Here is a 121,896-nt window from a genome sequence, read left to right on the forward strand (position 1 = left end):
CACGCCTCCTGGGGATGACTTGTCTGGGGGTGAACCCATGCAGCTGGGCATTGCTCGCCTGTCCGAGGGGGAGAGGGTACTCCGGAGACGCGAGGGCCGATGCATGTACTGTGGTCTCGGTGGGCATTTTCGGTTGGCATGTCCGAACCGTCCGGGAAACGCTCGCACCTGAGATCCTGTCGGGGGCAGATCTTGGGTGGAGTCTCCTCGTCCCCGGTTTCCCGTGTTGACAAACCACTGATCACTGTTGTCCTCTCCTGGGTCGGGGGCTCGGTGACGACCCAGGCGTTTGTGGACTCTGGTGCTGGTGGTTTGTTCATTGATAGTGTGTTCGCTGCCGCCAATTCCATTCCTCTGCAGCCTCGAGGTTCCCCACTGGCTCTTGAGGCGATAGACGGCAGACCCCTTCTGCTGCCACACGTGACTCATGAGACCCTTCCAGTGGGGATAGCCATTGGTGCCGTTCACAGAGAGTCGGTCTGTCTCCAGGTGATTTCGTCTCCACACTACTCGGTGGTCTTGGGGTACCCCTGGCTCCAGAAGCATAATCCGACTTTCGATTGGAGATCGGCCGAGATCCTCTCGTGGTCACCGCAGTGTGGGGCTAGTTGCATCCATGGGCCTGTCAAGTTGCTGTGTACTTCCTCGGACTCTCTGTTGCCTCCTGAATACGAAGAGTACCGGGATGTATTCGATAAGGTGCGCGCGGTTGCCCTACCTCCGCACCGCCCATACGATTGTGCCATAGAGTTACAATCTGGTGCCGTTCCTCCTCGTGGCAAAGTCTACCCACTGTCGGTAGCGGAGAATGAGGCCATGGAGGAGTACGTGAGGGAGGCGCTTTCACGCGGACACATTCGCAAATCCTCGTCCCCGGCAGGGGCTGGATTTTTCTTTGTGAAAAAGAAGGGCGGTGAGTTGAGGCCTTGTATCGATTACAGGGGTCTCAATCGCATCACGATCAAGAACGCTTACCCGATACCCTTGATTTCCGAGCTGTTCGATCGCCTCAAAGGGGCCACGGTCTTTACCAAACTCGACCTGAGGGCGGCATATAACCTGGTAAGGATCAAGGCGGGCGATGAGTGGAAGACCGCGTTTAACACCAGGACCGGTCATTATGAATCCTTGGTTATGCCCTTTGGGTTGTGCAATGCGCCCGCAGTCTTCCAGGAATTCATCAACGATGTTTTCCGTGACCTGTTGCAGCAGTGTGTGGTGGTCTATTTGGATGACATCTGGGTATATTCTGAATCCATGGAGGCCCACATTATGGATGTCAGACGAGTGTTGCAACGGTTACGAGAGAACAGGCTGTTCGGTAAGCTTGAGAAATGCGAGTTTCACCGATCCCAGGTAACCTTCTTAGGTTACATCATTTCCGCTGAGGGGTTCTCCATGGATCCTGAGAAGGTTTCGGCTGTCTTACAGTGGCCCCAGCCCAGTGGTCTCCGTGCCCTGCAGCGCTTTTTGGGCTTCGCCAATTATTATCGGAAGTTCATCAGGGACTTTTCTATGCTAGCCAAGCCTCTCACGGATCTGACCAGGAAGGGCAGTAATTTCCAGGTCTGGCCGCTCGAGGCCATCCGAGCTTTTGAGGCTCTAAAGTCCGCCTTTGTGTCGGCTCCGATTCTGTCGCATCCCAACCCTGGGTTGCCCTTTGTCCTCGAGGTGGACGCGTCTGAGACGGGAGTAGGCGCCCTTCTGTCTCAGCGTAGGACACCCGAGGGTCCTCTGCTTCCCTGTGGGTTTTACTCCCGGAAACTGTCTTCCGCGGAGTGCAACTATCAGATTGGTGACAGGGAGTTATTGGCCATTGTGCAGGCCCTTAAAGAATGGAGGCACTTGCTCGAGGGTTCGGTGGTTCCGGTTCTCATCCTGACGGACCACAAGAATCTGACCTACCTTTCTGAGGCCAAGAGATTGACACCACGTCAGGCCAGATGGGCTCTGTTCTTGTCACGTTTTAATTACGTGGTCTCCTACCTACCCGGTTCCAAGAACATCAGAGCGGATGCCTTATCACGGCAGTACTCCGAGCTGTCCGGGGAGGAGTCGATTCCGACTTCGGTCATACCTCCGAATCAGATCCTGGCCGCCATTCGCACCAGCCTGACCTCTCCCCTGGGTGAGCAGATTTTGGCGGCTCAATCTGGTGCTCCCTCTGGGAGACCCAACGGCAGGTGTTTTGTGCCTGAGGAGTTGCGCACTCGGTTGTTGCGAACCTACCATAACTCCAAGGCCGCGGGGCATCCTGGAAAGAATCAGCTGTCCTGGGCTGTTTCACGTCTGTTCTGGTGGCCTTCTCTACGTTCCAACATTGCCGCATATGTAGCGGCATGCTCCGTTTGTGCCCAGAGTAAGTCCCCTCGGCACCTTCCGTTGGGCCTTTTGCAACCCATAGCCACCGGGGAGCGCCCATGGTCATACCTGGGGATGGATTTCATTGTGGACCTCCCTGCATCCCGAGGCCATACGGTCATTCTCATGATTGTGGATCGGTTTTCCAAAATGTGCCACTGTGTTCCTCTCAAGAAGTTACCCTCTGCACAAGAGTTGGCCACGATTTTCGCCAGGGAGGTCTTCCGGTTGCACGGTTTGCCCAAGGAGATTGTGTCGGATCGGGGGAGTCAGTTTGTGTCCAGGTTCTGGCGCGCCTTTTGCTCCCAGTTGGGGATTCATCTCTCTTTCTCCTCGGCCTACCACCCTCAGTCCAATGGGGCCGCAGAACGATCCAATCAGGCCTTGGAGCAATTCCTTCGTTGCTATGTCTCCGATCACCAAGACAATTGGGTTGACCTCCTGCCTTGGGCTGAGTTTGCCAGGAACACGGCGGTGAACTCTTCCTCTGGGACGTCTCCCTTCATGGCCAATTATGGGTTCCAACCTGCCGTGTTACCGGAGGTATTCTCTCCCCAGGATATTCCGGCTGTGGAGGATCACCTTTCCGTCCTACGTGCTTCTTGGGTACAGATCCAGAGGTCCCTTGAGGTCTCTGCGCAGCGCCAGAGACTCCAGGCTGATCGCAGACGATCGCCCGCTCCTTCCTACCAGGTCGGAGACCGTGTATGGTTGTCCACCCGCAACCTCAACCTTCGAGTGCCCACTCCCAAGCTGGCGCCTCGCTTTGTTGGTCCCTTCCGAGTGCTTCGCAGGGTAAACCCGGTAGCCTATGCCCTTGCGCTTCCTCCTGGCATGCGGATCTCCAACGTGTTTCATGTCTCCCTGTTGAAGCCATTGGTGTGTAATCGTTTCACTTCCTCGGTTCCTCGGCCCCGTCCGGTCCAAGTGGGCAATCGTGAGGAATATGAAGTGAGCAATATCCTGGACTCACGCCTGGTCCGCGGTCGGTTGCAGTTTTTGGTCCATTGGCGTGGTTATGGTCCAGAGGAGCGTTCCTGGGTTCCCTCCGCAGATGTCCATGCTCCTGCTTTGCTCCGAGCCTTCCACGCACGCTTCCCTCAGAGACCGTTCCTTACTCCGCGGAGGAGGGGCCCTTGAGGGGGAGGTACTGTCATGGTCTTACCTTCTCACTGTTCTCCTTCGTTTGACATGTGCTGGCGGCCATCTTGGTTTCTGGGTTTCTTGTAGCCTCCCACCCTGCGGCTTCTCCTTCCCAATGGGAGGAGCTGGATGCCCAGCTCATATATATATAGGAGGTCTGTGGCTTCAGTTCCTTGCTTGGTCCGCCTGTGTTCACATGCTTCTAAGACTGCTGCTGCTTCTGGTTCCTGATCCTGGCCTCGTCTGACTACCCCGTTGGTTCCTGATCCTGGCTTCGTCTGACTACCCTGCTGGTTCCTGATCCTGGCTTCGTCTGACTACCCTGCTGGTTCCTGACCTCTGTCTACGCAAGACCCTGCTTCGGTTTAGCCATCCGTTTGGACTTTTGCTTACAGCTTGCTTTTCAATAAAGCCTTCTTATTTCCACTTATCTCTGTTGCACGTCTGGTTCATGGTTCCATGACAGGGCCCCTTTGCGCACCTAGGCTGCAAAAGTATCGGCATACTCAGGAGAAGTAGGGCAATGTGTTTTTGGGTGTCTTTTTACATATACCCATGCTGGGTGAGAGAAATATCTCTGTAAAATTACAACTTTGTACAAACCGGATTCCAAAAAAGTTGGGACACTAAACAAATTGTGAATAAAAACTGAATGCAATGATGTGGAGATGGCAAATGTCAATATTTTATTTGTAATAGAACGTAGATGACTGATCAAACGTTTAATCTGAGTAAATGTATCATTTTAAAGGAAAAATACGTTGATTCAAATTTTCACTGTGTCAACAAATCCCAAAAAAGTTGGGACAAGTAGCAATAAGAGCCTGGAAAAAGTAAATTTGAGCATAACGAAGAGCTGGAAGACCAATTAACACTAATTAGGTCAATTGGCAACATGATTGGGTATAAAAAGAGCTTCTCAGAGTGGCAGTGTCTCTCAGAAGCCAAGATGGGTAGAGGATCACCAATTCCCACAATGTTGTGCAGAAAGATAGTGGAGCAATATCAGAAAGGTGTTACCCAGCGAAAAATTGCAAAGACTTTGCATCTATCATCATCAACTGTGCATAACATCATCCGAAGATTCAGAGAATCTGGAACAATCTCTGTGCGTAAGGGTAAAGGCCGTAAAACCATACTGGATGACCGCGATCTCCGGGCCCTTAAACGACACTGCACCACAAACAGGAATGCTACTGTAAAGGAAATCACAGAATGGGCTCAGGAATACTTCCAGAAACCATTGTCTGTGAACACAATCCACCGTGCCATCCGCCGTTGCCAGCTAAAACTCTACAGTGCAAAGAAGAAGCCATTTCTAAGCAAGATCCACAAGCTCAGGCGTTTTCACTGGGCCAGGGATCATTTAAAATGGAGTGTGGCAAAATGGAAGACTGTTCTGTGGTCAGACGAGTCACGATTTAAAGTTCTTTTTGGAAATCTGGGACGCCATGTCATCCGGACCAAAGAGGACAAGGACAACCCAAGTTGTTATCAACGCTCAGTTCAGAAGCCTGCATCTCTGATGGTATGGGGTTGCATGAGTGCGTGTGGCATGGGCAGCTTGCATGTCTGGAAAGGCACCATCAATGCAGAAAAATATATTCAGGTTCTAGAACAACATATGCTCCCATCCAGACGTCATCTCTTTCAGGGAAGACCCTGCATTTTTCAACAAGATAATGCCAGACCACATTCTGCATCAATCACAACATCATGGCTGCGTAGGAGAAGGATCCGGGTACTGAAATGGCCAGTCTGCAGTCCAGATCTTTCACCTATAGAGAACATTTGGCGCATCATAAAGAGGAAGGTGCAACAAAGAAGGCCCAAGACGATTGAACAGTTAGAGGCCTGTATTAGACAAGAATGGGAGAGCATTCCTATTTCTAAACTTGAGAAACTGGTCTCCTCGGTCCCCAGACGTCTGTTGAATGTTGTAAGAAGAAGGGGAGATGCCACACAGTGGTGAAAATGGCCTTGTCCCAACTTTTTGGGGATTTGTTGACACCATGAAATTCTGATTCAACATATTTTTCCCTTAAAATGGTACATTTTCTCAGTTTAAACTTTTGTTCCGTAATTTATGTTCTATTCTGAATAAAATATTAGAAGTTGGCACCTCCACATCATTGCATTCAGTTTTTATTCACGATTTGTATAGTGTCCCAACTTTTTTGGAATCCGGTTTGTATAAAAAAATTGGAAAAGTTGTCTTTTACAGAGATTTTTCTCTCACCCAGCATGGGTATATGTAAAAATACACCCCAAAACACATTGCCCTACTTCTACCACATGTGTGACACTTTTTTGCAGCCTAGGTGCGCAAAGGGGCCCAAATTCTAAAGAGTACCTTTAGGATTTCACAGGGCATTTTTTACGCATTTGGATCCCAAACTACTTCTCACGCTTTAGGTCCCCTAAAATGCCAGGGCAGTATAAATACCCCACAAGTGACCCCATTTTGGAAAGAAGACACCCCAAGGTATTTTGTGAGGGGCATGACGAGTTCATGTAAAAAATATATTTTTGTCACAAGTTTGTGGAATTTGAGACTTGCTGGGTGAGAGAAATATCTCTGTAAAACGACAACTTTGTATAAAAATTTTTTAACTTTTGCGCAAACCAATAAATATACACAGGATCGCCTCTGATTGGTAGGTGGGCGGGCGAGAGATTAAAATCTTGGCGCTGCAGTGCACGTGTGGATCTGAGCCACGTGTGGATCTGAGCCACCCCAGCACCCACCTTGCCCCCAGGGCCCAATCTGTGCCCCAGCACCCCCCATCTGATCAGCCAGGTAATTAGGGAAAGGCTAGGGAAAGGTTGGGCTAGGCAGGGCTATAAAAGGGAAAGTTAGTGGGGAAAAAAAGTTTGATTGCATCAGCCTAAGTAGGGTGTCTGGGGTCCAGAGCACAGCTGTGTGACCCTAGACCCCCCAGGGGTGCTGCCGCTTGCCTCCCTGCACAACTTTTTTGGGGCGCAGGCAGTTTTTTTTTTGTGTGCGTACGTTGACTGTGGCCGGCACTCTTAGCGTCCGACCACTGTTAGCGCATCGCACACCCCACCACTGATCAACTTCGGACGGTTAATCAGCGGTTTTGAATTTAGAGGGTTTTTTTTTCACATTTATGCCCTTTTTTTAGTTAGTCTTTTTTTTTCTGTTAGTTTTAGGGATAAGTCCGCGAACACCCGTGCCCCCACACACACGCACACCAAATAAAGATTTACACACACGCAAATACACACGCAGACAGGGGCGGACTGAGAACCCTCAGGGCCCCCGGGCAAAATAAATCAAGCGCCCCCTTCCAGGTCCCACCTCCAGCCACGCCCATGTCCCGCCTCCAGCCACGCTCCTATCCCGCCTCCAGCCACGCACTACACAAAGAACAAAAGTGCAATAATTTATCAATCTGGGGCTCTGGCTGAGGGCGGCTGACACACAGTCAGTCAGCTCACCTCTAGGTAGGACCTGCGGCTGCACTCCTGTCTCCTGCTTCCTGCCGCCACGGCACCGCTGGTCGCGCCTCCGTGGCCTACCCTGAGCCCATGTTGCTGAGGCAGAGGGCATTGCCAGTGGCGGCCGGGCTACCTATCACAAGCAGCAGGCTGGGGACAGTGGCGGATCCAGGATTTAAAATTAGTCAGTGAGGTTGCAAAGTTACGCTCAGGTCCTAGTGACCACCTAATTTCAAAACAATTAATAGAATAGCGTAGCAATGTCCTGAGGGATTTCCCCGTTTGTCATATTCAAGTGGTCTCGGGAGGGGCACTTCCAGATTTTTTTCTGTCCGCTGCCACAAAACAATGGTGCTTATAGAACAGACTACACAGTGTAGACTTATACTGTATATTGTGTGGCACAGTCTAGGCTATATGTGTATAACAAACATATTCCACATGAAAACTTACAATTACTTGGCTTGGCCCTTGGGGATCTCGGACTCCACTTCCACACTTTGGCCGGGGGCTCGGCGGAGCTGATGTGTTTTATCCTAATGAGAAAGATTTCATAATAAGGATTTGGAAAAGGGGCAGAGGGATAGCAGAGCAGGGAGAGTCTGGTGCTGCTACTAGGGGGCTCATACCAAGGGGGAGTAATAAAGCCCCCCCAGTAGAAATAATTCTTCTTATAATGTGACAGTGCAAAAAATACCCCCTTGTAATGCCCCCAGTTGAGCTAATGTCCCCATAGTGCCCCCATAATGTCCCAGTATAAAATACCCCTATATAGTGCCCCTAGTAAATGCCCCCATAGTGCTCCACACCCTCCTTCCTCCTAGTGTCCCCCATAATGTGCCAGTATAAAATGCTCCAGTGTCCACCATAATTTGCAAGTATAAAATACCCCTTCTTAGTGCCCCCCGTAGATGATCCCATAGTACTCCTCTCCCCCCTTCCCCATGGTACCCACCATAATGTGTCCCAGTATAAAATTGTACTGTACAGAGCGCCAATATAAAATACCCCTTCTTTGTGGCCTCAGTAGATGCCCCTATAGTGCCCCCAATCATGTGCCAGTATTAATAACAGCCCCCCATGTGCCAGTATTAATAACAGTCCCCCCCGTGCCAGTATTAATAACAGTCCCCCCCGTGCCAGTAATAACAGCCCCCCCGTGCCAGTATTAACAACAGCCCCCCCCCCCCGTGCCAGTAATAACAGCCCCCCGTGCCAGTAATAACAGCCCCCCGTGCCAGTAATAACAGCCCCCCCGTGCCAGTAATAACAGCCCCCCCGTGCCAGTAATCACAGCCCCCCATGCCAGTAATAACAGCCCCCATGCCAGTAATAGCCCCCCTGTGCCAGTAATAGCCCCCCTGTGCCAGTAATAGCCCCCTGTGCCAGAAATAGCCCCCTGCATGCCAGTAATAGCCCCCCTGCGTGCCAGTAATAGCCCCCTGTGCCAGTAATAGCCCCTTGCGTGCCAGTAATAGCCCCCTGCATGCCAGTAATAGCCCTCCTGTGCCAGTAATAGCCCCCTGTGCCAGTAATAGCCCCCCTGTGCCAGTAATAGCCCCCCTGCATGCCAGTAATAGCCCCCTGTGCCAGTAATAGCCCCCCTGTGCCAGTAATAGCCCCCCTGCGTGCCAGTAATAGCCCCCTGTGCCAGTAATAGCCCCCCTGCATGCCAGTAATAGCCCCCCTGTGCCATTAATAGCCCCCCTGCGTGCCAGTAATAGCCCCCTGTGCCAGTAATAGCCCCCTGCGTGCCAGTAATAGCCCCCTGCGTGCCAGTAATAGCCCCCCTGTGCCAGTAATAGCCCCCCTGTGCCAGTAATAGCCCCCTGCATGCCAGTAATAGCCGCCCTGCATGCCAGTAATAGCCCCCCTGTGCCAGTAATGGCCCCCTGTGCCAGTAATAGCCCCCCTGCATGCCAGTAATAGCCCCCTGTGCCAGTAATAGCCCCCCTGTGCCAGTAATAGCCCCCTGCATGCCAGTAATAGCCCCCCTGTGCCAGTAATAGCCCCCCCCTGCCTGCCAGTAATAGCCCCCTGTGCCAGTAATAGCCCCCTGCGTGCCAGTAATAGCCCCCCTGTGCCAGTAATAGCCCCCCTGTGCCAGTAATAGCCCCCCCTGCCTGCCAGTAATAGCCCCCTGTGCCAGTAATAGCCCCCTGCGTGCCAGTAATAGCCCCCTGTGCCAGTAATAGCTCTCCTGTGCCAGTAATAGCCCCCTGCATGCCAGTAATAGCCCCCTGTGCCAGTAATAGCCCCCTGTGCCAGTAATAGCCCCCCTGTGCCAGTAATAGCCCCCCTGTGCCAGTAATAACAGCATTGTATATATAAGAAAAAAAAAACACACATACTTACCTCCATGTCAGCGATGCGATGCAGGACTCTTCTGGCCTGTATCCCGCGCTGTATGGCTCAGGCGGCGCGATGACGTCATCGCGCCGCCTGCGCCGGCCTCTGATAGAATGCCGGCCTAGTGTGCCTGCAGCCTATCAGAGGAAGGGAAAGGGACACGCCTCTCCCTTCCCTGCCGCAGCACAGGCATCTGTATCGCTGTCCTGAGGACAGCGATACAGATGACTGGAGATGAGCACTTCCACAATGGAAGCGCTCATCTCCCTGTGCCCCGCTGCTGCCGCCAGCTCCGCACCGCACACCCCAAAGGCCGGCCGGCGGGCCCCCGGCCGGGCCCTCGGACCACGTCCGATGTACCCGACCGTTCAGTCCGCCCCTGCACGCAGACACACCCTCCCCTTTGGCCCGCTGGATGTTCTCGGCCGAGGAGGCATACGCCCAGCTTGCCTCCGAGTCCGAGAGTCCCAGTGAGGACGAGGATGACCCCACTTTCCTGTTGTCATCCGCGTCCTCCTCATCATCTAGCGATGATGATGAGCCCCCAATGCGGTGGAGCAAGAGGACCGCCATGTTAGGGACCCTGTGGCCCACCCTAGTACGAGCAGCTCTGGGGCTCGTACTAGTTTTCCGGCTTACCAGTTAAATCCACCGGAGCCCCCTGCTGGTGAACTTGTCTGGTATACCCCAGAGCGTTTTGAGCCCCGTGATTCCTGATTTTGTAGGCCAACCAGGAATCCAGATTTCCACAGTGGGCTTCACTGAATATGACTTTTTTAGTCATTTTTTCAGTGACCAACTGGTAAATCTAATGGTGGAGCAGACAAACCTGTACGCCCAACAGTTCGTTGCTCAATACTCGGGCTCCTTTTTGGCTAGGCCTGGTGGCTGGATGCCGGTCAGTGCAGCCGAGATGAGGACATTTTGGGGCCTCGTGCTACATATGGGCCTAGTCAAGAAACCTAGTGTCAGGCTTTACTAGAGTGGGGACGTCCTCTACCAGACCCCACTTTACAGTACGGCCATGACACGCTCCCGGTTTTGTGGGACAACCGCTTTCAAATCCCATATACAGTGGATATAGAAAGTCTACACACTCCTGTTAAAATGTCAGGTTTCTGTGATGTAAAAAAATGAGACAAAGATAAATCATTTCAGAACTTTTTCCATCTTTAATGTGACCTATAAACTGTACAACTCAATTGAAAAACAAACTGAAATGTTTTAGGTAGAGGGAAGAAAAAATATAAAAATAAAATAATATGGTTGCATAGGTGTGCACACCCTTAAACTAATACTTTGTTGAAGCACCTTTTGATTTTATTATAGCACTCAGTATTTTTGGATATGATATCAGCATAGAACATTTTTGGATATGATATCAGCATGGAACATTTTGACTTGGCAAGATTTGCCCACTCTTCTTTGCAAAAACACTCCAAATCTGTCAGATTGCGAGGGCATCTCCTGGGCACAGCCCTCTTCAGATCACCCCACAGATTTTCAATCAGATTCAGGGCTGGGCTCTGGCTGGGCCAATCCAAAACTTTAATCTTCTTCTGGAGAAGCCATTCCTTTGTTGATTTGGATGTATGCTTTGGGTCGTTGTCATGCTGAAAGATGAAGTTCCTCTTCACGTTCAGCTTTCTAGCAGAAGTCTGAAGGTTTTGTGCCAATATTGACTGGTATTTGGAACTGTTCATAATTCCCTCTAGCTTAACTAAGGCCCCAGTTCCAGCTGAAGAAAAACAGCCCCAAAGCATGATGCTGCCACCACCATGCTTCACTGTGGGTATGGTGTTCTTTTGGTGATGTGCAGTGTTGTTTTTGTGCCAAACATATCTTTTGGAATTATGGCCAAAAAGTTTAACCTTGGTTTCATCAGACCATTACACCTCTTCCCACATGCTTTTGGGAGACTTCAGATTTGTTTTTGCAAAATGTAGCCTGGCTTGGATGTTTTCTTCGTAAAAAAAGGCTTTCGTCTTGCCACTCTACCCCATAGCCCAGACATATGAAGAATACAGGAGATTGTTGTCACATGTACCACACAGCCAGTACTTGCCAGATATTCCTGCAGCTCCTTTAATGCAGGAATTAATGATGACTGTCTTCACTGTGTTCCATGGTAGATCTAATGCCTTGGAAATTCTTTTGTACCCTTCTCCTGACTGATAACTTTTAACAATGAGATCCCTTTGATGCTTTGGAAGCTCTCTGTGGGCCATGGCTTTTGCTGTGGGATGTGCGATTTCAGGAAAGACCAACTAGAGCAGCTGAACTTTATTTGGGGTTAATCAGAGGCACTTTAAATGATGGCAGGTGTATGCTGACTCCTATTTAACACGATTTTGAATGTGATTGCTTAATTCTGAACACAGCTACATCCCCAGTTATAAAAGGGTGTGCACACTTATGCAACCACATTATTATAAAAAAATAAAAAATATCTTCCCTCCACCTAAAAGATTTCAGTTTGTATTTTAATTGAGTTGTACAGTTTATAGGTCACATTAAAGGTGGAAAAAGTTCTGAAATGATTTATCTTTGTCTCATTTTTTTTACATCACAGAAACCTGACATTTTAACAGGGGTGTGTAGACTTTATATATCCACTGTAGATCAAAAGCTTTTTGAAGGATTTTATTATCTTGCAGTTTGTTCAGAGAATACATTAGAGAAGTCCTATGTACAGGGATGTGATGTCTTGTGAGGATTGTAGTCTGTAAAATGCTTTGATGGATTTATTACTCATTAAAACTTTCAATGCTAAGTCACAGAATGGCATTTTTTCATAGCACAGGATGGATGGAGGGCATGAACCTGCTAAAACAGACTAGGCTTCTTTTCTTTACAGTGTATTCAGTCTTACCTGTATTACCCTTAAAGGGCGTGTACAGCATTAAATAAAACATGACTTATTTCTTCCAAAAACAGTGCCACACCTGTCCCCTCAAGTGAAGGTGAGCCAGCGTGCATTATAGAAGTTCTGAAGATAGGCTATTTTGGGCAGTCCCACAGGGGTGAATGGAGATCATGCCGCACATGCGCAGTGTGCTTTCTTTCACTTCAGGTGTCCTGTTCTCTAGATAGGAGCAGGTCCTAGAGGTGGAAACTGCAACGAAGATAGAAATTTGCTCATCTCTAGTAACCATGTGCCTTTAAATAATAGGCAAAGCACCTGTGAATCCCACACTTCCAATCTCATCTCATTACCTGAAACAACTTTTGCCACTTAGCTCTAAGACAGAGGTTCATTAACTTTTTTTTACCCCTTGCACTGTGGTTATTTACACAGTGGCAATTGAGTCTCCCCTAGCTTTTGACTCCTGGATAGTTAAGGTGGACCAGATCTAATGTTTTGAAGAGCTGGCTCACTGAGAAATGAATACACGCTCAAAGTTCTTGAAACTGTGGGGCCTGTGGAGAGACTACAAGGGTTTCACATCTAAGGCCCTCTACAAAACCATATGGTACTCCTTCCTTTCAGAATCCTGATATGTGGCTATAAAGAGGATTAACAACAACATATGGGGTGTTTCTGTAAACTGCAGAATCAGGGTAATCAATCTTAATATTTGTTGCTGTTATCCTTTGATACTTTACCCAAACAAATGGATTACAAATGGACATTTTTACATTTCACCTCCATTTATCTTCAATTCTTGTGGAACATCTAAAGAGTTAACAAAGTTTGTAAAACCATATTTGAATAACTTGAGTGGTGTAGTATTTAAAAATGGAGTCATTTATGGGTGGCTTCTACTACAAAAGCCCCTTAAAGTGACTTCAGAACTGAATTGGTCCTTAAAAAAAGATGGTTTTGAAATTTTTCTTGAACATTTTGAAAATTGCTTTCTCAAATTCTAAGCCTTATAATGTCCCCAGGATAGGTCATCAGTATGTGATTGTGGGGGTCCAACACCCGGAACCCCTGCCAATCAGCTGTTTTGATAAGGCAGTGGCAGGTGTTAGAACCCCACCAATCAGATACTGGGGACCTATCCAGATGATAGGTCATCAGTGAAAAAATCTTGGAAAACCCCTTTAAGCCAACTTGACTTACTCTCTTTCAGGTATTTAAAGGGGTTCTCTGGGAAAATGAAAACACTTAAATATTACTTTATTATAAACATATACTTTATTATAAATATATATATAAATATCTTTCATTAGTTATAATGTCTCGTTTTGTCTAGGGAGCAATGATTAGGAGAAATAAAATGGCCTCCATCCAATTGGTCCACACAAAACCTGTCCTAACACAGGAGGGCAAGTTACTTCACGACATGGAGCTAAAGAGCTGCCTCGTCCTCCTCTCTGCTCTGATTGTCAGGGATTATGATCCTGAATACAGCTGATATGATCTTCAGCTGAATCTCCGGGGAATGGAGCTCATGAAGACATGAAGTACAGAGAGGAAGGACAGGACAAACTGTGGGGCTGTGGTAATGGAGACTATATACAAGAGCTGCTGCTCATTACCTACATCCTCACCTCCTCTCTGTACTTCATGTCTCCTTATGATCTCCATTCCTACAGAGATTCAGCTGAAGATCATAATCATAATCCCTGACAAGCAGAGCACAGAGGAGGGTGAGGCAGCTCTTATAACTAATGAAAGATATTTGGGAATATATTTATAATAAAGTAATATTTAAGTATTTTCATTTTCTTAATTGCTGGAGAACCCCTTCAAGCCAGATATGTTGACGGATTATTAAGCACCCAGAAAACAACAAAAATCTAAAACACAAGATTCATCTTTTTTTGTAAATCCTCTTTTAAATAAAGCTATGAAAAACAGAAACACTGCAGGAACCATACAGTAAACCTTCAGAGTGACATAGTACGTTAAGTAGTTATAGCTAGTTCACATAGCAGATAGGTCTACATGAATCTAGACATGAAAAGTATGTCTCCTATAAAGCGTGTTATAAGGAAGAAAAAGGGGAAGAAGAGGAAGACGGGGGAGTGAAAGAAAGGAGTAGTCCAGGCGATAGGGAGGGGGGATGCATTTGACATTGGAAGGCAAGTGGAGTATAACAGTTAACAGAAAACTGCAAAACTACTTATGACAGGTGCAACATAACAAACATTGCATGTAGAAGGCTAAAAGAGGTGGTCCTCTTGAAAGTAGCCAGGTATGATTTTTCATTTCCACGTCCCAGTGTTGATATAATTTTTGCGAAACACCTGTGGGGTCAAAACAATAACTACACACCTAGATAAATTCCTTGAGGGGTTCAGTTTCCAAAATGGGGTCACTTTTGTGTTTTTTTCACAGTGCAGGTACCTCTGGGTCTCTGCAAATGTGACATGGTGTCCCAAAAGCGTTCCAGCAAAATCTGCCCTTAAAAAAGGGCAGATACTGATGACCTATCCAGATGGTAGGTCATTAGTAAAAAAAATCTTGGAAAATCCCTTTAAGCCAAATTGGCTTACTCTCTTTCAGGTATTTAAGCCAGTTCTGTTGAAGGATTATTAAGCACACAGTTTTTTCCAAAGAAATGTTGCTTTAGCCCCATATTTTGCTGTTTCCCAAGGGGTAACATGACAAAATTCACCCCATACTCTGTTTCGCATTCTCTCCAGAATACGGTAATACTCCATATGTCGTCATAAACTGCTGTATGGGCACACAGCAGGGCCCAGAAGGGGAGGAGAGCTATTGGGCTTTTGAAGAGCAGATTTTGCTGGAATGCTCTTGGGACACCATGTCACATTACAGAGACCCATACAGAGGCAGACTGCCCATAGACCGTACAGGGAAATTTCGATAGAGTAAACTTGGGCTCTCGGGGTGGTGACCTCTTTAGGCGTCTTGAACAAGTTGAAAGCAAGTGGATAGTTAAACTCCAGACCCAAGTACCATATGGGCTCAACGATAAGGTACCCTTTGCCTCCTTTCTGTGAATGTCTCCTCCTTGGATCTCCTTGCTGTGTCCAGGTCTTTTTATGTTTTATGTGATTGTCTTGGTTGTGTGTGGTAGATTCTCTAGTGGGTTGTGGACTATGCGAATGGATAATCAAATCATGTGTGTGTTCGTGGTATTGAGAGTAGGTACATATGGTGTGTTCTGCATGAGATTATAAAGATATACAGGGGTTGTATTGATGTGACAATTAGATTAAGGGGTTATCAAGGGGCTAGCAGTCATAAATAAATGGACGCGGGGGTACCATGATGATAGGCATTATTTATAGTCGGGATACTATGAGGGGTTTTGACTTAATTATATCATAGCACTTTTCACATGATGGATGTTGATTAATTCACTTGTTTGTTTTTTGAATATATCTCTATTTTTTCACGGTCATTTTTCATAATTCATTATTACTTTTTCAAAAAAACTCTCCGTGTGTGCACAGGGAGACAAAGAGTTGAGCACGTTATTTCCAACCCTCTGGGTCAGGTTGAAACTTTGTGTTGCACTAGTTCAGAGGTCGGCAAAGTGCGGCTCGCGAGCCACAAGCGGCTATTTAGACGCTTCTATGCGTCTCTTTGGTTCGCAATAATCGAATCGCGAATGATGGAATCACGAATAATCTATAAATGCGATTTTGCGGACCCGAAAATTATATATGAAGGGGCACATAACTGGCTTTGTGTGTGAAGTTTTTTTACTACTGTCCGAACTCTGAAACAAGCTCTCCCCTATTGATAATATGGCCAGCCTCTGTACTCACTGTCACTATGAATGCACTGCAGCGAGCGGCTTCCGGTGCAGCTACATCACTTCCGGGGATAGACTTTTGTCCGGGTATAGAAAAGTGGCAGAACACCGGCCCGCTTGCTGCAGTGCATTCATAGTTAAAGTGAGTACAGAGGCTGGCCATTTTATCAATAGGAGAGAGCTTGTTTCAGACAGTAGTAAAATACTTTACACACAAAGCCAGTTATGTGCGCAGTTTAGGACACATGAGGGGACACATAGGGCCATGAGGGGGACCAGCATAAGATGCTATATGTGTGTATTATGCTGGCCCCCCTCATAGCCCTATGTGTCATAGCACACATCCCCTGTCTATAACAGTGCCATCCACAGATCCACCCCATAGCAGTGCCATCCACAGATCCACCCCATAACAGTGTCCTCCACAGATCCCCCATAACAGTATCCTCCACAGATCCCCCATAACAGTGTCCTCCACAGATCCCCCATAACAGTGTCCTCCACAGATCCCCCATAACAGTATCCTCCACAGATCCCCCATAACAGTGTCCTCCACAGATCCCCCATAACAGTGTCCTCCACAGATCCCCCATAACAGCGTCCTCCACAGATCCCCCATAACAGTGTCCTCCACAGATCCCCCACATAACAGTGTCCTCCACAGATCCCCCACATAGCAGCGTCCTCCACAGATTCCCCACATAACAGCATCATCCACAGATCCCCCACATAACAGCGTCATCCACAGATCCTTCACATAACAGCGTCATCCACAGATCCCCCACATAACAGCGTCATCCACAGATCCCCCACATAACAGCGCCATCCACAGATCCCCCACATAAAAGATACATAACAGTGCGTCATCCACAGATACATAACAGTGCGTCATCCACAGAAGCTTAACAGTGGGTCATCCATAGATGCTTAACAGTGCATCATCCACAGAAGCTGAACAGCGCATGCACTACTTTTTTGCGTTGCGGAGGAACAGCCAGAAGCACCACGGAAGCACTCTGTAGCACTCATATCCCGGATCCTGGACCCATTGAAGTGAATGAGTCCATGATGCGGGCTGCACACGGCCGTGTGCAGCCCGCATCATGGACCGATTCACTTCAGCATGCGCTACTTTTTTTGCGGTGCGGAGGCACAGCCAGAAGCACCACAGAAGCACTCTGTAGCAGTCATATCCCGCATCATGGACCCATTCACTTCAGCATGCGCTTCCTTCCTATATATTTTAGGTTTAAAGGGCTTCTGTCACCCCACTAAAGTCATTTTTTTTTTGGGGGCTAGTTACATTCCTTATAGCGCGATATATGAGAATATAATGTTGTCACTTACTTTCATTCGGCCGTTTCTTAAGAAAACGAAGTTTTATAATATGCAAATCAGGTCTCTACCAGCAAGTAGGGCTTCTACTTGCTGGTAGCCGCCGCAAAAAACCGCCTCCTCGTCGTGTTGATTGACAGGGCCAGCCGCGATCTCCTCCTCCGACCGGCCCTGTCAGTATTTCAAAAATCGCGCGCCTCTGTTCATTCGGCGCAGGCGCTCTGAGATGAGGAGGCTCGTCTCCTCAGAACTCCCTCAGTGCGCCTGCGCCGATGACATCACCGAAAGAGAAGACGTCATCGGCGCAGGCGCACTGAGGGAGTTCTGAGGAGACAAGCCTCCTCATCTCAGAGCGCTTGCGCCGAATGAACAGAGGCGCGCGATTTTTGAAATACTGACAGGGCCGGCCGGAGGAGGAGATCGCAGCTGGCCCTGTCAATCAACACGACGAGGGGGCGGTTTTTTGCGGCGGCTACCAGCAAGTAGACGCCCTACTTGCTGGTAGAGACCTGATTTGCATATTATAAAACTTCGTTTTCTTAAGAAACGGCCGAATGAAAGTAAGTGACAACATTATATTCTCATATATCGCGCTATAAGGAATGTAACTAGCCCAAAAAAAAAATATGACTTTAGTGGGGTGACAGAAGCCCTTTAAAAAATGTGGCTCTCAAAAGAAATTTCAATCGTGGTTTTGGCGATATTTGGCTCAGTTGACAAAAAAGTTTGCCCACCACTGCACTAGTTCATTACAATGAACCAACCCCTTGGGGTCGGTCCAAATTGTTAATTACATGTGTTGCACCAGTCTATTGGGCATTATGATGCTGACTGCATATGTACTCACTTATTCATATATATTTTTCCACAGGTAACATATGATTTTTTTTAATTATAGTCTTTTTATATTTTTATATTTCCTAAAAAAACTTCTTTGCGCAAGCGTCAAAAATTTTCACCTCTTCTTATCCCAGCTCTATTTTTAACACACTGAACTATTGTATAATCCAGTGTGTATGATGACCACCCCGGTGTATTGTGTGGTATGTGTATAGCGCAATTGCGCTGCACATTCATGCACTATACCGATGTTCCCCATAAAATATATATATATTAAAAACACAAAAAATATAAAAACATCAATACACCCTGTATCCCAGTTTAGTTTGATAGTAATGGGTTTTTCCAACTTGTTGTATGTCTTGTCTCTCACGACAGGTGCCTATGTACTTTACCTCTGCCCTTAGGATGTTGCATAAACATACTGTATATTACATTTGAAAAACACCACTCGGAGTGAATTTACATCTGTATGACTGTTAATCGGTGGCCCACTTATATCGGGTCTGGATACTGTAAATACAATTATGTTGTATGTAATTAGAATGGCAGCCGGTCCGCGTGCCCTCACCTAACATGGTGGTTGCGGTGCGCCCGACGTTCCGCGCATGCGCCGGGCTGGGGCGCCGCCCGCCGCTCCTGGATGACGATCGTCACGCAGTAAGTGCGTGACCTCCCTCCTCCGGACTGGCGTGGCGTGGCCTGCGGCGTGGCCTGCAGCGCGGCGTTCATGGCGGAATGCCGGGCGCCATGTAGAGATTGAATGACAGCCTATCAGCAAACAGGATACAACTATTTCACCTACTTAAGGGACTACCCTCACTACACCAACCAGTACCCCTTGAAAAAGCTGTATGCGAAACGTGCGTTGGGGAGTGGACCGGTGGTGTTGCTGTACGGTATACTATAACTGTGTGGTCAGTATTCTTCTATGTGCTTGTCATAACTCTATTTACCCTATTGCCTCAGTTAGCCACTTGTGGTGTGTATTATCACCCCCATTTGGTATCTGTTGTATAAACAATGCATTTAGGTTTAATCGTGCAAATTTGGAGCCATAGTGTGTAGGTATAACATATTTTCCTACTGATGACCAATCAGGAAGGTTTTTTGCACGTGCACTTTATTTATATATACCGGCAGTTCACCATCGGTCCTCTTGGTTTTTAATATGTATTGTGACCTGTATTAAATGTCTTGGTGTGACTTGTGTCAATCATGTGTCTTTTTGTGATTTTCTAATAAAATTATGCTATTTTTTGGACTATCCTAGTATTATTAGTGTTATTTGTAATATATTTGACCCACTCCTTTTGGTCAAATATAATTGGTTCAAATTTCCAAGGGGGCCAATGCCCCAGGGGGACACCCAAGTCTTCCTCTATGCGTCTGACCGGGTATATAATGAGCTCTTAACGGTAAAGGCACAGGCCATCCTGAATTCAACTGCTGTCGCCCACACCTCACCTCCTAAGCCTCCTGCTCCATAGACAACTGGAGGAGGAGGACAGATAGCTATTGATGACCACCACAGAGGGCCAGCTTTTAGGGCAGTATATTGTGCTACACTGTGTTATTTGGTTCAGCTGGGATGGTATTTTGCACTATGGTATTGTTGACCCTGTCTACTTGTGTTGCCCTGCCTTCTCTTAATTTGAACCTGTCTACAAAATTGGGCCACTTTTTTTTTTTTTTTCTGGGCCACTTTAAGTTTCCAGTCCGCCCCTTGACCCAGAAGTACCTGTACAGAGAAACAACCCCATAGTGACCCCATTTTGGAAACTATACCCCTCAAGGAATTTATCCAGGGGTGTGTTGATCATTTCACAGAATTTATCAATACTGCGCCGTGAAAAAGAAAATTTTTATTTTTTCCAATGAAATGTAATTTTAGCTCCATATTTTGCTGTTTTACAAGGGGTAACAGGACAAAATGCACTCCATGCTCTGTTAAGCATTTTCTCCAGAATACGGCAATACCCTATATGTCGTCATAAACTGCTGTATGGGCACACATCAGGGTTCAGAAGGTAAGGAGAGCTATTGGACTTTTGGAGGGCAGATTTTGCTGGAATGCTTTTAGGACACCATATCACATTTGCAGAGACCCAGAGGTACTTGTATAGTAAAAAAAAAAAAAAAAAAAGCAACCCCATTTTGGAAACTGAATCACTCAAGGAATTTATCTAGGGGTGTTTTGATCGTTTCACAGAATTTATCAATACTGCGCCGTGAAAAAAAAAATTACATTTTTTTCCAATGAAATGTTGTTTTAGCCCCATATTTTGCTGTTTTACAAGGGGTAACAGGACAAAATTCACCCCATGCTCTGTTAAGCATTTTCTCCAGAATATGGCAATACCCCATATGTCATCATAAACTGCTGTATGGGCACACAGCAGGGCTCAGAAGGGAAGGAGAGCTATTGGGCTTTTGGAGGGCAGATTTAGCTGGAATGCTTTTGGGACACCATGTCACATTTGCAGAGACATTTGTAGGTAGTGAAAAAAAAACAAAAGCGACCCCATTTTGGAAACTGAACCCCTCAAGGAATTTATCTAGGGGTGTAGTGATCATTTTGACCCAACATATGTGTTCCAGAAATTAATGTGCATCTGATGGTGAAAAAAAAAAATGTAAGTTTTTCCACACATAAGCCACTTCAGTACCCAACATGTTGTGCCCATTTTTTGCCAAAATCAACTCTCTAAGGCTATTTTCACACCTGCGTTTAGGTGAGGATCCGTCTGGTATCTGCACAGACGGAGCCGCACCTATAATGCAAACACTGGTATCCATTCAGAACTGATCCGTCTGCATTACTCCGTCAAAAAAGTCTAAGTGTAAGTCAAACGGATCCGTCCTGACTTACTTTGAAAGTCAATGGGGGGCGGATCAGTTTACAATTGCACCATATTGTGTCAATGTAAACAGATCCGTCCCCATTGACTTACATTGTGCATCAGGACGGATCCGTTTGGCTCTGCATCGCCCGGCGGACACCAAAACGTTGCAGGCAGCGTTTTTGTGTCCGCCTCCAGAGTGAAATGGAGGCTGAACGGAGCCAAACTGATGCATTCTGAACGGATCCTTATCCATTCAGAATGCATTGGGGCTAAACTGATTCGTTTTGGGCCGCTTGTGAGAGCCTTGAAAAGGATCTCACAAGCGGACCCAAAAACGCCAGTGTGAAAGTAGCCTAATTTGGTCATTTACACAGCGCTAGTTGACAATTGCAGAAGCTCTGAAGTTAAAAAGGTTATCAAAAGCTTCAGCAAAAAGGCAATTCATCTCTCCTATATTCCTTCCTCTCAACTAGCTTTGCAAGCAAGGTAAAATAGACCCTCCCTCTAGTACAGGCATGGCCAACCTGAGGCTCTCCAGCTGTTGCAAAACTACATCTCCCAGCATGCTCAAACTGCCTACATCTATTAGCCTACAGAAGGGCATGGTGGGAGTTGTAGTTTTACAACAGCTGAAGAGCCGCAGGTTGGCCATGCCTGCTCTAGTACTTTTCCAGTTGCCGACAATATACATTGTATTGTGGGGATATTTGGGGGTTTGCACAAATATTATAATTTGTGAGCTATGCGGCTGGTCAGTTAAATAAAACAAATAATGGTCAGTATGTGTGACACAAGGTGTGGATATAAAAAAAAAAAAAAAAATCCAAGGAGGTATCAACATTTTGAAAACAGTCTTTAATTCACAGGCCGGGTTTTGTGAGGCATGTTTCACATTGGTGGATATGGTCTTTTCTAATTTCACGTTTTGCAAACACACAACATTTTTTGGGGGGTTTCTGTTTATTTTCAGTGCGGGGGATTTCTGTGGGGAAATGCTGTCTGGGAATTATCTTGCTGACATCATTGCCAGATGCGCTCTCCTCCCCACCCTGGTCAGTAAACGTCAGGAAGGTATTCCTACTGCCAGCTTATCTGTACAGCACAAAGGCATTGTACAGGGCAACTTGGGTCAGATGGACAACCGACTTCTTGTACCATACTTTAGTTTTGTGCATGGTGCTGTATGGCTTGATGACCTGATCAGAAAGGTCCACGCCACCCCTGAATTTATTATACTCCTGTAGGCACACAGGTTTGGTGGCTTGGGTGGTGGACCCACGTACAGGGACAAGGGTGATGCTGCCGTCATGGATGGTGGTTAAGATCACAAAGTCTCTCTAATCCCTATATCTCACAAGCATCAGATGTTCGCTGCAGACGGCCCTGCTCTCTCTCACTCCAATTAATTGTATCAGCAATGTTTTGCGGAGGCCCTTCTAATTCTTACGAATTGTGCCACAGGCTACAGTGGCTCTAGACAAATTATTTGCTAGTTAATTAGAGCTAGGCATGTATACCTGAGTTAGTCTGTCAATGATTGTCAAAAGATCTGTAATTACCTTAGCTTTCTTTAAGGTCCCTTTCACACGGACGAGTATTCCGCGCGGGTGCAATGCGTGATGTGAACGCATTGCACCCGCACTGAATCTGGACCCATTCATTTCTATGGGGCTGTGTACACGAGCGGTGATTTTCAAGCATTACTTATGCGTTGCGTGAAAATCGCAGCATGTTCTATATTGTGCGTTGCGGTGCGATAATCCACGCAATGCAGGCCCCATAGAAGTGAATGGGGCTGCGTGAAAATCGCAAGCATCCGCAAGCAAGTGCGGATGCGGTGCGATTTTCACGCACGGTTGCTAGGAGACTATCGGGATGGAGACACGATCATTTTATTATTTTCCCTTATAACATGGTTATAAGGGAAAATAATAGAATTCTGAATACAGAATGCATAGTAAAATAGCGCTGGAGGGGTTAAAAAATAAATAAAAATTTAACTCACCTTAATCCACTTGTTCGCGCAGCCGGCATCTCTCCTGTCTCTTTCTTTGCTGATTGCAGTCAAAGGACCTGTGGTGACGTCACTCCGGTCATCACATGATCCATCACATGATCCATCACCATGGTAAAAGATCATGTGACGGACCATGTGTGTCACGACCATGTTCATGGTCGTCACTCCTTGGGAGCCGCATGCAGTTGCCCGCGGTCTGGTGTTGTGTCAACCGCAGCTGGGGGCACTCAGGGGAGCACCCAGGAATCTTGTCTAGGGGGGGTCCTGGTGAAAAAAATGATGCAGCAAAAAAACAAGACCACGCCCATTATTATAAGCCACTCCCACGTTTACTAGGCCACTCCCACCATATAGCTGAAATTAGAAACTGTTCTTACAGCAGGATTAACAGAACAACATGTTACGTATTTTATGGCTAGACACTGTCAGGAAATTATTACAATCTTGCTGCCTGTATAGAGCAGCATTATAATAATCCTGCTCTCTACAGGCAACAAGATTGTGGGGGAGAGAAACTTATGCATATCAAGGACTAGTGAGTACATGGATGGTAAGGATAATTTTATTTTTGAATCAGATATTTCTTTATTATTGTTTTTCGTCTTTTTAACATCATTATGTCATGTTTGTAGACAAAATAAAAATAAAAATTATTCACTGTCAAAGACATACAATAAGTGTAGTACACAATAGACATAGTCAAGTGATACATCCAAGTATACAATCTTATTATGAAAACACTTTTAGAATGGACAATAAAACCTCCCATTAACAAGTAACCTCCCCCCTCCCCTATCCCTACAAGAGCAGGACATAGTCAAAGTAATCTCATCAATAATCCATTTGCAATAAATAGGAAAGCCAACTAAGGATAGCACAAAGCCCTCCTCCCTTGGCAGGTTCCAGCCTCTTTAACCCCTTAAGGACACAGGGCGTACCGGTACGCCCTATTTCCCGAGTCCTTAAGGACCAAGGGCGTACCGGTACGTCCTGACTTAAAATCGGCATTCCGGCGCCGCGGGGGTTAATCGGAACGGGATTTCGGCTGAAATCATTCAGCCGGCATCCCGTAACAACGCAGGGGGGGGTCATTTGACCCCCCCGTATCGGCGATCGCAGAAAACCGCAGGTCAATTCAGACCTGCGGTTTTCTGCGTTTCCGGTCCATTCGGGTGTCCGGTGACCCGATGAACCGGAAAAAGACTGCGATCGGTGGCGTAATTATACACCACCAATCGCAGTCCGAGGATTTGAGGAGGCGGTGCTGGCCCTGGTGCTGAACACTGCTGTCCAGGGTGCTGATTGGTGCAGGGGAGAGAGGCGCGAGATTCAAACTTCCTGCGCTCCTCTCTCCCCTCCTCTTCCTGTTCTGCACGAGCACCCGGCAGCATCGTCCAGCACCAGCTCCTGTGTCCCCCTAATCGCCATCCATCACCCTCCTGCACCCATCGCCACCCAGGTAGGTTAGGGTCAGTGAGGGAGAGGCATCGTTAGGCAGGGAAAGAAGGGAAAAGTTAGTTAGGAAAAAAAAAAAAAAAAAAAACTTTTAACTTTTACACAAAACTTTTTTTGATTTTTTGATCAGACCCCAGACCCCCCCCCTGCCACTTGCCCCCCCCTACCAGCCCCCCACCACCACCAGCCCCCCCACCCCCTCCACCCATCCCCCCACCACTCCCCCCAACCCCCCCCCCCCCACCACCACCACTAGCCCCCTCACCACCACTTTTTTTTCTGCGTTCGCTGACTGGTCGGCACTTTTTAGCGTCCGTCCACTGTTAGCGCATCGCCTGCCCCACCGCTGATCAGCGTTGTACCGCTAATCAGCAACTTTTTTTTTTTCCTAACACTTGCCCTTTTTTCCTTTTTTTAGTACGCGAACACCCGTTGCCCCCACACACACGCACATATAATAAAGTTTTACACACACGCACACCTACACGCACACACACCCATGGCCCGCCGGGTGTTCTCGGCCGAGGAGGCATATGCCCAGATTGCCTCCGACTCCGAGAGCCCCAGTGAGGATGAGGATGACCCCACATTCCTCTTATCATCAGCATCCTCCTCATCATCATCGGATGACGATGAGCCACCAAGGCGGCGGAGACGCCGCCAGGCGGAGCCAGGGGCCGCACATGCTAGGGATCCTGTGGCCCACCCTAGTACGAGCCGCCCTGGGGTTCGTACTGGTTTCCCGGCCCACCAAATAAGTTCACCGGAGACCCCTGCCGATGAACTTAGCTGGTGTCCCCCAGTGGACTTTGAGCCTGAGATTCCGGATTTCGCTGGCAATCCTGGAATCCAGATTCCCACAGTGGGGTTTACTGAAATTGACTATTTTAGTTTTTTTTTCAGTAACCCACTGGTGAATTTGATGGTGGAGCAGACGAATCTGTACGCCCAACAGTTCGTCGCTCAAAACCCAGGCTCAGTTTTGGCTAGACCCGGTGGCTGGACGCCGGTCAGTGCAGCCGAAATGAGGACATTTTGGGGCCTCGTGCTGCATATGGGTCTAGTCCAAAAACCCAGTGTCAGGCAATACTGGAGTGGGGACGTCCTGTACCAGACCCCACTGTACAGTATGGTCATGACACGCTCCTGGTTTGAGGCCATCCGGAAATGTCTGCATTATTCCGATAATGCAGCATGTCCACCCCGAGGTGATCCTGCCTATGACCGGCTGTATAAGATACGGCCTGTCATCGATCACTTTGGGGCCACATTTCAGCAGGCCTACGTACCTGGAAGGGAGGTCGCGGTTGATGAGTCGCTCATTGCGTTCAAGGGGAGACTCAGTTTCCGCCAATATATTCCCACAAAGCGAGCGAGGTATGGCGTGAAGCTATACAAAATTTGTGAGAGTACCTCAGGGTACACTTACAAATTTCGTGTGTACGAGGGGCGAGATTCCCGTATTCAACCCCCAGAATGTCCCCCCACTCTGGGTGTTAGCGGGAAACTCGTGTGGGACCTTATGTACCCACTGCTGGATAATGGTTACCACTTGTACGTGGATAACTTTTATACCAGCATTCCCTTGTTCAGGTCCCTTGCCGCCAGATCTACGTTCGCTTGTGGGACCGTGCGGAAAAATCAGCGCGGCCTCCCTGCCTACCCCCTCCAGGTACCTATCCCCAGGGGTGAGACCCGTGCACTTACCAGTGGAAACCTGTTGCTGGTCAGGTATAAGGACAAGAGGGATGTCCTTATGCTGTCCACAATCCACGGTAACGGCACCACCCCAGTCCCTGTGCGAGGTACCGCGGCAACGGTCCTCAAGCCCGATTGTATCGTCGACTACAATCGGTATATGGGAGGAGTTGATCTCTCGGATCAAGTCCTCACGCCATATAACGCCATGCGCAAAACCCGGGCATGGTACAAAAAAGTTGCGGTCTACTTGGTGCAGGTTGCCATGTACAACTCTTTTGTACTATCCCGAAGCGCTGGCAGCACAGGGACATTCCTCCAATTCTATGAGGCAGTCCTCAAGGACCTGATCTTTTCGGACCGGGAAAGAGCAGGCCGGAGTACCTCGGGAACTGGAGGCGCCCGGATCGTCCCTGGCCAACACTTTCCAGGTGTGGTCCCCCATACTGGAAAGAAGGGACGAACCCAAAAAAAGTGCAGAGTGTGTCGCAGGAGGGGGATACGGAAGGACACCACCACTCAGTGCGACACGTGCCCCGATCATCCGGGCCTCTGCGTTATCGATTGCTTCAGGGAGTATCACACTTCCATGGAGTACTAAATTTTTATAATCCCCAACAGTTCACTAGAGAACATAAAACACTATGGCTCTCAGACTTTGGAGACACGAAAACTATTTTTCTTTCCCCCAAAAATATTAGTTTTAGTGCAGGCATCCTCAAACTGCGGCCCTCCAGATGTTGTAAAACTATAACTCCCAGCATGCCCAGACAACCTACAGCCATCAGCAGGGCATGGTGGGAATTGTAGTTTTACAACATCTGGAGGGCCGCAGTTTTAGGATGCCTGCTTAGTGTCTCCAAAGTCTGAGAGCCATACATATTGGGCATCGTCGCGTGCGTAAAAGTCGTCGCTATAAAAATAACTTTTGACCAAACGCCTCGGATGAACGGTGTTAAAAATATAAAATAAAAACGGTGCCAAAACACCTATTTTTGGGCAAAATTTCAATTTAAATCCATTTTGCCGGTAATAAAGCAAGGGTTAACAGCCAAACAAAACTAAATATTTATTGCCCCGATTCTGTCGTTTGCAGAAACACCCCATATGTGGTCGTAAATGGCTATATAGCCGCACGGCAGGGCATAGAACGAAGGGAACGCCATACGGTTTCTGGAAGGCAGATTTTGATGGACAGTTTTTTTTTTTGACACCATGTCCCATTAGAAGCCCCCCCTGATGTAGCCCAGACTAGAAACTCCAAAAAGTGACCCCATCTAAGAAACTACACCCCTCAAGGTATTCAAAAGTTACTTTACAAACTATGTTAACCCTTTAGGTGTTCCACAAAACTAAATAGCGAATGTAGAAACAATTTTAGATTTTAATTTTTTTGTTACATTGCCTCAAAAAAGAGTAATATAGAGCAACCAAATATCAAATTTACGGGGGGCGTGGCCTAACCGCCGATGTAGAGAGACGCATGGCGCTGAGCTCCTGGACAGTATCCTGTATATAATCGCTCAACCGCTTCCTACCTGTCCTCAGAGGGGACCGATCTTGTTCTGAAGCCTCCCTGAACGCTGGGGTTTACTCCGGTCTCGGCATGACTCGCCAAAAGCAGAGGGAGAAGGAGAGTAAAGACGGCGGCATGGACACGCCGATCAAACAAAATGGCGCCGTGCAGACTGCCAAGCTCTCTGATGTGGCAGCGAAGCTGGGGAAGTACGCTCGTACCCCGGCAGCCACAGCAACTGATTCGGAGCCTGAAGCTCGGATGTCCGATGAAGCTGGGGAAGCGGAGCCCCTGGAACATGCCTCAGACACGTCGGTACAAAGATTGGAGGTGGGTCCTGAGCTGCCGCCAAATGAGGCGCCCATTTCTGACCCCACTATTGCGGATGTGTATAAGATGGTGGCACAATGCAGCACAGCCCTTACGTCTTTGAATGCCAATATGGGAGGCCTTAAGGAGGAAGTTCTGCTGATAAGGCAAGATATGCGTCAGTTTAAAGAAAGAGTGGGGGAGTTGGAGGGTCGCGTCAGCGACATGGAGGATCAGCTACCACCTGTTAAAAGGGACTTACAACGTGTTATACATAACGTATCCCTACTTATATCCAAGTCTGATGACCTGGAAAACCGTCTACGACGGAATAATGTGCGATTTATTGGAATACCGGAGCGCACTGAGGGCTCGGACCCCGTCGCATTTATGGAAAAGTGGCTGGTGGACACTATTGGGAAAGAAAAGTTATCCCCATTCTTTGCAATAGAACGGGCACATCGGGTGCCATTTCGCCCGCCGCCTCCGGGGGCGCCTCCAAGACCTCTTCTAATCAAGGTCCTACATTACAGAGACCGGGACGCTATACTCAAAGCAGCCAGGGATAACCCTGATATTCAAATTGGCGATAGCCGAATTCTGTTGTTCCCGGACTTTTCTGTTGAAATACAGAAGAAGAGAGCGAAATTTTTAGATGTAAAGAAAAGATTGAGAGTACTACAGTGGCCTTACTCCATGTTGTACCCGGCGAAGCTCCGGGTGGTGGCGAATGGATCCACGCACATGTTTGAAGATCCGTCTGAGGCAAGTCAATGGCTGGACACTCATGAACATGATCGGCGCGGCAACAATACCTGATGCGACGGTGATGTTTCTGAAGGAACTGTTCTTGTTTTTCTAGTGTCTCTTATTTGACACGCCGTATTGCCAGTTATGGTATTGTGGGAGTATTTAACGTTTCTCTAAGACGGGAGGTTTTATATGCTGTCTTTTCATTGGTTCGGTCCCACACTGTATGGGTTACTATATGGCTGGGTGGGAGGTTGGGTGAGCCAATATATCGGCGCATCCAGGGTGTAGCGCATGTATAACTTAAGCGCTTGTTTCTTCACCTGTGCCTTTATTGTTCACTTAGGACGGTTAGGTTCACTTTAAATGTCTATGGTGTACCCCTGTTTATTGGGTTCATGGCTATAGGAATGCTTAGGGTAGTTTGGGGACAGTTGGGAGGGGGGAGGGTTAAGGCAGGTTTTATTTTCAGTATTGCTACTGGGGGTAGATTCAATTGGGGTTGTCGGCACCAAATTCTGCATTTGCTTATGAGATACCATGATGTCTTCCGTTAATATTGTTGCGTGGAATGTGAGAGGAATGTCTTTGGCATCTAAGCGATCGGCTATCTTCCATGCTATGAAAGATATACAGCCAGCTATTCTATGCTTATCTGAGACCCACTTGACTGCTGACAAGACATACTTAGCACATAAAGCATGGATGGGGTGTGAATTTCACTCTACATACTCCACACATGCCAGAGGTGTTAGTATCTTAGTGCATAAAGCCATTCCGTTTCATGCTCAGGAGTCATATATTGATGATGACGGACGATTTATTTGTATAGATTGTTGTATCTTCCAGTTTAGGATTATCTTAGTGGCGGTGTATGTTCCCCCTCCATATTCGGCTGAAATTATGAAGATGATTATTACCTTTACATCTAAATTTCCGTTAGTACCTATATTAATTATGGGTGATTTCAATACCTATCTTAATGGTCTTTTGGATAAATTCCATGATGGGTCGGGAACATATACTGCCGCTCCTACCTCTCTGGCGAGATTGATAGGGGAGATAGAGTTGTGTGACATATGGAGGACCAAATACCCTGATCGACGTCAATATTCATGTTACTCAGCGTCGCATAGCTCCTTGTCCAGAATAGATTTAGCAATAGGTTCCTTATCGTTAGTATCCCTAACTAAGGAGATCGTATATTTGCCCCGTAGCTTATCTGATCATTCCCCATTAATGATTACTTTGGAGGTGGGGAGGCACTTGTGTGTTCCTAGACCCGTCTGGCGGTTAAACCCATTTTGGTTATCAATAGTGGATACAGGAACTGATATGTCTACGGCTATTACTGATTTTTTGTCTATTAATATAGGCTCAACATCAGGGGCTGTGGTGTGGGATACTCTGAAGGCGTATGTGAGAGGGTTATACATTAAGCGAATTAGTGTTAGGAAATCTAAGAGTCGTCTTCTGGACAGGGAGCTATCAGATAGAGTTACGCTTCTAGAAACAAGGTATATAGCACAACCCACTCTGACTAATGAAGCACAGTGGAAGGAAGCCCAGAAGCTTTTGAAGGAACATATACAAACCAGAGCAGACGATAAACGTTTATTCATGGCTCAGAGGTACTTTGCTGAAGGGGAAAGTGTGGGACACCTGTTAGCTACAGTGACTAAAGCACAAAATGGCCCCTCCTGTATAGCCTCGCTCAGAGGAATGGACGGACAATTGATAACAGGAGATGAGAATCTCTTGAGAGAATTCTATGCTCATTTTAGGGAGGTGTACAGGTCCAGATTGGTCACCACTGCTGCTGATAGGGTTAGGTATCTTGAGAGGATAAATATCCCTGCCTTATCTATGGAGGATAGCTCACTTCTTGAGGAAGACATAACTCTGGAAGAGCTGGAAATGGCATTGAAGTCCATGCCCAATGAAAAAGCACCTGGTGGGGATGGTCTTCCTGGGGAATTTTATAAAAAACATGGGGAGATATTACTTCCACATCTATTAATGGTCTTTAAAGATGCATACCGCGAAGGTAAATTGCCTTGTTCCATGAGAGAGGCTATAGTTGTAGTATTACCTAAGCCAGGAAAAGACCCCTCACTCGTGGACTCATATAGACCCATCTCACTCCTAACTGTAGATGTGAAAATTCTGGCCAAAGTCTTGGCTAATCGATTATGTAGGGTTATTCAATCTATTATTCATGATGATCAGTCTGGGTTCATGCCTGGAAAATCCACGGCGTTAAATCTTAGGCGCTTATTCCTAAACCTGCAATTGGAAGGGAGGAAAGGTCAGGATAGTGGAGCTGCGGTGATCTCACTTGATGCTGCCAAAGCTTTTGACAGCATCGAGTGGGAGTATTTGTGGGCGGTCATGACTAGGATGGGCTTTGGAACAGGTTTTCTAAATTGGGTTAAGCTTTTATACTGCGAGCCCAGAGCTAGAATCAGAGTAAACGGTCAATTATCACCCACAGTTGCATTGGAAAGGGGGACGAGACAAGGCTGTCCTTTGTCTCCCTTGCTATTTGCAATAGCAATCGAACCATTGGCATGTCTTTTACGATCTACTCCATTGATGAGAGGGTTAGGGAGGGGCTCTAGTGAGGAACGCGTATCTTTATACGCAGATGATATGCTAATCTATGTGGATAATCTAGTGGATTCCATAGATTCTACGATCTCTGTAATATCGCAGTTTGGTGACCAGTCTGGACTTCGTATAAACTGGGATAAATCAGTAATTCTCCCGGTATCCTCTCGAATGCATACCACTCATGTTGCTTTTTCTGAACTCAAAGTGGTGCAATCTTTTAAATATCTTGGAGTAACTGTATCAATGAACCCGACAGATTATATTCCCAATAATTTACTACCCTTGTTAGAGAAATTTAGGAACAAGGTGGCTGTCTGGCATAAATTGCCTCTTTCTATGATCGGAAGAGGCAATTTGCTTAAAATGATATTCATGCCTCAGCTGCTTTACATCTTACATAATTCCCCCATATGGATCCCAGTGCATTACTTCCATAAAATACAACAGTTGTTCCGTTTTTTTATTTGGAAAAATAATAGGGGAAGAATAAGATACGAAATCCTGCAAAGGAATAAAGAAGCTGGTGGTCTGGCTTTACCCAACCCTATGCTTTACTTTTTATCGGCCCAACTCCAGCATTTTAAAGGGTGGGGGGTAGTAGATGACATGGGAGGGAAGAGTGGTCGGTTGGTCGGGTGGGCTGCAAATAGGTCTCCCCCGCTGACAGCTATTGAAGGAGTAATAAGCGAAGAATTGGGAAATATCCCGACCTTGCTACTTATGAGAAAAGTATGGAATAAGGTAAAGAGTATTTTAGGGATAATAGGGTTAATGAACATCTCGCCTCTATGGCATAACCCTGCACTTCAGGAACTGACTAGCCTGACTGGATTCTCCCAGTGGAATAATAAAGGGGTGTGGAATCTGAGCCATATTTATTCTAATGGAATCTTAAAACAATATCAACAATTGTGCTCTGAATTTGGGTTGCCCTCCTCGCAGTTTTATCGCTATTTGCAACTTAGGCATGCTTTAGAAGCTCAGTCTAAGATAGCCCCGGTAACATTTATATCAAACCAGACATTAAATGTAGTGATTGCGGCTGGGTCAGTGAGGGGAGCAATTTCCATGGTGTATCAGGCCCTATTAGAGGATTTCCTTAAGGGATATCCGTTAACGAGTAGACGTCAGTGGGAAAGAGATCTGGGTGAACTCACGGATGAGCAGTGGACGGAAGTGGTGGAACTTACCCCTACTCTATCCCTTAGTGAGGCGGCGCGTTTATCACATCTGTATTTAATACATAGGGTGTACAAGACCCCAGTATTTTTGCATAAAATAGGCTATAGAGATAGCCCGGCCTGTCCGAAGTGTGGAAGTATGGAGGCTGATCTATTGCACATGCTGTGGACTTGCTCATCACTGACGTCTTATTGGAAAGCAGTACTACACCTGGTGAACAAGGTGTACAGTGCTAATCTTAAGTTGGATCCCAAACTGTGTGTATTAGGCTTGGTACCGGATAATAATTTACAATCTGTTATAACTACTGGTATAGGAAGAATGCTATATCAAGCTAGGAAAACATTGGCAGCAAAGTGGATCCAATCCATACCTCCTGACATATCAGAATATATTGCTAGATTAAATATAGTAATTCGCTTAGAAAGAGGAGTATATCAGAAAAGGAAATGTCTATCCAAATTTGAAGCAATCTGGGGCAGCTGGATCGATAATTCTGGGTGTTGCAGCTCCTGGTTGGCGCTTACAAGGAGTTTTTCTATATAAGGTTAATGCAGCGAGGATGGAGGATACATAGGATATTGGGTGGCAGCAGGTGTGTGGTGTATATACAGATGCTTGTTGGTGAATGGGTTACCTGACATTGAAGTGAGGCTGTATGGGAAGATGGCTGCTGGATTGTGATGTCTTATGAAATATCGGGGATTGGAACTTGATGGTGGAAGATGGTTTACTGAGGGGTATTGTGGTGCCGACACCCCGGGAATGTTGGAATAACAGAGGTGACTATATATGTGTCCTGCCTTATTGGGAATGGGAGGGGGGTGGGTTATGGGTCTTTTTGTTCATGGAAAATATTAGTATTCGTGCTAGATATGTTTTGATATCTGTGCTTCTTTGACGATTTATGTCATGTCTTTCGTGGATATGCGTAATATAATGTATATGGTATATATATTATATGCGATAGATACGGTATAGGTCTGCGACCTGAAAGAACTGTCATGTTGATGTGATAGAACATGTCTAAAAAAATGTTAATAAAGAAACATCTGATTTAAAAAAAAAATATCAAATTTACCCCAAAAATAGTCCCAAAACAACAACCACCTTATCCCGTAGTTTCCTAGATGGGGTCACTTTTATGGAGTTTCTACTCTAGGGGTGCATCAGGGGGCTTGAAAGGGTACATGGTGTAAATAAACCAGTCCAGCAAAATCTGCCTTCCAAAAACCATATGGCGTTCCCCTTCTTCTATGTCCTGCCGTTTAGCCAAATAGTAGTTTACCACCACATATGGGGTGTTTCTGCAAACTACAGAATCAGGGCAACCCATTTTGAGTGTTGTTTGGCAGTTAACCCTTGTTTTACTCCTAGAAAAAATTGATTATATTGGAAAATTTTCCAAAAAATTGAAATTTCATAATTGTTTCTCCATCTGCCATTAACTCTTGTGGAACACCTAAAGGGTTAACAAAGTTTGTAAACCCAGTTTTGAATACCTTGAGGGGTGTACTTTCTTAGATGGAGTCACTTTTTTGAAATTTCTATTCTAGGGGTGCAACAGGGGGCTTCAAATGGGACATGGTATAAACAAAACCAGTCCTGCAAAATCTGCCTTCCAAAACCCATATGGTGTTCCCCTCCTTCTATGTGCTACCGTTCGGCCAAACAGTAGTTTACGACCACATATGGGGTGTTTTTGCAAACTACAGAATCAGGGCAACCCATTTTGAGTGTTGTTTGGCAGTTAACCCTTGTTTTACTCCTAGAAAAAATTGATTATATTGGAAAATTTTCCAAAAAATTGAAATTTCATAATTGTTTCTCCATCTGCCATTAACTCTTGTGGAACACCTAAAGGGTTAACAAAGTTTGTAAACCCAGTTTTGAATACCTTGAGGGGTGTACTTTCTTAGATGGAGTCACTTTTTTGAAATTTCTATTCTAGGGGTGCAACAGGGGGCTTCAAATGGGACATGGTATAAACAAAACCAGTCCTGCAAAATCTGCCTTCCAAAACCCATATGGTGTTCCCCTCCTTCTATGTGCTACCGTTCGGCCAAACAGTAGTTTACGACCACATATGGGGTGTTTTTGCAAACTACAGAATCAGGGCAACCCATTTTGAGTGTTGTTTGGCAGTTAACCCTTGTTTTACTCCTAGAAAAAATTGATTATATTGGAAAATTTTCCAAAAAATTGAAATTTCATAATTGTTTCTCCATCTGCCATTAACTCTTGTGGAACACCTAAAGGGTTAACAAAGTTTGTAAACCCAGTTTTGAATACCTTGAGGGGTGTACTTTCTTAGATGGAGTCACTTTTTTGAAATTTCTATTCTAGGGGTGCAACAGGGGGCTTCAAATGGGACATGGTATAAACAAAACCAGTCCTGCAAAATCTGCCTTCCAAAACCCATATGGTGTTCCCCTCCTTCTATGTGCTACCGTTCGGCCAAACAGTAGTTTACGACCACATATGGGGTGTTTTTGCAAACTACAGAATCAGGGCAACCCATTTTGAGTGTTGTTTGGCAGTTAACCCTTGTTTTACTCCTAGAAAAAATTGATTATATTGGAAAATTTTCCAAAAAATTGAAATTTCATAATTGTTTCTCCATCTGCCATTAACTCTTGTGGAACACCTAAAGGGTTAACAAAGTTTGTAAACCCAGTTTTGAATACCTTGAGGGGTGTACTTTCTTAGATGGAGTCACTTTTTTGAAATTTCTATTCTAGGGGTGCAACAAGGGGCTTCAAATGGGACATGGTATAAACAAAACCAGTCCTGCAAAATCTGCCTTCCAAAACCCATATGGTGTTCCCCTCCTTCTATGTGCTACCGTTCGGCCAAACAGTAGTTTACGACCACATATGGGGTGTTTTTGCAAACTACAGAATCAGGGCAACCCATTTTGAGTGTTGTTTGGCAGTTAACCCTTATTTTACTCCTGGAAAAAATTTATTATATTGGAAAATTTTCCAAAAAATAGAAATTTCAAAATTGTTTCTCCATCTGCCATTAACTCTTGTGGAACACCTAAAGGGTTAATAAAGTTTGAAAAAACAGTTTTGAATACCTTGAGGGGTGTAGTTTCTAGAATGGGGTCATTTTTGGGAGGTTTCTATTATCTAAGCCTCACAATATGACTTCAAACCTGAACTGGTCCATAAAAAGTGGGATTTTGAAGATTTCTCAAAAATTTCAAAATTTGCTTCTAAACTTCTAAGCCTTGTAACATCCCCAAAAAATAAAATATCATTCCCAAAATGCTACAAACATGAAGTAGACATATGGGGAATGTAAAGTCATCACAATTTTTGGGGGTATTACTATGTATTACAGAAGTAGAGAAACTGAAACTTTGAAATTTGCTAATTTTTCAAAATTTTTGGTAAAAAATGTATTTTTTTATGCAAAAAAAATAACTTTTTTGACCCAATTTTAGCAGTGTCATGAAGTACAATATGTGACGAAAAAACAATCTCAGAACGGCCTGGGTAAGTCAAAGCGTTTGAAAGTTATGAGCACTTAAAGTGACACTGGTCAGATTTGCAAAAAATGGCCCGGTCCTTAAGGTGAAAATGAGCCCGGTCCTTAAGGGGTTAAAGAGGACCTTTCACCGATCCTGACATTGTGAACTAAGAATACAGACATGGAGAGCGGCGCCCGGGGATCTCACTGCACTTACTATTATCCCCGGGCACCGCTCCGTTCTCCTGCTATGCCCTCCGGTATCTCCGGTCACAAAGTTATGGTAGGCGGAGTCTGCCCTTGTTCTTCTGTAGCGCTGGCCAATCGCATCGCAGAGCTCACAGCCTGGGAGAAAATAACCTCCCAGGCTGTGAGGTCTGCGCTGCGATTGGACAGCGCTAGAGCACCTTAGACCTCACTAGCAATCCAATACACATCACCGCTCATTAACCACTTCAACCCCCCTAGCTGAAACCCCCTTCATGACCAGAGCACTTTTTACACTTCTGCACTACACTACTTTCACCGTTTATCACTCGGTCATGCAACTTACCACCCAAATGAATTTTACCTCCTTTTCTTCTCACTAATAGAGCTTTCATTTGGTGGTATTTCATTGCTGCTGGCATTTTACATTTTTTTGTTATTAATCGAAATTGAACGATTTTTTTTGCAAAAAAATGACATTTTTCACTTTCAGTTGTAAAATTTTGCAAAAAAAAAGACATCCATATATAAATTTTCCGCTAAATTTATTGTTCTACATGTCTTTGATAAAAAAAATAATGTTTGGGTAAAAACAAAAATGGTTTGGGTAAAAGTTATAGCGTTTACAAACTATGGTACAAAAATGTGAATTTCCACTTTTTGAAGCAGCTCTGACTTTCTGAGCACCTGTCATGTTTCCTGAGGTTCTACAATGCCCAGACAGTAGAAAAACCCCACAAATGACCCCATTTCGGAAAGTAGACACCCTAAGGTATTCGCTGATGGGCATAGTGAGTTCATAGAACTTTTTATTTTTTGTCACAAGTTAGCGGAAAATGATGATTTTTTATATTTTTTTTATATTTTTTTTCCTTACAAAGTCTCATATTCCACTAACTTGTGACAAAAAATAAAAACTTCCATGAACTCACTATGCCCATCACGAAATACCTTGGGGTGTCTTCTTTCCAAAATGGGGTCACTTGTGGGGTAGTTATACTGCCCTGGCATTTTAGGGGCCCAAATGTGTGGGAAGTAGTTTGAAATCAAAATCTGTAAAAATTGGCCATGGTGCTCTTTGGAATGTGGGCCACTTTGCCCACCTAGGCTGCAAAAAAGTGTCACACATGTGGTATCGCCGTACTCAGAAGAAGTAGGGCAATGTGTTTTGGGGTGTCTTTTTACATATACCCATGCTGGGTGAGAGAAATATTTTGGTAAAAGACAACTTTTCCCATTTTTTTATACAAAGTTGGCATTTGACCAAGATATTTATCTCACCCAGCATGGGTATATGTGACACCCCAAAACACATTGCCCAACTTCTCCTGAGTACGGCGATACCAGATGTGTGACACTTTTTTGCAGCCTAGGTGGGCAAAGGGGCCCAAATTCCAAAGAGCACCTTTAGGATTTCACCGGCCATTTTTTACAGATTTTAATTTCAAGCTACTTCGCACACATTAGGGCCCCTAAATTGCCAGGGCAGTATAACTACCCCACAAGTGACACCATTTTGGAAAGAAGACACCCCAAGGTATTCCATGAGGGGCATGGCGAGTTCCTAGAATGTTTTATTTTTTGTCACAAGTTAGTGGAATATGAGACTTTGTAAGAAAAAAAAAAACATCATTTTCCGCTAACTTGTGACAAAAAATAAAATATTCTAGGAACTCGCCATGCCCCTCACGGAATACCTTGGGGTGTCTTCTTTCCAAAATGGGGTCACTTGTGGGGTAGTTATACTGCCCTGGCATTCTAGGGGCCCTAATGTGTGGTAAGTAGTTTGAAATCAAAATGTGTAAAAAATGACCTGTGAAATCCTAAAGGTGCTCTTTGGAATGTGTGCCCCTTTGCCCACCTAGGCTGCAAAAAAGTGTCACACATCTGGTATCGCCGTACTCAGGTGAAGTTGGGGAATGTGTTTTGGGGTGTCATTTTACATATACCCATGCTGGGTGAGAGAAATTTGACCAAGATATTTCTCTCACCCAGCATGGGTATTAGTAAAATGACACCCCAAAACACATTCCCCAACTTCTCCTGAGTACGGCGATACCAGATGTGTGACACTTTTGTGCAGCCTAGATGCGCAAAGCAGCCCAAATTCCTTTTAGGAGAGCATTTTTAGACATTAGGATCCCAGAATTCTTCTCACGCTTTCGGGCCCCTCAAATGCCAGGGCAGTATAAATACCCCACATGTGACCCCATTTTGGAAAGAAGACACCCCAAGGTATTCAATGAGGGGCATGGCGAGTTCATAGACATTTTTTTTTGGGGGCACAAGTTAGCGGAAATTGATTTTTTTTGTATTTTCTCACAAAGTCTCCCTTTCCGCTAACTTGGGACAAAAATGTAAATCTTTCATGGACTCAATATGCCCCTCACGGAATACCTTGGGGTGTCTTCTTTCCGAAATGGGGTCACATGTGGGGTATTTATACTGCCCTGGCATTTTAGGGGCCCTAAAGCGTGAGAAGAAGTCTGGAAAATAAATGTATAACATTTTTTACACATTTGGATTCCGTGAGGGGTATGGTGAGTTCATGTGAGATTTTATTTTTTGACACAAGTTAGTGGGATATGAGACTTTGTAAGAAAAAAAAAAACTATTTCCGCTAACTTGGGCCAAAAAAATGTCTGAATGGAGCCTTACAGGGGGGCGATCAATGACAGGGGGGTGATCAGGGAGTCTGTATGGGGTGTTTACCCCCCTGTCATTGATCACCCCCCTGTAAGGCTCCATTCAGACGTCCGTATGTGTTTTGCTGATCCGATCCATGTATCCGTGTATCCGTAAAAATCATACGGATGTCTGAATAGAGCCTTACAGGGGGGTGATCAATGACAGGGGGGTGATCAGGGAGTCTATATGGGGTGATCAGGGGTTAATAAGGGGTTAATAAGTGACGGGGGGGGGGGGGTGTAGTGTAGTGGTGCTTGGTGCTACTTATTACTGAGCTGCCTGTGTCCTCTGGTGGTCGATCCAAGCAAAAGGGACCACCAGAGGACCAGGTAGCAGGTATATTAGACGCTGTTATCAAAACAGCGACTAATATACCTGTTAGGGGTTAAAAAAAAAATCGCATCTCCAGCCTGCCAGTGAACGATCGCCGCTGGCAGGCTGGAGATCCACTCGCTTACCTTCCGATCCTGTGAACGCGCACGCCTGTGTGCCCGGATGCGTCCAGGAGGAATCAATCGACCGCCTCCCGGACGCAGTCGTTTTTGGCATATACTGTATATATGTATATAATACCGGCAGTGGCATACAGAGAGGGTAGGGGAGGGTGAGAATTATTACATGTATATACAGGACACAAATTACGAGATCTCTACCTGTATCTGGTGAATAGTCGTTCCGTGATGTGGTGCTATCCTGTTGTTCCAGGAAGCGCTGTCTAGATCTGATGGGACGCTTCTTGCTCTAACTCTCACCTAGCACGCTGCCCTGGCCGGTAGCTAGCGCACACGTGGAGGAGCCTGCAGGGATGAATTCAGGAGCGTCTTTGTGTGACGTCACAACTTCGCTCTGGGTGCCTCCAAGGGACAAATTTCCATCCAATGTGTTTCAGAATCTACGGGTTCCTTCGTCACGTATACTATAGGGGTGCAGAGCAGATACCGGAGTCAGGGGGAGTCACATCATATACTATAGGGGTGCAGAGCAGATACCGGAGTCAGGGGGAGTCACATCATATACTATAGGGGTGCAGAGCAGATACTGCAGTCGTCACATGATATTCTATAGGGATGCAGAGCAGATACTGGGGTCTGGAGGTGTCACAGTCACATCATATACTGTAGGGGTGCAGAGGCTCTGCACCCCTACAGTATATGATACCTCCAGATGCCATTATCTGCTCTGCACCCCTAAGGACACCTCCAGACCCCAGTATCTGCTCCTGCACCCCTAAAGACACCAGTATCTGCTTCTGCACCCTTACATTATATAATGTGACACCTCCAGTATCATCTCTGCACCCCTATAGACACCTCCAGACAGTATCTGCTCCTCCTGCACCCTTACATTATATGATGTGAATCATGTGAACATGTGACACATCCAGTATCTGCCCTGCCTGCACCCCTATAGACACCTCCAGACTCCAGTATCTGGCCTGCAGGAGGTGTCACCGTGTCAGACAGCACTATACTCATCATAAACTAAGGTGCAGAGAGAGGTGAGAGCAGATACTGGAGTGGGGTCTGAAGTCTAGCCATGGCCCACGAATGATCCACCACCTAGCTGAATCTCTCTTAATGAATATGAATTGAATCTTACGGCGGAACGGCGCGAAATCGTGATGGCGGCCGCAGTGCTTCCTGCGGTTAGAAGGAGGAGGCGGGGAGGAGCCAGGAGCCAGCAAGCAGCAGGAGAAATCCGGTAGGCGGTGCCAGGCTGAGCTGAGAGCCTGGGGGAGGGGAAATGAGTATAATGCTGCCGGGATGGAAAGCAGGCTAAGCAGCAAAAGTAAAAATAGAAAAAAAATTAAAATGGACATATAGGGGGGGTCCAGATCCGCTGGACCCCCCCCTGTAGGTGCGCCACTGGGGGCACTTAGTTGTTTGCCTCGAGTGCGGTTGCAGCGGACAACAGGTATGCGTGCGGTTGCCTTTGGTTATGTGTGTGTGTTTGTATGCACTTTGAATGTCTGGTGTGCACTGTGTTTTATGTTATGTGTGCACTCTGACATTTTCCCTTCGCCTGTGGCTGCCCGTGGCAACGTGTGGTGTTTTGTACATGTGGTGGCAGTGTCTCGGCCTTCTGGCCGGCTCCCAGGACACGTTTTCCACGCATGTCGTTGTCGACGGTAACAGCTGCAGTGAGAGTTTGTGTATTTCCCTTAATGTGGTTTCACTACCCTCCCTGATTTAGGACTGGTTAATTCCCTCAGTGTGTGTGCACTGGGTGTGTCTGAGTGTGGGTGTGGCTACTTTGGGCTATAAAGCCTCTGCTGGTTTCAGTTAGCTGAGGGGTTCTTCAGCCATGGTTGCTGGAGACATCCTCCTGTTATTTACCATCTGCCAGTGGGGGCCACCCTTGTGGTCATAGATTTATGTCACAAGTTTATGTCTATGTGATGTTCAGTTGTTATTTTCCTTTTGTTATTTGGTGCAGCTATGGATCTGGGTTCCTGTGTGTGGATGTGTGTTTGCTGGGTTCATTTAATGTTGTGTGGACATCAGCTTGCCAGCACAGGGATCCAGTAAGCAAGGCTGTGGCAGGTAGGTGGGACTAGTTCAGTTCACCTGCCATATCCATAGGACTGTTTGTGTTCCCCTTATCCCTGCATTTGGCCAGTGAGACTCCTGTTCTTCCGTGTCCAGAAGGAACAGGTCGTCTTACCCTGCTCCTAGTTTAGGGCCACTCTGAGGGCTAGCAGGGACTTCAAGGTTCCGGAGTATGAGCCCTCCTACCATCAGGGTCGGCTCATACAGCTAGGAGTCAGGGTCAGATTAGGGATGCGATTAGGAGGTGACCTGCTCCTGGTCGAGCAGCGACTACCATCTTCTGTCATCGCACAGCTGAGGGTTTTCCCCGTCCTCAGCCGTGACAATGTGATGACCGGAGTGACGTCACCACAGGTCCTTTGACTACAATCAGCAAAGAAAGAGACAGGAGAGATGTCGGCTGCGCGAGCAAGTGGATTAAGGTGAGTTAATTATTTTTTTTTTTTTAACCTAACCCCTCCAGCGCTATTTTACTATGCATTCTGTATTCAGAATGCTATTATTTTCCCTTATAACCATGTTATAAGGGAAAATAATACAATCTACAGAACACCGATCCCAAGCCGGAACTTCTGTGAAGAAGTTCGGGTTTGGGTACCAAACATGCGCGATTTTTCTCACGCGAGTGCAAAACGCATTACAATGTTTTGCACTCGTGCAGAAAAATCGCGCGTGTTCCCGCAACGCACCCGCACATTTTCCCGCAACGCCCATGTGAAACCAGCCTAACCCTTTCTACTCTGGGCCAGTTTTCACCTTCCTGCCCAGGCCATTTTTTGCAAATCTGACATGTGTCACTATATGTGGTAATAACTTTGGAACGCTTTTACTTATCCAAGCCATTCTGAGATTTTTTTCTTGTGACACATTGTACTTCATGACAGTCATAAATTTGAGTCAATATATTTCACCTTTATTTATGAAAAAATTACAAATTTACCAAAATTTCAATTTCTTTGCTTTTAAAACAGAAAGTAAAACGTCATAAAATATGTAGAAGCAATTCTTAAAATTTTTAAGAACATTTTCAAAACCCACTTTTTACGGACCAGTTCAGTTCTGAAGTCACTTTGTGGGGCTTACATAGTGGAAACCCCCCATAAATGACCACATTGTAGAAACTACACCCCTTGAGCTACTCAAAACTGATTTTACAAACTTTGTTAACCCTTTAGGTGTTTCACAAGAATGAAAGGAAAATAGAGTTGAAATTTAAAATATAACTTTTTTGGCAGATTTTCCATTTTAATCTATTTTTTTCTTTAACACATCGAGGGTTAACAGCCAAAAGAAACTCAATATGTATTACCCTGATTCTGCGGTTTACAGAAACACCCCACATGTGGTTGTAAACGAATGTAAGGGCGCACTGCAGGGCGCAGAAGAAAAGGAACGCCATATGGTCTTTGGAAGACAGCTTTTGCTGGACTGGTTTTTAGATGCCATGTCCCATTTGAAGCCCCCCCTGATGCACCCTTACAGTAGAAACTCCCCAAAAGTGTCCCCATTTTGAAAACTAGGGGATAAGGTGCCAGTTTTATTGGTACTATTTTGGGGTACATATGATTTTTAATTGCTCTATATTAAATTTTTTGTGAGGCAAGGTAACCAAAAAATTGCTGTTTTGGCACCGTTTTTATTTTTCACAACATGCATCTAACAGGGTAGATCATGTGTTATTTTTATAGAGCAGGTTGTTACGGACGCAATGATATCAAATATGTCTACTTTAATTGTGTATTTGTTTCAGTTTTACATAATAAAGCATTTTTGAAAGAAAAAATATGTTTTTGTGTCTCCATTTTCTGAAAGTCATATTTTATTTATTTTTCTGCCGATCGTCTTGTGCAGGGGCTCGTTTTTTGCAGGAAGAGTTTAAATTTTTTGATCATTCATTATTACACTTTATGGGGCAAGGTGACCAAAAAATTGGTAAATTCGGCACAGTTTGTATTTATTTATTTTTCCAGCGTTCATCTGAGGGGTTGTCATCTGATATTTTCATAGAGCAGATCGTTACGGATGTGGCAATACCTAATATATATACTTTTTCAAATTTCTTTAAGTTTTACACAATAAAAGCATTTTTTAAACAAAAAAAATGATGTTTTAGTGTATCCATAGTCTGAGAGCCATAGCTTTTTTAGTTTTTGACCGATTGTCTTAGGTAGGGTCTCCTTTTTTGCGGGATAAGCTGACGGTGTGATTGGTACTATTTTGGGGGGCATATGCCTTTTTATTGCTTGGTGTTGCAATTTTTGTTATGTAAGGTGACCAAAGATGGCTTTTTTGGCACAGGTTTTTTTTTTTTACGGTGTTCACCTGAGGGGTTAGGTCATGTGGTATCTTTATAGAGCAGGTTGTTACGGATGCGGCAATACCTAATATGTCTACCTTTTTCATTTATTTCACTTTAGCACAATAATAGCAGTTTTGAAGCAAAATAAATAAATCATATTTTAGTGTCTCCATTGTCTGAGAGTGATAGCTTTTTTACTTTTTGACCGATTGTCTTAGTTAGGATCTCATTTTTTGCGGGATGAGGTGATGATTTGATTGGTACTTTTTGGGGGGATACGCTTTTTTGATCGCTTGGTGATGTAAGGTGACAAAAATGGCATTTTTTTTTATACAGTTTTTATTTTTTACGGTGTTCACCTGAGGGGTTAGGTCATGTGATATTTTTATATAGCTGGTTGTTACGGGCGCGGCAATACCTAATATGTATACTTTTTATTTATTTATTTTACTTTAACACCATAGCATAGTTGACACAAAAAATAATGTTTTAGTGTCTCCATATTCTGAGCCATAGTTTTTTATTTTTTGAGCGATTTTTCGGGCTAATTTTTTGCAGGATGAGGTGACGGTTTTATTGGTATCATTTTGTGGGACATACACTTTTTTGATCGCTTGGTGTTGCACTTTTTGTGATGTAAGGTGACAAAAATTGCATCTTTGACAGTTTTATTTTTTTATGGTGTTTATCGGATCATGTGATATATTTATAGAGACGGTCGTTATGGACGCAGCAATACCTAATATGTGTGTTCTTTTTTTTAATTATTAATCAGGGGAAAAGGGTTGTTTTTTCCTTTTTTCACTTGAAACTTTTTTTTATTATTTTTTTTTACAATTTTTTACTTTATTTCTGACTTTGGGGGTCTGATCCCCTCTGCAATGTATTACAATACATCTGTATTGTAATGCGTGGCCTTTTAGTGTATTACACTGAGTAATACGCTGACAGGTTGCCTAGGAGACCCAGCCCAAGGCTGGATCTCCTGGGCACCCGTAGAAGGCAGGTCCCGATGCCGTGCAAGGCATTGGGCAGCCTCTCCACGGCATCGGGCTGCCTTCTCACCCATCGAGTCCCTGCCACAGCAGCGCGGGGACCCTATAGGCTCCCTTACCTGCAGCAAACCCCTTCTATGTCGCTATCAGCGCTGACCGTGGCACAGAAGGGGTTAATGCGCCAGCATCACTGTTTTCACCGATGTCGGCGCATACAGCAGGGGTGTGGCTAACTGAAACTGCCGGTCCCCTGCAGCTGATCGGGCAGGCGCAGCTCCTGCACCCGCCTGATCAGCATGCCGTAATACAGGGAGTGCAGAATTATTAGGCAAGTTGTATTTTTGAGGATTAATTTTATTATTGAACAACAACCATGTTCTCAATGAACCTAAAAAACTCATTAATATCAAAGCTGAATATTTTTGGAAGTAGTTTTTAGTTTGTTTTTAGTTTTAGCTATTTTAGGGGGATATCTGTGTGTGCAGGTGACTATTACTGTGCATAATTATTAGGCAACTTAACAAAAAACAAATATATACCCATTTCAATTATTTATTTTTACCAGTGAAACCAATATAACATCTCAACATTCACAAATATACATTTCTGACATTCAAAAACAAAACAAAAACAAATCAGTGACCAATATAGCCACCTTTCTTTGCAAGGACACTCAAAAGCCTGCCATCCATGGATTCTGTCAGTGTTTTGATCTGTTCACCATCAACATTGCGTGCAGCAGCAACCACAGCCTCCCAGACACTGTTCAGAGAGGTGTACTGTTTTCCCTCCTTGTAAATCTCACATTTGATCATGGACCACAGGTTCTCAATGGGGTTCAGATCAGGTGAACAAGGAGGCCATGTCATTAGATTTTCTTCTTTTATACCCTTTCTTGCCAGCCACGCTGTGGAGTACTTGGACGCGTGTGATGGAGCATTGTCCTGCATGAAAATCATGTTTTTCTTGAAGGATGCAGACTTCTTCCTGTACCACTGCTTGAAGAAGGTGTCTTCCAGAAACTGGCAGTAGGACTGGGAGTTGAGCTTGACTCCATCCTCAACCCGAAAAGGCCACACAAGCTCATCTTTGATGATACCAGCCCAAACCAGTACTCCACCTCCACCTTGCTGGCGTCTGAGTCGGACTGGAGCTCTCTGCCCTTTACCAATCCAGCCACGGGCCCATCCATCTGGCCCATCAAGACTCACTCTCATTTCATCAGTCCATAAAACCTTAGAAAAATCAGTCTTGAGATATTTCTTGGCCCAGTCTTGACGTTTCAGCTTGTGTGTCTTGTTCAGTGGTGGTCGTCTTTCAGCCTTTCTTACCTTGGCCATGTCTCTGAGTATTGCACACCTTGTGCTTTTGGGCACTCCAGTGATGTTGCAGCTCTGAAATATGGCCAAACTGGTGGCAAGTGGCATCTTGGCAGCTGCACGCTTGACTTTTCTCAGTTCATGGGCAGTTATTTTGCGCCTTGGTTTTTCCACACGCTTCTTGCGACCCTGTTGACTATTTTGAATGAAACGCTTGATTGTTCGATGATCACGCTTCAGAAGCTTTGCAATTTTAAGAGTGCTGCATCCCTCTGCAAGATATCTCACTATTTTTGACTTTTCTGAGCCTGTCAAGTCCTTCTTTTGACCCATTTTGCCAAAGGAAAGGAACTTGCCTAATAATTATGCACACCTGATATAGGGTGTTGATGTCATTAGACCACACCCCTTCTCATTACAGAGATGCACATCACCTAATATGCTTAATTGGTAGTAGGCTTTCGAGCCTATACAGCTTGGAGTAAGACAACATGCATAAAGAGGATGATGTGGTCAAAATACTCATTTGCCTAATAATTCTGCACTCCCTGTAGTACTGTGCTGGGTGGCAAGTCACGTTCCGCTGCGCCGTACTATTACGGCGCTGCTCGGGAAGCGGTTAATGTCACCTGTCCCTTTCCACTGCTCCCTTAACCCCTTAGGCCTCTTTCACACGGGCATCATTTTTTTTGCCCGGATAAGAGCCGGGTGCGTTGCGGGAAAATGCGCGATTTTTCCGAGCGAGTGCAAAACATTGTCATGCGTTGCACTCGCGTGAGAAAAATCGCGCATGTTTGGTACCCAAACCCGAACTTCTTCACAGAAGTTCGGGCTTGGGATTGATGTTCTGAAGATTGTATTATTTTCCCTTATAACATGGTTATAAGGGAAAATAATAGCATTCTGAATAGAGAATGCATAGTAAAACAGCGCTATAGGGGTTAAAAAATAAAATAAACAATAATTTAACTCACCTTAGTCCACTTGATTGCGAAGCCGGCATCTCCTTGTGTCTCCTCTGCGCTGAACAGGACCTGGGGTGAGCTGCTGCATTAAATACCGGTTAAGGACCTTTGATGACGTCACTCCGGTCATCACATGGTACGTCACATGATCTTTTACCATGGTGATTCACCATGGTAAAAGACCATGTGATGACCGGAGTGACGTCATCAAAGGTCCTTAACCGGTATTTAATGCAGCAGCTCACCCCAGGTCCTGTTCAGCGCAGAGGAGACACAAGGAGATGCCGGCTTCGCGATCAAGTGGACTAAGGTGAGTTACATTTTTATTTTATTTTTTTAACCCCTATAGCGCTGTTTTACTATGCATTCTGTATTCAGAATGCTATTATTTTCCCTTGTAACCATGTTATAAGGGAAAATAATAATGATCGGGTCTCCATCCCGATCGTCTCCTAGCAACCGTGCGTGAAAATCGCACCGCATCCGTACTTGCTTGCGGATGCTATGCGATTTTCACGCTTCCCATTCACTTCTATGGGGCCTGCGTCGCGTGAAAATTGGACAATATAGAGCATGCTGCGATTTTCACTCAACGCACAAGTGATGCGTGAAAATCACCGCTCATGTGCACAGCCCCATAGAAATGAATGGGTCAGGATTCAGTGCGGGTGCAATACGTTCACCGCACGCATCGCACCCGCACGGAAAACTCGCCCGTGTGAAAGGGGCCTTAAGTACTGAGCCATTTTTCACCTTAAGGACCAGGCCAAATTTTGGAAATCTGATGTTTCACTTTATGTGGTAATAACTTTGGAATACCTTTACTTATCCAAGCCATTCACCTATAAATCACCTTTATTTATAAGAAAAAAGTTGGAAAAATTAGCAGTTTTCAAAATTAGAATTTCTCTGCTTTTAAGGCAGATAGTGATACCTCACAAAATGGTTATTACTTTACATTCCTCACATGTATACTTTATGTTGGCATCATTTTGAAGATGTAATTTAATTTTTGAGTCTTTAGAAGGCTTAGAATTTTAGAGGCAACTCTTAACAGTTATGAAGTCACTTTGTGGGGCTTAAATAGCAGAAACCACCCATAAATGACCCCATTTTGAGAACCTACACCCCTTAAGTTATTCAAAACTGATTTTACAAACTTTATTAACCATTTATGTGTTCCAAAAGAATTTAACGGAAAATGGAGATGAAATTTCAAAAAAAAACTTTTTGGGCAGATTTTCCATCTTAATAATTGTTTTCCTGTAACACAGCAAGGGTTAACGGCCAAATAAAACTCAATATCTATTGTATTTTTCACCAATTACGACACACCGGCCCATAAGACGCACCTAGGTTTTAGAGGACAATAAGAAAAAAATATTTTAAATTAGACCTCAGGTCAGACCACCAATCAGACCCCAATGTTAATCAGACCTCAGCTAACAGCCCCAAACAGACCCCTGATGTTAATAAGACCCCAACAAGACCTCAGATTAGACCCCCAATCAGACCTCAGCTCAGTTCCCAATGTGAATGAACCCTAATCAGACCTCAGATAAGAGCCCCATGCCTCTCATCAGCCCCCAGCAGAATCATATCAGCCCCCATTGCCTCATATCAGTCCCCAGCAGCCCCTATTGCCTCTCATATTAGCCCCAGTAGTCCCCATTGCCTCATATCAGCCCCCAGCAGCCCCAATTGTCTCTCATATTAGCCCTCAGCAGCCCCCATTGCCTCTCATATTAGCCCCCATTTCCTCAGATCAGCCCCCAGCAGCCCCATATTGCCCCAGATCATCCCCCAGCAGCCCCATATTGCCTCAGATCAGCCCCCAGCAGCCCCATATTGCCCCAGATCATCCCCCAGCAGCCCCATATTGCCTCAGATCAGCCTCCAGCAGCCCCAAATTGTCTCAAAATCACCCAGCAGCCCCATATTGCCTCAGATTACCCCCCCCCCCCCCCAGCAGGCCCATATTGCCTCAGATTACCGCCCAGCAGCCCCATATTGCCTCATGTTTTATAAAATAAAAAACACGCTTACCTTTCCTGCTCCTGGATGCCGCCGCTCCTCACCGCCCGCGATCTTCTTTCTCCTGCTGTCGGCTGGAATCAGTGAGTACAGAGCCTTCACCGCTTCCTGGTCCTCCTGTAGTAATTAGCGCTTCCATAATGGAAGCGATTATTAGTATTCGCCCCATAAGACGCAGGGACATTTCCCCCCTACTTTTGAGGGGGAAAATACGGTATTACCCTGATTCTGCAGATTACAGAAACACCCGATATGTGGTCATGAACTGCTGTGTGGGCGCATGGCAGGGCGCAGAAGGGAACGAGCAACATACAGTATGGATTTTGGAGGGCAGATTTTGCCCCACTGGATTTTAGGCACCATGTCCCATTTGAAGACCTCCTTATGCACCCCAACAGTAGAAACTACCAAAAAGTGACCCGTTTTGGAAACCACGGGATAAGGTGACAGTTTTATTTTGGGATACATTTGATTTTTGATCGCTTGATATTATGCTTTTTGTGAGGCAAGTTAACAAAAAAATTGTTTTTATTTTCAGTTTTTTTTTTTACAATACATTTTTGGGGCGATTGTCTCATGTAGGGGCAGTTTTTTTGTGGGATAAAGTGATGATTTGATTGATACTATTTTGGTCTATATTGGACTTTTTGATTGCTTGGTAGTACACTTTCTGTGCTGTAAGGTGACAAAAAATGGCTTTTTTGGCATCGTTTTTTTTTTGTTTTTTTTTATGGCATTTACCTTAGGGGTAGATCACATAATATTTTTATAGAGCAGGTTGATACGGATGCGGCAATACCTAATATGTCTATTTTTTTTTATTTTGGTTTAAACAAAAGCATATTTGGAAAATAAAAATCATGTTTTTGTGTCTCCATATTCTAAAAGCCATATTTATTTTTATTTTTTGGGGTGATTGTCTTATGTAGAGGCTCTATTTTTGCAGGATGAGGTGACAGTTTGATTGGTACTGTTTTGGGCTACATATCACTTTTTTTAATCACTTTTTATACCATTTTTTGGGAAGTGAGGTGGGGAAAATTTTATGGCGTTCACCGTGTGACAAAAGTAAAGTGATCTTTTTATAGATCAGGTCATTGCGGACGTGACGATACCAAACATGTGTAGTGTCGTGGGTTTTTTTTTTTAACCATTTATAAATGAGCGGATATAGGAAGAAGATTTTTTTTTACTTTTTTTAAACACTTTTGGAATCCAGACCCACTTGGTTCTTGAAGATCCAGTGGGTCTGATGGCTCTACAATACACTACAGTACACTCTGGCAGGACCTGTCAGGCTCAGAGATACCATAGCAAGCTGGGATGCCTATGCAGCGGCCCGATGGTGGAGGGAGCTCCCTCCCTCTGTTAACCCTTTATCCATCAGGATGAAGGGAGGGGGGGCTTCCTCACTCTGTTAAAAGACCGTTGCTAGGGCTTGTCTGTCTTTCCTTTAGTGTAAACAGACGGTCCTTCACACTGCATGCCTGCATTAAGCTTCAGAGTGCGGAGGCGTGTCTCTCAGTAATCCAATCTGATTGGCTGGCAGGGAGCTGCTGGATAAAGCAAATGTGTATGTGAAGTGAGGGAAGGCAGTTTTGGCCTCAGAGAACTGGCAGAGGAGCCATCTTGAGAAGATTATCATAATGCAGGCTTCAAAACTGCTGCAACTAAGGGAAAAGCTCAAGGAAAACAGTGGTATGTGAAGAAACTACAGATTGCTTTATGCATAATGCTGCAGCAGTAGTAACATATGCTAACATTTATTTTTGGATGAAAACATGACAGTTACACTTCTTAAGCAGAGGGACACTATTGTAGAAGTTATCTATATACAGTCACCTAAAGAATTATTAGGAACACCATACTAATACGGTGTTGGACCCCCTTTTGCCTTCAGAACTGCCTAATTCTACGTGGCATTGATTCAACAAGGTGCTGATAGCATTCTTTAGAAATGTTGGCCCATATTGATAGGATAGCATCTGGCAGTTGATGGAGATTTGAGGGATGCACATCCAGGGCACGAAGCTCCCATTCCACCACATTCCAAAGATGCTCTATTGGGTTGAGATCTGGTGACTGTGGGGGCCATTTTAGTACAATGAACTCATTGTCATGTTCAAGAAACCAATTTGAAATGATTCGAGCTTTGTGACATGGTGCATTATCCTGCTGGAAGTAGCCATCAGAGGATGGGTACATGGTGGTCATGAAGGGATGGACATGGTCAGAAACAATGCTCAGGTAGCCCGTGGCATTTAAACGATGGCCAATTGGCACTAAGGGGCCTAAAGTGTGCCCAGGAAACATCCCCCACACCATTACACCACCACCACCAGCCTGCACAGTGGTAACAAGGCGTGATGGATACATGTTCTCATTCTGTTTACGCCAAATTCGGACTCTACCATTTTAATGTCTCAACAGAAATCGAGATTCATCAGACCAGGCAACATTTTTCCAGTCTTCAACAGTCCAATTTTGGTGAGCTTGTGCAAATTGTAGCCTCTTTTTCCTATTTGTAGTGGAGATGAGTGGTACCCGGTGGGGTCTTCTGCTGTTGTAGCCCACCTTTCTTTCCCATTCTGACATTCAGTTTGGAGTTCAGGAGATTGTCTTGAGCAGGACCTCAACCCTACATGCATTGAAGCAACTGCCATGTGATTGGTTGATTAGATAATCGCATTAATAAGAAATAGAACAGGTGTTCCTAATAATTCTTTAGGTGAGTGTATAAGTGATACCCTTTGTCGAATACAGGATGTATAAGATCCCATGCGATCTTCCCACTAACGTCTAGGAATAGGGGGCATGTACTGTCCTTCCCCTTATAGACCTAGAAATGATAGATATAACTGGTGGCACTCTCACAGATCTTACAGATTTTAATACCATACTGGGCCCTGTTATTTGGGAGATATTGCATAAATTTGAGCCTCCCCTTAAAACTAACAAAGGATTCATCTGCTGCAATATTTTACTCGGGCGCATAAAATTGGAAAAATGTACTAGATAAATGACTAATTAATGGCCTTATTTTATAGAGTCGATCAAAATTTGGATCTTCTGGAAGTGGGCAGAGACTATTATCAATGAAGTAAAGGATTTGAGGATAGCCTTCAAAATGTGTTCAGCACATAAGTGTGTGGTATAATATATCCGGAGACCAATAATCATGAATACTTGGCTTTTTTAGCATTTGTAGGGGCCCAACGTTGACCTTTGGCATAGAAAGAGATGAGATTCTGGGCAGTGAACTGAGCAGCATAAATGTTAGTCTGCTTTACCATTACATTTATTAGGGGATCTGAAAAAAAAAAGGTTGATGGCCTCGAACCCACTGGTGTCAAATTTAAGGCCTGGGGAAGAAGTGAAATCAGGCACTTGGGGGCTATAATTGTCTGCAGCTACCCATGTCAGCTTTGGCAGAGCAGGACCTGCAACTCTGCGGCGCTGACTGGGTGGAAGGGGGGGGGGGGGGGTGAATCAGCATCGCTTGACTCGGATGAAGATGAAAGCACAAACTACGCTTCCCCTTCAATGGCGGTGTCTATATCAGAGCATAGTATTGCATTTGCCTCCTCAGCTGTGAAATGCCTGATGCCTATATTATCATTAGACTGTGGCGTCAGACTGTGGTGTCCGATTTTAGCATCAGACTGTAGCAATGGATTCAGCATCAGGAGATGGAGGAGTGGGTCTGTGATCCTGATCAGAAGTCACAGATCCCAGGGGGTGATCAGTGGGTGGGTAGGTGACAAGTGGGGTGGTGGGGGGCAGATCAGGGGGTTTATTCATGCATTTTTTCCAATTTTCTTTCAGACGGAGCCTCTTCACAGGCTCTGCAGCAGCAATCTCCTGCTCTGACCAGCTCCGTGTCATGCCGACAAATCCAGCATTCAGCTCTGTGATTGGCCAGTCTGCACTAACTGACCAATCACGGCAATAGTCGGAATGGGACAGAGACAGTAGCGATCGCTTCTGTCGCCGTGCACAAATGCGCTAAATTACATGCGATTTGGACGTACAGTAACGCCCAAATGCCTGAAGGAGTTAAGCTGGCCGAACACCTTTGAAAGACGTCAGCCAAACTACATATACTCATTTGTTTTAGCCGAGTATGTATGTATTGTCAATGGGGAGAGAAGAAAGCCACTGCCAGACACTTTTGGTGGTGGCTTATCTCTTAGGCCTCATGCACACGACCGTTGTGTGCATCCGCGTCCGTTCCGTCATTTTTCACAGTTTAGCGGAGGTTCCATTCATTTCTATGGAGCTGTGAAAAAAAAATGATAGTCCTCCGTTTTTTCTCCGTGTCCATGATCCGTGATTCCAGTCCATCAAAAAAATATAACCTGTCCTATCCTTGTCAGTGGAAAACGCAGGACGGACCCATTCAAGTCAATGGGTCCGTCAAAAAAACTGATGCACAACTGGTATGTCATCCTGGTCCGCGTCCGTTTGTTTCCCGATCCTTCTCTCCCCCGACATCATCTATCAGGAGGGAGTTGGGAGCTCCCCAAACACATCAGACTATTGGCTGAACATGCAGTTTTAGGCAGGTTTGGCTGACAATAAACTAATGTGTATGGGGCCTTTGGACAGGCAGTCTACATATAACAATCAAACCTTATTTAGTAATCACTGCAGTAATCCAGGAAATAAAATAAAAAATGCACAGAATGCTTTAAAATAATGAAGAAATACGTCCTGGTCCCTGTTAGCATGGACATCTGACTGTAATACGTCACCGTAGGAAAGTACAGAGACCACCGGGAGACCCGGGAAGTGGCAGGGTATCAGTAAAGTATTACTTCTTTTATTATTTTAAAGCAATCTGAGCATTTTTTGTAAAAATATTTTAAGTGGCCGTACAACCGCTTTAACCATGTAATTATATAAAAGGCAATTGCGAATTACAATAGTCTGTTTTGAACAGCCGCCCTGGGCCCAAGGCTCTTGGGGGGCCATGGACATCCAAAACGGCCACCAATGTTCCTCGATGTCTCTTGGGCCTCGAATGTTTGCCCAGTGCTCCACATTTGAATGCTGCCAATGGCTCCCATCCCCGTGATTCACTCTCATAGGCCACAGGCTACTATCAGTCAGTAGAGCTGCGAAAAGATGACATCATTGCAACTGCGCTCGCCAGGATTCAGGCAACTCAGGCTGCAGGCCAAAAAAAAGGCCTGTGTCCTGCATCACAAGATAGCGGGAACGAGGTGAGTATTTAGATTTATTTTATTTTAGAACTACTACTAGGGACACTATAACTACTAGGGCACTACATGGGGGGCATTAGGAATTTTAGGGGGCATATTATAATTACTGGGGACACATAAGTACTAGAGGCGCTACATGGGGCATTATAAGTGCTGAGAGCACTATAGAAGTCATTATAACTCCTGAGGGCAGTGTGACTACTGGGACGGCTATAGGAGGCATCATTACTACTGTGTCCACTATAAAGAGGCCTTATTACTACTGAGAGCTCAATATGAATGACTTATAGAGGGGCTTTATTAATACTGGGGGCAGAATGAGGGCAATGTTATTACTGGGAGTACTGCAGGGAACATTATTATCAGTGGGTGCAATATGGAGGGCGCTACTGCTAATGGGTCACGCTCAGCGGGCATTATCACAATTTGGGTAATGTAGGGGGTTCACTATTACTAATGAAGGTACTCTGGGAAAGAATTACTATTGGTGGGACCTTTGGAAGTAATATTACTAAGGGGAGCTATCTGTATAGCACTATTATTTCACAGTAGGCACAGTGTTGGGGAGCAGCAGAAGGATAACACTGTTGGAACAACAGGGCGAGGATGACAAAGTGAGGATTCTAAGATGTCTATGTGGAGATGAGATGCGGCTAAAAGAAGTCATCATGGTGGTCTGCTCCCACTGAAAAATATCAGGAAAAAGAACATCAACATTAGAGGAGACGTCACTGGTTGTAAGAGGTATTTAGTGCTATTGTCTCCTGTATGTTTGGTAGAGCTGAATGTAATGTCCATTTAAATATGTTTTTAGCACTAGGGCTGAGAGCAGGTGCTATACTGTACAATATATATTTTTTTTTACTCCTGGGGCCTATGCGTGAGGAACACCCCAGGGCCTTTGGGCCACTTATTCTGCCCCCGATAAAGGGGCCATTACTTTATACTAATTGCAGTTACTTCGATGTATGATATTTCTACCCTTACTTCTACATTGCACTCTTCTTTCTTTCCACTTCCTGTGCGCTCAGACTTTCGAGCTCGGCTTTGAAGATGTAGTTCACAGGTGGGAGATTCTTCCCCCTATGTCAGCTAAATAACCCCCCACAGGATTTCCGTTGTTTTCGTGTATTTAATCAGCACAGAAAAACAGACAAGAACAGAGAAAAGTTTCCATTGCTGTACGTCAAAAACATCTACCGAAGACAGCAACAACATTGCGAAATGTTAAGAGAACGCAAACACATCCAGTGCCCGGCGCTATCAGTAGCCTCCTCTTTTAGGTCTAGTTGCAAGATGGCTGTACTGGTCATCATCACGGTGTCCCAATATCTTGAGAAAAAGAAAGCAAAGAAAATGAAAATGGTCATTATGTGTTGTGAGTTAACCTGCACTCCAGAATTCTTCTCTAAAAAAAATTATTACATTTCTGCGACATGTGAATATACCCTTAAAGTGGTTCTGCACTTTGTTTAAACTGATGATCTATCCTCTGGATAGATCATCAGCATCTGATCGGAGGGGTCCGACACCCGAGACCCCCACCGATCAGCTGTTTGAGAAGGCAGCGGCGCTCCAACAGCGCCGCGGCCTTCTCACTGTTTACCGCAGACCCAGTGACGTCACGACTGGTATCAACTGGCCTGGGCGCGGCTAAGCTCCGTTCAAGTTTGAATATATATCAAATTTACCCAACACCAGGCGCCATTTGATTAATTTGGTGCAAAGTATGAGGGCACCCTAAGGATCCATTCACATGACAATAAGAGCTCTGTGTCCATGTTTTGGACCGCAAACAGCTAGTCTACTATATACGGGCACCAGCCGTGTGCACTCCGCGGCGTGGATGTGGACCCATTGACTTGAATGGGTGCACGATCTGCAAGATATGGCAAAAGATAGGACATGTCCTATCTTTTGTGGAGCGGAGGCATGCATCAGAATCCAAGGAAGCACTTCCATGGACTTCATGCAGCAATTCCCCCCACTATTTATAAAAATGCCACCGAATTGTACAAAAATGCCTCAAAAACATCAGAAAAAATGCCTGTCTTTTTATTTGGCCAAAAATAGAGCAAACAAAAAATGTGTGAAGGAGGACTGAAAATTGTTTTGACTGACACACAAAAATGTAATCTGAAGGCTGGAAATGTTATACCATTAAAAAAACAGAACCTACTGTATACTGATGTTCAGTTCCTCTCCGTTTCAACGCTTCCACTCTGCTGTCCCTGGAGTTCTATGTTTCCAGAGTTGCAGTACATACAGGTATGGCCGTATTATAGCTGTGCACAACCGTATCCAGTCACTGGCCTAGGGTAGTCACGTATGTCATTGATTCAGCACCGGAAACACAGAGTTTCAGAGCTGGAAAGGCGGGGTATTGTGCAGGCAAGTATTGCTTCTTTTTTCATTTTCATCCCCAGCCTTTGGGGCTCTGGAAAATCCCTTTAAAAGGGTTGTCCACACTTTACAATCCCTTTTTTGACGAAAAGGACTGCTGATTGTAGGTTGGCCCATTACTGTGACCCTGAGCGATGAACTATAATCTGTAGTGTTTCATTCCCTGGTAGCAGCACCACGGGGAAAGTGAAGCTTTCCATAGTGCCTATTGAAACCAATGGGTTGTCCATATAATGCAGTTTTGTGTCACATACCACAAGCCACGTTGCCACTCACCTGATAGTCAGAATCCTTTTCAATCAGATTTTGTTTGTCAGAAGCTGTAAAAGGTTAAATAAGTTACAGCATTAACACATCAATCATATAAACAGTTTAATTTTTAGCCAGCCTTTATCTCGCTCCAGTGTCACACGTGTGTGGGGTGCCGCGCACAGGAGCAGTGCCACCCACGACAACAATAAGACTGAAAATACTGATCGTAATGATAATTAGGCTTTGTTCACATTGCCGTTTTTCACGTGTCTGCCGTGTCTGTTTACATATCATTATATTTTTACTGACCGTTGGTCAGGCATGCACTTCTCTGGTCCGTGACATTATAGTCTATGGATGGCATCCGTATTGCGACGGTGTTTAGTCCGTTTTTCGCTGACCACTGCAAACATCAAATGGACACAGAAATGTGAACAGGGCTTCAGTGTGGGATTTGGGCTGAGGCTCCACAGCGACGTGTTGTGTGACAGAAAAATCTGACAGAAAGGTCGTGAGACCAAAAACATCTGTGCAACTTGTCTGCCACTTGCCGTCACACGACTGTTTTAGACCTGTAATCACGACCCCACTGACAATCATTAGATGTGATGTCGCATGATCTTCAACACTGATGTCACCATGTAGCCTCAGCCTTATGCCATTTGTGATAAAGGCTGCGGCAGGACTACTGCGAGCGCCGCTGCCTTCTCAAACAGCTGATCCGCGGGGGTCCTGGGTGTCGGACCCCAACCAATCAGATACTGATGACCTATCAGAGGATAGGTAATCAGAATATAAGTCTCAGAAAAACCCCTTTAAAAGGGGTTATCCAATTCTAAAAATGCCCCCCCACATTGCCCGGGCCCCTCCTTATAGATCATACTTACCCCGCTCCCCAGCACCAATGTCACTCCGGATCCATGCATGGTCAGCCTCTCTAGCATGACGGGTGACGTCACTCGTGATGCAAGCGGGCTGGTCATCATCGCGGCCTGCTATTGGCTGCACCCCCCCAACGCCGGAATGTTTGATCTGCGCGATGGGAAGATGCAGTGGTGGCCATGCAGGGATCCGGAGTGACGCTGGGGAGCGGGGTAAGTATGATCCATAGGAGGGGTCGGGCATCGTGGGGGGCATTTATAGAATTGGATAACCTGGCAGATTTTATTGCAGAAAATTTCTGTGGCAAAAAATCTGTTCCATTCATCTGAATGGGGTTGTTTTGGTGGCAAACACATGAATTTCTGCAAGCCCCATCTAGATAAATGAAACTGATCTTCAGTCTGCCGTGTGTGAAGGCACCCTAATATAACATGTACAGTCTACAAGGGCATGGGCCCTAACTGTACCTGTGTATGCCTCCGATTTCACATGGGGACACACACAGGCTTTTTTCTGTTGGATTCTGGTCATTTAGAACATTTGCGATATGAACAAAAAAGTCATTCATGCAATGGAGGAGATTTATCAAAACTGGTGTAAAGTAGAACTGGCTTAGTTGTCCATAGCAACCAATCAGATTCCACCTTTCATTTTTCAACACTCCTTTGGAAAATGAAAGGTGGAATCTGATTGGTTGCTATGGACATTTAAGCAAGTTCTACTTTACACCAGTTTGTTAAATCTACCCCCATATGTTTGCTCCCTATACAACCCAATTTAGGTGCATGGACCAGACTTTCACTCACTGGGGGAGAGTTATCAAAATTGGTGTAAGGGAAAACTGGCTACGTTGTCCATAGCAACCAATCAGATTCCACCTTTCTAAAGGAGCTCTGAAAAATGAAAGGTGGAATCTGATTGGTTGCTGTGGACAACTAAGCCAGTTCCACTTTACACCAGTTTTGATAAATTGAGATTTCTGCAACAACTCAGCCTCATGTGAATTGCCGCTCAAACTGCACAGTACCAGGATATGCGATATCAGTGCGTCCCTGACACCCATGATACAATACAGGCGCCGTCCATGCAGCGCACACACCCCATAGCTCTGCTAACGAATGAAAGTCCATGGCCCCTCCAAATAATAAAAGACTCATCCTCTAACCTCGTCCTGGTCGACGTGTCTCCGAGCCAGAAACAAAATATACCGCCATAGTGATAAGACCGATCATGATGACATCCGCCACAACAAAGCCAGCAATGGTTCCCGGGTCCAGCTCTATGCAGTTCATGCACCCTGACAAACAGAGGGAGTGAAGACATGAAATAGCTGCAGATTGGTATAAGAACTGGTTGTCAGGTAGTCAGTGCCTGGTTACTTTAGCTCTCTCCCATTCACTTGTATGGGACTAACCTGCTCTATCCAGACACACGGTCACTACCAGGTACGGAGTGCTGTAGTCCCTGATCGGCAGGGGTCCAACTCCCAGCATCCCTGCTGATCATCTTATTCCAGGGACCGCAGCACACTGGAACAGGCACAGCCCAATCAGGTTCAGCTGACATACTTGTAATGTGAATGGCTACCTTAAAGGGTGTTCCCGGATTTTAATATTGATGGCCTATCCTCAGGACAGGCCATGAATATATAATTGGTAATTGTCCAATACACCCCCTTCCCCTTCCCTCCATTGACCGTCTGTTCTCCAAAGTCAGTACTGGAACTATACAGCGTCGTCCACTGAACTGAAGTGAATGGGGGCAGTGCTCTGGTGCTGACTTCCGGCACCGGAACTACTGAGGAACAGTTGGGGTATCGGACTCCACCGATCAAATATTGATGGCCTATCAGTATAAAAATTCCTAGAATATCTCTTTAAATCCAGGACCACCAAGCATATGTTAAAGGTTATCTGTACCTATGAAACTGGATGACCTGTTACATGGGCTCTTGGCAGAAAAAAGGTGTCCGTGTTAGTCCCATGTTCATATGTGCCCGCATTGCTGGGAACATTTTTGTTTTTATATATGCAAATGAGTATCTAGGAGCAATGAGGGTGTGGCCATTACACCTAGAGGCTCTGCTGTCTCTGCCACTGCCACACTATCACGGACGTTCCCGCGACAGGTGGCAGTAGATCGGTGAGACTGGCAACACATGGTTTGATCTGACATGATTTCCGTTTGGATCAAGTGACATCTGTGTTGTTTCTGGTGCTTGCCACACCTTCTTTCCCCAGGCGTGGCTATTATGGTCATTTAACCATTTATTGTTGTTTCTCCCACTATGCTGTGCGGTTTATAGCTTCTGTTGGAGTTGTGGATAGCTGGTGTGTAGATCTCGGCTGAGTTCCTGGTGCTGCGATAGCCACTTGAAGTTAAGTGTTTTCTTTCCCTTTTGTATTTTGTTTGGGTTATTTTGTGTGTTGCATTTCCCTGTCATTTGTATTAAGGCCTGAGGGAGACTCATGTTCGTCCTTCCTTTTGGAGGAACAGGTTGTCTCAGTCCTGACATTAGTACCAGGGTCCTATAGGGTGAGTTAGGACATTAGGTATTCCTGTGTACGAACTCACCTACCTCTGGGGTCTGTTCATACTGGTGGTTAGTCAGGACTTTGATTAGGGTTTTCTCTAGGAGGTGTCCATCTCCTTTCCCTAGTTTCCAGGCCTTATTCCCTCACCCATTTCCCTCCTATGTTCGGTGTGGTGTTTCCCTCCCACCCCCGATCGTGACACGCACCCTCTGCATTTTGATTGACATGAGCAGACAGTGAAAATATCATCAGGCCTGGTCCTGTGACAGCTGCCCTTTACTATGTGGATGTCTGCAGAAAATTCCATCAGACATATTCACGTTTCTTTACAATGAATAATATTTTGATAAATTATTTTCCAATTCTGATATATGAATGGACTTCCCCTTCATATAGAATACGGTCCATGATGTGCCTCTTGTACCAGCCTGCAAAGAGTAAGGTAAAGAATAAAGCTCTGTCACCTCGACAACATAGCAGGACGTTCTGACCGATGCAGGTGTGACTGTTGAGACCCCAAATAATCAGAAGAATGGGGGTCCTGTGCACCAGTATGAATGGAGTGATAGGTTGAGCATTCACACTGCCGCTCCATTTATTCTCTATAGAAGTGCCAAGAAGAGCTACCTCCAGCAATCCCATATAGAATGGACACATGAAGACCCTCTTCTCGTCATCAGCGCGGGGGGGGGGGGGGGATGCAGCGGTCCGTTTTGCGGACAAGAATAGGCATTTCTACAATGGGCCGCCCGTTCCGCAAATTGCGGGAAGGCACGTGGGCGGTTTCCGTTTTTGGCGGATCTGCGGTTTGCGGACCGTAAAAAACGGCACGGTCGTGTGCATGAGGCCTAATGCAGATTTCACTCTTTGACCTGGAAAGGGTGAAGTCCGTGATAAAATCCGTGGTATGTATTGACATGCTGAAGATTTATAATCTGCACCACAGGTCAGACTCTGCTGCAGAATTTTTCTGCCATTTGTGAATGATAATTGGTAAAGACTCATTCACTCAGTTGGTGCTGTACAACGCTGCAGATGTGCCGCACAAAAATCCACTTCAGAAAAATCCCCTAATCAGTCACGTGTGAACCCAGCCTAAGCCTGCATTCACAAGGTCAGTATTTTGCATCAGGATTCTTAAGATTTGAAGGGTGTCCATAGCACCCGCCATACATCATCAGCACTGAAAACACTGAGTATACTCACGTCTCACATACACATGGACACAATCCTTTTTCTCAGTATTACTGTTGATACGGCAGTAGACTCCACGAGGATCGTTCCATAAAGAGCCCAAGTTTAGGTCTGTACTGTTAGCCAACATTACGCCATCCTTTTGCCATGTGTAGCCCTTGTCGCTTATCAGGTACAGACTGTCATCTCTCTCAACTGGCAAAGAAAATAGACTGTAGACAAAAAAGACTCCAAACACCTAAAGGAGATCGATACTGATGATTTCATCAATAACATATCAATAACATGTACTAATACAATGGAATCGCTATAAAACTGGTCCATGTGAATAACCTCCTATACTACATAACTAGTCCATGTGAATAACCCCCTATACTACATAACTAGTCCATGTTAATAACCCCCTATACTACATAACTAGTCCATGTGAATAACCCCCTATACTACATAACTGGTCCTTATGAATAACCCCCTATACTACAAAACTGGTGCATGTGAATAACCCCCTATACTACATAACTAGTCCATGTGAATAACCCCCTATACTACAAAACTGGTCCTTATGAATAACCCCCGATACTACAAAACTGGTGCATGTGAATAACCCCCTATACTACAAAACTGGTCCTTGTGAATAACCTCCTATACTACAAAACTGGTGCATGTTAATAACCTCCTATACTACATAACTAGTCCATGTGAATAACCCCCTATACTACATAACTAGTCCATGTGAATAACCCCCTATACTACATAACTAGTCCATGTGAATAACCCCCTATACTACAAAACTGGTCCTTATGAATAACCCCCTATACTACAAAACTGGTGCATGTTAATAACCCCCTATACTACATAACTAGTCTATGTTAATAACCCCCTATACTACATAACTAGTCCATGTGAATAACCCCCTATACTACAAAACTGGTGCATGTGAATAACCCCCTATACTACATAACTAGTCCATGTTAATAACCTCCTATACCACAAAACTGGTGCATGTGAATAACCCCCTATACTACATAACTAATCCATGTGAATAACCCCATATACTACATAACTAGTCCATGTTAATAACCCCCTATACTACATAACTAATCCATGTGAATAACCCCATATACTACATAACTAGTCCATGTTAATAACCCCCTATACTACAAAACTGGTCCATGTGAATAACCTACTATACTACATACGGATATGTTTTGTGGAATAACGGAACAGAAGAGGACTTAAAGGGAACCTGTCACCGGGATTTTGGGTATAGAGCTGAGGACATGGGTTGCTAGATGGCCGCTAGCACATCCGCAATACCCAGTCCCCATAGCTCTGTGTGCTTTTATTGTGTAAAAAAACTGATTTGATACATATGCAAATTAACCTGAGATGAGTCCCATACCTGACTCATCTCACATACAGGACTCATCTCAGGTTAATTTGCATATGTATCAAATCAGTTTTTTTACACAATAAAAGCACACAGAGCTATGGGGACTGGGTATTGCGGATGTGCTAGCGGCCATCTAGCAACCCATGTCCTCAGCTCTATACACAAAATCCAGGTGACAGGTTCCCTTTAAATCAGAGGGGGAAAAAAACTCAGATACGGAACAACAGATCCGTGAAAAACAGACCGCAAAACAACAACGGTCGTGTCCTTGAGCCCTTACAGAGCCTGAACCCTCAGTCTATCAGACATGAGTATCCTAGTTATACGCCACCAACGCCATTGAGGAGATAACTGCTTGAATGGTGTATTGTGCTATTTTATTTAGTAATTTAAGCATAAAATAACTTTTTCTAGTTTCACGGATCCAAACAAATGATACTTTCATTCTGTTAGTCATGGATACTTCAACATGTATGTATGTATACTGCATGCGTGTACACGTCACTACGCCTCCTCCTCTAGTCTGTCCACATTTTTCATATTATTACTAAAAGATACACAGCTGCCATAGAGGTCCATATATGTTGTATAGATGTACAACCAGCCTATATTGTTCACTATATTAACAAACGTAAAAATAAGGTTTAAAAGGGTCATCAGTATCAGATTGGTGAGGGTCCCGCTGAGCCGCTCTTCTGCAGTAGCTCCAGCACCAGGGGATGGAGCGGTGTAGTTCGGTTTGGGATTTACCGCATAGCAGCTGATCGGAGTCGGACTCCCACTGATCTGATATTGTTGACCTATCCTGCGGGCAGGCAATCAATATTAACGTCCCCGTGAACCCCTATATCCTGATCTATAGCATCACCCAGGCGTTGTGTGATAACAGACACTTATAGTGCAGCAGAGCCCCCGTTTCGCACCCGATTTTACCACGGTGTCTATACTGGTTTCTAAAGCGCATCATTTCGGAGCGCAGTTGTCAGACGCACAGCAGTGTGTGAACATACCCTTTAAAGTCCAACATAATTTCTAAGAAGCTACGTAAGCAGAGGTTAACTTACCTGCCTTGGGTTTGTCTTTATCTTTGATATGACGGATATTTCCAGGAAAGACAGAAAAAAAAAAGAAAAAAAGTCATGACAACTGATCATTGCAGTATTTCCCCTATGGTTAGTGTTGAGGTGAATTCACACTGGGTAGATTTCTCCTATTCACCCAGTCATCTGCAATGGGCTTGCAGAAATCCGTGCAGAAATAACCTTCGGAGGAATGGAACTGATTTTCCATTGCAAAAAATTTCTGCAACAAGTCAGCCGCGTGTGAATTGACCCTCATACACACTCTGATATGCGTAGCTGCATCCAAGTTTGTTGACTATCTGAAATATTTTGGCAACGTTTCCCCCCCCCTCTACATACCTTCTGAAAAGACGCCCTTAACGAGCAAGGCAACAACCAGCCAGAAATGAGAGGGGACCATAATGATGTGTCTGCTGGGTTCTCGCCGCAGTCAGTGACCAGCAGTGAACGCGTCTCCCCAGCTTTAGGGGCAGGAAACTGAGAGAAGGCAGCAGAAGCCGCCGTCTTCCTGTGAGCTCCTCTGCTTGTCACGTGTTCACATATAAAGTGGTTCTCTGCATTTATTACGTTATATTCAGGTTTCACAAGGTGGTAGCACAACAGTATTTTACCGTCATTATCTTGGATGCAACAGCAGTATCGTCCTCAGCACAACAGACCTCAAGTCGCTGTAAGGTTCTAGGTGGGTCATTGTTTTGCTTCAGAATGAACGCAGGTGGTCGCAGGTCCCGTCAGTTTAGGGGTCATAAGATAAACTGTGTTCCAATGCACATGTGGATGGGAAACCTGCCCACCCATGGCTGTACGATTTTTAAGGGCAAGGGTACATTCGCACAAGGCCATTAAAAACAGATACACTGTCAGTTTTTCATGGCCAATTTGCATCAGTGTTTCTGTTTTTAATGGTTGTTTGCATCCGTTTTTAACGGCCGCTAAAAATGGGCATTAAAAATGGATACATTTCATATATTTTTTTTAAACATCCTAACTCCCTGCAGTGCCCTCACAATATACAGTACAGACCAAAAGTTTGGACACACCTTCTCATTCAAAGAGTTTTCTTTATTTTCATGACTATGAAAATTGTAGATTTACACTGAAGGCATCAAAACTATGAATTAACACATGTGGAATTATATACATAACAAAAAAGTGTGAAACAACTGAAAATATGTCATATTCTAGGTTCTTCAAAGTAGCCCCCTTTTGCTTTGATTACTGCTTTGCACACTCTTGGCATTCTCTTGATGAGCTTCAAGAGGTAGTCACCTGAAATATTCTTCCAACAGTCTTGAAGGAGTTCCCAGAGATGCTTAGCACTTGTTGGCCCTTTTGCCTTCACTCTGCGGTCCAGCTCACCCCAAACCATCTTGATTGGGTTCAGGTCCGGTGACTGTGGAGGCCAGGTCATCTGGCGCAGCACCCTATCACTCTCCTTCATGGTCAAATAGCCCTTACACAGCCTGGAGGTGTGTTTGGGGTCATTGTCCTGTTGAAAAATAAATGATGGTGCAACTAAACGCAAACCGGATGGAATAGCATGCCGCTGCAAGATGCTGTGGTAGCCATACTTGCAAGCATTTAATATGCTGAAGGCGAGCAGTAAGGGATGGGGAAGTGGCCGTGATGCTGATGGTGCACGCAGAGGCCGTGGTCCTGGGTGCGGTGAAACTGAGCCTACTACCTAGCTTCATGTCCCAGTTTGCAGGGCGGCGCAGGACACTGCTCGCGACGTCACACCAGTGCGACCAGGTGGTCGGTTGGATTGCAGCATATAATGCTTTCAGTCAGTTAAGCACCACCTGTCTTCCACAAAGTCCAGTCTCAGTAGCCAAGAGTCTGGTCAACAGAATCCTCACCCTGATCCTCCTTCCTTCCACCATTAAGAGTCTTGGCAAACAAGTGATCCCACATTCGGATATTTCGATGAGCTCTTTTCATCGCCATTCCTTGATTTGGGCCTCTCGCAAAGCCCGCTTGAAGAGGGACATTAGAAGATCTTCTGCACTGATTCCCAAACTCTTCAGAATCCACAGTCAGAAAAAGATGACGGTGGGGAATGGCAATTAGTGTTTCACGAGGTGGATGATGATGAGACACAGTTGCCAATAAGTCAACGGCAATTAGTGTCTCAAGAGGTTGATGATGAGGATGAGACACAGTTTTCAATAAGCGAGGTTCTTGTTAGGTCAACAAGTCAGGAGGATGACCAGAGTAAGGAAGTGGAGGAGGAGCTGGTGGACTATGAAATCACTGACCCAACCTGGGAAGGTAGCAAGCTGAGCGAGGACAGCAGTACAGAGGGGGATGTCCATACCCCAGGCCTTTCAACGAAAATACCCAGCCAGCCACCCACCCACAGCACTAAATGTGCACCTTTTCAAATTGCTGGCCCTGGAAATGTTGCCATTTAGGCTTCTGACCACTGAGGCTTTCCGCCGCCTGACAGCCACTATTTTTCCCGGTGTGCCGTCCCCGCCTTACACCAGCATGTGTCCCGTAACATCTCCCAGGCCCTGACCAACGCAGTTATTGGGAAGGTCAACTTAACGACTGACACATGGACAATTGCTTTTGGCCAGGGATGCTACATTTCCCTGATGGCACACTGGGTGAACGTTGTGATGGCACAGGTGCTACAGACGCCAAGGATTGCGGGCCCTACTTCCATCAGGATTTCCGCCACCACCTACATTAGTGGCTGCAACCCCCCTTCTCCTCCTCCACCTCTGAATTCTCATCTTGCAGTACCAGTCAGCCATCAGTCAGTAGCTGGAAGCAGTGTAACACTGCAGTGGGGACGCGGTAACAAACAGCACACAGCCGCAGAGCTGTGGCAGGGTATAAGGGACTAGACTGAGCTGTGGGTTTCGCCACTCAACCTACAACCAGGCATGGTTGTGTCTGTGTCTGGCCGTAACTTGGTGGCAGCTTTGGAGCTCGGCATGCTCACACACATCCCATGCCTAGCCCACGTGTTCAACTTAGTGGTTCAGCGGTTTCTCAAAACCTACCCCAATTTGCCTGAGCTACTGGTGAAGGTGCGCCGCGTGTGTGCCCATTTCCGAAAGTCATTTACAGCTGCAGCAGTGCTTGTAATTGCCAGCTCACCGACTGTTGTGCGACGTGAGCACGTGCTGGAACTCCACGTTCCACATGTTGGCCAGGCTTTATGAGCAGCAGAGGGCAGTAGTGGAATACCAGCTGCAACATGTTCATCGCCTTTCCAGTCAGCTTCCGCTCTTCACAAGCAACGAGTGGGCATGGCTGTCTGACCACTGTGAGGTTTTACGCAACTTTGAGGAATCAACACAGCTGAGCGGCGGTAACGCTTTTATCAGTGTAACCATCCTACTTCTGTGTCTACTGAAACGCTCGCTGCTCACAATGAAGGCGGACACTTTGCATGTGGAATAGGTGGAAATGGGGGAAGACATTACACAGGGTGATAGCCAGACCACCCTCAGTTCGTCTTCTCAGTGGGAATTGAATGATGATGAGGAGGAGCAGGAGATGGTTGCCTCCGCTACAGAGGGTAGTACCCATAGCAGGTTTATTCCATCTGTTCAGCATGGATGGACCAAAGAGGAGGAAGAGGATGAGGAGGTTGAAAGTCATCCTCCTGATGAGGACAGCGAAGTCTTGTCTGTTGGGACTCTGGCACACATGGCTGACTTTATGTTATGCTGCCTTTCCCGTGACCCTCACGTTATACGCATTTTGGCCAACACCGATTACTGGTTGTTTACCCTTCTCGACCCCCGCTACAAAGAGAACTTCTCATCTCTCATTCCTCTGGTGGAGAGGACTAGCAAAATGGTGCAATATCAGAAGGTCCTTGTGGAAAAATTGCTCCAAAGATTTCCAGCTGACAACGCTGGCGGCAGAGTACGTAGTTCCTTGGGCAACCGAGGAGGAGAGAAGAGGGGAACACATAGCAGTTCCAAAAGAGGCAAGGCAACACTCTTGAAGGCCTGGGACAGTTTCATGACACCCCGCCAGCAACCTCACCCTGATGCGCGGCCTAGTGTCACAAGGAGGGAAAAGTTTTGGAAGATGGTGAAGGAGTACGTAGCAGACCGTGTCAGCATCCTCAATGATCCCTTTGCGCCTTACAACAATTGGGTGTCTAAGCTGGACACGTGGCATGAACTGGCGAACTTGGAGGTGCTGGCCTGCCCTGCCGGCAGGGTTTTGTCTGAAAATGCTGACAGGGTGACTCATATCAAAATGAAAAAGGCCTGGATTGCCCCTGACTTCTCCACTCCACCAGAGGAAAGCGGCTGAACATAAAGGTACTTTAAATGTGGCTTTTATGGTGTATTGAATACACCCCTTCCACCACAAAAAAGGGTATATGGTTCAATCTTCCTTTTCTCGTCCTCCTCCATCATATCAACATGCTTATTAGGCTGCCCTCGCTACTAATGTTTTGGAGGGTCAGCTAAGCAGCAGACCCTTACCCATAATGTTTTAGAGGGTGAGATCAGCAGCAGGCTCTTGCCCCTAATGTTTTTGAGGGTCACTAGCAGGCCATCAATCATCATTTTCCAAGGGTGTGTATGATGCCCTCCTTTATGTGTCATAAAGGGTGTATTGGAGTGCCGGTTCCTTGTAATTTTTGGCAGCCCTTTTCACTTAGTGCATAGGCTTTATGAGTGTAGGAGTCCCACTACCTGAACAATGTGAACGAGGCCCTCCTTTATGTGATATACAGGTTGTATCGGAGTGTGTCTTCCTTGTAATTTTTGGCAGCACTTGCACTTTATATACAAGCAAATATACAGGAAAGAATGTTTCCTAACAATTTTACCTCTAAAATCAATTTTATCTTTGGTTTTGTGCGTATTATTGTCAGTCTGTAAAATTGGCGTACTACTCAAACATCATCGTTTCCAGCAGCGACCCGGGAGTCCAAGATGCATCCAGACATCCTCCCCATGCTGTTCCTGAACCATTTCAGTGGTGTTTCCATCAATTTCTGACCTTTTCCTATGAACCAGAGACCCTCCCCTCTTCAGAGCAGCGGGTGCCTGGTTTAATGCTCGGGTTCTCCCATTGACTTCCATTGTGCTAGGGTGCTCTGTAGAGCACCCGAGCATCCCAAAGTGTTCTACTCGAGCACCCAAGCACTTTGGTACTCGATCAACACTAGTTATCAATATCAGATAGATGGGGGTCCGACAACCGGGACCCCACCGATCAGCTCATAGAAGATGCCTGGCGCTCAATGAGACCCTTAGGCCCCTTTCACACTGGCGAGAATTCCACACGGGTGCAATGCGTGGGGTGAACGCATAGCACCCGCACTGAATCCGGACCCATTCACTTCAATGGAGCTGTGCACATGAGCGTTAGGTTTCACACATCAGCATGTTCTATATTCAGCGTTTTTCACGCAACGCAGGCCCCATAGAAATTAATGGGGCTGCGTGAAAATCGCAAGCATCCGCAAGCAAGTGCGGATGAGGTGTGATTTTCACGCATGGTTGCTAGGAGATGATAGGGATGAGCAATCGCGGACCCCATTAAAGTAAATTCACTGTATTATTTTCCCTTATAACATGGTTATAAGTGAAAATAATAGCATTCTTAATACAGAATGCTTACTAAAATGTCGATTGAGGGGTTAAAAATAAAATAAAAAATCACTCACCTTATCCACTTGATCGTGCAGCCAGCATAGTCTTTATTCTTCTTTCAGAAGCTGCAAAAGTTCCTTTGACGTAATAGCGCTCACCACGTGGTGACGTCAGCGCAGGTCCTGCTGAATGAAGATAGAAGGATCAAAGGTCCTTTTGCAGGTCCTGAAAGAAGAAGAAAAAAGACGATGCCGACTGCGCGATCAAGTGGATAAGGTGAGTAAATTATTTTTTTTCAACCCCTCAATCGACATTTTTGTAAGCATTCTGTATTAAGAATGCTATTATTTTCCCTTATAACCATGTTATAAGGAAAAATAATAAAATCTACAGAACATCAATCCCAAACCCGAACTTCAGTGAAGAAGTCCGGGTTCGGGTCTGGGTACCACATTCAGTTTTTTATCACGCGCGTGCAAAACGCATTGCACCTGCGCACTAAAAACTGAACAATGCAATCGCAGTCAAAACTGACTAAAATTGCATGCGAACTTGCGTGGGTTTTCCGCGATGCACACGCGACGCATCTGGAGAAAATCCAGGACGCCCGTGTGAAAAAGGCCTTAGAGGCTCTGACCGCTCTACTTTTATACAATAACTAATCAAAAACCTTCTAGTGGGAGGAGTAAAACTGGAGAAGCGCAGCCTAAACAGAAACAATGTTGCAGTTTACAGTTGCTATAGACTTGTATTCTGCCTCAATACAAGTCAAAGGGAATGACTAAGCAGTTTCCAGGTGTAAACAATGCATTGACAGGATTGCCCACTTGATTCCTAAGTCCAGAATGAAGAATTTTAATTAAAGGCGTTGCATAAATGGCTCCATTTTCAGAACTCCCATAGTGGTGAACCGAGGCTGGCCACGCATGCGCCACTGCTCTCTGTTCATTGTAGGGATCCTGTTCTGGAGATAGGAGTGGGTCTCTACGTGGGACTCGCACCTATCTGACATTGATGGCATATCCGGACAGATGGAAATACATTGGCTATCCACATCTAGTGCCAGTTCTCCAAACCTGTCAGCTTTGAGTTATGGACACCTGGCAACTGCAAAAAAGTAGGCATTCAACAACCCTTGGAGAGGCAAATACCGCAGTAAAACAGGTGTAGCGTTCACCCTTTGCACATTTAATGCTTTCTCTACACGAAGTTGTCACAGAGAAAACTCACTCACCTTATAACCCAGCCTTCTGCCCCAAATTCACTTGCTTCTTGAATATCTCGAAAGGCCTCCTGCACACGACTGTAGGTGTCCCGTTGCCATATTGCGGACCGCATATGCGGATCCGCAATACAAGGGCACCGTTCCGTGTGCATTCCGCATCACGGATGCGGACCCATTGACTTGAATGGGTCCGCAAATCCGGAGATGCGGAACGGAACCCCACGGAAGCACTACGGAGTGCTTCTGTGGTGTTCCATGCTTCCGTTCCGCAAGAAGATAGAACTTGTTCTATCTTTTTGCTGAACAGATGGATCGCGGACCCCATTTAAGTAAAAGGGTCTGTGATCTGCATGCGGCTGCCCCACGGTCGGTGCCCGTGTATTGCGGACTGCAATTTGACGTCCGCAGCATGGGCACGGAGCCCTTGCGTTCGTGTGCAGGAGATCAAACTCTGGAGGTCCATTGGTAAGAACAGAAACCAAGCCCGGAATCTGCCTTCAAACAAAAACCACAGACAGGTATTCCATTGCTGATTATGCTATGCACTTTAAGCATACCACCATGTAGGGTAGGTCCCCTGAAATATACCTAAAATAGTTCTCTGAGGCCTCTTGTACACGACCGTGTGTCCCCCGTGGCCATACTGCGGCCCGCATATGGCGGGTCCACAGTACACCGGCCGTGTGCATTCCGCAATACAGATGCTGACCCATTCACACTTCCACAAGTGTTTTGCAGTCCGCGTTCCACATTTTGCATTTGACTGGCACTGATTGAAATGCCTATTCTTGTCTGTGGCTGAGGACAAGAATAGGACATGCTCTGTCTTTTTTTGCGGGGCTGCGGAATGGAAGTGCGAATTCAGACAGCACACAGTGTGCTGTCCGTATCTTTTGCGGCCCCATTGAAATGAATGGGGAACAGATGCAGACCCATTTATGCAGCAATCCTAATGTCTATCCCTTCCACTTGATATATGAAGCAATGGACAGATTTCATTCAATGTTGGAAAAGGATCTGAAAAAATAAAAATGAGTTCCCTGGTGTCACGGTTCCCCCGGCTTCCGATCCGTGCCTCTGCTCCGCACCGTATCTTGCAGATTGCGTACCCATTCAAGTCAATAGGTACACATCCATGATACAGGATTCACACGGCCAGTGCCCGTATATTGGAGACCTGCTGGTTGCTGGTCTGCAATACGGACACGGACAGCCTACAGTCGTTTGAATGAGCCCAAATTGACTTCAGTTTTTTGGTCAGTGATTTCCATCAGTTATTGTGAACCAAAACCTCTTCAGTGTTTTTCAGCCACACCTGGTTTTAGCTCTAAATAACTGAATTGTGAACTCAGCCTTAGGGCTCATGCACAGAAACGTATTTTTCTACATACGGTCATGTGCATGAGCCCTTAGTCTGGCTCCTGAGCGTGCAGGTGCTGGGGAATTTCTGTTCCTCCCCCTGCTGTTCCTTGGTGGTATGGCATTTACTTTGGCTGTGACTTCAGGATCTGGTATTGTGACTACGTTTTCTGGCTTCTGCCGATTTGGTCTTGTATTGCCCTCCTGGTTGACTTCTAGCATTCTTGGCACTTCACTGATTGACTGGCTTTTGACCCAGGTACTGTACGACTACTCTTACTGTATAGTACATAGGCCGTCGACCAGTTGGGGGTCACTGCGGAGAATGACCGTGCAAGTAGGAAGAAAGAGTGGGTCTGGGGGGTTTTAGGGCTACACTATCCCTGTGTGTGCATGCTACATTGCCATCATATCCTGACACCTGGTGTCATGGCGCAGTGTGGGTGGTAAAGTCCACACCAAACCCAGGAGGGAAGAGGTACTAGGCCTGGAAACTAGGGAAAGGCCACCTCCTAGTGAATTCCTAAACTGAGCCCTGACTACTATCAGTATGAACAGACCTCTATGGTAGGAATGTTTATATGCAGGAACCTAGAGCCCAATCTGACCCTAAAGGGCCCCAGAAATAGTGTCAGGGCAGAAGATGACCTGTTACTTCCCAGCTGAAGGAACAGGAGACTCCCTCAGGCCTAATACCAAAAGACAGGGGAATACAACAAACAAGAAATAGGGAAAAAGACACTTAACTCTGAAGTACATGGACGAGCAGGAACTCAGAGGAGAAACAAACACCAGCACTTCCACAACCAGAAGGAGCTATCAACCGCATAGCATGATGGGTGAGACCAGACTAAATAGAGGAGTGGGAATGACCACTTAAGCTACACCTGAGACAAGAGGTGTGGTCATAACCAGCAACAACACAGAAACAAGTGAAACCAAAGAGGCTGTCAGATCAAATCACGTGCAGCCAGTCTCTTAGATCTTCTGACCCCTGTCACAGGAGAGACCATGACACCTGGTTTCAACTTGACATCAAGCCAGTGTTCAGGCAATGTGAACTTAAAGATTCGAAGGACACTTTTGGGAGCATTTTTCTGTTACTGCATTTTTACTCATTTTGGTCTACATTTTTTTCCGCTTTAGTTCTTTATTAAAGATTTACAACAGTTTTCTTCTACAGATTTTACTTTAAGTGCAAACTGCAGATCTGCAAAACACAGGCACTAGCCGCGTGCACTCCGCATCTGACCCATTGCCTTCAATGGGTCCATGACACAGATGATTCGGCAAAAGAAAGGACATGTCCTAGCTTGAGTGGAGACACAGACTGGAAAGCCCACGGAAGGGGTACGCACCAAGATGCGGAGTTCACAAGGATGGCAACCGTGTTTTTCGGACCCGCGGTCCACAAAACGGCATAGGCAACACCATGGCCATGTGAATGGGAGCTTATTCACTCAGTAAGTGTTTGGTCAGTGATTTCTACCCAAAACGATGTCCGGCTCTAAACACAGAACAGGTGCAGATCTTTCCCTTATACCTTATCTCTGGAGGCTTCAGTCACTGATGGAAATCACTGACGTGTGAATAAGGCTTTATGCTGAATCCGTCAGGAAGCCGCTGTCAGCGGGGCTCTATAGCCTTGATCTCTGAACTCCTGACAGCTCATAAACACTAAATTAGAGTCTATTCACACGACAGTGAAAAACTGCCCTTTTCAGAGGCAATTAAAGTCTATGGGGCTATTCACATGGCTATTTTTGTAATGGCTATGTGAATAGCAGGCGACAAAAAATAGGATATGTCCAACTGAAATCAATTGGCCTGTCTAAGGACCATTAAAAAAAGAAACACCCTAAAAAACAGGGCCATTAAGGGGTTAAAATAAAAATAAATAGTCACCTCATCCGAATGCATGTACGGGGACATTCGCTCCTTACTAGAGGTAGAAGGACCTGATGCTGGGAGCGTCAGATCCTGGTGCATCCAGTGAGGAAAGTGAGAGTCACTGCACATGCAAGATGAGGTATGTGTTGCTTTATTTTAAACCTTGAATGGCCCTTTTTTTTTTTTTTTTTTACAGGACAGCCGCTTTTAATGGCCTTTCAGGCTTGTTTTTCACCGCCAGTACAGCCTTCCGGCAGGCTTTTCCGGCGTAAAATGCCAGAAATCGGCCGGGCAACAATCGCCGCGAATCTGTATTTGGGCAATTTTCTGATTTCTGTCAAACCCCATTATAGTTAAAGGGGCCGGACGGCATTCTGGCAATGCAAGTCTGAAACAAGTCTAAGATGGGCTTTGTTGGCACTGACGGGGGTGATGTGGGGGGCATTATTACTATGAGGACATAACTATTACTATGAGGGGTATTATAGATACTGGGTGCATTAAGAGGGTCATTATATGTACAGGGGGGCACTACAGTGGGGTAGTATATATAATGAGGCCACTGCAGGGATTGGGTTTAAAAAACAAACATAAAAAGGTTTAAGTTCATGTTTTTTAATGGCCGTTAAGAACTGATACAAGTCAGCCGTTAAAAACGACAGTCGGACAGAAAATGGATGAACACATGGATGCAAAATCGACATAACAAACGGACAGTGTGTCCGTTTTTAAAGTTAATTTCTTTTCACTATTATGTGAATATAGCCTTAAGGCCTCATGCACACAACCGTATGTATTTTGCGTTCCGCAAAAAATACAAATTATATCCGTGTGCATTCCGTATTTTGCGGAACGGAACAGCTGGCCCTTCATAGAACAGTCCTATCCTCGTCCGTAATGCGGAAAATAATAGGACATGTTCTATTTTTTTGCGGAACGGAAATCACACTGAGTAACTTCCGTTTTTTTTGCGGACCCATTGAAGTGAATGGTTCCGCATACGATGTGCAAAAAAAAAAAAAAAAACGGAACAGACACGGAAAGAAAATATGTTTGTGTGCATGAGCCCTTAGACTAACCCCATTGTAAACTAATAAAAGTGTTTATGAGTTGTCAGGAGATCAGAGGTAAGGACTCCCGATCCTGCAAAATGCCATAGTTTGCACAAGCTGCTGAAAAGGAAAGCTGTAGAAGAAAGAACTGTTCAATATTTTAATGACGACTAATTGAAAAAAAACGATTTTAAGACCAAAATGAGTGGAATGCAAAAAATGACCCCAAAAAGAACATAGCGCATATTTTTTCCAGGGTTTTATCAACAGTTTTTTTTTTTTTAATAGAAAACCATAAGTCAATTATCACATGAATTGTAATCACTGCGTTTTATGGCTTTATTTTCCCAATTTAGGTGCATTCTTGGGTCCATAAGCTTTTTTTTTTTGTAAGCAGCACTCTGTAGGTTGGTGTTTTGTTCAGGATATTTGTATAGGAATTTTTTTTTTTAAATATAAAATACATATAAAAAAAAGTGTGACCATAAACGCCATCAAATACAATCTCTTGTGAAAAATATATGGGAAGGAAGCTTGACTGTATAGTGGAATGAATGGGACAGCAAACTGCAGAGAGGAGATGTGGCCGGGAGAAGTCATCATGGCGGTCTGAGTCAGATGAAGAGAAAATGACCAGATCTGATCAGAGAAGACATCACCTGGGAACCACTGGATTGTGCTGTACTCACTGCACGGTCAGTCTGCAGAGCTGGTATAGGACTGCTGTATGGATCGGACGATGTTATCATTAGGGATCAGCGATTCAAAACATCCGAGGTCCATTCACATAATACTTAGTTTGAATACTGTACGGAGTGCTCATCCCTAGTGACCATTCTATATACTGATGGTGCGGACGTATTATTCGGAGATATGCTGTAATATACACGAGTGTACAGGGCGGATGTGGGAACGTGTACGGACTCCAGTCGTTCTGCTTTACACAGTCTTATTTGTATCTATTATACATAACGTAAGTCATTACTCCTTGCATATGCATAACATCCCCTAGACCCCTATCCTCGCGGCCCCCCGCTGTACTGCACATCTCTCCCAACATCCTCTGACTATGGGTGCACTACACCGACCAGTCCCCATGTGCAGAGCATCCCGCTGAATAACACCATACAATCCTCCTCCTAGAGAACAGCACATCAGTACATTTTGCATTGAGCATAGTCCAGACGACGCGGCAGGAAAACGCCAATACTAGTACGGGGGGACCCAGTTAGCGCGTGCAGCACTGTGAGTGTGAAGATGACGTAGAGCGGAGGAAACGTCAGCTACGTCATCTTCACAGCGCTACACGCGCCAACTGGCGGCGCCTGCGTACTGCTATAAGCCCCGCCTCTTAGTTACAGCCAGATCACATGATCTCCGTTAACCCGTTCAACACCAGCATCTCTCGCCAATACCTTTGCAGCTGTGGGCGGAAGCGGAAGTGTCAAGAAGGTAGACGGGTGAGTCAGAGGATCCGGAGCGCAGTCTGTATGTATATAGTGACTGCTGTGTGTACTGTATATAGTGACTGCCGTATACTGTATATGACTATATAGTGACTGCCGTGTGTACTGTATATAGTGACTGCTGTGTACTGTATATAGTGACTGTATGTATATAGTGACTGCTGTGTGTACTGTATATAGTCACTGTATGTATATAGTGACTGCTGTGTGTACTGTATATAGTGACTGCCGTATACTGTATATGACTATATAGTGACTGCCGTGTGTACTGCATATAGTGACTGCTGTGTGTACTGTATATAGTGACTGCTGTGTGTACTGTATATAGTGACTGCTGTGTGTACTGTATATAGTGACTGCTGTGTGTTCTGTATATAGTGACTGCCGTGTGTACTGTATATAGTGACTGTATGTATATAGTGACTGTATGTATATAGTGACTTCTGTGTACTGTATATAGTGACTGCTGTGTGTTCTGTATATAGTGACTGCCGTGTGTACTGTATATAGTGACTGTATGTATATAGTGACTGCTGTGTGTACTGTATATAGTGACTGCTGTGTATAGTGACTGCCGTGTGTTCTGTATATAGTGACTACTGTATATGACTATATAGTGACTGCCGTGTGTACTGTATATAGTGACTGTATGTATATAGTGACTGCTGTGTGTACTGTATATAGTGACTGCTGTGTATAGTGACTGCCGTGTGTTCTGTATATAGTGACTGCTGTATATGACTATATAGTGACTGCCGTGTGTACTGTATATAGTGACTGCCGTGTGTACTGTATATAGTGACTGCCGTGTGTACTGTATATAGTGACTGCCGTGTGTACTGTATATAGTGACTGCCGTGTGTACTGCATATAGTGACTGCTGTGTGTACTGTATATAGTGACTGTATGTATATAGTGACTGCTGTGTGTACTGTATATAGTGACTGCTGTGTGTACTGTATATAGTGACTGCTGTGTACTGTATATAGTGACTGTATGTATATAGTGACTGCTGTGTGTTCTGTATATAGTGACTGCCGTGTGTACTGTATATAGTGACTGTATGTATATAGTGACTGCTGTGTGTACTGTATATAGTGACTGCTGTGTATAGTGACTGCCGTGTGTTCTGTATATAGTGACTGCCGTGTGTACTGTATATAGTGACTGTATGTATATAGTGACTGCCGTGTGTACTGTATATAGTGACTATGTATATAGTGACTGCCGTGTGTACTGTATATAGTGACTGCCGTATACTGTATATGACTATATAGTGACTGCCGTGTGTACTGTATATAGTGATTGTATGTATATAGTGACTGCCGTGTGTACTGTATATAGTGACTGCCGTGTGTACTGTATATAGTGACTATGTATATAGTGACTGCCGTGTGTACTGTATATAGTGACTGTATGTATATAGTGACTGCTGTGTGTACTGTATATAGTGACTGCTGTGTGTTCTGTATATAGTGACTGCTGTATATAACTGCATGTAGTGACTGCCGTATACTGTATTTGACTATGTAAATAGTGACTGCTGTGTGTACTGTATATAGTCACTGTATGTATATAGTGTCTGTCGTATGTACTGTATATAGTGACTATGTATATAGTGTCTGCCGTATACTGTATGTGACTGCTGTGTGTACTGTATGTGACTGCTGTGTACTGTATATAGAGACTGTATGTATATAGTGACTGCTGTGTGTACTGTATATAGTGACTGCCGTATACTGTATATGACTATATAGTGACTGCCGTGTGTACTTTATATAGTGACTGCTGTGTGTACTGTATATAGTGACTGTATGTATATAGTGACTGCTGTGTATACTGTATATAGTGACTGCTGTGTGTACTGTATATAGTGACTGCTGTGTGTACTGTATATAGTGACTGTATATAGTGACTGCTGTGTGTACTGTATATAGTGACGGCTGTGTGTACTGTATATAGTGACTGCTGTGTGTACTGTATATAGTGACTGTATATAGTGACTGCTGTGTGTACTGTATATAGTGACTGCTGTGTATAGTGACTGCCGTGTGTACTTTATATAGTGACTGCTGTGTGTACTGTATATAGTGACTGTATGTATATAGTGACTGCTGTGTATACTGTATATAGTGACTGCTGTGTGTACTGTATATAGTGACGGCTGTGTGTACTGTATATAGTGACTGTATATAGTGACTGCTGTGTGTACTGTATATAGTGACTGTATGTATATAGTGACTGCTGTGTGTACTGTATATAGTGATTGCTGTGTGTACTGTATATAGTGATTGCTGTGTGTACTGTATATAGTGACTGCTGTGTGTACTGTATATAGTGACTGTATATAGTGACTGCTGTGTGTACTGTATATAGTGACTGCTGTGTGTACTGTATATAGTGACTGACTGCTGTGTGTACTGTATATAGTGACTGCTGTGTGTACTGTATATAGTGACTGCTGTGTGTACTGTATATAGTCACTGTATGTATATAGTGACTGCCGTGTGTACTGTATATAGTGACTGCTGTGTGTACTGTATATAGTCACTGTATGTATATAGTGACTGCCGTGTGTACTGTATATAGTGACTGTATGTAAATAGTGACTGCTGTGTGTTCTGTATATAGTGACTGCATGTAGTGACTGCCGTATACTGTATTTGACTGTAAATAGTGACTGCTGTGTGTACTGTATATAGTCACTGTATATAGTGACTGCTGTGTGTACTGTATATAGTCACTGTATATAGTGACTGCCGTGTGTACTGTATATAGTGACTATATGTATATAGTGTCTGCCGTATGTACTGTATATAGTGACTATGTATATAGTGTCTGCCGTATACTGTATATGACTGTAGTGACTGCTGTGTACTGTATATAGTGACTGTATGTATATAGTGACTGATGTGTGTACTGTATATAGTGACTGTATATAGTGACTGACTGCTGTGTACTGTATATAGTGACTGTATGTATATAGTGACTGTGTGTACTGTATATAGTGACTGTATATAGTGACTGACTGCTGTGTGTACTGTATATAGTGACTGCTGTGTGTACTGTATATAGTGACTGCTGTGTGTACTGTATATAGTGACTGCTGTGTAATGTATATGACTGCTGTGTGTACTGTATATAGTGACTGTATGTAGTTACTGTATATAGTGACTGACTGCCCAATACTGTATATGACTATGTATATATTGATTGCTGTGTGTACTGTATATAGTGACTGCTGTGTGTACTGTATATAGTGACTGTATGTATATAGTGACTGCTGTGTGTACTGTATATGACTGTATATAGTGACTGCTGTGTAATGTATATGACTGCTGTGTGTACTGTATATAGTGACTGTATGTATATAGTTACTGCTGTGTACTGTATATAGTGACTGACTGCCCAATACTGTATATGACTGTATATAGTGACTGTATATAGTGACTGCCGTGTGTACTGTATATAGTGACTGCCGTGTGTACTGTATATAGTGACTGCCGTGTGTACTGTATATAGTGACTGCTGTGTGTACTGTATATAGTGACTGCTGTATATGACTGCTGTATATAGTGACTGCTGTGTGTACTGTATATAGTGACTGCTGTGTGTACTGTATATAGTGACTGCTGTGTAATGTATATGACTGCTGTATATAGTGACTGCTGTGTGTACTGTATATGACTGCTGTATATAGTGACTGCTGTGTGTACTGTATATAGTGACTGCTGTGTGTACTGTATATGACTGCTGTATATAGTGACTGCTGTGTGTACTGTATATAGTGACTGCCGTATATTGTATATGACTGTATGTATATGTGTTTATAAACACTATTGTTTGCTTATCAGTTTATTTCTACGTCCAGATGTAGCAGAGCTGATTTTGCTGTTTGGCGCAGCTCTTGCTGATATCACGCAGGCTTCGGACTCACTTGCCACATTGCACATTTAATCATTCATCGACACATTGGGCTCTGCTACGTCAGTGGAATAATCCCCTTCTGTCATCTATGTTTGTGTCTTGAAAAACTTGCAAAGTAAATATTAAACCGTTTGCAGTGTCGGTCAGGTGATTTATTGGGCAGCCAAATGTCACATGATGTTAACCCCTTGTTGTAAATCCCGCGTACATTTACAGCACTGGGGCTATGCCGGTAGCATAACGCGGTGGCAGTGTACGGCACAGGGGCTGCACCTGTGTTATCCACAGCGGATATTTGCTGTATATCTAAGCTGACACTCTGCCAAAATCGCCCCTTGAACCTCTCGGAGGCTGAATCCTCAAGTGGGGGGACACGACAATGGCGACGCTACACTGTGACCTTTGGTGACACAATAGGCATTATGGTGTAAAACATGCAACATCTTTATCACTTTGATATTACTCTTACCCCCCTACTCACATAAAAAAAAAGGCATCCAAAACCTCTATAATTTGCTTATTACTCTCACCCAATTCTCCCCCCTCCCAACAAAAAAAAATCTGCTTTGTGCGCCACAAGTCAATCCCTGGAGGTGGCGCCTCCGGCCAGTCCAATATGGTGGTGCTCAGCCAAATAGTCCCAAAGCAGATATCCAGCACCAGCAGAGAGAGAGTGAACAGCGGCGCTCACCAGATTCCAAAGTCCAGCACTTAATTCTGCATTTAAAGCCAAACAAGCGCTCTAGGAGGTGGGTCACATCACCGGCAGCGGCCGCTTCACATGTGCTGCCCCTCTTCAGGTCTTCAAAGGTCTGACAAAGCGCAGCACGGCCGGTGATGTGACCCACCTCCTAGAGCGCTTGTTTGGCTTTAAATGCAGAATTAATTGCTGGACTTTGGAATCTGGTGAACTCTCTCTCTGCTGGTGCTGGATATTCAATACATTATATATACACCCCAAAATGGGGACCTTGCAAATACTCTCTGAATTTTCCCACCAGTCAGCTGTTGGAAGAGGCCGCTTTGCTGAGCGCTGCTTCCTCCTCGCAGCTCACCAAGCACAGCGCCGTACATTGTATAGTGGCTGTGCTTGGTATTGCAGCTCAGCCCCATTCACTTGAATAGAACTGAGCTGCGCCTGGGTCATGTCACCAATGAACATGACGTCCCTTGCCTCACTGTGGCACCACGCTCTCTTCAAGTAGCTGATGGGCAGAGGTGCAAGAAGTCAGACCCCCAACAATCTTAGGCATCTTGCACACAAACGTATTTTCTTTCCGTGTCCGTTCCGTTTTTTTCTGCGGAACCATTGATTTCAATGGGTCCACGAAAAAAACCTGAAGGTACTCCGTGTGCATTCCGTTTCCGTATTTCCGTTTGTCCGTTCCGCTAAAACATAGAACTTGTCCTATTATTGTCCGCATTACGGACAAGGATAGGACTGCTCTATTAGGGGCCAGCTGTTCCATTTCGCAAAATATGGAATGCACGCGGATGTCATCCGTATATTTTGCCGATCTGTTTTTTGCGGACCGCAAAATACATGCGGTAGTGTGCAAGAGGCCTTATACTGATGACATATCCTAAGGAAAGGTCGTTAGTATTAACGACTTGCACAACACCATTTAGGCGACCAAATGCTAGACCCCTCCATCTACTGTAGCACTGTTCCGATTTAACTGAATGAGAGCAGCGGCGCAGTCATTAGTTTTATCCTCTGCACAATTGATGGAGCTGTGTAGTTCTGAGGCCACCCTGAAACAGCTGATGGGTGGGGATGCGGGGTGTCGGACCTCCCACCCATCAGATATTGATGGCCTAGCCTACCCTCCTAATATATGTGCATGGGCAGCTTTAGACAGATCTGTTTTAGTCTTTTGGATCTCATCAGCACAGATCCGGTTGAGTTTTATATAGACATGAGAGATGTTGTGGTCCAGCTGACCAGAATAATGACTCTCCTCTTGGAGTGAGATGTCCGTTTGCGGTGGGTATGTCAATCACTTTATCGATCACCAGACTCAAAGTAGAAAATTAGTATTTGCTTCTAACACTGAAATTAATATATAATATATATATATATATATAATCTATAACAAAAACTGACTCATTTCACTGTGTTTGTGTCCTATCTCGACAGACAGGACGCTTCCAGATTGCGGACTACATGGAACCTGCCGCTTAGTAAAATGACAGATCAAGAGAACAACAACAGCATTTCAACAAACCCATTTGCTGCTCTCTTTGGGTCACTGGCAGAAGCTCGGCAGTTTGCCGCTGGGCAAAAGGAGCAGCTGCGACAGCAAACTGGCAAGTAAAATAAGGAAGGGTTAAAGCCTTTTGGCCGGGGTATAAAAAAAAAAAAAAACTGCCTTAAAATGCAATAATAAAAAATAAGTCTTAAAATGCTAAATTGTAAGACTGTCTTCTATTTACAGTAATATTTTGTGTAGTCCGAACTGACTTGTCATGTGACCTCATTGAGCAGTTGCCTCTGTTGCAGGCGGTGGTCATATAACTTATCTTCAGTATGTGTAAGCAGACGACCTGCCAGGAACTCTGTAGAAGAGGAACTGTGAAACATTGCACAGCTAAAGGCTAGAGACACCGTTGACATGAAAAAATAATTTTATTTACAGTATTTAGTTTACATTGAGCAAATAAAAAGAAGAAAAAAAAGAAAAGTTCCACTCAGCAATTGATTTTCAGACCCCTGATATGCAGTTTGAAATCTGCTTCTACTTCAAGACTTTTCTAAGGGTACTTTCACACTTGCGGCAGAGGACAACTGCCTGCCGGATCTGTCAAAACGTATGCAAACTGATAGCATTTGTCAGACGGATCCTGATCCTGATCCGTCTGACAAATGCATTGAAATGCCGGATCTGTCTCTCCGGTGTCATCCGGAAAAACGGATCCGACATTTATTTTTTTCCACATTTTTTGCAGTATGAGCATGCGCAGACCGCAATGCCGGATTCGGCATTGATGCATTTTAATGGGGAAAAAATGCATTCCGGCAAGTGTTCTGGAATTTTGGACGGAGATAAAACCGCAGCGTGCTGCGGTATTATCTCCCTCCTAAAAAGTAAAAAAAGACTGAACTGAAGAGATCCTGATGCATCCTGAACGGATTGCGTTAGGATAAAACTGATCAGTTCTTTTCCGGTATTGAGCTCCTAGGACGGAACTCAATGCCGGAAAAGAATAACGCTAGTGTGAAAGTACCCTAATGTGGACATGTGAGATTTGTGTGTCCAGGATGCTACTGTCTTCAATAGCTTTCATATCATTACAGTTTCATTCCAGAGCTGCATCCGCCTTCTGCGGCTTATGAGGGATCTCTTCTTACGCTGATGCTGAAAAGTGTGTGGTTCTCCTAACCTTGCAGAGTTTGCAATGGATGCTCTGCTTTCTCTCTCCACACAGCCTGTATGATCTACCCCTCTCTCTAGTCTCTGATCTGCCGTTTACAACCTCCTCCCCCTCCCTGTCATCTCTACCAATGAGAAAAGGAGAGGACGGGCAGATAACAGGGGCAGTGCTCTGACAGATTCTGCAGCAGCTAGCTGAAGGAGTTGCACACATTCTGCAGAAGCAAAATAAGAGATCGTTGGAAAAGACTAATTAGAAAGTTGCTCAGTTTTGCATTTAGGAAGTAAGGGTACTTTCACACTTGCGGCAGAGAGATCCGGCAAGCAGCTCCGTCGCCGGAACTGCCTGCCGGATCAGGCAAAACATATGCAAACTGATGGCATTAGTAAGACTGATCAGGATGCTGATCAGTCTTAAAAATGCCTGATCAGTCGAAAAAATGCATTGAAATGCCGGATCCGTCTTTCCGGTGTAATCCGGCAAAACGGATCCGGCATTTATTTATTTTTCACCTTTTTTTCTAGTCTGCGCATGCGCAGACCGGAAGGACGGATCCGGCATTCCGGTATTCTGAATGCCGGATCCGGCACTAATACATTCCTATAGGAAAAAATGCCGGATCCGGCATTCAGGCAAGTCTTCAGTTTTTTTCGCCGGAGATAAAACCGTAGCATGCTACGGTTTCATCTTTTGCCTGATCAGTCAAAACGACTGAACTGAAGACATCCTGATGCAAACTGAACGGATTCCTCTCCAGTCAGAATGCATGGGGATATGCCTGATCAGTTCTTTTCCGGTATAGAGCCCCTGTGACGGAACTCTATGCCAGAAAAGAAAAACGCTAGTGTAAAAGTAGCCTAAAACCTGTTATAAAAAAAATTATTGCACAAAGGTGTCCATAGTCTTTATGTTTATGGCAAAGTTTTGAATTAAGATTCCCCACCAAGAAATCTCTTTAAAAATTCTGAAAAATCCAATGTATGAAGGTGCATTGTCAGAAGGATTAGGCTTAAACATGAGTTGTGCCAGGGTAGTCGTTTCAAGACGGGTGTCGGACACAACGTATATGTGTGTACTGCAGTTCGGGGCACAGCTCCAGCTTCCATACACTGAAGCAGGACGTCCGGCATCATAAGTGATGTGATGGATGGATGTGTCCGATCAAGTAGAAAACGATGGGATACATTTTGGCTTCAGTTCCCCACCTGGGTTTTCTGCATCATGCCGGAGGGGAACTGGGCCCAGATATATGGTAAAGGGTTGTCTCATCACAGACAATGAGGGCATATCACTAGGATATGACCCCATAGTCTTATAGGTGCGGGTCCCTCCAGCACATATATCAAGAACAGAGCCCCGAAAGTTTCGGAGGGCGCACTGCACATTCATTTTCTATGGGGCCACTGAAAATAGCCGAGCACTGGCTTGGCTATTTCTGTCGGGCCCATAGAAGTGAATGGGAGCGGTGGCCGGTCATGTGCGGTGCGCTCCCATTCACTTTTATGGGGAGAGCACTTGGTTGTGGCCGGACCAGAGTCCTCCAGCCACCACTTTGCGGAGCTCTTTTGCCTATATAGGTGCAGGTCCCAGTGGTGGGACCAGCACCTATAAGATAATGGGGGGGGCATATCCTAGCGATATGTCCCCATTGTCTGTGATGAGAATACGCCTTTAAGCGGGCCATAGTAAAATCCCCACTGTGCAGCATTATTCATTACACACTGATCGTCCTCTTGCTGTATGTTGTATTGGAGCCCGTCTTGAGAACTTGACCTAGTACCTAGTAGATACCCACTTCTCTGTTTGCAGACGATGCAGGGGAGAGTCAGGACGATTCTGACAACAGCGTTTCAGAAAGCCTGGATGACTGCGACGACTCTGTGGCGGAAATAAGTCGCTCATTTCGTTCCCAGCAGGAGATCTGTGAGCAGCTGAATATAAACCACATGATCCAGAGAATCTTTCTCATCACCTTGGATAACGGTGAGTATCGATGGATTTGCTTAGTACGGTTGTCAGGGTCACGTCCTCCCCTCCTTAGACCTTTAGTAATTTTATTGTTTTAATATATAAGTTATTGGAGCAGTGGAAAAAATGTTTTTTTTTTTTTTTTTTTTACAACACGTGCTACAGGCATATGAAAAAAAAATCTCTGGTCACCTCTGGGTACAGTCATTGTAACGTGACGGATCCTGTCAGGGAATCCACGTGGTCAGTGATCGAAGGCTGCCAGCAGATGTGTACCATAGGCAGTGATACGACATTAGACCTGTTGGGACCTACTAAAAGGAATGACAGAGTGGAATGCCCATAGACTTTAACAGGAAAGTGGAATGCCCATAGACTTTAACAGGAAAGTGGAATGCCCATAGAGAATAATGGACCAGAGTGGAATGCCCATAGAGAATAATGGACCAGAGTGGAATGCCCATAGAGAATAATGGACCAGAGTGGAATGCCCATAGAGAATAATGGACCAGAGTGGGATGCCCATAGAGAATAATGGACCAGAGTGGGATGCCCATAGAGAATAATGGACCAGAGTGGGATGCCCATAGAGAATAATGGACCAGAGTGGGATGCCCATAGAGAATAATGGACCAGAGTGGGATGCCCATAGAGAATAATGGACCAGAGTGGGATGCCCATAGAGAATAATGGACCAGAGTGGGATGCCCATAGAGAATAATGGACCAGAGTGGGATGCCCATAGAGAATAATGGACCAGAGTGGGATGCCCATAGAGAATAATGGACCAGAGTGGGATGCCCATAGAGAATAATGGACCAGAGTGGGATGCCCATAGAGAATAATGGACCAGAGTGGGATGCCCATAGAGAATAATGGACCAGAGTGGGATGCCCATAGAGAATAATGGACCAGAGTGGGATGCCCATAGAGAATAATGGACCAGAGTGGGATGCCCATAGAGAATAATGGACCAGAGTGGGATGCCCATAGAGAATAATGGACCAGAGTGGAATGCCCATAGAGAATAATGGACCAGAGTGGAATGCCCATAGAGAATAACGGACCAGAGTGGAATGCCCATAGAGAATAACGGACCAGAGTGGAATGCCCATAGAGAATAACGGACCAGGGTGGAATGCCCATAGAGAATAACGGACCAGGGTGGAATGCCCATAGAGAATAACGGACCAGGGTGGAATGCCCATAGAGAATAACGGACCAGGGTGGAATGCCCATAGAGAATAACGGACCAGGGTGGAATGCCCATAGAGAATAACGGACCAGGGTGGAATGCCCATAGAGAATAACGGACCAGGGTGGAATGCCCATAGAGAATAACGGACCAGGGTGGAATGCCCATAGAGAATAACGGACCAGGGTGGAATGCCCATAGAGAATAACGGACCAGGGTGGAATGCCCATAGAGAATAACGGACCAGGGTGGAATGCCCATAGAGAATAACGGACCAGGGTGGAATGCCCATAGAGAATAACGGACCAGAGTGGAATGCCCATAGAGAATAACGGACCAGAGTGGAATGCCCATAGAGAATAACGGACCAGAGTGGAATGCCCATAGAGAATAACGGACCAGAGTGGAATGCCCATAGAGAATAACGGACCAGAGTGGAATGCCCATAGAGAATAACGGACCAGAGTGGAATGCCCATAGAGAATAACGGACCAGAGTGGAATGCCCATAGAGAATAACGGACCAGAGTGGAATGCCCATAGAGAATAACGGACCAGAGTGGAATGCCCATAGAGAATAACGGACCAGAGTGGAATGCCCATAGAGAATAACGGACCAGAGTGGAATGCCCATAGAGAATAACGGACCAGAGGGAATGCCCATAGAGAATAACGGACCAGAGTGGAATGCCCATAGAGAATAACGGACCAGAGTGGAATGCCCATAGAGAATAACGGACCAGAGTGGAATGCCCATAGAGAATAACGGACCAGAGTGGAATGCCCATAGAGAATAACGGACCAGAGTGGAATGCCCATAGAGAATAACGGACCAGAGTGGAATGCCCATAGAGAATAACGGACCAGAGTGGAATGCCCATAGAGAATAACGGACCAGAGTGGAATGCCCATAGAGAATAACGGACCAGAGTGGAATGCCCATAGAGAATAACGGACCAGAGTGGAATGCCCATAGAGAATAACGGACCAGAGTGGAATGCCCATAGAGAATAACGGACCATTATTCTCTATGGGCATTCCACTCTGTCATTCCTTTTAGTAGGTCCCGACCTGTTCCTTTATCAGGCGCCATAACTCTAGGGAACATTAAAGGAAACCATGAAAATGCGAAGTAATCTTCAGGCACCATATTATAGAGAAGGAGGAGCTGAGCAGATCGATTTATAGTTTTATGGGAAAAGATTCAGTAAAACTTGTATTTCATTCATTTAATTTCCTGTTAATTCTGCATTTTGAAGTCCAGGAGGCGGTCCTATCAGTGACTGACAGATGTGTATACAGATGTAGCTGTCAGTCACTGATACAGTCAGGGGATATTGGGACATGGACACAATTCTAACATTTTTGGCTCTATACACCACCACAATGGATTTAAAATGAAACAAACAAGATGTGCTTTACCTGCAGACTGTCAGCTGTAATTTGAGGGGATTTACAATGCGGCAGCACTCTGCAAACACAAACAAAGTACAATAATGCCATAGTTATAAAAAATATTGGTACAAAGCTGACAGTCTGCAGTTACAGCACATCATCTTCGTTTAATTTCAAATCCATTGTGGTGGTGTATAGAGCCAAAATGTTAGAATTGTGTCGATGTCCCAATATTTATGGACCTGATTCTAGCTCCGTCTTCTGGACGTCAAAGCCCAGAATGAGCAGGAATTTAAATGAGTAAATTACAAGTTTTACTGAATCTTTTCCCATAAACCTATACATCAACCTGCTCAGCTCCTCCTGCTCTATAACCTGCTGTCTGCAGATTACGCAGCATTTCATGGTGACAAGTTCCCTTTAATTTTGAAGCCACTAAAATGTCAACCCAGACAGATAAAAACTAGGCGAATAACTAACATACCAAAACACACGTCCTAATATGTCGGGGTAAGTCTATGGGTAGTGGAATTTTTTTCTCTACATTATTTTTATTTTATTTTTTTCCCGTTTACAAGCTCATTGTGCTGCATATTCACACCCATTTCTATAATTTGCTGCAAACTTGCCCTAAAAGTCAGAAACATATGTGCAGGGATGAGCAAATCGACTTCAGATGAAACATCCGAAGTCGATTTGCATAAAACTTTGTTAGAATACGGTACGGAGCAGGAGCTCTGTACAGTATTAGAATGTATTGGCTCCGATGAGCCGAAGTAATTACTTCGCGGAGTCTCGCGAAACTTCAGAAGTAAAAAACTCTGGTTCGGTTCCAAGGTACCAATGTAACTGAACACTGTACTGTACCTGAAAGAAGCAACGCTAGACAGTCAGGCGGTAATTAGACTTTAGTAATGTAGCATCTGTTGCTCCCAATGTGATGCACTAATTCACAACCATTTTATTAGTTAAATGCACACTCTGATCACAGGGACTCATGGACACTGCCTGTGTCGTAAGTTAAATGTGGTTTTAAATTACAATGGTCTGTGTTTAGGTACAGTGAATTTATCCAAAACAGATTTGCTGTGTCCTATCTTACCCCTGTAAAGGGGTTGGCCTGTATCTGATATTGATGACCTGCAGTCTCTTCAAACAGCTGATTGGCTGGGGTGTCAGGAGTCAGACCCCCGCCAATCTGATATTTATTACCTATCCTGAGGATAGGTCATCGATATCAGAAACCGGACAACCACTTTAATGTTTTTCACGCAACAAAACATTTTTATATTGCACTAAGGAACAAGGAAACACTGCTACAGTAATAGGGTAGTGACTATATATCCAAGCATTGCAAGAAAAAGGGGGTCAGTCAGCACATCCCAAACGCGAAGAAAAAAACAAAAAATGTGCAACAGCACTCTGCAAACACAAAGTACAATAATGCCATAGTTATAGAAACTATTCTGGTGCTAATGCTATGCTTATTCTTGGCAAATACATTTTGTGCAAAATTATTTGGACCCGTCTGCCAAACGTCAAGTCTCTATAGGACGGTACCCTAACACTAAATACTACCTGTTATGTGCCATAATGGCTACCATAAATTTCAGGGAGTGCAGGTTCCACATGCATGCTGGGTCCACTGTGCCTTTTACAATTTTTTTGTGCCACAATGGCCTCCATTAGGTAGTACTTAGTGTTAGGTTCCCATCTTATAGAGATCGCCTTGACACCGGCAGACGAGCCCAAATAATTTGGTACAAAATGTATTTGCCAAGAATATCAAATTTACAAAAAAGGCGGAGCATTAGCACCAGAATATTTTCTATAACTATGGCATTATTGTACTTTATTTGTGTTTGCAGAGTGCTGCTGCATTGTATTTTTTTCTTTATATATCCAAGCCTGCTAGAGTCAACACTTAGCCAGTGTTAAGTGGATCATACTGTATTTGTCTAAGCCCATCGTACTGAGAAAGTGTCCATGTGACGTCAGATAGTAAAGAAAAGTGTAGTGGAGAAGTAAGAAACCAGATACGTCATTACAAGCCAGTGGCATGCGCTTTTAAAGCTAGGTGTACTGGCCCCGACTTAATCTGCACATTGCGCTTGTGCCCGAACTGACTTGTCATGACGTATCCTGGCCTGCCGGACATCAGGGGTGTTTGGCTCCTTGATTATTTACTCTGGCACTGCCTAGATGAGTATTGAGGAGAAAGTTGCATTTGGCTCTTGGATTATAATGCTGCGGTTAGGGCTGCAGGCGCAGCTATCAACTATTTTTGTGATTGAGTATTCTATCGATTAATCCAACTATTAACCGAGTACTCTTATAAAAACTCATCAGCTGCCCCCCCCCCGCCGTGCCTTCAGCTGCCCCCCTGCCGTGCCTTCAGCTGCCCCCCTGCCGTGCCTTCAGCTGCCCCCCCCCAGTGCCATCAGCTGCCCCCCCCCAGTGCCATCAGCTGCCCCCCCCCAGTGCCATCAGCTGCCCCCCCCCCAGTGCCATCAGCTGCCCCCCCAGTGCCATCAGCTGCCCCCCCCAGTGCCATCAGCTGCCCCCCCCAGTGCCATCAGCTGCCCCCCCCAGTGCCATCAGCTGCCCCCCCCAGTGCCATCAGCTGCCCCCCCCAGTGCCATCAGCTGCCCCCCCCAGTGCCATCAGCTGCCCCCCCCAGTGCCATCAGCTGCCCCCCCCAGTGCCATCAGCTGCCCCCCCCAGTGCCATCAGCTGCCCCCCCCAGTGCCATCAGCTGCCCCCCCCAGTGCCATCAGCTGCCCCCCCCCAGTGCCATCAGCTGCCCCCCCCAGTGCCATCAGCTGCCCCCCCCAGTGCCATCAGCTGCCCCCCCCAGTGCCATCAGCTGCCCCCCCCAGTGCCATCAGCTGCCCCCCCTAGTGCCATCAGCTGCCCCCCTCAGTGCCATCAGCTGCCCCCCCTAGTGCCATCAGCTGCCCCCCCCTAGTGCCATCAGCTGCCCCCCCCTAGTGCCATCAGCTGCCCCCCCCCTAGTGCCATCAGCTGCCCCCCCCCTAGTGCCATCAGCTGCCCCCCCCCTAGTGCCATCAGCTGCCCCCCCCCTAGTGCCATCAGCTGCCCCCCCTAGTGCCATCAGCTGCCCCCCCTAGTGCCATCAGCTGCCCCCCCTAGTGCCATCAGCTGCCCCCCCTAGTGCCATCAGCTGCCCCCCCTAGTGCCATCAGCTGCCCCCCCCCCTAGTGCCATCAGCTGCCCCCCCCCAGTGCCATCAGCTGCCCCCCCCCCAGTGCCATCAGCTGCCCCCCCCCCAGTGCCATCAGCTGCCCCCCCCCAGTGCCATCAGCTGCCCCCCCCCCTAGTGCCATCAGCTGCCGCCCCCCCCCCTAGTGCCATCAGCTGCCCCCCCCCCCCCCCAGTGCCATCAGCTGGCCCCCAGTGCCACTATATCCCCCTCCATGTCCCCAGCGCCAGTACTTTACTTTCCTGTAGAGGGCCGCTCCACAGCCGGCGGGTGACCACGGAGCTGTGAGTAATAGCAAGCGCTTCACTCCCGCTCCGTGGTCATATGACATAAACAGAATGCAAAAAATGCAAAAAAAAATTTCATTAAGGATTTTTTTTTGTGTCGAATTACTCAATTGAATCGAGTAATCGTTTGAGCCCTAGCTGCGGTGCTGGTTTAGAAAAATTAAGTGATGGGTTTCCTTTAATCGGTATATATGGAAGCTTTTCTCTCATTTATGAGTGTCATTACGTTTTAATATCCTACAGGTGACCCCAGTCTGAAGAGTGGAAATGGTATACCGCAGCGTTGTGTGTATCTGGAGGAGCTCGGCTCTGAACTCGATGGGCAGGACTGGTTGGATATGGATAATATAGAGCAGGTACATTACATGACAAACCCCAAACGTATGTCAAATACATTTGTAAAAATGTCTTAAATTGAATGACCTCAGCGAAAGCAGGAGTGTTCTTCGATTTCCAATGTCTCGTGATTACCTGTTTAGCACTGATAATCACGAGACGTTGGAAATCGAAGAACACTCCTGCTTTCGCTGAGGTCATTTAAGTCCTTAACTCCACCTGTAGATATGAGAGGCTGCTTCCGGAAACAGTAATCAACCCAACTCGCATAGATAAAACGTGGGCTCCTTGGTTGTTACACGCACAATATGTTCCATAATCCTATAACTCTCCCTTGGTTTCGGCTGGACTGCTGGACTGCTTGATTGACCTTTCAATACCCCTATTCTTCCCTTTTTTCTTTTCTAAGGTTTCTTTACTTAGATATGATCCGTGTGTTTTTCTGATACCAGTCGTTCTAACAACACGCCTAGTTGTTATTCTCATGAGGGTCTTGTACCTCACCCTCTCTGTTATACACCACTGGAAATGTTATTGTTCCATATTTTACTATACGTTTCTGTATACTACTTATTGAAACTACAGTATAGTTAATACTGCAATTTTAAAACTAATAAAAAATTATTAAATACTAAAGTGTCTTTAAATTGGTATTCCCATCTCAGATAATGGGGGCATATCGCTAGGATATGCCCCCAATTTCTGATAGGTGTGGGTCCCAGAATGGATCGGGGAAGGTGGTGTCTGGAAGACCCCGGGTTTTCCAGGGTCCTGCCACCGCCAAGCACTCTCTCCATAGAGGTAAATAAGAGCGCACCGCGGTTGCGCGGCCACTGCTCCTATTCATTTCTATGGGGCCAACGGATGCAGCCTAGACAGTTTTCGGGGTCCCCATAGAAATTAATGGAGGGTGACTGCGCATGCGCAGTGTGCCCTCCACAACTTTCAGGGATCCGTTCTCGATGAAGGTGTGGGTCCCAGAGGTGGGACCCACACCTATCAGACAATGGAGGTATATCCTAGCGATATGCCCCCATTGTCTGGGATGGATATACCCCTTTAAGACCCAGACCTGAAGTCTTTTCTTACAGGCATGTCAGTAGTTTATGTTTGGTCGAACAGTAGTTTCTTATGGATTTTACCGTTCTGATTTCAGGCCGTGTTCACGCGGCTTCTTCTCCCTGAACCTGGGAAATACATGATTTGCATGACATCCTCGGGAGCTCCCAATTTGTCTGCAGAACGAGACGCAGGGGAAAAGCATATAATTCCGTTCCTATTTTCTTGTTTCCAGCGAGCCAAGAAAGAGGTAAGTGCTGTTTATGCCATGAGGTGTTATACTTCGCATGCTACGTTTTTTTTTGGGTTACCTGAGATGCGTGAAAATTTGTCTCCCCAGGTCACTAAAGTGCCAGAGAATCTACTGCCTTATGCAATGCGCTGCAAAGTATTAACAGTCTCAAATGCTCGTACTGTTTTGCTTACCCCTGAGATATATCAAGGTCAGGATGTTCCAGCTCAGGTTGTGGACCTCATGCTTGAAGGTCTGCGTGGAGCAAGTAAGTCATTGATACATAGCAGTTTGATATGAAGCATAAACTAGCTCTATAGCTATGTCAGACTGTGATTACGAGAACAGCAGTGGCCAAATAGTGACGTACTAGTCTGCTGGATTTTTGGTCACAAGTTGGATTCAACTTTGCCAGCATAACTATATGCCATAAATTTGTGATGCATACAGGTCCCATCACCTAGCTACAGCCTGGGGATTGTGCAACCCTCATCCTGCCTGGCTTAGGTGCTTCCAGATGGTAAATGAAGAGGTGGCTGCACTCACTTCTATAGGGTGAGCAAGTATGCTCGCCTGTTTCTGTAAATCCCATGAAAGTGAATGGAGGGAGCCAGAGACTAATGTTGAGCGAACTTTTATTTTCAAGTTCGGCGTACAAGGTTCGGGTTATCTAAGAATTCTGTTATAGGTTTCGCTATCACAGATTATAACTTATGGTCCGTGGTAGCGGAAATCCATAACGGAATTCTTAGATAACCCGAACCTTGTACGCTGAACTTGAAAACAGAAGTTCGCTCATCCCTTCCACAGACATTTCTGCAGACTTGTTTTGACTCATTCTCCACCTGAATTCGAGGGTCTGAGGGGACCCCATTCTGGAGAGAGGTGCATCTGTCAGACATTTATCGTATATCTCGTGATAAATCATGCAGTGAATGTCTAAGAAAGGAATATCCCCTTAAAGGGGGGGTTTCCAGCTTTACCTCACTTTTAATTAGGCTCTGGAATGGGCCTCACCTGAATTAAGAAATCCACTCGCCTGCTCCCCACTGCTCGGTTACACCAACAAGGCTCTATTCTGAGATGCTTCCAGATGAGGTTATGTGTGCCGCTGCTGCCATTCACTGCCCTCAGTGGTGATATGTCCTCAGACAGGTTGTGAACCAGCAGGGACACATCGCTGCTGTGGCCACTGACTGGCTGCTGTGGCACACGTCACCCTCATCTGGAAGTTTACAGGCTGGGGACTTGACTCATCACCAAATCACCCCCTTTAACAGTAAGAGAAACTGTCATATATGTTTATTTCTGCGTTACTGCTTCAGTTATTCCCAACTTTCTAAGAAATCTACACCTGTTCAATGCTTCTGTTTCAGACTTTGACGAGGTAGTGGAGTTTTTGGAGGAGGTCATTGAAGCCCTCTTGGCTGACGAGGAGGTGCACTCCTTCAGTGAAGTTTTTTATCCTGTATTTGATGTGATCCTGAAACGTGTGAAGGACTTGGATCTGTGCCAGATGTTGCTCTACACTTACCTTGATCTCCTCCTCTATTGCACTCGTCAGAAGGACATTGCAAAGGTGATTCATTTTACTTGAAAGTGATGCACTCAAGAGGTTTTCCCATCTTTGACATTGGGGGCATATCGCTAGGATATGCCCCAATATCTGATAGGTGCCTGGAAAGGGACAGAGGGCGCACTGCATATGCTGGGTCTAGCTTTGTTAGGAAGAGATTGTCCTGTACAATATGATGTCTGGTTTTCATTTTTCACTTTAGTCATAGGATCACCCCTTTAAATCTATATGTGTTGCACGGCAAGGCGGGAAGATGCTTCAAATATATGAAAGGCCTGTGGCTCTGCATAAATTTGGCCCCAGCAGGACAGGAGGAAACAAGACCTCCATACAACACACCAGTCTGATAATTGTCCTCCAATTCTTAAATCTTGCATAAACCCACTCACCTAGCTAGCTATGGCCATTTTCTCACCCTTTTTTCAGAACTTGTGTAAAAAGTCACAAAAATGGCGCGCTCGGAAAAAAATTGTGATATATATATATATATATATATATATATACATACATACAGGGGCGTAGCTATAAATGCATGGGCCCCATAGCAAAAAAAAATTTTGCCCCCCCCCCCCCCCCAGCCCCTACATATCTATCGGGCCTCCCACCATCCCTTCCAGAGCTCCCACCCAAACACCCATCCTAGATCTCCCACCGCCATGAGCAGTTTCACACTTGCAAGTAGTTTCACACTTGTGGCAGGACGGATCCGACAGGCTGTTCAGCCTGTTGGATCCGTCCTGCCGCTATTTCGCCTTGCCGCCACTCCATCCCCATTGACTATAATGGGAACGGGGACAGAGCTCCAGTGCAGCGCGGCAGTGTGCGGTGAAAGGCTGGCGGCCTAAAAGTACTGCAAGTCCGACTTTTTTGTCTGGTGACCTCTCACCGCTGTGCTGCGCCGGAGCTCCGCCCCCATCCCCATTATAGTCAATGAGGACAGAGCAGCGGTCCAGCGAAATAGCGGCAGGACGGATCCGACAGGCTGAACAGCCTGCCGGATCCGTCCTGCCGCAAGTGTAAAAGTACCCTTAGTCTGTCATATAAGGGCATTGGCATATACTTCTGCTGTGGGCCACAGCAGAAGTATATGCCAATCGTCCACCAGCAAGGCAGCTGGCACTGGGATCTCCATGTTATTGGTCAGTTAATACATCAGGGACCCCCTGGCATAGCTAAGTGCAAGCTGGGTGATCCATAGGCAGGACTGAGTGGCTGCCCTCATCCACCAGCCCGTCCCTAATGCCAGTCAATACCCATACATCAGATGTGAGAGCAGCAGCGATCGATCAGCCAGGATTAATGTGCACAGTGGGAGGCCTCCCTTAGGCAAGTGACAAACTGCCCCCCTCATTATTAGGCAAGTGACAAACTCAGCTCTGCTACATCTACAATGAGCAACTACAACAAATGTAATGCCAAACTGCAGTTCCTCTATGTGATGCCTTGGATAGCTTCCACTGGACCCATGGAACTGCAGTTTGACATTACATTTGTTGTAGTTGCTCATTGTAGATGTAGCAGAGCTGGGTTTGTCACTTGCCTAAGATTGAGGAGGGGGGGGGGCAGTTTGTCACTTGCCTAAGGCCAGGCCAGGGTAATGGGGGCCTCCCACTCAGGCTGTGCACATTAATCCTGGCTGATCGATCGCTTCAGGCCTGCTACTGTGCTGCCTGCAGTCACATCTGATGAGAGTAGTAGTACTAGTACTGGCTGATATTTGTTTCCTAAAGGAGGGGGACGGGTATTGACTGGTCTGGGGGCTGCTGGGCTTAAGTTATCACTATCTATGTCACCGCCACCGGCGCTCCTACCAGGCGGGTAGGGGCCCCGGACTCACTCAGGGAGGGAGTAGGGACAGTCACAGACACTTAGACTGGTCTGGACCGGACCACCAGGACCCCGGTCCGGTCGGATGGTCCGTCCAGCCACTCTCACCTCAGCAGACAGGAGTCAGGCAGCGGCGCAGTCGCACTCGTCGCAGGATCAGCCAGGAGGAGGGGAGCTCTCAGCCAGGAGAGGAGACGGAGTCAGTCAGATAAGACAGTGAGTCACTCGCACAGTCACTGGCAGGCAGCCAGCCAGCACCGCTGCACACAGTTTCCTCTTTCGTCTTCCGACCTCAACTGAAGCCGCTCCCTCCTCCCTCCTCCCTTAGCCTGCCCTGCACAGTGCGAGTCACGCACGGCCTCGCCTCCGCTCCGCCCCCTGTGAATCAGATTTCACTCATTTATCAGCTGCGGGCAGTGTTCTCCTGGCTTGAGGGGGCCCCGTGGGCCCCCCCTGACTTAGGGGCCCGGTCGCAATTGCGACCGCTGCGACCCCTATAGCTACGCCACTGTATATATATATTTTTTTTTTTTTTACCACCAAAAACTCTATTTATAAATTCTTTCCAGTGTTTGTAATGCTTTTTATTTATATATATATATTTTGATAGGGAATCTGGCACCATGGCAAAACAGCCTAAATAACACCCCCTTCATAAGCCCTTTATCTTGGTAACGCTCACATTACACTTCTACAGCATGACTCTGCTAGGATATGCCACCAATGTCAGATAGATGCGGGTCCCACTCGCCACCCTTGTTTTGTGTGGGAGCTTCCTTCTAGAGATAGGTGCGGGTCCCACTCGCCGCCCTTGTTTTGTGTGGGAGCTTCCTTCTAGAGATAGGTGCGGGTCCCAGCGGTGCAATATGTCAGCAAAACAGCAATGTTCCAGGTGAGACAACCCCTTTAAAGGGTTTGTTTGACTTTCCCTCAAGCCAGCAATTGTGATAAAATAATAAAAGAACGCATACTCGCCTACTTCTTCCAGTGCCGCTGGTCCATTCCTCCCTGTCTCTGCAGCCACGAGCTCACCTTCTCTTGCAGCAATGATGTGCCCATATACCTATGACACCCCTACAGCCCATCACTGGCCTCGGCATTATTTGGCAAGTGACCATGGAAGCCAGTGACTGCAGCTGTCACTTGGAGTATGCAGGTACATCATAACTGCAGCCGAACAGACAAAGCCCAGCAGGGAATGTCAGAGCGGTGGCACTGGAAGCGGTGGGGGAAAATGGATTATACCTTCTTTTATACATTAGGGTTTTTTATCACAATTACAGTCTTGGAGATTTATTTATATTTTTTTTGTGAATCAACACCCCTCTTAACACGACTACAGGCTTTCTTACTTTTAATGCTTTTATATTTTCCAGGTTTTTGTGGCCTATATTCAACCTCAAGATCCGTCAAATGGACACCTGTATCAAAAGACGTTGCTGGGGGAGATCCTTAGTATTTCCTGCCTTCTGCGTACCCCAGGAGTAGTAGAAAATCACGGCTACTTTCTGAATCCTTCACGCTCTAGTCCACAGGAGATTAAAGTGCAGGAATCCAATATACATCAGGTAGAGTAAGTCAAGGTTTGAGGCCCTAAATTTAAGGCAACCTGTCATTAGATTGGAGCCTCTAAACCATGCAGCTGGGGTCTAGCTCTTTTAAAATTTCCCATGGCAGCCAGCTGTCCTGTCTTTTTGTAGTTGAAGAACTTGCGTATCCCAGCTTTGGGCACATGCCTGTGGCAAAGATGAAATTAAGGAGAAGTACATCTCGCTTCACTGCGCATGTGCAATGAAGCAAGGTGTACCAGCACCAGGTGAGATGGTGGTCGTGTGACTCCCGGTTTAGAGATGGATGGAAGTGCCCAAAATAAGTATGGCAGTTTTGGGCGCATGCACAGTTGAAACCGAGGACAGCACACTTTGCTTCGCTGCACAAGCGTGATAGCATTGGCTCCATCTGTGCACCTGAAACCTCCATACTCACCTTGGGTAATAGTTCTTTTACTACATATTGCTAAAACAGCTGGTTGTGTCAGGGGGGAACCTTTGGAAAGGTAAATCCAAGCTGCATAAGGAAATGCTGGCTAGATTTAAGCTGTCCAATGAACTGCCTGTATCACTAATGCATTTTAATTTTCTTTTTCTTGTCTAGTTCATGGCTCAATTCCATGAGAAAATTTACCAGCTTTTGAAGAACCTTCTCCAGTTATCTCCAGATACCAAGCATCTCATCTTGTCCTGGCTGGGGAACTGTCTACATGCCAACGCAGGACGTGCTAAAATCTGGGCCAACCAAGTTCCTGAAATCTTCTTGCAGACCTATGCTTCGGACAGCTTCTTTCTGAACCTGGGAGCTGCCCTTCTACGGCTGTGCCAGCCTTTCTGTAAACCAAAGTCGGCTCGCTTGTTGACCTTTAACCCCACTTACTGCGCTCTTCGAGAGATTAATGAAGAAGAGCAAAGGAGTCGGAACATACACATGAAGGGTGCGAAGAAAACTCACTTAACCCAACATTTACATTTTCTCTACCTGTACTTTTTATCAAGATAGTCATATAAAACCTCAGCATGTCCGTTTTGTTTGCTGTAATATTAGCATTATGTTCCTAAGAAGCCGATTTCTCGGGAACTTTTTAGAAATGAATTACTCATGTATGGACACCCGCTGTTCATTATTTCAATGGGTTTATTGGGACTTAAGCATTGATAACCTATCCTCGGGGTAGGTTATTAAAGGAGTATTTCAGTTATATTAAGTTATCCCCTATCTTATTTAACTATTAAATGGGTGGGGGTCCGACTGTTGGAACCTCCACTGAACATGAGAGCACAGCCCTGTACCCTGCGGGGCCCCTGAAATGAACAGGGAAAGATCAAGCTTGTGCCTTGCTGCTTCATTCATTCTCTATGGGACTGCCACAGATGGCCGAGTACAGCAGCGCTACCTGCTGCTCCATTCATTTCAGAAGGCCCCATGGGGTGTGGTGCCCCCATTCTCTTGAACAATGCGGTTTCCAGCAATCGGGCCTCAACTGATCAAATAGTTAACTCCTATCCTGTGAATTGATTTAACTGGAATATCCTTTTAATATCTGATCAGTGGACGTCAGTCTGACTCCCGGCACCCCACCGACCAGCTGTAGTGCTCAGTTTATCTCTGCAGTCCCTTCCTTTGCCTATAATGTCACGTCCATCGGGCACAAGGCCTTTCTGTCAGTGCCTTTCAAGTGAATGGGGCGCTATACAATGTACAGCGCTGAGCTTGGTTTATTATAAAGAGCCCGCAGCCATCACAGCTGATCAATGGGAATGCTGGGAGTCAGACCCCCACTGATCAGGTATTGACGATTGGTATAGTGGTAAAACCACTAACTATGGTTTTGAATTTTTATATGTTTACCTCCAGGTCTGGACAAAGAGACTTGTCTTATTCCACCTGCCGATGACCAGCAACCAGACTTCCCTCAGAACTTTAACTTGGTGACAGAAAACCTGGTACTGACACAGTACACCCTTCATCTAGGCTTTCACAGGTATCTCAACCTTCATTTGTATGTTGACAGCATTGGCTTATCTCAGTTATCAGCGTGCAGCGCTGAGGTCCCCCAGGCTTGCCTAACAACGCAGGACGATACGGGTATGATAGGGGACATTATCAGAGTCTGCAGGACTTGTATAGAAATCTTGCATCGTACAAAGTAAGGCTACTTTCACAGTAGCGTTTTGGTTTCCGTTTCTGAGATCCGTTCAGGGCTCTCACAAGCGGTCCAAAACGGATCAGTTTTGCCCTAATGCATTCTGAATAGAACAGGATCCGCTCAGAATGCATCAGTTTGCCTCTGATTAGTCTCTATTTCGCTCTGGAGTCGGACACCAAAATGCTGCCTGCAGCGTTTTTTCTGTCCGCCATGTGGTGTGGAGCAAGACGGATCCGTTCTGACACACAAGATAAGTCAATGGGGACGGATCCGTTTTCAATGGAGTTCATGACGGATCCGTCTTGGCTATGTTACAGATAATACAAACAGATCCGTTCATGACGAAATGCATGCGGTTGTATTATTGTAACGGATCCGTTTTTGCAGATCCATGACGGATCCGCCCAAAACGCGAGTGTGAAAGTAGCCTTAGTCGATTATGTCTTGTCATTACTAGATTTTCTCTGTGGATTCCAAGATGGCACCACACTTTTTATACACCCCGATCAGCTGTGACATTAAAACCACTGATGGGTGAAGAGAATAACATCAATTGATTGAACAATGGCGCCTGTCAGGGGTGCAATATATTAGGCTACTTTCACACTTGCGGCAGTGTGATCCGGCAGGCAGTTCCGTCGTCAGAACTGGCCGCCGGATCCGCCGATCTGCAGCTGACTGAAAGCATTTGTGAGACGGATCCGGATGCGGATCCGTCTCACAAATGCATTGCAAGGACGGATCCGTCTCTCCGCTTGTCATGCGGACCGACGGATCCGTCTTGTACATTTTTCTCATTTTTACCGATCTGTGCATGCGCATGCCAGAACGACGGATCCGGTATTCTGAATGCCGGATCCGGCGCTAATACATTCCTTTGGGAAAAAATGCCGGATCCGGCGTTCAGGCAAGTCTTCAGTTTTTTTCGCCGGAGAGAAAACCGTAGCATGCTGCGGTTTTCTCTTTTGCCTGATCAGTCAAAACGACTGAACTGAAGACATCCTGATGCATCCTGAACTGATTACTCTCCATTCAGAATGCATGGGGATATGCCTGATCAGTTCTTTTCCGGTATAGAGCCCCTGTGACGGAACTCTATGCCAGAAAAGAAAAACGCAAGTGTGAAAGCACCCTTAGGCAGTTCCTAGTGGGAGATTTATCAAAAGTGGTGCAATGGAAAACTGGCTTAGTTGCCCATAGAAACCAATCAGATTGTTTGTTTATTTCATTTTCCAAAGGAGCTCTGAAAAATAAAAGGTGAAATCCGATTGGTTGCTGTGGACGAATAAGCCCGTTTTCCTTTGCACCACTTTTGATTAATCTTGCCCATCTGTGTTGGAATTAAGAAAAATGGCAGGTTTAAGGGTATGAAGTCAAATTGTGATGGACAGACGACTAGGTCAGTGCATCTCCAATATGGCAGGTCTTGTGGGAAAGTTAGTACCTACCAAAAGTGGTCCACGAAAAGGCGACTGGTGTTGGCCTTATGGGTGCTAAAGGCTTATTGATGATGTGGGGAGTGAAGGCTAGCCCATCTGGTCTGATCCCACAGAAGAGCTACTGTAAAGCAAACTGCTGGAAAGTGTAATGGTGGCTCTGACAGAAAGGTGTCGGATCGCGCAGGGCATTTCAGACTACTGTATATGGGGCAGGGTGGCCGCACAGTACACGATATTAAACAGGGTTTTAATGCTATGGCGTTTTTATGGAGAGCATGTCATTATTTAAACCAAAATCTCTTTCTAGGTTGCATGAACAAATGGTGAAGGTAAACCAGAGCTTACACAGACTACAAGGAGCATGGCGAGATGCCCAGCAAAGTGGCAGCCCCACCGCCGAGAACCTACGGGAACAGTTTGAGCGCCTCATGACCATCTATCTCTGCTTGAAAGCGGCACTAAGCGAACCTCAAACGCTACAGAACTGCCTGCAGCTTCAGGTCTCCACAGCACTTCTCTTAGTACAGATTGCTTTGGGCAATCGAGGCACAGAACCAGTGTCACTCACCTTTCCCATACCTGATGTGCAACACAGTGCCCTCGCCTACATACCAGGTACCAATGCATATATTGACAGGAGATGTTCGGCCTGAATTGCAGCAGGGGAATTCTTCACCATCTAATATAGGCACCATGCAGCCATTACAGCGTGAACTGTTTTGTGGAGATAGGGTGCGGTCACATGTGGCGGTCTGCTGGGAAATATGCAGAGCATCTGGGCAAAATCTGCACCAAATCATGTCTATTTTGCTGCATATTTCAGTGCATAAATTCAGCAGGCTTTTCACAATTTCACCCGATTGATCTGATATTGATCATCTATCCTAAGAATAGGTCAACAATATGAGAAAACCGGACAACCCCTTTAAGGAGCTTTTATTATCAGCAGTCCTGCTTATGGTAACGATTCACTCATAAGATTTTTCTTTTTATTGTCTAATAGGTGTGGGCCCAACCTATGGGACCCAATTCTGTCCCAAGAACAGGGCCCCATTGCACATTGCTGAGAACAGAGAGGACACCGTGCACCGTTTCAGATATTTTTGGAACTCCCATGGCATTGAATGGAGAGAGCTGTGCATGATGGCATCCTCTCCATTCCTGATGATGCACAATGGGACCCATTTTGGAGATAACAGCGGGTTCCAGAGGTGAGATCCGCTCCCTGTCAGACATTTAAATGGCAGACCCTTTGGATGTGCCATAAATGTCCAGATAAGACAAAATAATTAATTTCAGATTCCTTCAAAGCTTCTCCTTGCTCCGTGGTGCTTCTTTCTAAGAGCTGGGTTGCAGTTGCAGGCACAACGGGCAGCCAAAGGCATCAGTGTAGGGGGGAAAGTCAATGAAGGAACTGAAGAGCTTGAATAACCTTATTTTCGGGATTGGTCGGGGTCCTAGCAGTCAGCCCCTTACTTTTCAGAAAGTGGTGGCATCTCCTAGTGATATGTGGTAGGAAAGTTCCTTTTAAATATTGCAATCTATTTATTGCAAGGAATATACATGTTATAATGGGTAACACCCGTACTAGATCTTTCATACCACTACACGAGTTGTTATGTACTGAACTAAAATAAGTGAAATGGGAATGAAGAGTACTACGTGGGTGTTAGTCAAAGGTGGCACTTCAGTTTAAAGGAATGCTAAACCTAGAAATAAATGATAAAATTGAGCCCCCACTGTTTTTCAATCTACAGGGTTCTGTGCATGTTCCCAAAACAGTCTTCTAGACGTTGTGCAGAGAATACCATTCATTTCCTGCATCTTTGGCTAATAAACAGCTAAGAATGTGCCTTAGCCAAGGTGGCAGGGATCGTGAATCTCAGTGTCCTATTGCAGAAATAGTGGGGAGGCTTCTGCTGCAGCCAGTTGTCTAACAGCCAGACACAAGATTGTGAGGAGTAGAGGATACGGCGAATCTTTTTTTTTTTGTTAATTTCTCAGTTTTAATGGTTATATGATATCAAATAGGATCAGAGGAAAGGGGAAAATTAAAGGGGAATTCCCATCTCCGACAATGGGGGCATGTCGATAGGTTATGCCCCCATTGTCTGATAGGTTTGGGTCCCAGTGGTGAAATCCGCACCGATCTTGTAAAGGCAGTCGGCAAAGTTCCAGAGGGTGCACCGCGCATGCGTGGCTGCCGTCTATTCATTTCTATGGGGCTGCCGAAAATAGCCAAGCGCTGGCTCTGCTATTTCTGTCGTCCCTTATAGAAATGAGTGGGAGTGGTGGCCGTGCAAGCATGGTTCGCTCCCATTCACTTCTGTGGGGGGAGCGTTTGGTGGTGGTTCCCCGCTCCATTCTCGATATAGGGGCGGGACCGACCCGCCCCTATGAGACAATGGGGACATATTCTAGCAATATGCCCCTATTGTCTCAGATAGGAATACCCCTTTAAGGGGCTTGTTCTTTTCTGTGGATTTTCTATGTTCATTGTTCTTTTACAGGCTATGTAACCAGAATCTGAATACACATGACGTGGCATGCTTTTGATACATATATTTCCTCACTACTATTTCATTTACAGAATTCTTTGCCGATAACCTGGGAGACTTTTTCATCTTCCTGAGACGATTTGCAGATGACGTTTTAGAGACTGCTGCAGAATCTCTGGAACAGATACTGGATTTTATAACTGTGTTTACAGGCAGCGTTGAAAGGTAAGTGGTGGCATACATTGCATGGTGGCACTGCTGAATCCACGGGGAGTGAAGAGTCATCAACTTCCCAAAAAATACTAGTTAAATACATAAAGCGGCCCAAAAGTAAAACATTTTCTATACATTGCACATGTGTAGTCATACCTGGTGCCCTGTTCATGAACGATCCTGCCACTGTTTATGTGTAATCTGGAACCCCCCTCTCCCCCAATGTGTATCCTCACAAAATGGCTGACAGTCTCAAACTTCTTTATGCAGAGTGTTCTTGGGTAGTGTTGAGCAAACTTGTGTCTAAAGTGTCTAAAGTTCAGGTTATTGAAGAATCCCGTTATGGATTCCGCTACCATGGACCATAACGGAATTTAGAATCCATAACGGGATACTTCGATGACCCGAACTTTAGACGCCGAACTTAAAACACAAGTTCACTCAACACTATTCTTGGGGTAGTCTGAGATATGCCCACTCCTTCCTCTCTTCAGTGCTGATGATGTCAGCGCTGTGTCCATGAGAGCAAAAGAGGAGGGTCTCAGACTTTCAAAGAATGCCTGACATTTTGACTGGAGGGTCGCTTTAATGCTATTGATCTAAACTAGGGATTAAAGAGAGAAGTGTGCAGCTCTGTTTTTGCCTAGAACTGTATGATCATTGCAGTGCAGGAAGCAACGCTGAAAGAGATGAGCATTATGGATGGTGTTATTAAAGGGAACCTGTCACCGGGATTTTGTGTATAGAGCTGAGGACATGGGTTGCTAGATGGCCGCTAGCACATCCGCAATATCCAGTCCCCATAGCTCTGTGTGCTTTTATTGTGGAAAAAAAATTATTTGATACATATGCAAATTAACCTGAGATGAGTCCTGTATGTGAGATGAGTCAGGGACAGGACTCATCTCAGGTTAATTTGCATATGTATCAAATCGTTTTTTTTCCACAATAAAAGCACACAGAGCTATGGGGACTGGATATTGCGGATGTGCTAGCGGCCATCTAGCAACCCATGTCCTCAGCTCTGTACACAAAATCCCGGTGACAGGTTCCCTTTAACCCCTCCACTGCACTAGATCACAAAGGAAGTCACCAGGAAATTCACCGATAACCCAGGCACAATGACTTGTAGGACTAGCTCAGTGGAATGTAATGATACCTTTCACTTAGCGATCTGTTGCTTCATTCTGGAGAAAAGGTACTTTTATTCCTTATGCAAGTGAGTACTTAGGTGCACCAAGGGTGGGCCCAAGCCACTGTGCACCCTTGCTCCTCCTGCTTCCTCTGCTAGCCCCTCCCTCTCCTTGATTGACGGGGCCAGGCGAGATGACTATGCACAAACCTGACCCTCAATAAGGAGGAGGGGCTGGCAGAAGAGCAAGGGTGCACAGAGTGACGTAGGCACGCCCTTCGTGGTCCTAACTACTCATTTGCAAAAGCAATAAAAATACTTTTTTACCTACCATAGACCATCAGGAAAGGTAGTACTAACTCGTCCACTACCCTAAATCATTGGGTAAGCTGGCACTGAGCCTTTTACTACCTTATATTACTGGGGTCATAAACTGTAAAATACTTGTCTGTTTTTTGTTGTTGTCTAAATTGAGCCCTATAGCCTTAAAATTGTGTGTGTGTGTGTGTGTGTGTGTATATATAATATATATTTACAACTAAAAAAAGGGAATTTATTCTATTAAAGGGGTCACCCAGGATTTTAACAAATATATATATATATATATAAATAATAGTCCTGTGAATGATGTATCTGGTGGTCGCGCTGCCCAGTAGATAGAGGTCCGCCGGATCAAATGTATATCGGATATCCAAGCTTTTCACAATGCAGCCACACAATAAAATTCGGGGGTCGATACACCGAAGGACATCCAAACCGCTGTAATGAAAACTTGGCGCAAAATAGTTCCACGAGGATATATTATAAAAGCATATAACCAAATAGTGGTTCCTCGTGTAGCACCCCACACGAGGAACTACTATTTGGTTATATGCTTTTATAATTTACTTTCTTGTGAGTATATTAAAAAATCCTTGGGAAATATATCCTTGTGGAACTTCACTATTTTGCGCCAAATTTTTATTACAGCTGTTTGGATGTCCTTCGGAGCATGAACCCCTGAATTTTATTGTGTGGCTGCATTGTGAAAAGCTTGGATATCCGATATACCTTTTGACCCGGCGGACCTCTATGTACTGGGCAGCGTGACCACCATTACTTAATCACTTGAACTCTATGTGAACTTGACCCACGTCTCACGGTGGATCTGCAGCGCCGATAAGTACCCTACAACGTTTTGAGAGACTATTTCTGTTTTTTACTTAAATGATGTATCTGACATAATTGCTGCAAGACCGGCAGAGACCACCAGAGTGGTTGCGCTGGAGCAGCAGGGAATTTAACAGGTAGTTATCGATTTTTCTTTCTTTTTCTTGCATTTTCTCAAGTTTCATAAAATCACAGACAACCCCCTTAAATGACTAATTAAGGATTGCAGTATAAATTTAATGTCTTGCTCTTTAGGATGAAAAACCCTCACTTGCGTGCCAAGCTGGCAGAAGTCCTGGAGGCGGTCATGCCTCATTTGGAGCAAACTCAAAATCCCCTTATTTCCAGCGTCTACCACCGTCAGAGAATCTTCTGTTCTTTCCGACACGCACCACGTCTGGCAGAGGCTCTTATAAAGGTGTTTGTGGACATAGAGTTTACTGGTAGGTGGTTGAACAGTTCCGATCCATTTTAGTGAAGAGACATGCATGTCTAGATGCAACATCTCCTAATCTACAAAACCGTGTATCTTAAGGTGACCCACATCAGTTTGAGCAGAAATTCAACTATCGACGTCCTATGTATCCTATCTTGAGATACATGTGGGGGCAAGACACCTATCGAGAGGCCATAAAGGTTAGTGACGGTTTAGATTCTCGGTAGTGAGTTGTAAATCTGTATCCGTTCCCGTATGAAATGTCCTACATGAATCTTATTAATTTGTGCCCTACAGAAACTGGCAGATTACGCTGCTGAAAACCTTGAGGCTGTAAACCCACCTCTCTTCTTGCGCTTCCTAAATTTGTTGATGAATGACGCTGTATTTTTACTAGATGAGGCCATCCAGGTAAGAAACGAGCCTTGGTGTGCGGTACCAGCTCAGTGTTGTCTCCAAGGACTGCTTTGTCTGATCAGTCCTTGGAGACAACATATTTAAAGCCCCTGTCATTTTGCTGAATATTTCTTTCTCTGTTGTGCAGTACCTAAGCAAAATTAAAGTTCTGGAGATAGAGAGGGACCAGGGAGAGTGGGACGGGCTGAGCGCCGACAACCGACGGGAGAAGGAGTCCAATCTGCTCATGTTCGGCCAGTTAGCCCGATTTCACAATATTATGTCAAATGAGACAATTGGAACCTTGGCTTTCCTCACCTCAGGTAATGGTGCACCTGACCTTTCTTTCATGTCATTTATTTGCTTCTAATAGGAACCTGACACGCGACCTGTGTCATGGTAGAGTGTTTGTATGATCCTTAAGCAAAGGGGATTTTTCCTTTGTCTGTGATGGCCCCATTCTTAAAGGGGTTATCTGGGAATTACTATTGATGACCTGTCCTCTGGACAGGTCATCAACATTAGATCAGCGGAGGTCCAACACCCGAGACTCCCGTCAATCAACTGTTAGAAGAGGACATCGCTCCGTGAGTGCTGCGGCCTCCTAGGCCAGTGATGGCGAACTTTTTAGAGACCGAGTGCCCAAACTGCAACGCAAGACCCACTTATTTATCACAACGTTTCCACACGGCAATTTAACCTGAACACTACAGTCCAGTATAGTACATCTTCCATGTACCTTATCATTTAGCTATAATAACCTGCCTACATTCAGTGCGCTGCCTCTGGCACCCGTGCCATAGGTTCGCCACCACTGTCCTAGGCCATTCCATGTCATTCTTTGCAGTGGAAATCCACAGCCATTTCCATGGCAAAAACACATGTAAGATTTTGATGCGGTTTTTGCCATGGATTTGGCCTGAATGTTTTGAGATTTTACCTAGAATATATATATTTTATTCTCTTCTCAGACATTCGTTCGTTATTCATCCAATCATTTCTCTCAGAACGGATCATCTCAATGCTTAACTACTTCCTCCAGCATTTAGTGGGCCCTAAGATGGGAGCTTTGAAGGTCAAAGACTTCAGCGAATTTGACTTCAAGCCTCAGCAGCTCGTTTCCGATATCTGCACCATCTACCTGAACTTGGGGTAAATATGTCACAGCAGAACAGTTCAGGATTACTGCTATAGTGTTAGGGCGAGACCTCATACATCTACAGTCGTGTCAAATATGTATTCTCTCTGTTCCAGAGACGAAGAGAACTTCTGTGCCTTGGTGCCAAAGGACGGTCGCTCCTACTCGCCAATGCTTTTTGCTCAAACTGTGCGAGTGCTAAAGAAAATTAATAAGCCAGGAAATATGATTGTTGCATTCACAAACATGGCCGAAAAGATTAAGGTGAGATAAGCACTTAGATCCCTGGTTCCGGTGTCTGTATACTGAGACCAGCGCTATTTTACATCACAACTGATGCACCAGATGTACACGAGAGATCCCATAGAAAACTGTGGAATCAGTTCTGGCTCAGTTTCCCTCCGTCGTTTTCTGTACCAAACTAGAGGGAAACTGAGCTCAATCACCGCTTATATGTGAAGCATACCTAAGCTAAAAGTGCGTAATACTTCTTAAGTGCAGTACTGTTGGACTTGGACCAGAAATAGTTTGTCCTTAGAGGGATTATCCAACCCCTATAATGACTTCCCCAGTGCCCGGGCACCTCATATATAGGTTATACTTACCGCACTCCCCGGCAACCGGGTCGCTCCTGCTCCCCGTGCAGATCAAAACATACAGGGGGGGGGGGGGGACACAGCCAATAGCAGGCCATGATGAGGTCGAGCCTCCCTAGCATCACCCACGATGCTAGGGAGTCTCATCCCCGTCGCGACTTGCTATTGGCTGCCCCATCAAACCCCCCCGTATGTTTTGATCTGCGCTCCAGGGAGATGCAGCACCGGCCACGTGGGGATCAGAAGCAATGCGGAGGCCGGGGACGAGGTAAATCTAATCTATATGAGGTGCCGGGGCCTTGGGGGGGGGGTCATTATAGAGGTTGGATAACGCCTTTAACTGCTTTCTTTGGGAACAGAAATGTGGATGCTGCCAGGAACAGCAGCCACAGGGAACTTTGGTTTCCCTGTACCCGTTCTTCTCCTTTTTCCTCTACAGTTGCAAAACAGCCTGGAGACTATCTGCTTGACATTGCTTTTCACTGTACTGTAGATCGGCACCTCATTTTCCTTTTTTTATGGAGTTTTTGTTTTGGAGTTTTTAATTTTTTATTTATCCAGAAGTTGTTAGTGCAAATAACTGCCACATATTTTGGTGTCTTTTTGGTCATTATGATTTCCCACTAGAGTTTGTCTGTCTTAGGCTACTTTCACACTAGCGTTCGGGTTTCCGTTCGTGAGCTCCGTTTGAAGGAGCTCACGAGCGGACCCGAACGCAGCCGTCCAGCCCTGATGCAGTCTGAATGGAGGCGGATCCGCTCAGACTGCATCAGTCTGGTGGCGTTCAGCCTCCGCTCCGCTCGCCTCCGCACGGACAGGCGGACAGCTGAACGCTGCTTGCAGCGTTCGGGTGTCCGCCTGGCCGTTCGGAGGCGTGCGGATCCGTGCGGATCCGTCCAGACTTTCAATGTAAGTCAATGGGGACGGATCCGTTTGAAGATGCCACAATGTGGCTCAATCTTCAAGCGGATCCGTCCCCCATTGACTTTACATTGAAAGTCTGGACGGATCCGTCCCAGGCTATTTTCACACTTAGCTTTTTTTTGCTAAAATAATGCAGACGGATCCGTACTGAACGGAGCCTCCGTCTGCATTATTATGATCGGATCCGTTCAGAACGGATCCGATCGAACGCTAGCCGAACGCTAGTGTGAAAGTAGCCTTAGGCAGTGCTACATGGCGAGGATGTCACAATTGTTTTTGTCTGCATTCCTAGGCAAAATTTTATTGTGGTGATGTCACCAGTGTTTGTCTTCACTCCTAGGCTGTGTTCCATTGTGATGATGTCAGTCATGTTTGTCTTTATCGTTAGGCTGTGTTTAGTATTGTGATGTCACAATAGGGGCACTATGACTATGCCGCAATCGTGATTCTCTTTATTCCTCGGCTGTTATGCGTTATGATGCCACAATAGCGTTTGTTCACTATATCACACTAGTGCCTGTCTTTTTTTGGGCTGTGTTCCTTTATGATGTCACAAACGTTTTTCATTCATAGGCAGAATTTCATTGTGATGGTATCACTATAGTGTACGTCTTTATTCCGTTATGACAATGTCACTATGGTGTTTGTCTTTATTCCTAAACAGTTTTATTATGTTACTGCCGCAGTATGTTTGTCTTTGTCCCAGGCTGCCCTGGGGTTTGTCCTTACTCCTAGGCTTTGTTCTATTGTAATGGTATCACAGCAGGTTTGACGTTGTTCCTTGGCTGAGCTCGGTTGTGGTGATGTCTCAGTAGCTTTGTCGTTATTCCTCTGCTGTGTTTCATTGTGATGATGTCAGAGTTATCATTCTCTTTTATGATGATGCCACGTTTATTTTCAGTCGTTGCTTGATCCTGCAGGGTTGGCCCATCTCATACATTGGGGCCCTATCACTGGGATATGGCCCCAATGTCTGATAGGTGCAGGTCCCCCTCTGGGACCCGCACCTATCTCTAGAAAAGAGCATGCAAAGTGAAGGAGGATAGACTGGGCATGCGCGGACGCTCTCCATTTATTTCTACAGGAGTGCCAAAAATAGCAGAGCAGCTTGCTCAACTATTTTCCGAAGGCCCATAGAAATGAATAGGAAGCGCACTGCACAAACGTGGCCACTGCTCCTTTCACCAATATGGGGCTGACGGAAACAGCCGTGCCAGCACGCTGCCATTATCAGCACTCCCATAGAAATTAATGGAGCGCTACCGCACATGTGCATTTGTGTTTTTTTTTCTAGAGATGGGTGCCCACCTCTGGGACCTGCACCTATCAGACATTGGGGGCATATATATATGTAAGCAATATGCTCCCAATGTATGAGAAGGGCCAACCCCTTATATTTTTTTTTTTTTTTTTACCGTGCGTCCATAACTGTTACTCAATTTACCATAAGATTCTCATATTTCAAAGAATAAAGTTCTGAAGCAGAAATGTATTGTGTGTTTGGCCTCCTTTTACAGACTGAATTATCTCACAAATAATTTGTAAATCTTACAACGCATTGAACTTTGCCGAGATAACTGTAAATAATTTTCTGCATTCAGTCCTTAGCGGACCAGCAGCAACGAGAAGAAGAGACTTACGCCGATGCCCCTGATGAGTTTCTGGACCCTATAATGAGTACCGTCATGTCCGACCCTGTTATTCTACCCTCCTCTCGTGTCACTGTGGACAGGTCAACCATTGCTCGACATCTACTTAGGTAACTCTTGCAAACGTAGCAGACGATCATGTCTGGATACATGGTGGAAAATGTGTGAAACAGATATGTGGGGACGCATATAATTGCTCATTTAAATGAAAGCATCTATAGTATAGGTGGCCAAGGCTGGCAGTCAGAGGCCCCTTTTAACATACACTGTGGTCAGTGAGAAAACTTATTTTAGGCTACTTTCACGCTCGCGTTTGGTGCGTCGTGGATCTTCACAGACGGATCTGTTCAGATAATACAAACGTCTGCATCCGTTCAGAACGGATCCGTTTGTATTATCTTTAACATAACCAAGACGGATCCGTCTTGAACACCATTGAAAGTCAATAGAGGACGGATACGTTTTCTATTGTGCCAGATTGTCTCAGTTTCATCAGACTGACACCAAAACGCTGCAAACTGATGCATTCTGTTTGTATCCTTTTCCATTCAGAATGCATTAGAATGCAAACTGATCCGTTTTGGACCGCTTGTGAGAGCCCTGAACGGATCTCGCAAACGGAAACCAAAACGCCAGTGTCCTGTTGCCCTCCACTTCCTTGTGGGCTTTAAAAGAGATTTTTCACTGGGGGAGGGGGGGGGGGGCAGCCAATAGCAGGCCACGAGGTGGCGAGCCCCCTTAAGGCAGGTCACCGTCGCGGAGATGCAGCGGCGACACAAGTCCCGGGGAGCAGGTAAGTACCGTATAATCCATTGGATAACCCTTTTAAGCCTAGTATCTAGGCATAGGTTTGTTAAAATGGTTAAACACTTAGAGAATTCAGTACTACTGCTCTGTTATCTTCCCCAGGCTGCAGCAGTAACGTTCCATATACCGCTGCAGCCAATCACTGTCCTCTGGGAGATTTCTAGGCATGCTCTGTGACCTGTCAGGGAGGAGTAGGTAAGATGTGATATCACCTACTGTGAATGGTGGATCCTGTCTTATCTATACACATACAGACGTGGACAAAATTGTTGGTACCCTTTGGTCAATGAAAGAAAAAGTCACAATGGTCACAGAAATAACTTTAATCTGACAAAAGTAATAATAAATTAAAATTCTATAAATGTTAACCAATGAAAGTCAGACATTGTTTTTCAACCATGCTTCAACAGAATTATGTAAAAAAATAAACTCATGAAACAGGCATGGACAAAAATGATGGTACCCCTAACTTAATATTTTGTTGCGCAACCTTTTGAGGCAATCACTGCAATCAAACGCTTCCTGTAACTGTCAATGAGACATCTGCACCTCTCAGCAGGTATTTTGGCCCACTCCTCATGAGCAAACTGCTCCAGTTGTGTCCGGTTTGAAGGGTGCCTTTTCCAGACTGCATGTTTCAGCTCCTTCCAAAGATGCTCAATAGGATTGAGGTCAGGGCTCATAGAAGGCCACTTTAGAATATTCCAATTTTTTCCTCTTAGCCATTCTTGGGTGTTTTTAGCGGTGTGTTTTGGGTCATTGTCCTGTTGCAAGACCCATGACCTGCGACTGAGACCAAGCTTTCTGACACTGGCTAGTACATTTCTCTCTAGAATTCCTTGATAGTCTTGAGATTTCATTGTACCCTGCACAGATTCAAGACACCCTGTGCCAGACGCAGCAAAGCAGCCCCAGAACATAACAGAGCCTCCTCCATGTTTCACAGTAGGGACAGTGTTCTTTTCTTGATATGCTTCATTTTTTCGTCTGTGAACATACAGCTGATGTGCCTTGGCAAAAACTTCGATTTTTGTCTCATCTGTCCACAGGACATTCTCCCAGAAGCTTTGTGGCTTGTCAACATGTAGTTTGGCATATTCCAGTCTTGCTTTTTTATGATTCGTTTTCAACAATGGTGTCCTCCTTGGTCGTCTCCCATGTAGTCCACTTTGGCTCAAACAACGACGGATGGTGCGATCTGACACTGATGTTCCTTGAGCATGAAGTTCACCTTGAATCTCTTTAGAAGTCTTTCTAGGCTCTTTTGTTACCATTCGGATTATCCGTCTCTTAGATTTGTCATCAATTTTCCTCCTGCGGCCACGTCCAGGGAGGTTGGCTACAGTCCCATGGATCTTAAACTTATGAATAATATGTGCAACTGTACTCACAGGAACATCTAGTTGCTTGGAGATGGTCTTATAGCCTTTACCTTTAACATGCTTGTCTATAATTTTCTTTCTGATCTCTTGAGACAGCTCTTTCCTTTGCTTCCTCTGGTCCATGTCGAGTGTGGTACACACCATATCACCAAACAACACAGTGATTACCTGGAGCCATATATAGGCCCAATGGCTGATTACAAGGTTGTAGACACCTGTGATGCTAATTAGTGGACACACCTTGAATTAACATGTCCCTTTGGTCACATTATGTTCTGTGTTTTCTAGGGGTACCATCATTTTTGTCCATGCCTGTTTCATGAGTTTATTTTTTTACATAATTCTGTTGAAGCATGGTTGAAAAACAATGTCTGACTTTCATTGGTTAACATTTATAGAATTTTAATTTATTATTACTTTTGTCAGATTAAAGTTATTTCTGTGACCATTGTGACTTTTTCTTTCATTGACCAAAGGGTACCAACAATTTTGTCCACGTCTGTAGGTGATATAATTCCAGGCAGGATTAGAATGACAGATAAGCAGGTAACTGCAGTAAAGTGATCTGTACAGACAAAGAATTTGTGCCAATTATTAGTCATAATGGCCAGTGCAAAAACTGCAGGATCTTTAGCTTTAGTTTAAATATAAAAATTGACATGGAAAATTAAAAATAACATCATTAAAAATTATTAAAAAAACAAACAAAAAAAAAACATAAAGTAATTTAAATAGGTCATTTTCTGAAGACAATGTTCCCTTTATGCAAGATACATGTATGTAGATAGAATTTTTATCTTAATTTTTATCATTTTTAATTTTTTTTTTGCAGTGACCAAACCGACCCATTTAATCGCAGTCCTCTGACTATGGATCAAATTAAACCAAATCGTGAACTGAAGGAGAAGATCTTGACGTGGCTGTCTGAGCGGAAGCAGCAGAACGAAGACAACAGAAATAAAGCGTTATAGACTGACTTATAAACTAAAATGTGCGGTACCCATCGCTTTAATAGCAGAATAGTTCAGAACCTGCTCATGCGCTTCCCCTGCTGCGCAGCCGGATTATATGGGGAGAGAATTGGGGGCTGAGCTGAGAAGATTTGGAGGAAGCAGCTACAGGGGATAATGTGGCAGTTTCTCCCATGTAACATATATTTAACTACAAAGTGGTCTTGAGGAGTCACTTTGACTATTGCCTGCTCTTGTAATTTGGGAATGTTTGTAAGACTAGCACAGTAGATACATCCCCACCTTATACGACCCAGCACTTTCATTTACAGGCATATCCTCAACTATGTAATTTATGTAATTCTTGGAGATATTTTATTTTACACGTTTACAGCAGAGGTAGGCAAGCTTTTTTTTAAAAAAAAATTCTGTGTTGTCCAAACACAGATCTCTGCCTTTTCTTGCTGTGAAATGAAGTTCAACTATGGCGACTTCACGTGAATGGTTTGTAACCTATGCGGTAAGACTGAGCCTGTACATTGAGACACATTTATAGTCTACAAACACCTTCTGGGGCAATTTGTTTTTTGGCAGTTGCAATTTACCGAATAAAAATATATATTTTTTCTGTTGGTCTATATTACAAAATGTCAGCAATTTTTGTCATAAAGGGTTAAGCTTTAGCCTTGTGAGTATCTTAAAGGGGTTATCCAAGTTCTATAAGCCCCCCACATGCCCGGGTTCCTAACAAAGGTTGTACTTACCTCGCTCCCGGGCACCCGCGTCGCTTCTCATACCGGCACGGCCGCCGCTTCATCTGCCCGTAGCCCGGATTAAAACATTTGGGGGGGGTGATGGGGACGGGCCTCCCTAGCATTGCTGAACTTGAAAACACAAGCTCGCTCAACACTATCCCTGGGCAGCAGATCTCTGTTTAGAGAGCGCGATCTGCTGCCCAGAAACTATGATTGATGCCTGCACGAATGTCAGGATCACCCGATGAACGAGCATTCTGCTTTTTTATCGGGTGATCGGCAGCACATTTAGACTGGCAGATTGAGCAAATGAGCGTTCGCAGAAACTGTCGTTCCCGATAATCTGCCTGAAAATCGAGCAGTGAACATCCACCTTTACTTTCACTTTGTGCTGTCATCTGATAACCCTCTGAACTACTAACAGCTCATAAACACTTATTTGAGCCATATTCTTATCAGGAAGATAAGAATTAAGTGTTTATGAGCTCTCACAAAATCAGATAAAGGTCACATGAGCTGTCTGACGGGACGCAAACGGGGAGATTTATCATCTCCCTTACGCCAGAAAATTGGCTTTAAAAAGTTGCAAGCTGTATGATTTTAAAGGAAAAAAAGTGCAAGTGCCTCCTTTTTTCACCGCCTTTGCAACTTTTCCAAAAGGGGTGTGACCAGACTGGGGAAGGGTTGTGGCCAACAGCCGAGACTAATTTATCTTCATTTACACCAGTTTTTCTGGTCGTAGATTTCTGTTTAGACTCATTATAAATTAGGCGCATTCTCTGCCAGCGCGAGGGAGATCAAAACCAGCGGTCTTGATAAATCTCCCCCATAGAGCCTGATAAGAGAACCTCAACACTGTACAGAGAAAGGGGCTGACATTTTTTTTTATAAAGACCAATTGAAAAAATTTATTTTTAGCTCAAAATGACTATAATGCAATAATAAAAAATAAAAAAATGCCCTCAAAGGTGTAAGTAGCCTTTAAAGAGGTTGTCCCATTATAACAACTTATCCCCTGTGCATAGGACATAAGTATCTGATGGGTGGGGTGCGACCGCTGGGGCCCATGCTAATTGTTTGAACAGAGCAGCACACATACATGTTTGCTGCCTCTCCATTCGAGTCTGAGGGACTGGCAGAGATACTTGACTGTCTCTGGCAGTGCTATAGAGTTAAATGGAGCAGCAGCACACATGCATGTCCATAACTCCACTCAGACGGGGGAACACAGGCCCCGGTTCTTACTGGCGGAGGCTTCAGCGGCTGGTACCACTCCTGTGGAAAGGGGATAAGTTGTTGTAATGGGACAACCCCGTTAAGTATAATGATAGAGCAAAGAAACATAGGCAGGAAGACGAGTCGTCTCAATGTATACTTAGATATTAGGTAGAACCTGTAAATGTGCGATAACCCAGGTTAATAAAGTATAAAATCTGTGTCTTGTCTGGCATTTCATTCCTTTTAGTAGTTACAATATACATATAAGTCTATATAAGATGCAGAAAGGACCTTGCTGCTGGAAAGTCACCTGGATTCTAAAAAAAAAAATATATAATTTTTTTTCAATAGGAAGCTGTACTGCCTTTCACGTGGCTGCGATTTATCTTCTGCAACCGTTCCATGTACTTTATTTATGCGGTGTCCACACAGATGCCTCTGGATACTACAGTGGGTGTCCGTGTGTGGTTTAAAGGAGTTTTTCCAAGACTTTTATACTAATGACCTATCCTCTGGATAGTTCACCAGTATCTGATTAGTGGGGGTCTGACACCCAGGACCTCCGCTGATCACCTGTTTGAGAGGGCAACAGCGCTCGCAGCTTAGCCTAGGCCATGTGATGTCAAGTTCATTGGTCACATGACCTAGGAGCAGCTCAGACCCATGGAAGTGAATGAGGCTGAGCTGTGATACCATGCACAGCCGCTATACAATGTACGGTGCTATAGTTGGTGACCGGAGAGAATGCCATGGCACTAGTGCAAACAGCTGATCAGCGGGGTCCTGGGGGTAGGACACCCCACTGATAAGTATAAAAGTCTCTGAAAACCACATTTAACACCATTCAATGGGGCTGAACCGCGATCGGGTCTGCCACGTTCAAACTGAAAAACAACCACGGAATATGCAGCGGATTTCGCCAAAAGCTGCCTTGTGAACTAGCCCTGATGGTAACTTATTAATAGGTTTTACACATAGGGGAACTTTTTGTCTTTACACTGTTCTCACTGCTTTAAAAAAAGTGTATACTGCAAATCAGTCGGCACTGCAGGTGTAGCGTGGCGGTGCACGTGTCCTAGGGTTGGCATCCCACGGAAACAATTGCATTAAAGGACCGGCACTCACGGTTCATAGTCTTGCAAATATTCTTTTTATCGCCACATATCTATATCTGTGATGCGTTTCGGCACAAACTGTGCCTTTGTCAAACAGGAGAAAAGACACCATGCACACTGATTTTAAATAACCCCCCCTAACAATGAAGTGCTGACGTCATGTAGTCATGACAACCCAGATAAACAAAATAGAAAAAAAACGAAAACCGAAACATAATAGCATTAAGAAATCACTCCATTTCCAAAGTAGAGTTCTTCTTTTACAATATACATCAAATAGCTTTAGTTTTGTAATTGAAGATAATACTCAAGATGATAAAGGAACCTCAGAAATAAAGGCGCACTCTGTCTCCCATCAGCCGCAGACCTGCTGCTTAGCTTCGGGAGCGAGGATCTGTGTTTGGCCTCGTTCCCAGGGCTTTGCTAGCTGGGAGGCTCCCTGCTCCTAGGTCTGCCTTGAGCGCTGAGCTGATCACTCGGTGCTCAACTTGTCTGTCTGTCGGTCATGTGACGCTGGCCACGTCACATGACCCTCAGACCCCACTATAAATACAGGCAGCCTGCTGGCCACAGGTTGCCTGTTAATTCTAGGACTGCTGAATACTACCTGATCCTGTTCCCTGACGATCCTTTGCCTGCTCCTCCTGTACTGCGAATCTCTCCTGGTATTGTGACCCCGGCTTCCACCTGACTATTCTTTGCGGACTCCTGTTGTACTTTGTTTCTCTCTTGGTATTTGACCTCGGCTTTTCCTGACTATTCTCTGCTCATTCCTTAGTACAGCGTAGCTACCTAGGTATTGACCCAGTCCGTTCACGTTCTGTTATTTGTCTTGTCTGTCTTCCCAGCACGTATCCTAAGTTAGGGACTGCCGTCTAGTTGTCCCCTGTCATTAGGACTTGCGAGGCAAGTAGGCAGGGCCAGGGGTGAGGGTGGAGCGCAGTGGTCACTATCCTCCCCCCTGTGTGTAGTGTACGTGACCGTCACAAAAACATAAAAATTTAAATCAAATAAAAATATAAACATAGGCTTCGTTGTGTCCGAACAGACCTGTACTATTAAAATAGAAAATATTTTTCTTATACGGTCAATGACCTAATGGAAAAAAATATATAAAAATGGCCTGTTTCCCATTTTTGTGTAACTTCAACTCAAAAAAAAAAAAAGTCAAATACCGGTAAAAAGTGATCAAAAAGTTATACCCACTTCAAAATGGTATCAATAAAAACTACAGATCATTCCTCAAAAAAATTTGCCTTTACGCAGCTCCGTAGACAGTCGTAGTTGTAGACAACTATAAAAAAAAAGTTATGAGGCGCAAAAATGGGGGTGATAATTTTTTCCAAAGTTTTTATTTTTAAAAAGGGGTTGTCTGTTATTTTTATTGATGACCTATCCTTAGGATATTTCGTATGCTGCTGTTAACAATAAAGTAATCGTTAATTTCTAACAATAATTTGTTTTCCCTTAGTCCTAACAGCAGCACAGATGGGGTTAACTGCCCCCCGTGGACTGGTAGGACCGGCGGAATTTTTAATGAGCCCAAAGACTTAAACCAATAAAAGAACTCCAGCTCCCTTAAAGGGAGGGGTTCATCCCCCAGCCCACCGTGTATGTCACAAGAAAAAAAGTACTTTAGGGCAGGAAATTTGTGTGCTGCTGTTAGGACTAAGGGAAAACAAATTATCGTTAGAAATTAACGATTCCCTTACGTCCTACCAGCAGCACAGATGGGGAGATAGCAAGAAGAATCCCCTAGGGAGGGTCCTCATGCTCGGCAGAAGTAAGGACTGTCTGCCCAAAGGCCGAGAACTCAGATATCCTAGCATCGATCCTATAATGGGAGCTGAAGGTAGACTCCGAGCTCCAGGAAGCTGCCTTGCAGATCAACTCTAGGGGGAGAAGATTTCTTTCCGCCACAGAGGTAGCTACGGCCCTTGTAGAATGGGCCCTCACAAACTCCGGAGGATCTAAGGCTTGGGAAATGAAGGCTTCCCTAATGGCTTCCTTAACCCAGCGACTAATGGTCGTCTTAGACGCTTTACGGCCTTTTGACTTACCGGCAAACAGGATAAAGAGATTTTCATCCATCCTGAACTCTTTGGATCTATCCACATAAATCTGAAGGCATCTAGCTATGTCCAGTGGATGTCGGACTGGAGCATCCGGGGAGGAGGCAGAGAGTAATACAGGAAGAGAGACTACCTGATTAATATTTTGAAAGGTAGAAACCTTAGGTCTAAAGTAAGGTAGACATTTCAAAAGGACCCTATCTTGTAAAAACATGGTATAAGGGTATAACGCGGAGAAAGCTTGAAGCTCCGAAACTCTTTTGGCCGAAGTTATGGCCAGAAGAAAAACCATCTTAAGTGTTAAGAGTTTAAAACTTGCCTCCTCCAAGGGTTCAAAGGGGGGAGATGCTAGCCCCCTAAGAACAACTGACAAATCCCATTGAGGAACGGGTCTCAGTATTGTAGGCTTCAATCTTTCCGCTCCTTTAAGGAAGCGCTTGATGAGCGGGTCCCTGAGAATATGGTCTGTTAAGACAGGCCGAGATGGCAAACACTTGGACCTTCAGGGTAGAAGAGGAGAGACCTCTGTCTATCCCCATCCTGAAGGAACTGTAGGATCGCTGCGAGGGGCGGATCTGCAAACGCCACCTGATTGGAGCTACACCAAGAGGTGAAGATCCTCATAATCCGGGAGTAGGCCTTTCTGGTAGACTCTGCTCTGGAATGCGATAATGTTCTCAGGACCGACTCAGAGAGCCCTTCTACTCTGGGAAGGGACTGGTCAACCTCCAGGCTGTCAGGTTGAATCTGTGCAGATCTGGGCAGAGATGAGTGTCCCACGACACCAGGGTCTGCTCCGGGGGGAGTCTCCAATATTGTCCCCGACTCATCTGAATGAGCTGGGTAAACCAGGATCTCCTGGGCCAAAACGGTATGATGGCTATTACCGAGGCCTGATCCTGACGGATTTTCATCAATACCCTCGGGATCATGGAAAAGGGAGGGAAGATGTACGCCAGCCTGAACCTCCATGGTATTGTCAGAGCATCTATCGCCAGGGGGTTGTCCTCCCTGTAAAGGGAACAGAACCTCTGTACCTTGGCGTTGAACTTGGTTGCCATGAGATCCACCTCTGGCATCCCCCACCTGAGGACTAATTGTTTGAAGATCTCCGGATGTAATGACCATTCCATGGTCGGTAGGCCGCGACTTAGGCGGTCCGCGATGACATTGAGGGAGCCTCTGATGTGAGTGGCGGATAGATGGGATAGGTTCAGCTCTGCCCACCGAAGAATTACCCCAATCTCTAAAAGAAGGGGTACGGATCTTGTGCCTCCCTGCTTGTTTATATAAAGCACGGCAG

The 121,896-nt window shown here is 45.4% G+C and overlaps 2 protein-coding genes across 3 annotated transcripts; one reads left to right on the forward strand and one right to left on the reverse strand.

Annotated features, from left to right (window-relative positions):
* Positions 1-55,423: 55,423 nt before the first annotated feature.
* On the reverse strand, positions 55,424-64,531 carry LOC122928716 (T-cell surface glycoprotein CD3 gamma chain-like). Its single transcript, XM_044281857.1, has 6 exons — positions 64,391-64,531; positions 64,034-64,054; positions 61,589-61,771; positions 59,014-59,145; positions 56,991-57,034; positions 55,424-55,643 (listed from the first exon to the last, which is right to left on the reverse strand). The coding sequence occupies exons 1-6, from the start codon at positions 64,449-64,451 to the stop codon at positions 55,575-55,577; spliced, it is 510 nt and encodes a 169-aa protein (XP_044137792.1). The 5' UTR covers positions 64,452-64,531; the 3' UTR covers positions 55,424-55,574.
* An 11,955-nt stretch (positions 64,532-76,486) lies between these two features.
* UBE4A (ubiquitination factor E4A) lies at positions 76,487-117,624 on the forward strand. 2 transcript variants are annotated; one of them, XM_044281859.1, is made up of 20 exons: positions 76,487-76,619; positions 82,693-82,862; positions 85,737-85,910; positions 92,238-92,350; positions 93,487-93,639; positions 93,730-93,889; positions 94,998-95,200; positions 98,401-98,592; positions 99,179-99,512; positions 100,433-100,559; positions 102,471-102,778; positions 104,754-104,886; positions 107,411-107,598; positions 107,691-107,791; positions 107,889-108,002; positions 108,136-108,310; positions 108,959-109,139; positions 109,242-109,389; positions 112,247-112,404; positions 115,316-117,624. In XM_044281859.1, exons 2-20 carry the CDS (start codon positions 82,742-82,744, stop codon positions 115,452-115,454), a joined length of 3,222 nt encoding a protein of 1,073 aa, XP_044137794.1. In that variant the 5' UTR covers positions 76,487-76,619; positions 82,693-82,741; the 3' UTR covers positions 115,455-117,624. The 2 variants fall into 2 exon arrangements, with proteins under 2 accessions (XP_044137794.1, XP_044137793.1); XM_044281858.1 differs by having other exon boundaries at positions 76,595-76,647.
* The last annotated feature ends 4,272 nt before the right edge of the window (positions 117,625-121,896 follow it).

The sequence above is a fragment of the Bufo gargarizans genome, chromosome 2 (genome assembly GCF_014858855.1).
Source record: "Bufo gargarizans isolate SCDJY-AF-19 chromosome 2, ASM1485885v1, whole genome shotgun sequence".
Classification (NCBI taxonomy): domain Eukaryota; kingdom Metazoa; phylum Chordata; class Amphibia; order Anura; family Bufonidae; genus Bufo; species Bufo gargarizans.

What these genes read in the sequence shown, in the direction of transcription:
- LOC122928716 (XM_044281857.1), bottom strand. Translation starts at nt 64,451, where the DNA reads ATGGTCCCCTCTCATTTCTGGCTGGTTGTTGCCTTGCTCGTTAAGGGC. An exon ending in TAAAGACAAACCCAAGGCAG is followed by an intron (nt 61,772 to 64,033) that starts GTAAGTTAACCT and finishes TTTCTTTGCCAG; the next exon opens with TTGAGAGAGATGACAGTCTG. An exon ending in AAAAGGATTCTGACTATCAG is followed by an intron (nt 55,644 to 56,990) that starts GTGAGTGGCAAC and finishes CTTTTTCTCAAG; the next exon opens with ATATTGGGACACCGTGATGA.
- UBE4A (XM_044281859.1), top strand. Translation starts at nt 82,742, where the DNA reads ATGACAGATCAAGAGAACAACAACAGCATTTCAACAAACCCATTTGCT. An exon ending in GTCAGAAGGACATTGCAAAG is followed by an intron (nt 95,201 to 98,400) that starts GTGATTCATTTT and finishes TATATTTTCCAG; the next exon opens with GTTTTTGTGGCCTATATTCA. An exon ending in CTTGGCTTTCCTCACCTCAG is followed by an intron (nt 108,311 to 108,958) that starts GTAATGGTGCAC and finishes TTCTCTTCTCAG; the next exon opens with ACATTCGTTCGTTATTCATC.